General features: G+C 47.2%; 4 protein-coding genes across 8 annotated transcripts; 2 read left to right on the top strand and 2 right to left on the bottom strand.

Moving 5' to 3' along the window:
- Positions 1 to 799: 799 nt before the first annotated feature.
- PCP2 (Purkinje cell protein 2) lies at positions 800 to 14,304 on the top strand. 2 transcript variants are annotated; one of them, XM_077924353.1, is made up of 4 exons: positions 800 to 1,070; positions 8,961 to 9,084; positions 10,547 to 10,710; positions 14,159 to 14,304. In XM_077924353.1, exons 1-4 carry the CDS (start codon positions 942 to 944, stop codon positions 14,162 to 14,164), a joined length of 423 nt encoding a protein of 140 aa, XP_077780479.1. In that variant the 5' UTR covers positions 800 to 941; the 3' UTR covers positions 14,165 to 14,304. The 2 variants fall into 2 exon arrangements, with proteins under 2 accessions (XP_077780479.1, XP_077780478.1); XM_077924352.1 differs by lacking the exon at positions 800 to 1,070 and adding an exon at positions 3,568 to 3,727.
- A 9,555-nt stretch (positions 14,305 to 23,859) lies between these two features.
- On the bottom strand, positions 23,860 to 26,557 carry PET100 (PET100 cytochrome c oxidase chaperone). 2 transcript variants are annotated; one of them, XM_028717256.2, is made up of 4 exons: positions 26,443 to 26,557; positions 25,590 to 25,676; positions 24,485 to 24,517; positions 23,860 to 24,264 (listed from the first exon to the last, which is right to left on the bottom strand). In XM_028717256.2, exons 1-4 carry the CDS (start codon positions 26,521 to 26,523, stop codon positions 24,187 to 24,189), a joined length of 279 nt encoding a protein of 92 aa, XP_028573089.2. In that variant the 5' UTR covers positions 26,524 to 26,557; the 3' UTR covers positions 23,860 to 24,186. The 2 variants fall into 2 exon arrangements, with proteins under 2 accessions (XP_028573089.2, XP_028573088.1); XM_028717255.2 differs by having other exon boundaries at positions 26,416 to 26,484.
- A 113-nt stretch (positions 26,558 to 26,670) lies between these two features.
- On the top strand, positions 26,671 to 42,803 carry XAB2 (XPA binding protein 2). The gene is made up of 19 exons (XM_028717254.2): positions 26,671 to 26,783; positions 27,771 to 27,919; positions 28,285 to 28,408; positions 29,308 to 29,505; positions 30,874 to 31,008; positions 31,173 to 31,337; positions 32,947 to 33,091; positions 33,616 to 33,767; positions 34,415 to 34,534; positions 34,913 to 35,044; positions 35,704 to 35,835; positions 37,515 to 37,628; positions 38,127 to 38,289; positions 38,881 to 39,071; positions 39,641 to 39,763; positions 40,272 to 40,443; positions 40,553 to 40,679; positions 42,141 to 42,250; positions 42,596 to 42,803. Exons 1-19 carry the CDS (start codon positions 26,739 to 26,741, stop codon positions 42,655 to 42,657), a joined length of 2,559 nt encoding a protein of 852 aa, XP_028573087.1. The 5' UTR covers positions 26,671 to 26,738; the 3' UTR covers positions 42,658 to 42,803.
- A 1,078-nt stretch (positions 42,804 to 43,881) lies between these two features.
- CAMSAP3 (calmodulin regulated spectrin associated protein family member 3) lies at positions 43,882 to 88,080 on the bottom strand. Of its 3 annotated transcripts, XM_028717249.2 has the most exons (19): positions 87,754 to 88,080; positions 69,649 to 69,914; positions 63,186 to 63,320; positions 61,351 to 61,449; positions 60,675 to 60,707; positions 59,605 to 59,652; positions 57,743 to 57,881; positions 57,449 to 57,588; positions 56,808 to 56,901; positions 55,241 to 55,292; positions 53,319 to 53,392; positions 52,149 to 52,221; positions 50,223 to 51,951; positions 49,062 to 49,198; positions 47,207 to 47,439; positions 46,924 to 47,020; positions 46,612 to 46,730; positions 46,234 to 46,352; positions 43,882 to 45,670 (listed from the first exon to the last, which is right to left on the bottom strand). In XM_028717249.2, the coding sequence occupies exons 1-19, from the start codon at positions 87,899 to 87,901 to the stop codon at positions 45,368 to 45,370; spliced, it is 4,038 nt and encodes a 1,345-aa protein (XP_028573082.2). In that variant the 5' UTR covers positions 87,902 to 88,080; the 3' UTR covers positions 43,882 to 45,367. The 3 variants fall into 3 exon arrangements, with proteins under 3 accessions (XP_028573082.2, XP_028573084.2, XP_028573085.2); XM_028717251.2 differs by lacking the exon at positions 59,605 to 59,652; XM_028717252.2 differs by lacking the exons at positions 59,605 to 59,652; positions 60,675 to 60,707 and having other exon boundaries at positions 87,754 to 88,079.
- Between the last annotated feature and the right edge of the window lie 18,241 nt (positions 88,081 to 106,321).

Raw genomic sequence — 106,321 nt, 5'->3', positions numbered from 1 at the left:
TAAGAGCGCAAGAAAGGAAATTCCATGCTCAGATAACTGTTAATGAAGTAACAAATTAGAGATTACTTCACTTTATTGCTACCTACATAGTACAGGCCAGTGACTTTCTTCCTGTCACTATTGTGCCAAGCATTTATTAGTGCAGGACTCGGCAATGGCCTTTTATATCTCTAGGAAAAGTGTTCACACATATGTGTAGCAGTGCATTCTTGACTGAGCCAAGTCTTACCTCCCACATCACCCCAGAGGGCTGTGAGGCAGCTTGAGCCAGAATTCACAGTGGCTGGCCAAGCACTAAGGCCTGTAGCTGACTCAGCTACCAGGCCCCAAAATGAGTAGTGTCGTATCATTTCAAAGGTGTAGTATGTCTGACTTGAAAGTGGACCTCACGAGAAGTCGGACCATGGCTTGATTAGGGCAAGGGAAACAAGGACTGTGCTAGCAGCCTGGATGACGCCAGATCAAAACAAATGTAGTGGCGAGAAGGAAAGGCATGTGCTTTCCTCAGTTTCCTTGTGGTGCAACACATGTGCATGTACACACATGGGAACACATAAGCACACACACACTCACTAACAAAGTGTGTGTTGGCTCTTTTGAGACAATTATCCAGGATAATCTTTATGCAGATTACGGGGATCCGATGGAGGGAGCAGATTGGACGCCTGTGTTTATTAAAATATGGATTTTGATCTCCTGTGTGGAGAGAGTGAGGCTGTGCGGGGGAGAGGGTGGCACTGAGCCGGCGAGGGGGTGCTTACTGCTGTAGTTCTGTATAAATCACTAAGAGCAGCGGGCATCAGGACTGTCAGAGTGGCCAGAGGGCAGGGAAAGTGCACAGCGCCGACAGGTCCTATACCACCAACTCAAGGGGATAAACAGCTTTTTCGCTGGGGGAAGGAACCTATTTTGAGCAGTACTTACAGGAGGGGTGTTTCACAATGACAACAGTAGAAGCCAAAACTGAAGAGGAGGAGAAAAAGGAGCCAGATTCAGCACCAGCTCCAGCTCCAGAGGCATTGCCAGAGGCAGCGCCAGAGGCAGCGCCAGCATCCAACCCATCAAGCGGGGTAAGGTTGGCCTGGACATGGTGTGACGGGCTGCAAATAGAGGTCTTCATCCAGTTTTTCCACTGCTGTGGGACTTAGAATGTCTGTGGCAGCCATTGAGTTTGGGCTCAGGGGTGGGGAAACGGGCTGGGGGAGTGGCATTTATCCAAAAATAGGGTTGGCTGATAGAAGTGAAAGGAGCAGGAGTCATTTATGGACAGGTTGGACCCACAATTAATTGGATACCTTTTGAAAAGAAAATGCGTCACACATTCTGTTCTGGTAGCATTCCGACATGTCCATTTCTGATGGCTCTCTCCCACTCCTTTCATTTGGTTACTCAATAACCCTTTCCTTCAGCGACTTCACTTTATGGATTGGTATATTTCTGACCGCATTTAAATGTGAGAACTAATGATATAAAGTTGATATAATTGAAAGACACTAGAATATGAACAGGTTGGTTTTTTCCAGCTAATTGGTGATTACATGCGAGGGCATGTACAAACACAAAATCCTTTTATCAACTTTGAAAGTTAAAGGAAAATGCTGTCAAAGTGATACCCAGCTTGATGGGGTAGCAGTTCTACACAATGAGGTCTAGATTCTTTGGTTCTTGGGACCTTTCTAGTCATATGGTACTTCACAGGCTAAAGCAGTAGTGGGAAACCTGTGGCCCTCCAGCTCTTGCTGAACTACAGCTCTCATGCTGTCTGGGGATGATGGGAGTTGGAGTCCAACATCTGGAGGGCTGTAAGTTCCCCACCCCTGGTTCAAAGCAAGGCCATATTCTGAGATACAGGAACACAAGAAGCACCAATTCAACAGGAAAACATCTTGTGGAAACTAGGGATTCTGAACAAGATTAAAGGGTTATAGTAGAAACACGAATTCTACTTTTGGACATCTAGGGCAACATGGTAGCAAGAGAGAGGACATATGCAATATCTGGTTGGGTAAGGAACATGGCACTTTGAGGTTCCTGAGAATAATATTCTGACCATTCTTTGACCCTTCATTTTGAAGGATGTTGAAAATTCAAGAGTGTTGAAAAAAGCAGCTGTGGTTTTTAGATTAAAACATAAATGGGCCTGATAGTAAGGAGCTGAATGAAGAGTCTTTGCTAAGAGTGGTTGGGGGGAAAAATATACGAGGCAGACTGTTTAGGGAAGAGATGTCAGTCCCTGTCAGTGGTTACTTGAGCCTTGAAGTCTGAGATGGGGGGGGGGGGGGGCTAGCTGGGCCACATTTATTCATTTGAATCACACTGCCAGACGTAGTGACTAACCTCACATATAAATAAGCATATCTTTGTAGCCAAATGCCCCCATTAAGTTTAATTTTTCAGTTAGTGCAGCAGGAGGACCAGATCACACAGTTAGAAAGGAGATTAATGCCTTAATTCTGAACACTTGCTGGCTTTGCTCCAGTGCTGACTGATATTCCTCCCTCCCCCTCCATGTCTATCACTTCCTCTACAGTTTGGCCTCAATCCCCTTTGTATCAGCTTAACCCTGCCAATTCTTAGTTGCCGATTTCCAATAGGGTGCTCTGTTCTCTTTGCCCCCTCATGTCTGGTTTCTAAGGTACCCTTGGTGTTTTTTCTAACCCAAGCATACCTCTGGTTTCCTAATGCACTAGGGTTGGGTGTCTTTCTTTCAAAGCTAGTGTACAGATCAAGCACCAGCAACAGGGTGGGCTAGAGGAGTTGCCTTCCAACTCTATGATTCTATGTGTACTGCTTCCAGTTTCACCAATCTGACCCCTGCCACCTGACCCCTAGGGCTAAGATGTTATTGACTACTCCCCCCCCCCCAATTTCCATCTTTGTGTATTGTGTATTGTGTATTCATCTTCCACAATCACCACTCCCTCCCTCCAATATACCGTGACCTTGTTATGATACCTGAGGCCTTCCTGCCCTAAGCAACTCCCCTGTTGCATCCAAACACTGTTCCATTTTTTGTTCTTCCTTAATGTTGTAGTTGGATCTTTATCCTTCCTCACTTTTCCCTAGTCAATGCTAGAAAATTATCAGAGGAAGTGAAGCCAGGAGCTAGAAAGGTGCCAGGACACCTCAGCTTGACATTGATCCAACTATGCCTGCATAGTTGGTAAACAAATAGACAATCACATGGACAACTTTGCAAAGCTACTTCTTCGTTCTGTCTGCTCACCAAAATGAGTAACCCTCCTTGACACAGAAAAGGCCTACTGTACCTCTTGGACTGGAGCACAATGACTCTGAATCTTATAAAAAGTATTGGCTTATCTTTGCCTTGAGAACCTCTTGACCCACTTAACCGTGAAATGGTAAATAATGCTTCCGCAGCTGTACAATGCAGTCAGATATTGGTTGAATTGTTTTGTGGAATTGTGAGAGGATGTGGTGAATTCAGTTGCTCTGTCTCAAAATAGGAAAGAGCAAAGGTTGATTTTATTACCAGTATGGCAAGGGTAATAGGCTGCAGTGCTTCCTTGAATCAGTGCTCTCAGGTTTGGAAGAGCAAGTGGGGAATAGACCAATTTAAGATGCAGAGGTTACATGCCTACCAAGCGGTCTCAAGTGTTTGTGGTAATGATTTATAAACAAGCAATGGATGTTGTCTTCCACACACTTATATGTAGAAGATTTCCCACCCACCTGCAGTTATTTCCCATCTACCTGCTATCTGTGTGTGAGTGTACAATGCAACAGAAAAATTATTATTTGATACAATATGGGGAGAGAAATATAAATAGGGCACAATGGGAGAACCAAATAGCAACACTCTTTTTTTTTAACAGCTAAAAGGGGGTTATGAAGAAGTATTTGTAGACAGCTGTAAAAGAGACAAAAGTGTGTTGCTGCCAACCCTAGAAATAAGGGGTTTGGGGATTGTTACATGTTGCCAGATGACTTGGAAAAATGACCACAATTGTCTGGCTCTTTCAGTAACAGTATATTCTGCATATGGGACTCATGATAGCTTTATGCTGTTTTAAGTTATTGTGTTAGAATTGTGTTGTTGCTGTTGTTGTTGTTGTTTGGTGGTCAATGCAATTTTGTTCATGCCTATTTGATGCACCTGATCCTATCATCGTACTACAAGAAATCACAGTGCTGTAACAATCTGTACTGTATTACACTTGTACCGGTGTACAACCATTCGCTGAGCCAGTGTGCGACAATGAATGTTCATGAACATTCTGTCAAGATATTTGCAGGCCAGCTTTTCTAATGGAAAACCTTTTATACATATAGGGTCCAGGGATGGGAATAGCTTCGGAGAAACAGATTGAGGGCTGGAAAGAGAACCCAGAAGGTAGGAAAGATTTGGGGTGCCCCGAGTAAAGGTAATTGAAGGAGAGGAACAAAGTAGGCAATGGGCTAAGAAAGGGCAGCCTGAAGAAAGGAGATAGCTTCGTGGGGGGGGGGGGATAATCTGAGGCAATTTCACATATTGATTTGGACTCATGCTACAATTCTTTGGTTACAGGTTTTCAGATACTTTGGAATATCATTTATTTGAGTTGATGCAATTAGTTTGTAGCCAATGCGAAGCATATATGCAAACACACACATACTCATCTGTATTCAACAACTGCAAATGTGGAATGTTTGCTGATGTGACAAGATAGTCACAGTTACAGGTTGGTTGTGTGCTGTTGTGCATGGATAAGCAGCAGGATTATTGTGGTGCATCAGACTTTTGAACTTTAAAAGGTGTGGGGGGGTGTGGATTGCAGGACCTTCCATTCCATTTGCACTTCCACTGACATTCCCTTGCCTTGCAAAGCTATGAAGCTTTGAGTTTTTATGGCTCTGGCTCTTTGTGGATTCCCTTTTCCCTGTTTACTATTTTTCCTTACATTCTGTTCTACTTTTGCAAATCTTGGAGCTTCTCCAAACCTGCTGACACCTTCGCCTTGTACACGACCAGTACCATTTTGGCTACATAAATAATGTCACTCCCAGCCTGAACACTGGAAATAAAGGGAATGATGTGCTTGTGCAAATAATGTTTTCAATAGTACATTATATAATTTGTTTGGGTTCATTTTGGATAATTTATTTTGTGTTTGTGCCTGCTGTCTCAGATTAGGAGCAGGCTACCTGGGCTCCATTGGGACATGTTCAAGAATACCAACTAAGGACTACTATCGCCAGGAGAAAGAGGCTGCAGCTGCCTAATTGCTCCACTGTGGCCAGCTACACTATCACAACAAGTCACAGGCTTGTCGCACAACAGAGGGTGCTGATTTTAGGGAGTTTTTATTCCTAGGCTCTGTGATGTAACCCCAAAACAGTTCCCCAAAATATTAAGCACAGGCCGCTTCAGTATACAGCACTTCAATACATAGCTGCACTCTCCTTCTTAACTGAAATAGGAAAGAAGTCAAACTTTGTGTAATGTTGTTTGTTATTGTACTGTGTCTAGGAAATAATTTTTCTTTTTTAATCTTTAAAAAAGCAAGCGGCTGTGTTGCATCCTGGTAGTGTATCCAGCAGCATTTGTTTAAGTAAAGAACAAAGCATGCATTTGCAGACACTTCATTGTGAAAAGAAAAGGTAAAGTCCTAAAAGGAAATTGCATAGATTTTAATCGGTTTATTTTTTTTTAGTTTTTGTAAAAGGCTATAGTCGTCCTCATATTCAAGTCAGAAAGAAACTTTCTGACCTGCTGGGAGCCCTCAAGTTATATCTAGAAGATGAAAGAGAAGGCCTGTTAAAGCAAGCACACCTGAAAGACTGTTCCAAACCCCCCAACCTCTACACTGCACCTAACCTCAATAATTTCTCATAATGTAACAGAACAGAAAAAAACATACCTGGGTGAGATCAATGGCTTTCTAACCATGTGGTTTTCCTGAAGTGAATGTTGACATTATTCCCACATAGATAGTGAAATAAATTTTCTTTGAACCTAAAACCCAATTTGCATTTTAATATGAAAATCTAATGTTCTAATGAAAAATTAATTTCTAAAGAAAAGGAAAAGGTAACTTGTGTTAGCCTATAAAAAATTCCAAAATCCATATTATGGCAATACGTTTATTAGGCCAACACAAAATAGTATACAAATTTATGGAGCCAATTATGATATAGTTTTTTTAAAAAAACCAATGGGGTGCATGGATTGGCAAAAAAAAACCCACAACCTGGGCAAAGAATGAAAATGGAGTTTGTGGATTCCATTAAAAATCTGCTGCCTTTCCCGATAATTCAAACACTGTACAAAATGAAACTTAGCTCCATATAGTATAATAGTTTAATCACATTTAACAGTTAAAACACTGAGCTGTGAATACCCCAGTTCAAACTTCAGCTCAGCCTTGAACTCACAAGATGGATAAAAGGCAAATGGAAGATTTCACACTTTAAAAAAAAAAAAATCTCAAACCTGCACATCCAATTCTATCATTTCTAAAGCCTGAAGTCCACAGACCTATGATAATTATTATTTGAAGAAGGACAGGGAGTGGGGGTGGGGAAACCTAGCTTTCTGATGAAATAAGCCTCTTAAGGGATGTCATTTGACTATATCAATGAGAAAAATAAAAAGTGACTTGTCTGAATAAAAGCATTCCAAGAGAGGCTGTAGGAACCACTTAGAAATCTGGTAAAGGTAAAGGTACCCCTGCCCGTACTGGCCAGTCTTGACAGACTCTAGGGTTGTGCGCCCATTTCACTCAAGAGGCCGGGGGCCAGCGCTGTCCGGAGACACTTCCGGGTCACGTGGCCAGCGTGACATCGCTGCTCTGGCGAGCCAGAGCCGCACACGGAAACGCCAGAAATCTGGTATGAGGAGGCAAATGATAATCAGAGACTGAGAATGGCTAGGAATGTGCAGCAGGGCTTTTTTTTCAGTCTGAACTCCACTCCAGCACCCCTCAGGTGGGTGCCATTGTAAGAGAAGAAGGGCATGCCTTCCAAGATTTCTCCGATGAAAATGTCTCCGATGTCTCATTCCATAATGATAATTTTACTATTTATACCCCACATCTTACTATGTTGCCGCAGCCACTCTGGGCAGCTTCCAACATATATAAAAACATAATAAAACATTAAACATTTTTTTAAAAAACCTTCCCTATACAGGATTTCTTTCAGACGGCTCAGGGGTCGGATAACTCCATACCCTCCAATATTTCTCCAACAGGGACCTTCTAAGGAAAAGTGGGACATTCCGGGATCAAATCAGAAACTGGGACGGCTTCTCTAAATCAGGGACGTCCCTGGAAAATAGGGACACTTGGAGGGTCTGCAAGGGAGGCACCTCTTTTTGTAGAAAAATACCACTCGTTAGCAGTATTGGGAATTAAGTAATTGAAGCAGCTGCATGGGGAGGTGGGTGGATTCTCATTGTTCAGAGTTGCTTTAGTCAGACACAGCTGGCTTAGTTCAGCTCTTATGCACCAGAGCAAGTTGGGGCTTTATGCTTCTTTTTAGCCTGAAGATATTGGTGACTGAGGAGGCAGCTTCACACATTATGTTCCTTTGTAGGTCTTGTGTGTGTAGGAAATTAGAAGTGCCTCATCTGTGTCAGTTCCATTACCTGCACATGTGGTAGGCAGCCCCAGTTGACTGTGGGTTCTTGCAGCAAGTGCACACCTTGAAAGATACATGGCTGTATTAGCTGTACAAGACAAGCAGTGTTCTACAAAGAAGGTATAGCCATGCTGGAAATTTGTCGCATGTGTGGAGTGTGCTTGAGAGGCCTTGTGTCATTGTGTGCTCTGAGGAGCCGTCCGTCAACAAGACAGTGTCAGTCTAGGTCAGTGTTCCCCAACCTTGGGCCTCCAGCTGTTTTTGGACTACAATTCCCATCATCCTTGACCACTGGTCTTGCTAGCGAGGGATGATGGGAGTTGTAGTCCAAAAACAGCTGGAGGCCCAAGGTTGGGGAACACTGGTCTAGGTATATGATCCTAAGGAGAGTTGTTAACTGCAAGGATACTTGTCTCACAGTGCAGATGGTCCATAACATAATCTTAGGCTTTAGGCTACAAAAAATCCCTTGTTTTCAGACTTTAAACAAAGTGACTGTCAAACATAGGGCCAAGGTGCCTTTGGCTCCCCCAATAAATTATTTGAGGTTGCTTTCCCCCCCCCTCCGAAGTTGATGGGCATTGCCATTCAAATGGTGTTCATGCACCACATCATGTGATTGATTATGTGGGGTGGGGCTTACCTCCCCCCTCCCAATAATTTATTCAAGTTGGCACAACTGCTGTCAAAAGATGGGTAAGATCACCAACCTTCAATCCACTGGAGAATCAGCCAGCATAATGGGGTAAATTAAGGGAGGAGGAAACTATTGCCCTACTAAGCAGATCTGGAAACAGAAATCAGCATTATACTGAATGTGATGTGTGGGTAGTTGGGTCCAAAAACATACACTTCAAACATCAAAAGCCAGGGTAAAGAGGTGCTTGCAGAGCTGTTGTAAGGATTATTGAGACGATGTGTGTGAACTGCTTTGTACACTCAAAATACACTATATAAATGCTAAGTACTGTTACTGGTAATGCCTATCTTATGCCTACACATCCCTGTACTGTACGTAAAATGTATAGGAAGCTGTGTAACTTCCTGACTGGTTAAGTTCAACAAGGCAGAGGAAGATGTATTCTCCACATTTCCCACCAAAATCTAGCTCTGACAGATGAAGATAGGATCCACAGAGGAAGACACCACAGAACTGTTTGTAATCCAGTACCATATAAGAGGGTTGAAAACCCCGTCGGAGGCATGTGTGTGTGTCTCACCTACCTGCAGCAGTTCCTGCTGAGTGCTTTGGCAAAAGTTAGGAAACAACACAGCTTTGCTCCTCATGTTGCTGATGAAAGCCAGCCAGAGGGGAGGACCCACAAGGGCACAGGATAGATGATGTCAGGCCCTGTTTATTTGTTGTCCTTGTTTTGCAGTCGGGTTCCCCAGAACAAGAAGGATTCTTCAGTCTGCTGACCCATGTACAAGGAGGGCGCATGGATGAGCAACGATGCAACATTCAGATTGTTCACAACAAGAGCGGCTCAGACACTGAGAAGAGTGAGTTAACCAAGGCTGGGTGTGAGGGGCAAGTTCTGGTCAGTGGGCACATTTTTGCAAAAGCTAGCACAGCTCTTGGTCTTGACTACCCCAAGCCTAGGTGAGGTCCATCTCTCCTTGGAGGCTGTTTTCTCATAAAACTGCTGACCCCAGTCTCAGATTTTGGTAATATGTGAACAACTGCTTTTGAAATTCTATTAGGTCATAAAGTCTTCCAATGCATTTGTAGATCATAGGTACAAAGCTAGCTGAAAGCATCTTTGCACAATGAAGCAAGGATGAGAGAGAGATTTTATTCAGGGTAGGACTCTGATATCTAGTCCCACTTATGCAAGCCCACACAAGGACTTCCTCTAGCACAACTGGGCTTCCACCACCACCCCAAAAAATGGTTCTGGATGGTTTGGGGAAACCCCCAGGATAGTGAATAGGAAGAGGAAAGGGGGGATTATTCCTCCTGGCAAGCTGAAAAGCTTGCGCTGATGCGACAATTGCCATAGTACTATGCTAAATTTCTCCCTCAGTTGCATTTAGAGGTCAAGCTGTCTTTGCACTTTTCAAAAGAATACGCAGAGCAAAATGCAACCATCTTTTGGAATTCATACTTCTCCAAATATTTTATTGCAGCTCTCCAGCCAAGTAGCATGTACCAAAAAAATGCATATTTAGGGTAGTCATATTTCAAAAAGTAAAAACCAGGACACCACAAAACTGTTGAAATGTTGTAAGAAAAGCCCAAAATTGTTGAGCTTTTGTTTTTAAAAAACACATGCCTAAGATCTAGGACGAAGCACCGCCTTTTGGAAATTCCCCCCAGATGTCGATTCCACCTTTGAAATCCCGGATATATAGCAGCTGTAGCATAAAGTGTGCATAAAATATATATATATATCAGATAAAATATTAAAAAATTCATATTACAGGAAATTGTTTTGTGAAAAATTGTATAGTAGGCATAAGTGTAATATTGGGTAAATGTGTAACTGAGAGAGACAAAAACTGACACATTTACCCACCCCCAGCTCTGTATCAGGAAAGCTGGCGTACATGTGGCCAGCATGACTAAGCCGCTTCTGACGAACCAGAGCAGCGCACGGAAACGCCGTTTACCTTCCCACCAGAGTGGTACCTATTTATCTACTTGCACTTTGATGTGCTTTTGAACTGCTAGGTTGGTAGGAGCAGGGACCGAGCAATGGGAGCTCATCCCGTCGCAGGGATTCGAACCGCCGACCTTCTGATCGGCAAGTCCTAGGCTCTGTGGTTTAACCCACAGCACCACCCACATCCCTTATACTCCACAGAGAACTGTTGTGCTAATGGGAGGGTGCTCTTTCTGCTGAATCTGATACCAAATACTGACTGCTAGAAGTCCATGATACCTAAGGGAGGCAAGATCAGTCCCAGTGCTGTGCTCCCTCTGTATGCCTTTCCCTAATGCCCTTTTCCATTTCTTGGGCAGAGAACAGCCCCAGCCCACCCCCAGAGATGGACAACTTCATGGATATGCTGGCGCATACGCAGAGCCGGCGGATGGACGACCAGCGGGTCAGCTTCAACTACCTCCCAGGCTTCCAAAACGCTGACCGTAATGCCAGCAACAAACCGGCCTCTGGGGCCACCAAGGTGAGAGGGAGATGGGAAAGCAGTGGGCAGGGCAGGGAGACTCTGGGTTCTATCTTGACTTAGACATGCTTAGAGCAGAACCATGAAGTCCCTGTTAATGGGACTAATGGAAGACCCGCATGTCTAAGTCTAGGTCCAGCCCCAAAAGTTACCTGCACAGTAAAACTGTAGCACAGCTGGAAATGCACGTGAGTCAGGCTATGTCACAGTCACAGCCTGTTTCTGCAAACACAGCTTGTTTCTGGAAACAAGCAATAGGATTTGTAGAGGCACTGTGGCTCATTGGACTTGATGTACTTTTTAAAAATATTTGCCCTGTCCTTCCACTCTAAAAGGTGACATACATAAGCAATTCACACCAATCACTAAAAACCATATCAAATATTGAACAATAACAGAAATGGAGAACAAGCTGAAATGGCAAAATAATGCAAATAATAGCAGTAAAAATCCTCAAAAGATATCACAGTGAAAACAAAATGCAAACATTTCACCGCCAACATACCACCATCAAAGTTCATGTATTGTTGTGCAAGCATTAAAAAAACCTGCAAAATATGTTTACTAGAGATGAAAGTAGGAGGATGAATACCAAGAAAATATAATGCATTCAATACCCTGAAAAGCAGCATTGTCTATATTCTAATAAACATCAGTTTCATCTATGCCACTACCATGATTTTTGCTTAAAAGACATTCTTCCTACTAGAGGGCAGTATCACTTGTTCCCTCAGGACACTGCACACTAGCAGAAAACTTACCTTTTATTACTAAAATTGTTTGCTTCACATTTTCTTAGAGCTAAACTGATGCTTAAAGCCCAACTGGTAACTATTGTCTGTTAACAAGAGTTTCTGCTAGTTCCCACATTCATTTGCAGCAACAAGTAGGATTCACTTATTACCATCTCTACACAGAGCAGATGGCAAGGAGTTGACACAAAGTTGGTATCATCATAATTTATTTTGCATGTCTGCATACTAAGAGGCTTCTGATTTTTGTTTGTTTGTTTGTTTCCACATTAATAGCATTCACACTTGACACAAGTAACTCAAGATTTTAATGCGAAAAAGCAGACACGCATGCATACACCCACATACCGTTATTCTCTATTTTTCTCTCAGGCCACCTTAATTCTATTTATATCTACAAAATTGTAACATACAGCAAATGTATTTCTGCTTGCATATACTATCATCATCATCATCATCATCATCATCATCATCATTTACTTTTGTTACCTGCCCTTCACCATAAAGTCCCAGGGCAGGTTCCATCTAAAAAAATTTTTTAAAGAGTATAATAAAATAAAACAGCCCCACCCCAAAGTGCCATACAATGCATATGTACATATCAACAAAACCGACGGTATATGGGGAGACACTAGCAACAGTGCTTTTTTTTCTTTAAAAATGTTTAGGGGTACTCTCATTTTTACTCCAGAAAATCGCCATTTTATTGTTCAAATCGGGAAAAATAAATACAGTAAATGGACAAAAGTACAAAGATTCACAAAATGTTTAGGGGTATGCGTACCCGTGTCCCCCCAGAAAAAAAACACTGACTAGCAATGCTGATTCAGCTGTCAAAAGCCAATGAGAAGATGCACTTCTTCAATGACCATGTCAAGAAACAGTGTCTGATGCCCCTGTGTAAGGAGGAAATTCCACAATTTTGTAGCCATTATAGAAAAGGCTCTCTTGCGGGCCATTTCCCTTTGTACCTCCAAGGGAGATGTACTATTTAAGTACATTGCGGACTTTAGGGGACTGGGATTAGCCATTACATAACCACTGTGGCCTCCGAGATGGGACTGTGGGCTACTTCATGTAGTAGCTTCTCCTTCTCTTCCTTTCACCCCATCAAGCCTACTTGGTTCTATCTACCAGCCAGACCTGCATAAACAAACACAAGGTTCTACACCACTCATTATCTGTAAATCAGTCATATTGTGCTTCTCATCTTTGAGGGCTGGAGTCAGCTAACATGCCCCACTAGGAGAAGCCTGTGCAATGGGAATTTCCCTCTCCCCCTATGCACTTCCAAATTATTGGAGGGTCCAGGAGAACCTCCAAAGCAGCATGCAGCAGGAGGAGAGGGAACATGGTTCCATCAGGCTAGCAGTAGACTTAGCATGGATGGAGCAATCTCCTCAGCGCTCTGTTGAATTCCTCCATAAAAACTAAATTACCAAACCTGTTTTCAGTGTCCTTTTGCAAAGTAGCCAATCTATCATTTTCTGCCACTGAGGAAGAGCAGCAACACACACCCTGCACAGAAGAGCAGTTACGCCTCAGAAGATGTCCCTCCATACATATCCGCACAATGTCTTTTCCCTGTGGCCCCATTAATACTCCTGAATGATGCACGTATTAACCTTCCTTATTGAGTCTCTTTGACAGACTGTCACTAACCCTTGCCCTGCTTGGGGTGGCCTTGTGGTATTCTCCTTGTTATTCAACTGATTAACTGTTTATTTCTGTTTCTTTCCTGTGTTTTCTGGCTGGAACAACATGAGGCCTTGTCTGTGCTGTACTGTGTCGTGTCCACAAGAGGCATCTCCAGGATGACACTTTCTACAAAACTTGTTCATGTCCTGGGGCTGGGTTTGACTTGGTGGCATAGATGTAAAGTGAATGCCAGAGAGAGCATTACCTAGACACATAGGGCCTCTGCAAATCTATGCACACTTCTTCTGGGCCACAGAAGGGGCATTACACATGAAGGAGCATTAGCTGAATCTAGCTAAAGAGAAAGACCAATCAGTTGTTGCATTCTAGGATCCTACTTGCCTATTGTTCTAGGATCCAAGCTTAGTACATAACACCGGACAGGGTGGGCAGTAAGGCATGCCCTGCCTTTTGACAACCCTGTGGTCCTGACATCCATGAAACAGTGAAGCAAGCCTGGGAAGCAACTTTTTAAGTGCTGGAAATGGGTCCAGAAGTTTATGAAAGGCAAAGCTTGAAAATGCCATCATTTGCCTAGATTACGGTAATCACCCACAAATGCCCAGGGTTCAGGTAGCAGCCCCTTCCTTCCTTCCTTCCTTCCTTCCTTCCTTCCTTCCTTCCTTCCTTCCTTCCTCCCTTCTTCCTTCTGGCTTTTCTGCCTTTCTTTCTTTCTGTCTTTCTGCCTTTCCTATCCTTGGGGTGCTTGGACCTAGGCACTCAATAGCCAAGCCATTCCTAGCTTGGGGCTACAATAGATGGTTTTGGCTCTCTACAGGCAGGTGGTGTCAGGTAACACTTCGAGATGCAGGTCATCAGTGAATATGAGAAACAGCGACAGAACACACTGCATCCACCCACAGCCTCTTGCAATCTTGATGGAAGTCTGTTCAATGTTTCTGTATTTATGTGTCTGTATGTGCCATGGGCAGCTCTATAGGGAAGGAAACGCTCCCGTCCTTGGCTGCACTACCACCACTGTATTTTCTTCTTTGCAGAAATGAGTACCTCCCCAGTCCTGATCAGGGAAGGTGGCAGACAGACACCGACCTAATGCCACCAAGCACAGCACTCCGCCACTCGCCCAATAGCAACCCCTCATTGCAGTACCCGCCCTGCTCATTCTCTGTACATGCCCTGCCAGTCCAATAAAGACTCAGATGGTTTCTTCCTTGTTGGTTTCCTTAGCAGATGACCCTTAGCAGCAAGGGAGCAGGGAAACGAGAACTGCACTCTTGTACATGAAACAACCATTGCAAATAGCATGCTCTCGTGATGGTAAGAGGGGGGAGGTAAAATTGCACTAAGTCACTCCCAGCTGCTCCTGGAGTTGGAATCCTGCCTTTCCCTCTGATGAACTGAGCATAATTCACGGGTGTCCTTCATGTCACAACCACTTCAATAAATTTACACCTAAATACAGTGTCACTATTTTCAAGAAGGCTCCAGTCACATAGTGGCAATTTCAGGTTGCACAATTAAAACCTGATTTGGACCTCTTCTGCAACAAACTAGCTTTCTGTTCCCTCCCCAACCCATCCGAAGTTAACTTTTTGCAATAACTGACAGAAAAATGCTCCAGAAAGTGTGGGATTACATTTGCTTGAAGCAACACTGAACCTCCCTGCAAACAAGTCAGAATGTTCAATAAAGGGCCAACGTCTTATAACCCCCTCGCAAATTCTGTATGAAAAAATCAGGACAAATGCTTAACAAACCGGTCATCTGGATGCGACTCAAGTCCATGTTCCAAAACCCCTGTGCCAGATGGGTAATCAGACCTTTTCACATTAGTAGTAAATGAGCAGAAAAATCGTAGGTATAGGGGGGAAAGCACATGGAGGGCAAATCTTAAAATGAGTTTAATAAAGGACTGTCAGAAGTGGCCCATAGAATGAAAAGGTAAGTGTTGGGGGCTGAACAGTAACACATGGATGAGTGTGGTGGGATTGTATACACATGTTGACAAACACACACACACACACACACACACCGATAATTGGACCTGTGACCCTCTGGCTGTTTTCATTGATTTCATTGAAATCGCTTCCTATGAAACATTCTGAAGCAATTTAAACAAGCAACATAATATCCACAATGAATACATATATAAAAACAATTTCAAATCCAACACAAACGCAGACAAAAAATTCCACTTAAAAGGGCTTATTGGGAAAAAACCAAGGTCTTCAATAGGCATCCAAAAGACAGTAAAGACAGCACTTATCTGATGTATAACAGGAAGGAATTCCAAAGGGTAGGTGCCACCACAGCAAAGGCCCAGTTCCTGTGTTACATGAAATGAACCTCCTGTAGAGACAATAACTGCAAGAGGCCCTCTCCTGCTGAGTAGTGGTGATCAGTTATATATAAGGGATGAGATAATATTTTAGGGATCCTAGTCCCAAACCGCACAGGGCTTTGCACACTAGTACTTGTCAGGAGCTCAGCCTACACTCGAGTAGGACCCTGGCAGAGACACATGCCCAACTGGCATGTTCCCTTCCTCCTGGTCGATCGTTCAAAAGCTTTCTTCAGCCTGAACAGCACAGCGACCGATGCCAACAGACACCGGCACACTTGGGATCCACAGAGTCTTCGCAACTTGCATGACAGACCTCAGCAACTCATAATTTTTGCTAATATACTTTATTTACATATAAACACACACAAAGCACTGCAACATGGCTCCCTCTCTCTCTAGCATCAGACAACAAAGGGAAAGAACAAAGGACAATAGTCCCACAACACGGAACACAGTAACACAAACATCCTGTCTCCATCACTTCCCACTCTGTGGAGTCAAAACATGCACCGTCATGTGATAGACAACAATCCTATGACTGCAATCACAGAGCAGGAATTCTAACAGTACTAACATCCTGAGTTTAGCTTGCTAGCTAATCGGCAGCTAGTGCAATCCCTTCAGTACTAATGTAATATGGTGGTAATATTCTACCCCAGTAAGCAGTCAAGATGCTATGTTTTGCACCAGCTGCAGCTTCTGGGGCAGCCCCACAAAAAGTACATTATAGTAATCCAGTTTGGAGGTTAATAGTACACTGATGACACTGGTTAAGCTATCCTGGTCCAAGAACAGCTGTAAGTGCCTTACTAGCTGAAGTTGCTAAAAGTCAACCCTGAAGTCAACAGGGCCTCTAATGACAGATGAATCCAGGATTATCCCCAGACTAGAAACCTGCTTCTTTAGGGGGAGTATGACCCTGTCCAAAACAGGCAATTGAACAATTATCCAAGCGCAAGAGCTGCTCACTTACAGCACCTCAACCTTGCCAATTTCATAGCCTCTCCTGATTCAGATGTCCCAAAGAAATAAAACTGGGGATCATAAACATATTAATGTCACCTCACCTCAAATCTACTAATGCCCACTCAGAATGGTTCATCTAGATGTTAAATAGCATTGGGGACAAGATGGTCCCTGCAGCATCGAACAGCACCATCACCAGGGAGCCAAAAGATATCAATCACCCATGCTCTTCTTTGAAGCACACCTCAGGGATGGGATCGGAACCATTGTAAAACAGTGTCCCAAATACCCATCTTACTGATTTGGTTCATGATATCACAGGCCGACGGTGTAAAAAGTTGCTGAGTGATCAAGTAAGAATAAGAGGATCTACAGTCCCACTGACTATGTCCCTATAAAAGATCATCCATCAGGGCGATCAAGGGCAATTCAGCCCTATAAGCAGGCCTGAACCTTGACTGAAATGTATCGCAATAATCAGTTTAATTCAGTTCATGTTGTTGTGACTCTAATTCCTATCAGCTCCAGCCAACACAACCAATAGTCAGGAATGATGGGAGTCCAACATCATCTCGTGGTTCACAGGTTCCCTATCTATGCTCTAAACACTAAACTATTAATATTTGTGTTATTGCCCACCCACCCCTGAGAGTTAAAACACACACACACACACACACACACACACACACACACACACCACACATATTAAAATGGCAGAAGGTGCAAGATGAGAGGTTGGGCCTCTCCAGACTGGAATTCTTCTCACGTATTGACCAATAATAGTGCCTTAGTGGTAGATTTACACACATCATGCCACTTTACTAGTTGTTCTGTGATGCTTCCCCAAAGTTATTGCAATACTGTCATCTGGAAGGACACGCTTGCACACAAAAGCGGGACCATCCCAGAATATTTGTGGTATAAAAAGTTACAGGATGCCAGCAGAAAGTTATGGGATATGCACTTATTGGAAACATAGCAGTAAGTCTGCCCCAAAATCTTTCCAGGTCCATACAGCAATGGCGGATTTTGGGGTTTCAAATTTCAGCAGTGCCCTGGGAGACGCCAAAATCTGGTGCCCCTCCCACCTCCCACACTAAATCATAATTTATCCCCTGCAGCTCCGTGCCCAGTGCCACTGAACCGGCCGTGCACACACACACCCCAAATCCACCTCTGCATACAGAATTGAAAGCAGGGTCGTGTGAAACTGCCTAATACCATCCTAACTGCAAAACACCATGAATGCACTACAAAACAGGTGACTGGAAGACCCTTTACAAGGAACAAAGTAGCAAGGAAACAGTTACACCCCAGGCTTCTCTGCTCTAAATCCCCCTCTGTAGGATCAGTAGCCACTGAGCTTCTGTGATGATCATTTGCGTGGAAAGTATATGGTTACATTCCTTCCAATGTTTCTCCGAGGAAAATAGGGACAGTCTGTTCTCCATCAGGAAGCATCTCCTGTGCTGGATCCTGCTTCACACAGACGTCATCCACACATCAACATTGGTCACCTTGAGCCAATTGCAACCTCACCTACCTCACAAGGTTGTTGTAAAGAAAAAAATGTGTGAGGGAAGGGATCAATGCCTTCCACAGACAAATGGAATGAAATAAAATTTTAGCTGTAAGCTGCCTTGAGTCCCTGTCAGGGGAAAAATGCGGAACAACAATAACAGAAACTGTGAGAATGACTGCCACAGCCTAACCTACCTCACAGGGTTGTTGTATGGATTGAATGAGAAGGAGAGAGAACCAGGTATACCACATTGAGCTCCTCAGAGAAAAAGGTGAACTATAAATGCAATAAATGAACATATAAAATCAAGAAACATAAACCTGATCCCTGAACGCGCACATGTAGTAACCACTCACTGAAACACAGCACAAGTAGTTGGATAGAGCATGCATAAGCATGTGTGGTTGTGTATGCACACACCTCCATCTTGCTCATACCTCCTTTTTGTGCATGGGTAATACTGTTTTTGGCCGCGGGTGGCGCTGTGGGTTAAATGACAGAGCCTAGGACTTGCCGATCAGAAGGTTGGTGGTTCGAATCCCCGCGACGGGGTGAGCTCCTGTTGCTCGATCCCTGCTCCTGCCAACCTAGCAGTTCAAAAGCACGTCAAAGTGCAAGTAGATAACTAGGTACCGCTCCGGCGGGAAGGTAAACGGCATTTCCATGCACTGCTCTGGTTTGCCAGAAGCGGCTTAGTCATGCTGGCCACATGACCCGGAAGCTGTACGCCGGCTCCCTTGGCCAACAAAGCGAGATGAGCGCCGCAACCCCAGAGTCGGTCACGACTGGACCTAATGGTCAGGGGTCTCCTTTACCTTTAATACTGTTTTGGGGTGTAGTAGTGCCATTTTGGCTACATAAGAATGAGCCGTGACCCCTGAACATAGCTAAGAAATAGAGGGATTGATACTTAGGAATTATTTGGCAAGAAGGTGAGCACAAGGGGTGCATATGCATGCCAACATGTATGTATGGTGTGGTGCGTACACATCAAGTGTGTGAGCAACTACAATAACTAGTCGCAAGTGTAAGTAATGGGAATAAAAAGGCAAGAAAGAGCACACATTAAGTGACTATGTGGAGATGCTCCCTGGAATAAATATGGAGTGATGACACACATATCCATCGCAGCCCAACACAGAGTTAGCCACCCACCATCAGCCTTCATAAGTGCACATAATTTTATGTTGGATTGTATGCATTGGGAATCACAGGTTCCTTGGTGGCTTATGGTTCATATATAAGCAGAAAGCTCAGCCAACAAGTCTGTGATGCCCACGTTCTGATCCAGACTTAAATTCCATGTACACCATGCCCAGGTCAAATCACACACATCAATGAGATCTACCCATGGGTACACTGATACTGCAGAGTAACATAATTCCACCTTCTGTAACAGGATAAGCAGCTGTCAGCCAATGATTAACAGAGTGAGACCGAAGAAAGTGGGTGCAGACTGGCTTCAGCAGCTATCCTCAGCCAGCCATTCCTCCTCTATTTAAAATCCACTCTGGAAGCACACAAACATCAGCAAATTAAGTTGGCAGCAGAATCACTGATTGAAACACATGAACACACATTGGCTTCCTGGTGCATCTTCTATCTCCATTCCAAGAGTGGATGCATCTATTCAGAGATCAATGTGGATCTCGTTCTTGTGAAGAGATTCACCACGTACACTGCTGCTTTGCCATCTTACGTTCAGCAAGGATTCTTTTTTAAAAAATAAGGCATGTATATAGATGTCTGCCATAAGCTATCTGGCCCAAAGTTAGCTTTGTACTGGTAAAAAAGGGTTTTTGCAAATCACCCAAAGCACATTTGAAAGTGCTGATCTCCACACTCCCATGGCACAAAAATGAAGAGGCAATTATTGCCGGAAAAAGGCAAATTCTACCACTACAGCCAGGCAATTTGAGGTTGGGATGAGAATGTGTAGCAACTCATCCAGATCTGCCTCTGAAGTGTACGACACCTTGATTCCCTGGACAGTAGACAAGATACTGGCTGACAACAGTAATAGGAACCACAGTGCTTCTAAGTTCTTTGGCTGCACCATAATTCATCTTCCTTCTTCACACTGTGCTAACGTCTAAGCCAGGGGTCTGCAACCCGCGGCTCCGGAGCCGCATGTGGCTCTTTTACACCTGTGCCGCGGCTCCTGGGCGGATACTAGCGAGGGGAGGAGGCGCATTGTGCGTCCCAACACTCCCCACTGTGGCGGGCGCTGTACTGGCTGTGACGTCGCATGGGGGCGGTGCATGCGTTAGTCACGCACCATCCCGACATCACCTTCCCGCCCGCCCGCCTGCTACATTGTAAGGGGCATGTACGCTGGTCACTGCATTGAAAGGGGGCATGTACGCTGGTCACTGTTTTGAAGGGGAGTGAAGAACACACACACACACACACACAAAAAGGTAACTTGTTAATTTAACGTTTATTTCTATGAGGAGGAGTAATTCTGAGGGGTCAAAGAAATAATAAAAAAGGTGACAAAAAAGTTATTTTTATAATGACGAGTTTTGCGGCTCCCAGTTTTTTTTCCTTCGGAAATGGGTCCAAGTGGCTCTTTTTGTCTTAAAGGTTGCAGACCCCTGGTCTAAGCCCTGCATCCTACTTCAGTATCAGACTCCGTATTTGCAAACTATGAACAACTCCTTTAAAACAGAGAGTGCACAAAATTAAATCTTTAAAGTAACCTTGTTGCTGATCCCCTCAAGCCATTCTTCCCTGAAACACAAACTGTTCCAGACCCTTGAAACTTGAAGGATATACAGATCTGGTCAGAGGCACACTGAAACCTTTCATCAACAACACTGTACCCATATGACAGGAATTGCCAACCTGGTGCCCAGGGCCACCACAGTGCCTGAAAGAGCCAATTGGGTGGCCCTGTTGTGTTTTGGGTTGTGAAAAATTGGATTTGGTAGGTTGGGGGAATGGCAAGCACTTTACCCATGGAGTCTTTTCTGAATAGGTTGTGTGTGCTCATGTATGCTGTATGTGTGGTTGAAAGAGCAGCACTTGGGCAGAGAGGAAGAAATGAAATTTGTAATCTGCGTTTATGTGTGGACTCTGAGAGGGAGGGATGCAGGAAATGAAGGCCTGTGGAAACTGAGCAACACTGGTAAGGAACCTAGCTATGGAAATAGTACTTAAAAGTACAGGCTAAGTTTTTATCTTCTGCTTTCCGTGTAATAACAAATGTTGTCATCCATCTCACCTAAACTTGAATCCCCAAAACACACACACACACACACACACACACACACACACACACAACCAGCTTATCAATCAATATATCCATTTACATCCCCCCCCCCCCCGTTGTTTATCCCCTCCCCTCCCCCAGGGACTTCCCTCAGTTCCTCTCTCCGGTTTCTTTACACGTATTATCCTCTGCATATTGTAAAATTGTACATACCATTGCCTTATCGATCATATATTCAACAAATAAATTTGTGGAGGTTTATTCAAAACCTGCCAAGGAGTCCAAATCATTTTGTTGACTTTTTAAATAATTTGTGAAAAGTTCCCATTCTTCCTTGAAGTCATGATTGTCCTTGTCACACAGTTTATATGTCAACTTGGCCAGTTCAGCATACCTCATCAATTTTTCTTGCCACTGTTCTTTCGTTGGGATTTCCTCATTCTTTCATCTTTGTGCTAACAAGACTCTTGCCGCTGTTGTAGCATACATAAATAATTTTTTTTTCCCTTGGCAGGTCTTGTCCTACAATCCCTAACAAAAATGCTTTTGGGGTTGTTGTTTTTTACAAATGCCATTTAAAACATTTTTTTCCAATTCATTATATATCATTTCCCAAAAAATTTTAACTTCTCTACATTCCCACCACATGATAGAAAGTACCTTTTTTACATTTCCAACATATGTTTGACCCGGTTTTATACATTTTTGCTATTTGTACTGGTGTAATATACCATCTATACATCGTTTTCATAGAGTTTTCTTTCAGCAGAGAACAGTCAGAGAACAATTTCAAATCTACCTTCCACAGCTTTTTCCAGTCCTCAAACTATATAGTGTCCTATATCTTGTGCCCATTTGATTATAACTGATTTGACCTCTTCATCTTTTGTTTCCCATTCTAGCAGAATACTATATGCTTTCTTCAGCAGCTTCACTTCTTCTTCTATAACTTCCTTTTGAAATCTAGAAATTGTATAGCCAAACCCCTTCTTATTATCTTCCTTGTACATTTCATGTATTTGTCTGTAATGCAGCCAACTCTGAAAATGGTCTTTAATTTCCTCATAATCTTTTAATTTCTATTTTCCTTCTTGATCTCTCAGTAATCTCTATATGTAGGCCACGTCCTCTTTTTATACCAAACGGTTTGAGTAACAAAGCTTCAATTGGTGATAACCACCAGGGTGCCCAAAACGTCTTTCAATAGATGCGTACCTTTCACAACTGACGCATCTTTTCCAGATGGTTTGGAAGTGATGTGACCTAATAGACCAGAGTTGCCTGTCCTTAGGAGGACAGAAGACCTTGAGATTCTACCCAGTGGCCTGAGCTGTCGGTATAGTAATGTGGACTATATGAGTGACAGAAAAGGGTGGATGGTGCTAATGGTGGTTCTGATGGGGAACTAGAGGTTGTTTACTGCACAAAGCTGCTGCGGTCGGGATTTTGATGTATAGGAAGGTATAATCTATGTTCATGCAGGCTAGTCTTAGGCTATCAGGGTCATGGATGAGATTAGATGCCGAATGAAGACATGAAAGAAGAATCTGGGGTGAAACTGACTTTTCTCTTTGCTTCAACAGGAGAGCAAGGACTTGGCTTTACCAGAAGGTGCCGCTTCAGATATATCAGTTGTTCCCATTGCACCCATGGATGATTATTTCTCTTTCATCAACCGCATCCATGGCAAGCAGCTTGAAGCTGCCAAGGGCAAAGTAAAAAGTCCAACCCCCAAACCTGTCAGTGCCCAGGATCCTAGCACTTCCTCCTAAAGGCACAGATCTGCAATACCCCCTCTCCCAAATCTACCGTGCTTTGCTTTAATCTCACATTTCCTCCACCCCAGCAGTAGGGATGTAATCTACAAATATTTTTGATAACGAGGTTCTTTCAATGTCCTTGCATGAGATATTTGTCAAGTCCTGCTACCCAAGACACAAGCACGCACCTTGTTTCTCAAATCCACTAAGCCCTGGCACTGCTTCCCCATAGGATGCAAGCAGTTCTACCCACAAAGTCCCCCTCCCCACATACACATCAGATTCCTCTACTTCTATCCCTCTTAACATGCCTAGCAGTGTTCCCTTGGACATTGAGGCAAGTGCTGCCTCAAATGTATAAATGCAATTAAAAAAGGTTTCTCGGAACAGAGTGTAAAATGGGTAGTCATTTATGGAACAGGGTCGTGCCCAGCAAGAACAGAACATCGTGAAAGTACGTTGGATTTTGAATATTGAACTATCAAGCTTTCAATACACTGGGTGATTACACAATGGGACTGCCAGAATTACAGAGTTATCGGGGGGTGGGGGTGGATTGTACTTTTAGTTTTCAGAAGTCACAAGAAGGAAAGTTTGACAAAATGTAAAAGAGAGATCATGGCCGGCTGTTCACCTGCAGCACCAAACTACTTTTCTCCCATCTTCATAAAATTGCATATTTTCCAGCAAATCAAAGGCCTGTTCAGCCATCTGTCTCGCACCCATGCTTTTAGCAGCCCATTCACACTAAACAATAGTTTATTTTACTATGGTTTAATGTGATGTGCAAACCAGAGCAATAAGAGAAGAAAGCAGTGCAGAAGGACCCACCTGGATAAAATAGATCTTCAGTCCAAGGAGGACAAGTGAAATATAACTTGCATCTCTGAAGATACCCAGATAACTTTACTGAAAGACATACAGATTCAGTCTTTCTATACAGAACTTTTTATTCAAAGTGACTCTCCTAAGACAGCTGCCAAACTTGCAGACAGGGTTCAGCAGCTTCACCCAGCAAGAGCCAGAAGAACACGAAGGAAGGAGCCTACATCCTCTTCCCATTTTCCGTTGATGGCCATGGAGGCATGCACAGAACCACTATTCAGGAATGCAAAGTGAAACTGCATTGCAATTCCCTTCATCTCTTAGTACAAAAAGTGTTTTAGAGGGCATTTATTAAGTTAAAGTAGGAGATTTGTGATGACAACTTTCTTGAGAGTGCATCAAACCCTGGGGAGAAAGGGGATGATGGTACATCATTATTCCTTAGCTGACTGCAGCATCCGCTTCTCGTGTTCCTTCCTCATTCTCTCTTTGAAGTCTTCCAGTTCTTTTCTCTGGAGAAGACAGAAGTGCCAATTTCATCATAAATGATTTGTTCGCTTAGACCGGGGGTCGGCTGCTTGTGGCCCTCCAGTTGGAATCCCAATGCCCACCAGTCCTAGCCAGCATGGCCAATGGTCAGGAAAGATGGGAGCTGCAGACCAACATCTGGAAGGTCACAGGTTCCCCACTCCTGGATTAGACATGCAGTATTCATTGTTGAGGCATATTTACCTGGTAATTATCTTCAGGTGGATATATCTCTCTCTGAAGGAAAAGGATTAAAAAGGGAATCATATTATTGGAGAGTCCTGCTTTTATATTGAAACAGATTAAAACCATGCCACCTAAATTTCCATTGCTGTACAATCAGAAAGCAGGCAAATTTGTCAAAAACACCAAGAGGGCAGGGAAAATACAGCCAGCTCGAGTGAGCGAACAAACCAAAATTCTATGAGAACTGAAAAGCCTTCCTAAGTTTCAAGAGACTGTCACTGGGGATAGAATCAGAATTGTAGAGTTGGAAGGGAACACTAGAGTCATCTAGTCCAACCCCCTGCAATGCAGAGATCTTTTGTCCAACCTGGGGCTCAAACCTAAGACCCTGAGATTAAGAGTCTCATGCCTAAGAAGAACATTTACATAGGAAAGAAAGAGATAAGTCCTGGCCTCTTAACACAGTTGAGAAAATCTTGTTTATTCTCCTAATAGTTCAGGAATCAAGTACAGACAGTAGCATAACCCAAATGGGGCCACCAAGGAACAGCATCGGAATGCTTGGGGTAACCCTGATAGTGGCAGAAGTGGGAGAGGGTGTCTTTAAAACTAAAACTGAAAGAGGCAATGCCCCCACAAATAGCCCAGGGTTAAGAATGCTCATAGAAAATAGACTGAGAGCGGAAAAATTAAAAAGGAAGAGGAGAGAAGTGGAAAGCCCTCCTTGGAGGGAATGGCTGACTGGAACCCTGAACAGGAAGCCTCCTTTTAGGAGAGAATATATGCTGCAACATTTTGCTGCAGGTTCCACTTATTATTATTAATTTTGTTTATTTACAGACCAATGACTCCTGCTGAACAGCAGACCAGAAGCAACTAGATGCATTGTGTGCAATGCCAGCTTTTGCATACAGTACTTGCTTGTAGAAGCCAGGCTCCCAGCATATGGCTTTTGAGTAAAATGCAATAAAAGGAAGCCTGGGTTTTTATTTTCCAATTCCGGAGGTGAAATCAGCATGAGAATTTAAAAAAAAAAACCAGATAAAACCTCACAGGAAAGGTTTGGAAATGATTTCATTACTCCACCCTGTTCTTCCCTTTCTAATTACATGAGAAAACTGACCTTCCGCTTGATAACATATTCTTCAAAATATTCTGCCTGATTTGAAATCCAGAACATAGCAACAGGAAAAGATAAATACAGCATCATCTGCAAGAGAAGGAGATAGGAAGTCAGATGGTAATACAGGTGCATTGGGACACTTTGCAGGGTTTTATTAGATTTTGCCCAATCTGGCCCTTAACGGCAGAAGCTTCCTCTCATCCCTTGCTAAAAGGTCAGGAGGACGACCATCATATGGCAGAGGTAAGGGTAGAAAGGAGAAATGGCATAAAGGAAGAGAAGCACATCTAGGTTGCAGGCCAAGTTATTATGCACCAGGATGCGGAGGGAGAGAAGGAAGGGATCACTGGCAACACTAAGGGCTGTGCTTCTAGGGCGAAGGAAGACGCAGGGCGCAGCGGCACCTCGGGCCCATTAACGAGCAGCGCATTTCACCAGTTTCCCCATTGGAATTGTAAGCACCCCGACCTGCTCTTCGGGGAGGACATACGGCATTTCCCTAAGCGTAACCTGCTCTTTCTCACGTGCTTCCCAACATTATGCATGTATGAAACCTAACAGATATTCAAAACTACATCTATTGCCTTAAAAATAAGATCGAGCGATCGAGCTGCCTGCCCTTCCAGTTATATATTCTAACTCATTAAAACGAAGCTCTCCGAGGCACGTGAAGGGCCCCAAGGGGGGAGGATCTTATATTAAACTCGCATGTTGGCCATCAAGCCCCCAGAGCGAAGAGAGAGCCTGCCGGGGCGAGTCACCAGAGGAGGTTTTTGCCCCGTGGGAGCTGCACAAGACTTTATGTCTGCGAAAGAGAAATCCCCACCCCCGGAGGACCCCGCGCGCCACAGACCCGGAACACCTCCAACTTCACCCCCATGGCGCCGCTTGGCCGATGCTGAACGGGCCCCGCCCACCCTTTGGCCCCGCCCATTTTCGCATATGCCACGCCCCTAAAGTCTTCCGAAGATGGCTCCCGCAAGCAACATGGCGACCGGAAGACAGAAAGGAAACGCCCTCCCTGTCGGATCACCAATAGGACTGTTGCTGACCAAGTGACGCAAGCGGAGGAGAGAGCCCGAGCTCTGAACCGCAGCTGTGCTTGTGCGTCATTGCCGTGCGCCTCGCTCGGGGTGGGAAGCGTCCAAGATGCCGGAGCTGGAGACGGTGTTGGGGAAGCGGGAGCTCTTTTTCGTGAGTAGGGCCCGGTGGGAAGGTGTCGGGGGGTGAAATGCTCGGACGGGTCCTCCCTAGGCCGAGCTCCCCTTCGTCCATAGAACTTAATTCTCTCCCCCCCGCCGCCGGTGAAATAAAAGGCGAGGCTTCCTTCGAACATGTGCAGAGTTCTTTGCCCTCAAGATTGAACCAAGACAAGGAAAAGCGATGTAATCCTGCTAATGGCGAGTCGCTGAGTGATAGCCTTGCACAATAATTCTACTTTGCATTCGTGCAGCGAATTTTAAGTGTTCAAAATGTCCCGTGTACCGTATGGTATTTCATGGCCAGGCCAAGTGTTGTTACAAGAGAAAACCGCTGTCTCTTTGTGCCCTTTGACTCACTCCTTCTTGTAACATTTAATACCAAAAAAGATTGTGATATGACACCATCATACTTCTTCTGCCAGCCTATGATGTTAAAGCGGGATGCTTATGATGTCACTCTATGTTATTTTAAGCAGACATTTAAAAAGGAAGAGGCTTAGAGTGACAGCTGTTGTGTGATTATTTGTAACAGCCTTTCTCAACCTTGGGTTCCCAGATGTTGTTGGACTACAATTCCTGTCATTTCTAGCTAGCAGGACCAGTGGTCAGCGATGATGGGAGTCCAGCAATATTTGGGACCCAAGATTGAGAAATGCTGCTCTATAATATCTGCTTTCGTTCTTACTAACTTACAGTAGTCCTATAAGGTAAGATTGTACACCCCCCCCCCCATATTTGATCTTAGAGCTGGGGCCAGAGACTTGCTAAAGATTACTTAGTGAATTTGTGGCTGCAGTAAAATATGAAGTGATGATTTTTTGGTTCATTTTTCATATCCTCACATGTAAAATTAGGTAGCATTTTTCAAAAGCCTGAAGATAGCATTGGAGTGCCTAAGTTATAATGGTGCTGCACAAAGAAATATAATAGTACATCCTTTCTCTAAATTTATATCACCTTGCTCTTCACCCCTGCATAGGAAGAGGAAGACTTGCAATATGAAGAAGAAATATTGCGCAACCCCTTCTCTGTTAAGTGCTGGATCCGCTACATTGAGTTCAAGCAAAATGCTCCTAAGCATATCTTGAATCTGATCTATGAGAGAGCTCTTAAGGAATTGCCAGGCAGGTATGCACTTGTGTCTCTTTCTTTTATGTAAAGTTCTTTAGCAAACTGCATGAAGGTAGTAGGGTAACCTTTTTCAATCCAGATTTTCATAAGGCATTGTTGTATTAAAAATGTAAATGAAAGGCTAACTCTTAACTTCTCCAGAATTGAGGGGAGTTTCTTATGATCTGTTTCTGGTCTCTTCTGAAAGCATACAGGAATACCCTCAACAGATGGAACCCCTTGCTGTCCCTGTTGATGTTTCCCTGGTTTATTTCAGGAGCAAGGCACTATGATCACCCAACTCCCTTTGTAATGAGAGCTGGGAGCAACATGGCAAAATCTTTTACTTTAATGTTAACAGTTGCCCCCTTTGTGTTTTGCAGCTACAAGCTGTGGTATAATTATCTCAAGCAGCGACGGAAGCAGGTAAAGAGCAAGTGTGTAACAGATCCCAGCTATGAAGAAGTGAACAACTGTCATGAGCGTGCCCTTGTCTTCATGCACAAGGTACAGTGGTTGGTGATATGCTTAGAGGGCTGGTAACACCTGGGAAAAGTGATTCAATCATAATGGCTGCTATTCTGGCTAGGTTATGACGATGTCTATGTGAAGGCCTCACATATGTTTTGATTCCAGAGCTGTTTCTCAGATGTGTGCATATGTGGAGTGCAATAATGGCTCTAGTATACCACTTTCAATTCTCTTAAAAACAACAATCTTTAGCCTAAATCTTGAGTTTGTCTCAGAAACTGTTGTAGATGCCACATAGCAATGGGAAGGAAATGATAAAAATAACGGGGGAGCTCCTTCCTTAAGAAGAAAGCCTTAACGAAAATCACTGAAGGGTTTATAAACTGATGAGCCATTTTGTAGAGAATTTTTTATTCAAAACACTAGCACTTGAGTCTCCTAGTGAAATTTGATATCTATCTGTGTATAAGACGCCCCCAAATTTTGGACATTATTTTTTAGGGGGGGAACCTAGTTTATACACAGAAAAATATGGTAATTGATTGCAATAGGTTTAGGATAAGCAAAAAGGAAATGCACAAAAGTTGTTCGACACTGTTTCGGACGGCCAAATCCTGGCTATGTCTGGGAAATTCCAGACGTATGGCAACCCTAGTATTACAAAGTGTGGAGTTTGCAAGTAAGTTTGTTGGTTTTTTGATTAAAGAAATAGATAAGCAGAATTTCTAAAAATGGAACAGCTGTATTCAGAGGCAGTGACTTGCTTGACTGCTGCATGCTAGATGCAAGCCACTGTTGTTGTCATAGCCCACTTGTGAACTTCCTAGTCACATATGTGTAGCCACTATTAGAAGCAGGCTGTGGACAATGTTAACCTTTGACCGGATCCCCAAAGGGAGTTGCTATTTACTTATTATTATTCTGTCTGATTGTAGATGCCTCGGATATGGCTAGATTACTGCCAGTTTCTTATGGACCAGTGTCGGATCACCCGCACCCGTAGGACCTTTGACCGAGCCCTCCGGGCCCTGCCCATCACACAGCACCATCGTATCTGGCCACTCTACCTGAAGTTTGTGCGCCTGTATCCATTACCCGAGACAGCTGTACGGGTCTACCGCAGGTACCTGAAGGTAAGGGAGCCCACATGTCCCCAACTAATTTGTCTTGCCAAACTCTTCCACCTCTGAGCCATCTGCGTAATCTTTGTAGAGAAGGTGTTGTCTTCCTTGTGCAATGACTGCTTAAATGGGTTTCTTCTCTTTTAGGCTCCTTTTCATTATTTGCACTAAATGAATTCTTGTCCTGCTTTTAGTCTTGTGCATAGCCCTTGCGAAACTTCTACTGGAATACTATACTGTATTTGACTTGGGTACTCATAGTTTTTGGAAGTGGCTAGAGAAGGTACAGAGAGATCAGAAGGCTGTGGAACAAATTCTTCAATAGCACCAAAATATTTGATTGATTTCATTTATGACAGAGAAAAATAAAATTGCTTTTTCAGCAAAGAGAAATCCCCTCTCAAAGGGAGAGTATTGGACAAAAGTGTTATTTAATTGGGTACCTCTCTAGATCAGATCAGGGAGACTTTCCAGAAATACTAATGCACCGAGGGCCTTCTCGGTAGTGGCGCCCACCCTGTGGAACACCCTCCCTTCAGATGTGAAGGAAATAAGCAGCTATACTATCTTTAAAAGACATCTGAAGGCAGCCCTGTTTAGGGAAGTTAATGCTGTATTGTTTTTAACACTCGATTGGGAGCCGCCCAGAATATTATTATTCATTGTGTTAACCCAAGAACTGTCCTTCAGCTGGGAGTTGAGATGCAGAAACTTGTTGTAAATTACATCAGTGGCGCCCAATAATTTTCTTTTTTCTGTTATTTTTAAAGAAACCGAGACACCAGATGCAAAGGAAGCCACAAACCCTTAACCTTTAGTGGTTTCACAGAACAGGAAATTTCAGCAGGGACAGGTTTTTTGCAGCCCTACATGACAAATTCCCCCTTATATACATCTGGTAAAGATGCAATGCGCTTGTACTTTTTGTGTATCTGATCACCATACAGCGAGGATAAATGAACCTATGCCAACTCTTAAGTAGATCCTGCATTGCAAATGGACTTAAAGAGGGGTTCTGGGTCTGAAACCCTTTGCTTAGGACTCCTGAACTAGGACACCTCTTTACAAAATGTTGTCTGCTCTAAATCTGTAGATAGTATTCTGTTTAATCTCCTCCTGTTTTTTATTTTAATTTTGGAAGAAGTGGAAATTTTGTCATGTTGCATAAAAGAAATCACACTTGTTCCCCCCGACAAATTTTAATTAGCTTTAACACACTATGCACAAAAGGTTGTAAGCTACTCTTTGTATTCTTAGCTAACCTTGAGCTGGCACTTCTAGCAGTGTTGCAATTAATTTACATTAGCCCTTCTACTGCCACTATTTTGGTCTTGTCAGCATTCTGGTGGATTCTGAGCTGTATGCGTTTTTATGTTGCAGCTGAGCCCGGAGAATGCTGAGGAATATATTGAGTACCTGCGCTCCATTGACCGCCTGGATGAGGCTGCTGTCCGCCTTGCCGCTGTGGTGAATGATGAACGCTTCATCTCCAAGGAGGGGAAATCCAACTATCAAGTGAGGCTCATGGTAGCTGGCAGTCAGCCCTCCAAAATTATGTGGAGGATCTCTCTTCTCCTTCATCCAAAGACGCCTGCTGCAGAACAACCTGTACACTTGATGCTTTTCCTGCCTCTCAGCGTTGCTAAGATCTCTCTGACACCTTGTCCTCTCCGTTGCAGCTGTGGCACGAGCTCTGTGACCTCATCTCGCAGAATCCGGACAAGGTGAAGTCGCTCAATGTGGGGGCCATAATCCGGGGCGGCCTGACTCGCTTCACCGACCAGCTGGGCAAGCTATGGTGTTCCTTGGCAGACTACTACATCCGCAGTGGGCATTTTGAGAAGGTAGTCCCCTGGGCCTGAGGGTTTGTGCTGTGATGCAGGGACTTGGCTGGAGTCACATCCCAGGGGGAACTTCAAAATGGCACAGAGTGTAATGTTCAAGTCTTTCAGCTATTTCCTCTTAAATTCCTTATTCATCTGGTCTGAGCAAGACCTCACCTTTATTTGGTGAAAATCTTGGGTTGGAGACAGACATTAATTTTTATGAAGGGCTGAAGACAGTTTGAACAACAGTCTGCTAGTAATGGTAAATGCATGCCACCCACACGTACCCCTACTAAGCAGACGTTATAGGTGTTTCTATTGCTCTGAAACCCTTTTTGACCAGAAGGGAAGCCTCTTTTAGATCACTTTGAACTCACTTAAAAAGAGCTATTGTCTGTCTCCACTCTTCTCCTAATTCACTCTTTTAAATAAGGCGTTTACTGAGCTTGTAGGGATCAGATAATGAACAGTTGGCAAAATAACAAACAGAAATCCTTACAAGCCACCAAACAAAAATGGAAATGGAAGAATCTGGAAGATTGGCAATAGAGGACAGTTACCTAGCATAGAGGAGGGACAAAGGATAGTGGGAGTATCTTCTATGATTTTCTTCTTTTATTATATTATTTCTGTTCTGCTTTCTCCCCATCAGAAGAATTCATAGTGTCTCATAATACATGAAGTGTTCCAAGTTTGTGAAAAGTCACTAGGGAAAACAAATAAGAATCCTAGTGCTTTCTGGGGTGACTGTACATAACAAGCAGGATTTTCATGTCGTAATGTCATGCCAGGTAGATTTTTAGAAATCATTGTTTGTTTGTTTTTTTAATTGGTACTGAGGTCAGCAGACAGGTGAAAAAAAATGTAATGTATGGACAACCAGAGGAGACTGAGAATTAGTACTCAATAACGTCTTCTCTCCTTTGGGACATCTGAACAAGCCCTCAGTTGTTCAGGTTTAAACTTCTGGGTGATCCTGTAACTTGATTCCTCCTCACAGTAGAATCAAAGGCAAAGGCATTTAGCCCAGAGGTTTTCAACCTTTTTGAGTCCACGGCTCCCTTGACCAACTACATTCTTTCTGCGGCTCCCCTGTGGGGCTCAGGAGCCCAGTTACGTCACCCCTTGCCTGCAGAGCTGGCAGCCTCTCATCCTTTTTGGAACATCCTCCCTTGTGTAGGGTTCCCTCAGCCGCCTCTCCACTCTTCTGGGCAGCTGCATCTGCCACCCCTAGTCTCTGAGTTGCACCCCCCCCCCCCCCGAGAGATGCCTAAATATAGGGTTGAGCTCTGAAAGAAGTTAGAATGCAGTAGTCACTTTGGATTGAGTTGCGGGTACCTGCTCTTTCTTGGCATGGGAAGTTCATGTTGCCTGTTCCAAATAACCTCTTTGTAGATCATTTTCATCCCAGAGGCAGTTCCTCTTGGCCCACCGTTTCCTCCCACAATAAGAAAAAGCTTTGAGTTCCATATAAGTGGATACGTCTTGAGTGGTGATCTGTGCTTTCTTAAGAGCATTTCCCATGAAAACCATTAGAGAACTCGAAGCTGCTTGGTAGCTGGCCGTGGGAACAGAGACCACAGGCATTGCTTTGCAGACTGTAATCCCTTCACCCTCTCTGTCTTAGGCTCGCGATGTCTACGAAGAAGCCATACAGACTGTGATGACAGTGCGGGATTTCACTCAGGTGTTCGACAGCTACGCCCAATTTGAGGAGAGCATGATTGCTGCCAAGATGGAGACCAGCTCTGAGATGGGACGTGAGGAGGAGGGTAAGAGCAGCTCAGGTGGTAGGAAGCAGGTGCTGCTCCTCCTTCCCTTTCAGAAGAGAAGAAATTCTTCTCCAGACTGCATCTAGGAGAATGCATGTCGGAGTTGCTGAGACTCCTGAGGATGTCTCAGTTCTCCCTAAACTTTTTCAAGTTGTGATGGACGTTTCTCCCTGGGGTTGCATCATTGATGCATTGATGAAGCCTTATGTTAAAAGAGCTTCCCTCTCCTTTGGCCATTGAATGTGGACCCAGCAATTCTTAATTCGTATCCTTGCATTTTGTGGACATCCTTTGGAGCTTGGGAGATGAATAGATAGATAGATGATAGATAGATAGATAGATAGATAGATAGATAGATATTCTCATATTAAATCCTGCCCTTCCTCCCAAAGGAACTCAGGGCATAGCTATAGGTATGGAATGTGTAGGTGAGAAAATAGAGGGGGAATTTCAGCTGCAAGTAGCTGCCTTCCTGCACCATCTCTCATTCCTGCTCTTTTGCCCCCCCCCCCCCCGGGAAACAGATGACGTGGACCTGGAGCTGCGCCTGGCTCGCTTTGAGCAGCTGATCACACGCCGGCCCTTGCTTCTTAACAGTGTCCTCTTGCGCCAGAATCCTCACAACGTCCACGAGTGGCACAAGCGGGTGAAGCTGTATGAAGGCAAGCCTCGCGAGGTAAGGAAATCCCCACAGTAGGGATTGCACGAGCAGACCCAGCGCTGGGAACGAGGGAGCTGCTGAACCTTCAAGCTAGCGCGTTCCCCTTCTGTTAAACACTGGGTTGCAGCATCAGTGATGAATGGCAAAGTTTTGGGTATGGAGCTGAATCTGAATACCCTCCAAGGAGTTGCTTCCACCCAACGTTGGTCATGTCACTGATGGAAGTTGACACAGGATTTCATCCACTGGGGCTCCCTCCACCCCAAGCAAATTTCATGAAGTTTCAAAAAGCTTCTGTCTACTAATGGGTGCTCAGCACACTGGAGTTTCCACGTTTGCTCAGAAGGGCATTCATAGATGGGTACTCATGCTGGTCTAATTAAGCTGCTGCCTGGAAGACTGACCTGCCACACAGGGCTGAGCTGGGAATGGAGAGCCAGTTCTCCCACTTGTCACCATCCAGTGGCCTTCTAGATCTGCTGAGAAGCAGGCTGTTTTCCAGAATAAAAACTTCATTGGGATTGTACTCGTTGGCACTTCTCACTTCCTCTATGTTGTGCTTCGCAGCTACAGCCACGAAACCGTACAGGAAGGAAGGAACCTAGGAACCTGCCAGAGCTCACTCTTTTCTTTTCTTCTACCTCTCTCCCTGCTTCCTCCAGATCATCAACACATACACAGAAGCGGTTCAGACTGTCGACCCCTTTAAAGCCACCGGAAAGACACATACGCTGTGGGTTTCTTTTGCCAAATTCTACGAGGTCAATGGACAGATTGAAGACGTGAGTGATGCATGGGTTTGGGAGGCTAACGCTGCTCTGTCCTTGCCTTTCGAAATGTTTCCTGCCTTACTTTCCTGGCTGCTGCCCAGAAGCACAACAGACCCTTCACCACAGCTGCCTCAGGCTTAACTCCATGCATTTTTGTTACTGTGTTTCATTCTTCTTGTAAATTGATTCAGGGATTTTGGTTGTGGTGAGCGAGTCTTATATTCAGTCAACCTAACCCAAACTCCGGGAAGCCACCATCCTTGTGGATGCAGCATTTCTTGGATGACCTGCCCCACCACTTAGCCTAGTCCAAGGAGAGGAGATGCTGAAACTGGGGGCTCTTTCTGGCCCTGCTTTCCCCCTCACCTTGCCTACCTTACTTGTTCCCAGGCCAGAACCATTTTTGAAAAGGCTACCAAGGTCAACTTCAAGCAAGTGGATGAGCTGGCCAGCGTGTGGTGCGAATATGGCGAGATGGAGTTGCGGCACGAGAACTATGACCAAGCGCTGCGCATCCTGCGGGTGAGCAGAAACAGGGGGGCAGGCATCTGATAATCCAGAAGGGTTGCTTTTTGGGTTCCCAGAGGATTACTTCGGAGTTAAGGGCGTATAGTCATGCAATCAAAAAGAAGACTCCTTTCTTCTGTCCACATCTCCCTGAATGGAGTTGGAGCTCTAGTGGTTGAATCACAGGGAAGCACCGTTATTAGCTGAATGGTGCGCTGTGGCTAAATGAGAAACCAGGAAACCAAGATTTCTAAGCTTTTGTATTTCTAACAATGTGAGGCCACCCAATTTCCTGTCTGCAGAGATAATTTATATCTAAAGAGCGGGAGAGATACATTCTAAGGGTGGGATTCAACTAAGTTGTTGCAAGCGCAAAGCGAGGTCTGTTCCCACAACAGCATTCCTCTACACACACACACACACACACACACACACACACACACACACACACACCAAAAGAAAATCTGCTCTGGAAGTTAGAGGATCCTCAGAACAGGTTTAGAGGGCACACGGGGAGAAGGGAGGACGTCTTCTTGCTTGAGCAGTCCTTGTTCCCCATGTGCATACCCCACTTAGTGCTATGTGAATTCTACCCTTAATCATCAGGGTGTGCTGCTAGACTTCCATAGGCTTCTCCCACTTTCACCGGCATCTCTTTTCTCTTGTTCCTTCAGAAAGCCACAGCCATCCCAGCTAAGAAAGCAGAGTATTTTGATTCCTCAGAACCTGTGCAGAACCGTGTCTACAAGTCCCTCAAGGTTTGGTCTATGTTGGCTGACCTGGAAGAAAGTCTTGGCACCTTCAAGGTAAGTGGCCTTTCCTGGCCTCCATTGTCTGCCAGAGCCTTCTGGAGTTGTGGGAAGGGTAAGCGCCAACTTTTCCTGTCTGGAGCAGTCATGGAAGCCTGCCTCATCCAGACAGGAAAAGCATTAGCTTTGGGTTTCTGTTCTTCTTTCCTATCATGGCACTTCTCTCTGGCTGTTTTAAGTATTATTCAATCAGCTTTAATCGCCTTCTGTCCAGAAGTGTCTGAGAAGTATCCAAGGAAGCAAGTACTGTGGGCAGTAAATGTCTCCTTGAACTGGCAGGGAGAGACAGAATAAGGGTCAGCATCTGGGAATTAGACTAAAGACAAATTAGAAACCCGGCTCCAGTTTAGCAGGCAAAAGGATTAACCACTGGGACAAGCTGTGCAGAAAGTGAATGACTTTTTGCCACTTCAGTAGCCCTCCCAAAACAGTCGTCTTCTTTTTTTAAAAAAAGCTTTAGCTATTGCATAGAACGCAAGGCCTGGAAGATGTGAGGAGGTCCAACTGACAGTGATAAATTAGGGGAAGATGATTTGACATACATTTATTCTTTTTTATTTTTCTTATACCTTCAAAATTTGTTTCTTGTTTTTTACTTTTGTATTTTTGAACTTGTGAAACTATGGAAAGAAACACAATAAAAAATATTTATTAAAAAAAAAAAAGCTTTAGCTAGGCACAAATGAGCTGGTTTTTGAATTGGCATTCCTTGGCTTTTCAGTGGCACAAAATCAGTGGTTAGGTATTCCGTAGACCACTTGGTTTGGTAGCTAATGCTATACTTGGAGATCTTCTGAACCACCCAAAATGACAGACCCTCACTGTTTCCTAGTCATCTTTAAGCTATTCTAGGGACTGTACCCTCCTCTCCTCCCCTTTCACCATGGCTTTGGCTTTGAAATAGTATGATGCTGAGGCATGGAGAGGGGCTGTCATGCTCCATCAGCTGCTTCCTGTGCCTGGCTGGAGAGTAGCACTGGGCCCAGAGAACTGGCTCTGTTACATGGAGTCAGTAGCAGAGCAGCCTTGCACAACTCAAGCCCCTGACTTCCCGTTCCCTGAAGCGAAGTCTCTACTTCAAGAAACCGTGGGTTTTGGTACCCATAGCTTCTTTCAGCATATTTATCTGGGCTCTCCTGACTTCTTTCCTGCCTTCAGTGTTTCCCCCTTTTATACATGATTATTTCTAGCTAGCCTTTTAGAAGCGGCTGGCATATTTTTTAATGCATTTCCCTTTTCTCTTGGTTTTAATGTATCTATGTGAGGTTTATTGTCGGTTTGGTTGCAAGTTGCTGTGGATTGCCTTGGACAAGATAGTTGACAAATTTAATCGATAAATAAAACACTATGTGAAGCACACAGCAGTCTGTAGCTACAGTTCTTGCTCCCATATTTTCTGACAATCCAACTGGGGCCTACTGATTCCCTTTGAAGGTAATAGGGAGCCTTGTTTACCGCTTGCCTTGAGCAGCTGTGGGCAGCAGCCCTGCCAGCTCTGCAATAAAAGACCTGTATTGACCACAGGGACTTGTTTCCTCCCTCCTGATCTCCTCCCTCTGTATCTCTGGGCATAGCTGGGGAAGGGACAGTAACTGAGGGCCCCAAGCTGTCTGTAACTTGGCTGTCTCTTTGTGGTTCAGCCTAATATTGAAGTTTCTTTATGTCACCACTCCTAGTCTACTAAAGCCGTGTATGACCGCATTCTGGACCTGCGCATTGCCACCCCACAAATCATCATTAACTATGGCCTCTTCCTGGAAGAGCACAGCTACTTTGAAGAGAGCTTCAAGGTGAGTTGGCCGTATCAATACCTCTGTCTGCTCTCATAGCAGCTGGGGGAGTGGGAAGTTGCCCATCTGGTTGGTTTGGGAGCCACTGAATCGTAAAAGCTGCCTGCTGCAAGCTGTGGAGCTTGAGAGAGAGGACCTTGGGCTCAAAATATCTACAGTGTGTGGTGTAGCAGAGCGGAACTCTGCAGATCCTACATCTCTGTAGGAGATGCTAATCTTACCTTTGAAAAGATTAGCATGGAGGGTAGGATTCAGCTAATGGGTCCCGTGATTCATTCCTTGGCATCTCCAGTTTAAAAGACCCTCAGGTAGCAAAGCTGGGAAAATATTTATCTATTTTGGAGATAGTGGGTTGCTGCTGTCAGCCAGAGCAGATAATACTGGACTACGTAGACCACAATCACCTGACTCAAGATGGTGGTTTTCATATAGGTAAGAGTATACCAACAAGAAGAAAGCTTTTGCTGTCTTTTTCATACCATTCCCTCTCTCCGGCAGGCGTATGAGAGGGGCATCTCATTGTTCAAGTGGCCAAACGTGTATGACATTTGGAACACCTATCTTACCAAATTCACCGACCGCTATGGTGGCAAGAAGTTGGAGCGTGCACGGGACCTCTTTGAACAGGCTCTAGATGGCTGCCCCCAGAAATACGCTAAAAGTAAGCGGAACTGTGCTCTGTTGCAAGGGAGCAGAGGCAGTAAAAGCCTGGGGGTGGGAGCTGATAAATAATGGGAAATGCCCAGTCCTGTTTTCCTGGGCAACGGAAGCTGAGATACAGGAAACAGCAAGGCCAAAGCTAGAGGACTTGCTCTCAACGCGAGCCAGAGGACATCTGCATCCATAACCCAGTGGTTGCCATCGTGGTGTTCTCCAGAGGTTGTGGATTGCAGTTCCCATCTGCCTCAACTGGGCTGGCTTAGCCAGTAGTCTGGGATCATGGGAGTTGTAGTTCAAAACAACTGAAAACTACCCCTTAGGGTAGCCAATCTGTATTAAGGTTTGATAAGTTCCTGTCCAGCAGGAGCCATTGAGATGGAGAGAACATCTCTGTCACATCCTCTTCAGTGCAAGAGGGCAATCTGAATAATTCTCCCTTGGGGCAGTTCTTATTTAAAACTTTTCCTATGGTATCTGGAGTGTCACTAACGTAGTCCATACAGGGCCAAAATATCTTGGTGAGAAGAGGTGACCCAAAGATTGGGGGTGGGGTAGGAATGTAGTTTTGCTTTCATTTCTTCTCTGTTCACAGCTATCTACCTGCTGTATGCCAAACTGGAGGAAGAATATGGGCTGGCACGCCATGCCATGGCAGTGTATGAGAGGGCCACTCAGGCTGTGCAGCCTTCGGAGCAGTATGACATGTACAATATCTACATCAAGAGAGCAGCTGAAATCTATGGGGTCACACACACACGTAGCATCTACGAGAAGGCTATTGAGGTTAGTTCCTTCTTTCCAAATAAATAATGCTGTGTTTAAAACTCCAGGATGAGTCTCTTGCTGTCGCCTAGAGATGAACTAGTCTGCTAGGTAATGGCTGAATAGGATTGTGTTCCCTTATATGATATGGGGTAAATCCAAATACAGCTTCTGTAATCACTATTACAACTATGAGGATATTGTGCAATATGCTGTTTTTGCTCTTATTCAGCACAGGTCAAAGTGTTGAGTGCTACCTTTTTATAAAGCCCTATACAGCTTGGGATACTTCCCAGAGACACCTGCTTGTGCCCTGAGGTCCACTTCAGAAACAGGGCTGAGAGTGAGCCAGTCCCTTTGATTGCGACCCCCAACCTTTGGGAGGCTCACTTGGTGTCCACACAAATCTTTGTCATCATGCAACAGGACTGCTTAGCATCAATTCAGCTTGTGTCTTTTTCTGCTGCTGTGCTCTTATTGCGTCCCTTTCGGTTTGCAATATGTGTTTGGATGCTTTTGTTTTTAACTCGTTAGCCATTTTAGAAACATTGGCGGTCAGGGTGCAATTTTAACACGTATCCCCATTGCAGGTGCTGACAGATGAACACGCTCGGGAGATGTGCCTGCGCTTTGCTGACATGGAGTGCAAGCTGGGCGAAATAGACCGAGCTCGGGCCATCTATTCCTACTGTTCGCAGATGTGTGATCCCCGAGTAAGTCACCTGGTGGACTCTCCTTTGTGAGAAGTTTCTAATTAAGTTGGATGGCCATCTGTCAGGGGTTCTTTAGCTGCGATTCCTGCGTTGCAGGGGGTTGGACTAGTTGACCCTCGGGGACCCTTCCAACTCTACAATTCTATGATCTCTCCCACACACTAGAGAACTAGTCATGCATCTGCCTGAGCACGGCCTTTCAGGACCCAGTGTGGGAAGGTGAGAAAAGCTAGCTGTCCATTATGTTCAAGGATAACTCTATCAGCATTATTGTTATTTATTATAACAACTTATGTGCAAGGATTTTAATTTGTGGTGCAGAAGATACACTGCACAGGAACAACTCATCTCTGTACACAGACACACCTCCGTGTTGCTTTTCCCAAGCAGAGCTCAAGGGAAAGACTAGTGAAGCAGGAAGGAGACGTTCCGCTTGATCTGTTGAACTTCGCAGTGACTGCCTTCTTTCCCACCCCACCCCTCAAAACACTTTTTCTTCTCCTGCCAGACTACTGCCACTTTCTGGCAGACATGGAAGGAATTTGAGATCCGGCATGGGAACGAAGACACTATCCGGGAGATGCTTCGCATTAAACGAAGCGTGCAAGCAACCTACAACACACAAGTCAACTTCATGGCCTCTCAGATGCTGAAGGTGTACAGCAATGCCACGGGCACAGGTAGGTCTCACCCCCTGCACAGGTCCCGGCAGAGAGGGGTGTCTGCTGCTACATCTCCGGTTCCGTTTTAACCCTCTGCCCCTCCCTCCTGCTTGTCTTTGGGTTTCAGTGTCTGACCTGGCACCTGGGCAGAGTGGCATGGATGACATGAAACTGTTAGAGCAGCGGGCGGAGCAGTTGGCAGCTGAAGCGGAGCGAGATCAGCCCCAAGCGAAGGAGAAGATCCTGTTTGTCAGGTGAGTGTACTGCAGGCCAGGGAGACTTGCTTAACCTCTTCGCTGTAGGTCACCACCCAGCATGCAATACACCAGGGGTCATATTTCAGGTTGGGCAAGAACCAAGCTGTTTGTCATAAGCTTGGAGAGTTGTAGAAGTGGGGATGGCAGCACTAGGTGGCTGCTGCTGGAAGTGGGAAAACATGCAGTGTTCTTGCTGTGAGAAACTAGGCAGTAGACAGAATCTATTTAATGTGCAGTGTACATTACTTTTTATCTTAATGCATGTATGTTCTGGTTAGAGGTTTTAAAAATATTTTCCCCTGGAATTTGGGTAGTAGAAGAGGCACAGAAGTATAGCCAGGGCCACAGAAACCGCCTTGTGCCTACTGTCTCCACTACTTCAAACTTTTTTTTGTGGTTGTTGGGCCGGGGAAGAGACATTTTTAAACAACTGATCAGTTCTTCCATCTGCTTTGTTAAAATTCTGTATGTGTCCACATGTACGCAAGTTGGATAGGTAGTGGAATTCTAGTTCTTACCTTGATTAAACTTGTGGCTCTCTTGGGTAGTGGCAGGCACTCACTGTCAGACCCAAGCTGGGCTTTGTCGTTACATGACTTGATCCGGGAGTCTTGTCTACTAAATGTTATGGTGAGAAGTTTAAGATATTGACATTAGACTAGAGGGAGGAGTGTAGCAATGCTGTGACTTATGTTTTAACCTCCAGTGGCCACTTCGCTGTGCATTTTTGTTCTGTTTTGCCTTGATGGTTGTTACAGTGAAGCCAAATGCATTTACAGTGGTGCCCCGCAAGACGAATGCCTCGCAAGATGAAAAACCTGCTAGATGAAAGGGTTTTCCGTTTTTCGATGTGCTTCGCAAGACGATAACGTCTTGCGAGTCTTGCGGTTTTTTTCGCTCCCCCCCCCCCCTTTTTCTAAGCCGCTAATAGCCTTTTAGCCGCTAAGCCTTTAATAGCCGCTAATAGCGCTAATCCGCTAATAGGGTTGCTTCGCAAGACGAAAAAACCGCTAGACGAAGAGACTCGCGGAACGGAGTATTTTCGTCTTGCGAGGCACCACTGTAATGCATTTATGGTCATGCGGATAGTGAAGCTGTAGAGTTGAGTCTGGACAGTGTTCTTGAAGCTACAAACATGAGTCTGACCAAACTGCGGGAGACAGTGGAAGACAGAAGTGCCTGGCGTGCTCTGGTCCATGGGGTCACGAAGAGTCGGACACAACTAAACAACAACAACAAGAGTTGAGTCAACGCTGCAGGTTCTAATAGTTGGTGTAGCTTATCTAGTGGCTTTCAGTTGCAGCCTGCAGTAGAGAAGAGACATGTGAACCTGTAAAGCCAGCTTGATCTTCTCAGGATGGACCTGTTTCCTGCAGTATAGGCATGGGGCAGTCACTGTGTGAATAATATTTTGCTGGCTCCTGTACGATTCACCAGTTTCTTGTTCCTTATTTCTAGGAGTGATGCTTCCCGCAGTGAGCTGGCTGAACTCTCCAAACAGGCTAATCCTGATGAGATAGACATTGATTTGGATGATGGAGATGAGAGTGAGGATAATGAGCCTGACGGTAAGTAAGAGACGGTGCTGTATGGTCTAGTTTTTGAAGCGAATAGGTACAGACTAGGGTTTACCAGTAGATCTCTAGATGATTTGCAACAGAGCAGCAAGGGTTTCTGATCTGCCAGGTCTCTAAAAAGTCCCCACACATGAAAAAGGGGGATTGCTGAAGATACTTTTGGCAAAACTAAGAGTATATTTTTGTGTGAAAAAGAGAGTTCAGCTTAGTTCTGGCACAAATCAGAAATGGTTGCTAGAATGCTGAGGTCCAACCCAGCAAAGTCATTTCTCTAAGCCTGACATCTGACTGTTCTTGCTTTATATTGATTATCCCAAATCTTCTCTTCTCCTACAGAGGTGCAGCTGGAGCAGAAGAGTGTTCCTTCCGCTGTGTTTGGAGGCCTTAAGGATGATTGAGCGGCTGCAGATGGATGAACTGCATTTGAACTAGGGCTACAGGTGTTGTATCTGTATAAGCTGGGCTTGGTGTAATTTGTTTGTTTTCCTTGATAGTATCCTTTTCTATTCTGTCACGTTGCTATTTATAAAATCTTTTTATCAAATGTCTGGTGTAGGTCTGTATGGGAAACTAGCTCAATTGGTTAGAGCATGGTGTTGGCAACGCCAAGGTTGCAGTTTCAATCCCTGTAAGGGACAGCTACAAATTTGGGCATTGCAAGGGGTTGGACTGGATGATCCTCAGGGTCCCTTCCAGCTCTATGAGAAAAGGTGGGCAACAATGCCAGCTGTAACCTGCCCTGCCAGCTGCTAGTTTGGCATACTTTTCATTCCTGAAACTCTAACTCTCCTAAGCTTAAAAAGTAATAAAAGGGGCTTCTTCAATTTATGTCAAACACTGCTTTCAGTTCAGTGGCATGTTCAATACAATGGAGTGCTTAACCCCCAGCTTCCTAATGGAATTTCCTTAACTGTGCTGCTGATAAGAATTCATCCTCTCTCACTAGCTTAACTGTTGTGACAACAGTTACTTCATAAGATCCTGGCAGCTTAAAGCAGACTTGTGAATAAGCTCTTGATGTTTAGGAACAATGAGCATTAAGGGAAGGGGGTTAAGCAGTAGTGATGAGGTTGTTACCACATACCTTCCGTGAATGCCGATATATAATTTGTCTTTCCTGCTATAGCAGTTTCTCCCAAGTCCTGTTCTTAAGTATATTCCTGTCCTGCTTCGTCATGCTTATGGGGGCAAGTCCAACAAATAGCTGGGTGGAACAGGGAGAATGACCTTACTTCCTTCTACCAACCAGCTGAACACCTACCAAACCTTCACTGCTTTCAAGGAAGCAATGCTTAATTAAACCCAAACAAGGAAACAGCAGCTGGTCACACCCCAGTAGTTCTATCCCTGCATTAAACATGGAGCAAGTGCACAAACATCCGACAAAAAGGGCTTTAAAATGGCTAGACTCCTAGCTTCCCCGTGCCTCTGCGCTGCTATCCAGAACAGCTGAGTAATGGGCACAGGCTGAAGCTGAAGGCAGACACTTGCAACATAAAGCCAATTATAGAGAGAAAGGAAAGGCAGGCTTTCAAAACCAGAGACACAATCTGCCGCCAGTGTCTTTTATTCACCCCACTCTGTGTGGGATGGAAGGACACCAAGTAATGATCAGCAAAGAGTTCATTTAAGTTACTTTATTAAGCAGCCAGGGACAAAGTTCCCACCTGCCCTTTTAATTTTTTTAACACCAACCCTGCACTATACTGTATCCCCAAACACCTACATGACATTCGGTCATCAACAAGCAACCACGAGAGACCTGGAATAAAGTTGAACAAGACAGAACCCCAAGCTGAACAGGATTGGCTTCCCCCAGCTCCCTCCTGCACTCTGCCCCGAGAGCAACTGCTACCCCAAAAGAGCAGGAGGCGGAGGAAAAGACCCAGACAGCAAGTGGGCCGGGTAGGGGGTGGGGGAGGAGAGAAAGAATAGAGGGTAGAAGCCCCTCAGTGCCCAGGCCTCCTCTGGCTCTTGGGGAGGACAACTGAAGGAGCAGCCTACATTCACTGCCTGCTACAGCCCAGAGGTGCAGCTCTAAACTGGTAAGGAAGGAAGGGAGTTTGCATTTTCCATTTGGCAGCTCAGTTCAGGATCCACAGAGGCCTGCTCTGTGACTACAGCAACTCCCAGCTTCTAAATATTTTGAATGAGAATGGCCAGCTGAAGCTTGCCAAATTCACAGGCTCCCTGCCACCCCCCAAAATGCCTGCTAAAAGTTATGACATGTAAACAGCCCTTGCCCATCCCTACACCAAGTAGCCCTTGTGAACAAGGGAGCAGGGGGGAAAAGCCCAAAGGGGAAGTGGGGAAGGAAAAAAGACAAAACTCCAAAGGAGGAAACATCCATCCACACACACACACACACACACACACACACACACACACACACACACACCTTGTTCTGTGCTACCCTCCCCCCACCATGCCTATCTCCATATACAAATTCACCCTGCCCCACTGTTCCAAATGCAATTTGTTCCTTTTTATATACAAATAATTGAAAAATCATTAAATAGCTCCAAGATATATATATATATCTATATATATATGTATAAGTATGTATAAATATAAACAGGGGCACCCAGGGAAACAAGAAACCCCGAACAGAACCAAAGAAGGCCTGGGCCCCGTTCCCCAGGCAAGCAGGAATCAGAGAGAGAGACCCTTCATTGCTGTGGTGGTGGACCAACATTCAGGTGGTGGCTGGAGGCAGACAGAGCATGCAGGAGCCCAGACGAGCGCACACAGGCCGCATGTAGGGCAGTGTCACTATGGCAACTCTGAGCCTCTAGATTATCATGGGATTTGGCAGTTTCCAGAGCATCTGTCAACAACCCCCCCCCCCCAAAAAAAAAGCAGTCTCCTTAGAACTGGCATCAGAACTATGCACAAGACTCCTGTGTGGCTCTGATCCAGCCAGAGATAACGCTGGTCCAGTACAAGATGTAGCCCCCTGCTTAACAGACCCATCTACCCAAGCCACCCATTTTGGAAGGCTATGTGTAGGGTTCCATGTATCCAACTTGGGCCGGCAACCTAAGAAGTAGCAGCTCTAAAGTCCAGGCAGAGAAAAGCAGTAGACGGGCTGAGGTTGGAAAGGCCTGGCTATTTTGGTGTGCCTGGCTTCTTGGGGGTGCCTGGCTTCTTGGTCTGCCAGAGGTGTCCTTGGATGGTGAAGGCATCCACACTCATGGACATGGTCTTGCTGGGAATCTGCGTGAAGCGCTTACGGTCGGAGCTGTACTTGTAGATGCCCTCAATCATGGCCAGAGTGATGGTGCGCGGCCCGTAGCCTGCCAGGCGCGTCAGTTCCTCCGTCTCTGGCGACAGGGTGTACAGCGCCCGGAACTGGCAGCTCGAATCACGGAACAGGATGAGGAAGTGATTGGCTTTGCTCTTCTCCACTTCCTAAAATGGAGGGGGGCAGGGAGGAAGATGCGTGTAAAACAGGAGTAAGAATCAAGTCGAGGCGCATAAAACATTCCAACATTAGAAATGTCTGCAGAACCAACAACAAACACATACAGTTCTAAGTTCTTGTGAGCCAGCAGCTGTCACACATGATTTTCTTCATCTCCACTGGGAAATGGGAGACTTCTTCAGAGGCTAGAGGGCTCTCCTACCTTCTGCCAGTATGGTTCAACCGCCACTAGGCTCACAGCCAATGAAGGTGACCAAACACCTTTGCACATGGGGTTCTATGATTAACATCTCTCAGTGGTGCAGCCAGTGTGATGCTTTTATGCCGCTAGATTCTAACAGCGGAAGGTGAGGCCTTGCTGTATTAAGCAAAGCCCATGCAGAGTCAGGAGCTGGAACCAACATGATCTTCCAAATTCACAGAGATCAGAGGAAGATATCTACATGATGTGCACAGTTCAGCAAGTCGAGGGCGAAGGATGCATCTTGCCCAGGCCACAGCCATTTAACAACCTGCCATCCCACCCCATGTTATTGCCCCCTCAGCTTACCTCCAGGATGCGATTTTTCTGGGGTTCATTGACTTTGCCAGCAAGGCAGCAGTGAGACAGTGCATTGTGAATAATGTACTTATTGGACTTGGCACTGGGCTCCTTGTACAGCTTGGGTCCTGCAGAGAGAAGAAGAGTTCAGCAGAGAAGACAGGCTCACGAGGCTCCTTAAGGAAGGCAGCCCTGGCAAGACAAACAGAGATGCTTCACAAGGCAAAAGATCTGGAGGTCTCTTGATGCCCTTGCAGAGCAGGCACCAGGTCAAGACACTTTGCCAGTGCATTTGGAGAAGGAGATCTAGCAGAGCCCCCTCTGTAGTGTCACAGGAGGAAAGCTGGAATTTTCTGGAAGGGAGGACTGAGACAGCAAGAGGTTTACCTGTGTACTCTGGAATGGAGGCTGGCGAGGAAGCGGTCGATGCGTTCTCCCAGTCACGCTCCCGGTTCTGGTTGGACAGCAACCGGCTGGGGGACATTGGCCCAGAAGGAGACGCAGCTCTGCAAAACAGAAGTGCTCACCCTTAACTTCTGCAAGCGCAGCACAAACCCATTTTCCTTGGGCCTGCTACTAGCTAGAAGGCCAACCCAAATCCCACCCACCCTAGAGCACACTGCCAGGGTTTCTGCATCTCCCCTGTGCCCTCTTAATGCGTTAGAGTAACAAGGCTAAGTAGAAGTACTACAAACTCACCGAGAAGACCTCTTGATGGAGAGCGAGTTGCCAGGATCATTGGCCACTGTAGAAAGCGAGAGAGTCGACTGGGAATACACCTTGCTGAGCTTGGAGCCTAGGAATAGGCAGACACATGATCAGGAGATGGGGGCAAAGTTTACATGGCCACAGCTGTCCCTTTCCTGAACCACGGTCCCTTTGCATTCTTGCGCCACCGTGACACATGGCAGCTGTGTTTACAAGTTTTCCGCCGCCCTGCAGAGCGTGCCCAGCTCCTCTCCCATCTAGCCACAGCTCTTACCAAGGAGGCCTTTCACGGGGCTGCGCGCGAGGGCAGAGTCATCACAGAAGACGGTCTTGGGCCGCCCCTTCTTGAGGGCACGCACAGTGGTGGGCTTCTGCCGCAGCACCTTGTCCAGGTCGTCCATCAGCTTGAGCTGATGGCGCCGCTGGTATTCCAGGCGGGTGAAGTCACCGCGCCTCGGCCCCACCACTTCCTCCTCTTGCCGGGGCTGCTCCTCTGCCTGCCGCTGTCTGGAGAAGCACAGTCAAGAACACAGCCAGAGGTTAAAAGTGACCACAAGCCCACCAGGCACAGAATCTGCTATTAACCCAAAATCCACCGGGCATTTGTAGTTATAGGAAGAAGGATTCAACATCATACTAAAATGCACTGCAGCTCACCAAGTGGGCTGATCTCTCCTCTCCAGTTTTAGGGTGCGCAGCAGGGGAAACCCTACTGTGCAAATGAAAGTCCTTACGCAGGGCTTCCGCTGATGGGACTCATCAAATGAATTCTGCCCTTAGTTACTCTTTAGGTAAAATGAATTAGTTTTTCATCTGCATTCTGAAACCGCCCCTTAATGGGGGTGGGGGTATGGTAACCACAGACGCGCCTCCCAGAACTACCCCTCTTCTCTTGCAGTATGAAGCAACAATGGGAGGTGGTTGCATTCTCAGCTCATGGATCGTAACAGCCAGGTTCAGTAGGCACAACTGATGCCCTGTGTGCAAACCAAGAACATTCCCTAAAACGGGTCAGCAAACTTTTTCAGCAGGGGGCCGGTCCACTGTCCCTCAGACCTGGGGGGCGGACTATATTTTGAAGAAAAAAATGAACGAATTCCTATGCCGCGCAAATAACCCAGAGACGCATTTTAAATAAAAGGACACATTCTACTCATGTAAAAACTCGCTGATTCCCGGACTGGCAGTTTGGCCAGATCTGGCCCCCAGACCGTAGTTTGCCTACCCATGCCCTAGAACAAGGTGGGGGCTTGTAGTTCAGCAGTATCTAGAGGGAACCACATTGACTATTCCTGCTCTAGAACATGTCCCCTAGAATCCCCTGCAAATTATTCCCATAATGTTCCAAGAGAATGGTTCATCAGGTCAATGCGGGAATGTCAAAATGGTGGTTGGCTCACAAGCATCTGCCAGAGGTTACAGCGATTCCTCTGCCCTCCATAGCACAAGCAGTGAGCCCTGCTGGGGGAAGGTGCAAGCAACAGATGACACTTTGCCAGGTTATTTCCTTTACTCACACACACTTCTGCTGCCAGCTTAGAAGAAAATCTATGAGTTGAGGGCCGGCAGGAACTTATTTTGCACTAGACAATCTTGCTCACACACGAATCTCATTCTAGGCAGCAGGGTTTGTACAGGAGAAAGTCCTTGAAGATGGCACTCCAAGCAGTCAGAGTTCGTTGGCTCTACATAAGGTGGGCACATTTTGCTCCAAGAAAGATCCAGACACTGTCCTTGGAATAAGTGCAACCAATCTGTTTATTATACCCTCATTCTGAATGGCCAGGCCCTGAATCTTGCCCCTTTTGCCGTGGAAGATTGAGTGAAAAGGGCCCCATTCACACAAGGCCCCACTGTGACAGGAGAGCCATTTCCAACACAATGGGAAATCCCAGTGCATCAGAACCAATACAAAACAAATGAAGCAGTAGTTATGGATGTATAAAGCATTACTTGAGTGACTCGATTTCTGTAAGTGTTGGTGTAGCATGGGAACTGGAGAAACCAAATAGAGCAATTGGGGGGGGGTGGAACACTGGAAGCACAAGGCCTCCCACCTACCATGGCCATGCCTACAAGGAGGGCCAAGAATGAGAAGGACCCTGTGGCTTCCCCCATCCCAATCTCACCTTGCCTCCTCCTCCTTCTTCTCCTTCTCCGCCTCCTGCCATTGCTTCCTGCGCTTCGCCTCCTCAGTGCGTCGCTGCTGCCTCTCTAGGAAGCTTGCGCGCTTCTGCGCCATTTCCTCCTCAGCCTTCGCCTCATCCTGAACAAACGCAGCGAGTCAGTAGAGAGAAAGGGTGGGTGAGTCCTCTAAGATGCAGGGCCACTTTTCACTTTCAGGACAGGAGTCACGCAGCAGCCAGGCCTGTCCTTCTGGTCGGCTACAATGACAACTGGATGCTGAACTAGATTAGTCGGATCCAGCAGAGCTCTTAGGTTCTTTTTCTACCTTCCTCTGGACTGGATCCAACTGCTCTCAACCCCTCTGGAAATGCCACTCCATGTATCCTGTGTGATCCTGCCACCCATAGATATGGCTTGCCCAAAATGGGATTCCGAGCACCTACAGATAGGATCCGAATCCCAAGGGTAGGTGATAGAGAGAAGGAAAAAACTTCACATGATTTATCGATGCCTGGAGGTCCCAGGATTATCGAGCCTCAGAATGAGGTCCAAAACTGGCAGAAAGCTCAGGAACTGAGACCTCAAACTCCCACTGCAAATCCCAAGTCAACCTGGCAGAGGTCATTCTGTACATGACCCACACTCCATCCTCTCTTCGAGGCTGAGCTCTGCTTCTGGAGCTCATGCTTATGGTCCTATCTTTGGGCCAGTCCAAGATGCTGCAGAGATCTGCATTGCCACTAGAGAGCAGCAGCAGCTGGTGTGATTTAAGCCGGCGCAGTAGAAAAAACATGTCTGGAAAAAGACCTTCCCTGACCCACAAGGATCTCAGAAAGGAGATGCCCGTTTTAAGTTGCACACACACAGTGTCTTTGTTCGAGCACTTGGCTTCAGCAACCCCACCTGTACATTCTGCATACGCTTCTGCCGGTCAAACGGGGCCCCTTGGAATCCCTGTCCCACTGCAGGCCGCCTACTCCTATTACCTTGAGCCAGCCAAGAAAGAGCGAAGCAGCACAGCCACCTGAAGTCCAGCCTAGCCCTGGCTGGCTCCAAGCACCTAGCCATACCCAGCTGCCTCTTGCCCATGCTCCAAAAGCTCTTCTATAGAAAGTGCAGAATGCCCACCATGAGTGTTAGCAGTCTCCGCTTCAAGCGCTTACCTTGAAGTAGAAGCCCATGCCAGCCCGGGCCGGCTCAGAGTCCAGGGTCTCGGTGATGGATCCCTCCAGCGAGTCGTCGCCATCTGCATCGTCGTCTTCCTCCTCCCCCTTCAGGCTGGACAAGGGGATTTCAATCAGGCTGCTGCGCCGGTCGCTGGGCGAGGAGACGTCACTGGTGCCATCCCCCGAGACACGGCCATTGCCCCCCTGAGGGGGCACCGAGGCCACAGGCCGCAGGTTCCCCTGGGCCTCCGGCACGGGCAGCTCCTCGTCCTCGGCAAAATGGATGGAGGAGCGGGTCTGCATGGGCACCTGGCTGGGGGAAAACTTGCGGAGGTGCGGGAGGGTGTCCACGTTGTGGGGAGGCGTCAGGACCCGCGTGAGGGGGGGCAGCTTCAGCTCCACTGGCCGGGCGTGCCGGGGGCTCTTGGGCGGAGCCGGGGCGGGAGACTTCTTAGGGGTGGGCTGAGGGGAGCGGGACTTGCGGGAAGGGGAGGGCGATGGAGATGGGGAGGACAGCTCCAGGGAGGAGCGGGGAGGAGCCCCCTCACGGCCGGTCCTTGGGGCTGGGATCACCCAGGCCTGCACGCTAGGCTTCTTATCCAGCAGGAGGCGCTGCTGCTGATCGCTCAGACGCTGCATGTCCAGCTGCAGGGAGCTCAGGGCGGTATTCAGCTTGGCCACCGCCCGGTTGTAGTCGCCCAGGTTCTCGTCCAACGCTCCGCCCTTGGTGATTTCTGGGGAAAAGGTCACCTGCTTGTTGTCTAGGCGGGCCCGAGGGCTTCCGGCCTCTTCTTCGGCCTCCAGCTGGGCAAGCCGCTCCTCGAGAGCAAGCCGGCCATCCTCCGACTGGCCCTGGGCATCGGGGGCCTTCTGTAGCTGCAGGAAGGCACTCTTGCCCAGGCGCTGGCGGTGCCGGGTGAAGATGGCCTCAATGCGCTTCTTCTGAGCCTCGATGGCCCGGCGCTTCTCCTCCAGCCGCGCCCCCAGCTGGTTCATCTCTGAGCTGAGGGCGGGGCTCTGGGCGGGGCTCTCGTCTGGCGGGACAGGCCCAACATCAGAGCCCTCGGAGCTGATCCCACTGGACTTGCTGTCTGTTGCCGCCAGCTTCTTCTTGCGCTCCGCGAAACTGGTCATGCGCACGCCAGAGGCGGACGAAGCCGTGCTGTCGGGCTGCGAGCTCAGCGAACTGACGCACGAGGTGGAGTCGTCGGGGCCGCCAGGGGCCCGCGTGGGCTCCTCGGCATCTGAGTCTAAGCTGCCGTCCTGGGCTGGCTCGGCCCCATTGGGGGGGCCATTGTGGCAGCGGTAAACAGTTGCCATGGGTGCCTTTTCTGGTACAGAAGTTTTCGGCGGCTCCGGAGAGTGCAGGTAAAAGCCATCGGGCGCTCCCTCGGGGAGCAGGCGCTCGCTGCTGTGGATGATCTGCAGGGCCTCCTCGATGGTAGGCAGGTCGGGGTAGCCGTCGCTCAGCCCGTTTTCCAGGGCCAGTCCCTCCTGGGCCTTGGGTCCAGCCCCGTGGAGCGGTGTTGTCACTAAGCCATTGGGGGCCTCAACCACGTCAGTGGACCGTGGGCGCGGGGAGCGAGGCAAGGAGGAATAGAGGGCAGGGGCCAGGCTGTCTGAGCTGACAGAGCGCAGCATGCCCACCGGGTTCCCCATCACAATGTCCACATCGCTGTCCAAGCCAAAGGGGATGCTGAAGGAGACCGCCTGCGACAACGGGTGGCTAGGGAAGCGGAGCAAAGTGATAAGATTAGGAGCAAAAGAAGGACGGACAAGCTGGGACATTCCAAGCCCACCTTCCACTCACAACCTGCTGGTATTGCTTCTCACAACTCTGTATCCCAAGTCAGTGGATAAGCAGAGGTCTGGGAAGTTGTCCCCTCCTCTGGCCATATGAAATCCACCCCCTGTGCTCCTCACCTGAGCTGCTTCTTGCTCCATGGTTTACCAAAGCCCTCAACATGGGACATGGATGTGGAGTGATGCAGGGAGCCTAAGGACACAAAAAGGACCCAAATCAGAGGAAAAAGAGAGCAGAGGAACAAGAAGATACAGCGGGGTTGTCCTAGAGACTTGGTGGCAGGAGTCAAGGCCCTCAACTCAAGGGGTGAGAGGAATCCAAGCAGCTTGCCAGATGTTTCAGACTCCAGCTCCCATCCCTCCCTGACCATTGTCCATGCTTGCTCTGGCTGATGGGAGTGAGAACCCAAAACATCTGGAGGGCTCAAAGTTGGCCCAGGCTGTCCTTGGGGGACAAAACAAGGGGGAACAAGTACACAAAAGGAGAGCCGCTCTACTTTGACAAGGATCCTTCACAAAGCATGTGTTTGAAAGGAAACCAAAGGCCCACGAGGGCACGACGTCAGCAGCACAAACTCCGATGACGTCAGATATATCTCAGGCTGTCTAGGGCCATCTCTTGAGGTGAGATGTAGATTAAAACCTGCCTTCACAGAATGATCTTTTCCCATGATAGGTCAGTTTACCCAGCACAATTTTGTGCATGCCTATTCACAAACAAAGTTCTAGGTGTAAACCAGGAAGGAGGAACCTGCAGCCCTCCAGACATAATTGGACTACAACTCCCATCGTCCTTGGCCTTGGGCCATGCCAGCTGGGCCGGATGGGAGTTAGAGGAGATTCAAAGCATCCAGAAGGGCAGAGCTTTCCCCTCTCTGGTTGCACAAATTGCAGCCCTTATTGCCTTACAAGAGGTTCCATAGAGCTCACCCTTACTCATGCAATGAAATCTAGCATACTGCGCCTTTACCAAAGCATCTTAAAATTGTGCCATCTAAGGCAGGCATACTATGGCTCTGTTGCTCTTGAGAAATGTGCAGCAGCTGCTGGGTAAAGCTGAACAGCTATCCAGGACCAAGAGCTTGGGAAACCACAGAAACAAGCCCCTGGGGATGCCTACAGTCATGATCATGACGCCTTAAGGAGGACCTCCAAGAGACTTGCATGTGTTTTGCTTAACCTTTTACCCCCAACAGAACTGAAGGACTCCTTTTCTTCCCCCACAGCTTGTATGTGGTTTGTATTGGCCGGGGGAGGGGGGAGAGACTAGACAAAGCAGCAGCATCTTACCTAAAGAACCACAGAGTGGAGACTGTGCCTGCCCTCCAGGCAACAGTGGGTGGCGGAAGCTGAAAACTGGGGAGCTACAGGGGGGGGGGGGAGAGATGAAATCAAATTAAGAACATTGCTACAACCCAACTTGTTGTTACACAGAGAGAAGCAGATGCTGCTTGCACACTGGTTAGGTCTCCAGCCACAATCCAAGCGAAGTCAGCAGAGGGAAGCTGGGTGCTGAAAGCTAGTCCTTTGAGGAAATAGGACTAGTTTGGTGTGGGTTGTTGCGTTTGTTTTTTTAAAGGGGAGGGGTGATAGAAACCCAAGAAGGAATTTGCACAACACTAGAATCACTGCATTACATTATACGTGGAACATGTAGGCACTCTGCTAAGTGTTGATTCCGCTCATTCGTTTGGCAAATGAAGTGAACAGACTTGCAGGAACAAGTTCCTTTAATTTGCTGCCTAAAGGCATTCCCATAACTTGCACATGGGAGGAAAGCTGTGCCTACTTTAAAGATCAGAAGCTTGCCCAGTCACACCCCCACCCACCCACCTGCCCTGCAAGAAGAACTACAATTTCTGCTGGCCTGGAGCAAAGGGAGAGCAGCTGCTCTGGCCAAGAGTGCTCTCCCCTTTACTCCACCAGTGCAACTCAATCCAGGTAAACCACAAAGACTCCCCTGATCAGCAGCTACAGCTGATCAGAGGAAGGGAGCACCCAACTCACACACTAGAAGTGCCAGGGACACAGTTTTCTCCCCAGAGCAAAGGAAGGTCCAACCCTCCTGAAACATAAGGAGGCAATGAGCCACCACAAAAAAACGTAAGGAGCTCTCCCCACCCTGATTGCAGGAATAACTCCTTCCAGATCACGTTTCCCCAAAGACTGTCTAATATTAATATGTGGAGAGGCCCCCTAGGCAAGCAGAGAGGGGGGAAGTCAAGCTGTGGCACTTCAGAGTACTAACACATCTGAAGAGCAAGTTGCTGAGTGGGGTTGTTGGGTTTTTTTTAAGGAAAGCAAGGACTCTTATGTCAACAGCACAGAAATCATGAAGGACCTCAAGGACTCTCCCAGACCTCTGCCAGCTGCAATAGCAACATTGCCCCTTTGAAGAGACAATATTTAGCTATTCCTAAAGGGATTCATGGTTTTTGAGCACTACTGGGAAGGGCACAGTTAAGCCACCAGCAGCGTACAACTCCCATCATTCCTGACCAGCAGCCACATTGGTTGTTGCTGGTTGGAGTCCAGCAACATGTTCAGAGCCAAAGGCTCCTTGCCTGGAGTCCTCTGTCAGCAACATCATGGCTTGTGGACTTGCAGGTAGCAGTCTGGACATGACTCCCGTCTAAGGCTTCCCAACAGCTTTGATTCATCCACGGGAGACTGGCTAGCCACGCTGCCAGACAGGGAAGCTAGTGATAGCAACACACTCGGGCTAAAGCAGCTTCATTTTATAAGCTGGAACTGGAGCTGACACGGCAGAATGCAGGGTGGGTGAAAAGGTAGGGAACTGGTGCCCTGGAGAAGACAATCCCTGGCATCTCTAGGTAGGGTTGGGAGAGGCTCACGGTCTGAAACTACAGCTCCCATCATTCCTGACCAGATTCTGATAGCTAGGGATGATGGGAGTTGTAGTCCCAAAATGGCTGGAGACCCAAGTTTGGGAAACCCTGGTGTAGACAATATTGAGAGAGATGGGTTAATGGGGTCTGGTTCAGCATAAGGCAATTTCTCATGCTCCTACATCATCATCCATTTACAAAATCCTAGCTTTGGAATGAGGCACCAGAGAGAGAGAGAGCAACCCACAGACACCTTCCTTGCAAAGCACAGCATCCAAATCTGACTCCCAGCATGGGCAAGAGAGGGCAAGCCTGGTTTCAGGCTCCGAGTGGCGGTGGTGAGAGTAGCAGAGGCTCCCTTACCTGCTGTTGTTCCCACTGTTGGGCGTCAGGGAGTCATTCAGCCCAGGGGAATCTGGAAGAGAACAGCCACTTTACTGAACAAGCCGAGAGGGGAAGGGAGCAGAGCGCTCACGCTGAGGATTAAGTCACTAGAAGGTCAGGAAAGGGTGGGAATGCCAACCACGTGTACCAAAGGGCAGGAGAGAAACCTGCTCCCATCTCGGCTCACACAGGAGGCCATTGTTCCAGGGCTAGAGCATGCCAGCTCCCAGCAGCCCATGCCTCTGCTCCACTTACTCAGCGGGACAACTGATTTAGGGCGGCGGGGGAAGTGTGACGGTGATAGGCTGCTATCAAATACCTGTGTGCACAGACAGGCTTTATAGCGCAGCCTTTCCTTTTCCTTATTTTTCAGGCATGCAATTTACCACCTGATGTACAGAATGCACAATGGGAATTAAAGGTATCTTTTCTTGCAGGAAGACCAGAAAAGTGTTCGCAACATCAAAATGCAAACTTTCCAGGAAGGGCCAAGGTTTTAACGAGTATTTGGAAAAGCCATGAATGCTGGTCAAGATAAAGCCAAGGCAAGCACAATCTAAATCCTGCAACAGGATCCATTGATGCTCCACAGGCAGAATATGTTTGTTCAATTAATCAGATCAAAGTGACCATAAGGTGTGAAACAAACAGACCAGTCACCTTTGGTTTATACCACGTAATATGGGAGGCACATGCTATACCCTCTTTCCATCTCCCCTTAAAAGGGAGGACCTGATCGCCAATTATCTAGTCCAAAATATTGTACGAACTGTAACAGTTAACTTGTGCAAGACAAATTTCCTAAAGCTTTAAGAGAAGCTTTTCATTCTCAAAATTAAGAAAAAGCAGGCGCGTGGGCCCCAGATTTGCAAAATGTCTGGAAAGCATGCAACTAGTAATAATGTCTTCAGAAACAATTAGATACAGCTGCAATTAAGATGTTCTGCACTTCTTCCTTTCTCTCCCCATGTCGACTGTGCACCCTCCTCTACTCTAATTATCCCACCAGCATTCCATATACCTCAAAAATCAGAATTCTCACGTTCACAAGTATACAAAAAAAATTTTTTGCCATATATGCTACAATTATTAATTGGGGGTGGGTGTTAAGTTATTTGGGAGTTGGGGAAGATAGTTTGGCTTTTTCTGCCTGTTCAGCACAATGGAAATTATCAGCACATAATATACCAAATACAAGAGTCTGCCCATAATGAATGCACCGACAAGTATCTTGCAATACTACACACCAAAAACAGCACAGCTCTGCAGGCTGGGAATGGACTGCCCCACTCCTATCCTGGGTTAGTTGCTCCTCAAGCTAACTGCTACCACTAAGGTGTGGAGGGTGGGGGCAGCCATATCTTAGACTCCAGCATCCTTAGCATCTTCAGGTAGGTCGGGGGAAAGGCTCTGGGCCTGAAACCCCAGAGAGGCAGTAGCAGGCAGTTTACACACAACAAGGAGCGAGCCGAAGCAGGGCGAGCCCGTGAACCTGGGCAGCTTCCTGGGTGCCACAGACATACAAGCACACCTGCCACCTTCTTACCTTGAAGTCCAGGCAGCTCCTTTGGGTGCACAAAGTCAGGCTTAAGCACCTCAAAGCACAGGAACAACTCTGCCAGGAACACCCCGACGTTTATCTGGGGTTGAAGGGAAATGAGTTAGCCAAATAGTCTGTGGAGGAAGCAGCCTTCATTCCCCTCACTTAGCCAGAGTTGGGTCCAGAGAACAAGGGGGAGGAGAAGACCTAGTCTCTGCTCCACCATCTCCATCTGCAGGTAGCACTCCTGAGAAGAACTCTTCCTGGTGCCTAAAACGTCTGTCTCCTGACCCACCGCAATCCCCGCCCCCAGCACTGCCCTGCCACCCACTGCAGAAGGGCCTCATTGTTCTTGCACGATCAGCCTCCAATTAGTGCAGCCGGAGGCCCCAGCCAAGGCTCATTAGGGCCAAGGCAGGCTGGACGCTCAGACCAAACACTAATCCCCACTTGCTCCACATGAGCAGCCACACGGGGCACGGAGCAAGGCTTCCTTCTGCCATGCCAGGGCTCCTTCCAAGCAGCTCCTCGGCCCCTGAAGCTCTGCAGGGCTTCCCTTACTGCAGCCAGGACAGCCATGTTTTCATCTCTAGAGGTACAGAGGGGCTGGAGGACTGCCCCACCTCCTGCCCAGTCCCAGCACTCACCCTCAGCATAGGTGGCATGTATAGCAGGTCCTCCAAGGAGAGGAAGCAGGAGCCACCCAAATAATCCGCAGAGAAGCCCTGGATCAGCTGCAGGTTGTACAGGCTGTCTGCCACCGACATGGTCTCCTTCAGGCACACATCTACCGGGCAAGGGAAGCACACAATAGCCATCAGCGTGTGGGGTGCATGCATGTGCATACGCACACATGTGAGTGGAGGCGATGCACACACAACGGCTGCAAGCTCCGAGCAGCTTCCCCATCCCTCCACCCAGGACCCAGAGCACCGACTTACCCTCGAGGCGCACAATCTGGGGGCAGTAGTAGTGGATGGTGGCAGCAATGGCGCCCCCGCTGGCCAGGTCCTTCATGCCAGTGATGGCAGGGAAGCAGGGAGTCTGCTTGGGCAGCGCCTTGTCCTTCCGATAGCGGATCTGTGCAGGGCAGAAACGCAGGAGGAAGTCAACACGGCGACGGAAGGAGCTGGTCCCCACACAAGGGACACTTGAAAAAGCCTGAAGAAATGCACCCCCTGCCTCCTCTCAGTCCAGGGCCTCACACCCTAAGCTCCTCCATCCCACCCTCAACTTCACCACCATTCCTCATGGAATTCTTCCTGGGAATACCCAGGGGGTGAAGAACCAGCCAAGATTAACACCCTCTTTCCCACCCCAAGAATATGTGTGCACAAAATATGACACCTCCCCCACCCTGCCCCAATACCAAGAGCAAAGTGCATGCTGGGAGGGAGGCAAAGGATATAAAGCGGGGGTGGGGGGGCGCAAGCGAGTCCCTCGAAGGCACAAGTCCCTCTGTGTCAGCCAAGGAGGAGAAAAGCAGGAGGGAAGTGAGGAGGAAGCAGCCAGCATAGGAGGAGAAAAGGAGACACTCTCCCTTCTGTAGCAGCTCTGAGTGACCCCCAAGACCAGCTGCCAGCTCCCCTCACTCTCCCCACCACACAAATGTTCCAAGGGGAGGTTCTGGCCTAGTGCTAGGCCCAGTGGGCTGCAGCACCACAATGGCTGTGAGGGGATGCTAAATGGGGGGGGGGGTCGGGGGTCTGCCCTGGGTAGGAGAGAAGACAGAGGAGCCAGCAAGTCAGTCCTGCTAAATAACTGCATTTCCCACTCCAAGGAAACATGCTTGTCCTCACCCCAGGACACAGCAGACAAGACGACAAAAGGCAGCCCCCACACCAGAGACACACACAGAGCAGGGCAGGCCGTGCGCAGACATTGCACAGGGCAAAGGGAGGGGGGAAGGGGTGCACAGACAGACAAACAGGCACAGACACCCAGCAGGCCAGCAAAAAATAAAAAAGGGTGGGGAGGAAATAAAGAGAGAGGGGCAAATGGGGCACCTCCATTCCTGCTGCAATGAGCTGGAGGGAGGTTTCAGAGGGAAAGGGCCGTATCCCTGGGGGCGGGAAAGAGTTGGCCGTGGACAGCAAGCTCTGGAGACCAGCTTGACAGATGCTCTACCCCTTCCTCCACCACTGCTGAAGCCAAGAATTAATGGAGCAAGCCTCCCCCCCCCCCACCAGCCAGCCCAGGAAAGACCCCAAAGGAACCAAGAGAGGAGGTGGTCACAACAGATCAACTCTTGACACAGCAGGAGTTTTGGTGGGCAGTGGTGGTAATGAGAGGGTTTGTGCTGATGGCTGCACCCACATCTTTCCCTTCCTGACACCTTACAGCTCTAGAGAGAAAAGTTGGTGGACGCCCCCACACTAAACGTCCTAAAATAGAACAAAAACCAGAGTGTCTAACAAAAGCAAGAAATGCAACCCCGGATTTCTGCAGGCTCTGGAAAGGCGAGGGGCTGATTGTGTTTGGAGGGTGAGCAACGAGATGAGGCGAACTCCCAAGAACTGAGGGCAAATGGCAGGTCTCTTGTGGGCATTTGGGGGGAGCCCTTGGAGGTGGCTGTTGGTTGCTCTGAACGTGGAGGGAGGAGGACCCTGGAAAACGTCCAGAGCGGAGGGGGAAGCTCGCCTCTCCAAGCCCCAGGCAAGTTGGCAGCTTGCGGGGCAGGGGAGAAAGGCGGCCCAGGCCCATTGCAGCAGGAACGGCCCGAAGTCCTAGAAAACAGCAACCCGGGTGGATGGCAAGGTGGTGCAGGCGGGCGGTGGGAGGCACGCGCCGACGGATACATTACCACAGGAGGCTTATTCCCCGACTCCTTCAAACAAAAAGCGATGGCATGCTGGATGCAATAGCAAAGAAAAGAGAGAGCCTGATCAATGCACCCGCAAGGAGGGAGGAGAGAGGAGGGAAGGGCTGCTGCTGCTGCTGCTGCCTTACAAGGCTGGGGAACGGGGTAGGGGTAGGGGGTTGCAGGGAAGGCCTAGCCAAGGCCTAGCTCTCTGCCTGGGGTGATTAAAGCCTCCCCAGCATGCACCTGGGGCTCCCGAGAGAGCCCTCTCTCTCTTCCGGAGCACCCCACACTCCTGAACACTAAACGCAATGTAGCATCCAGGCCTAAGTTCGGACTAGTCCGCACTCTCGGCTGCACTGAGTACAGCTGGGCAGCAAGCAAATGGCGGGGGGCGGGGGGGGGGGACAGAAGGCAACACAGAAGGGGGGAATAAAGGAATGTCGTGTAACTAGCATGCTGTTCCTACTTGGCAGCTCCAGGCATGAGCTGCCCTGCTCTGGCTGTCTCTTAACCCCTCTGCACAAATGAAAACCGGGGCTTCTCGGTTGATCTCTGAGGCAGTCCCTCTTGCCTGTCCGTTAGACCCCAGGGCACCTGTAACCCCAAGGAGGTTGCGTTATTCAGGGCAGGAAGAAGAGATCCGTTAAGCACCCACCGCCACCGCCACCGCCAGAACCCAACCCTCATGTGCCCCAACACGCGGAGCTAAGAGAGAGCAAAGCAGGAGCGGGTTGCGGAGGGAAGGGAGATGAGAACAAAGGATGCTGGGATATACCAGCATCCCAGCAGCTGGTGTCTCATGTGGGAACACGCCTCCTCCTCCTCCTCCTCCCGGGACAGGGTCCCCTCTGCCCTCAAAGTCTCCCAAAAGTACAGGCAGGTGCCCATCCCACAGGGAGCAGGGCAATGTCGTCCCCGCAGCCTTTCCCTCACTGAAACAAACACACACACACTCAGGTATCTCTGCTCCAAGGTCCTAAATCCCCAGCATCCTTTGCTCTGGGTCCCCCTGGCATGCAGCGCAGGAGCCAAAAGCAGCAGGGAGATAATAAGTAAAGCCACCCACTTACAGGAACCAGTTTCCAGTACCACCTTGTGGGACACTGAAGCAGAGGAAAAGATGCAGAAAAAGACAGCTCTGTCACATAACACACCGTGACGGTATCGCACTCGCAGCACAGAAAGCCGGAGGGGCAGCTTGGGCTGGGATGAGGCCTCGTCGTTGGGCCCATCGGGAACATGAACGGGGCAGCTTCTCAGGCAGGCAACCCGCCTCCGCCCCCTTCAATATGGTCCGACCGCTCTGGCCAACAGAGCCAGTGAGCCAGCCCCACAGAATGGATTTGGGGGAGAAGTCAAGGGTCTCTGGTTGCCCACAAAGCAAGGACAAAGCAGACAAAGGCCACCTCACAGGAGGAGGGCGAAGCAGCAGATTTACAAGGGGGGGAGGTGGGGAATCCTTGGGGTGCAGGGAGTTCCCAAACGTGAGCTAGAGTTGGGGGGCAGGGAGTCAGTCAGAAGGGAGGAAGCAAATTCTATCTTCGAAGGAAAGAGCGGGAGGGAAAGGGTGTGGCTTGTACACAGAACAAAGCCGGCATGGATAAAGCCACCCTTCCGTCGCCACGCTTTAGCAACTGGGGCAGGGCCCACAAATGGCCTCCCTCCCTCCCACTCCAGCTACGCCACAAGCCCAGACTCCCTCCCTGCTCCATTCAGAAGGAAGCTGCACGAGCCGGGCAAACGCACCTTGGGACCGCTGTTGGAGGCCTGGGTCTGGCCGTCTGTTCCTGGAGCAGCCCGCTGAGTGCATTCCTGCTCGCTGCTTTGCTGTATCTTGTGGATGATCTGGAGGGAGGAAGCAAGGAGCATGCCGTTGTTGCTTTTTGTCTTGCTTTTTATAAATACAGTTGTACCTTGGAAGTCGAACAGAATCCGTTCCAGAAGTCCATTCAACTTCCAAAACATTCAAAAACCAAAGCGTGGCTTCTGATTGTCTTCCTGCAGCCAATCAGAAGCCCCATTGGATGTTTGGCTTCCAAAAATAGTTTGCAAACCGGAACAGTCATTTCTGGGTTTGCGGCATTTGGAAACTACCGTACTTTTCCGTCTATTAGACGCCCCCATGTATAAGACCCCCCCCCCTATTTAGGGGGACTCAGTTTTAAGAAAATGAGGGGAGATGGCCCAAAGTTGTTAAGCCTCTCCCCCCACGCAGCTGTGGGCAGGAAACACTCCCTAGATCATTTCCTGCACACAGGTAGGGAGTGTTTCCCTTGTGCAGCAGCATCGAGGGAAGTTGTGCTCTAACCAGCCAGCAGGTTGGCCAGAGGGCACCTTCCCCTGATGCTGCTGTGCGCCCGGGAAACGATCCAAGGAGTGCTTCCCACGCACAGCGGCATCGGGGGAAGCTGCATGCCGCCAGCCAGTGCCCCCAGATCGCTCCCCGTGCTAAGCGGCATCTCCTCCCATGCCACTATCCATTTATTGGACGACCCCAGTTTTTTGACATGATTTTTGTGTCCAGAAACCTCATCCAATACATGGGAAAATACGGTAAGCTGTTCCAAAACCAAGGTACGACTGTATTTTTATTGATTTTTTTTCAGCACAGGATACAATAAAAGTCAAACCAATTTAAAGAAAAGATATTTTTTAAAAGCGTGTTGGGAAGAGGCACACACACCTTACCAATCCCTGCACACCCCACCCACAGACCACTTTAAGGTGCTGAAGGTCCCTCCTCTCCTATTCTCCTCTCCTTCCCAAACAGGTCATGTTATATGTGTCTCCAAAAACATGACTGCCTTCCTGCGCCCAGGCCAAAAAGAGAGATAAATGACTTGTGGCACCTTATTAAAGATGACAAATGTGTTACGGGGATAAACTTTCATGGATTAGAGATCCCTTTATCAGATGCATGAAGTTAATCCCCCATTGGCATGTGGGTGTAAAAAAAACTTTTGTTGGCGAGGAAATGCCAATGAAATGCAACTCTACTTGAGCTTAAGTGTATGCAAAGTAAGCACAGCGCCCCTTCACAACAGCAGGAAATTAGTGATAGAATGAAACAGGCCAGAACAGAATTTTATTTCTATGAGGTCATATTCAAAACCAATGAAAAAACTATGTTTATTATCCTGCCCCTATCCTTTGGGCTCCAGGTGAGATTTTATAGCAATTTTTAGTAGGATAAATCTATGTCCCCAAAGGGCTCACAAATCGTAAGTAATCCATCCAAACCATTTTACTCCAACCTCACATTTTCCATGTCAGAGGTTGTATAGTGCAGCTGGGTATGGACTAGTGCAGATGTGGAGAACCTCTGGCCCTCCAGATATTGCTAAACTACAACCATCACTGGCCACTGGCTATCCTTGCAGGGGTTGATGGGAGTTGTATTTCATTGACCTCTAGAGGAGTAAAGGTTCCTGGAGTAGAGAATCAAACAAACTTGCTGTGTGAATAAATTGGGACGTTAACTCCCTCTATGCCCACCTAAGTAATCTGGAGGAAGCACAAATATCAAGAATAGCTGATTGATTGATTGATTGATTGATTGATTAGATAGATAAATAAGGTACCATGTCTATCCAGTGCAGAAGTTTCTGGTCCCAGGAGATGGCTGCCAGATCAGTGCCTGGCGTAACACTCAGTGAGCTGGTGGCTTCCAACGCAAACGCTGTCATCAGTGAGTCAATCAATGCCAGGTGCGCACCCTGTACATGTGGCAAGGAAGAGAGAGACAAGTTAGGCAACCTGTGTTCAGCCATGAGGGTATCCTTACCCCACAAATGGAGCCAGGCACATAGTTGGTGCCACCCCTAGGTGTGAGATTACACAGGTAAAGGGAGAACTATCTTCCCATTGATGCTGGGACAGGTGCAAGCAAGCTCCATCATTCCTCAGAATGAATTACCAAGTTCAGCTTACATTTCTCCCTGCTTCCTAAATTTCAGAGACACAGATCAACTATGTTCTGCTCTCCTGTCACAGGGCAACAGGCTAGCCCTCCATGGCATATGCTGCTTTCTCCAGTGTAATAAAGCCCGCAGAGTGTCGGGGGCATGTTAGAAGGACAGCGTCTTGGCTGGGGTGAATAAGCAGGAATGACTGAATGGAGTTGCCACCAGATGCAGGCTGGGAGCAGGAAGATGGATTTACTCTGGAAGCGCATACTCGATTCTGACCAAACTAAGCTTCCTGATGTATATTTTGCTCTAGGGGGCTTAGTTTGGTCAGAATCTAGTATACGCTTTCAGAGTTAATGCTAAATACATCACTTCTGGTAAATGAGCCACCATAGTTGCTAGAGGGCTATGCAAATTGGTGTCCTGGGCTTTTTAGCCTCCTCTACCCATGTACTATCTGAAGCCAAAAGGGTGCATTGGTTGCCAGATGTGAAATATATTGGCATCATTTTCAGCTCTCCCACCCCACTACAAGGACTGGAGTCTTGGGCCAGATCATGGTAACATGAGAATCCCCCTTGTTGTGTCCGACTGAGCAAGCTCAGTCCCCGTCTTACACCACAGGAGAGCAGATTAGTTGCCTTAAGCTTTTAATGCTGTTAAGGAGAACCTGGATGAGAGCAGCCTGGGGGCAAAGGGAACATGTGCTAGGTGCAGATATTGGGCTTTATTACCAGCATCGTCATCATGCACGCAGTCTGCCTGCCCCCATGTTTCCCTCCAAATTCTTCATGCAAGATCTCTCAGCGCCCCAAACCCAGGAACTATGGGTCCAGGAGCAACAGCCTCTTCTGCTTCTGGGCAGGTCTAATAGGATAGCCTACAAGCCAATTATCTCTGCGAAGACCCTAGCAACAATGCCAGCTGCCTTCTGACATTCTAAAGTGGCAGGGGGAGATGGAAGACAGCATCTTTCTTGATAGGACCCATTTGCAGTCCACAGTGGACCTGCAGTGGTTGACAAAGGTCACATTTCTCAGTTGTGATGTACAGACATGGGGAGAGAAGCAGCAGGTAGAACATTAGACTGGAAGACCCAAAATTGCCTGTGGTCTCTCCAAGCAAAGCTGAAATCCTTCTAGCCAAGAGGTTTAAGCAGGTGGGATAAACTTGAGCCACTTCCTATGGAAATATGAAGGAAGGTCCCAGGCCCTGAATAATGGTACTTTTATCTGTTAAGCTCCTGAACAGAAAATGTGACAGGGAACTCTCCCTCCTACAACCTCACCCCCATGGCAGAAGCAGCACTAGAGGATTTTCTGCCAGCAGTGATCTGCTAACAAGAAATGGAAAAAAGTGAAGTCTCTGCTGAGTCAAGGGGGGAAGGGAATATCCAATTCAGCATAAAGTGAATGTTCCATCAGCACGGGGATTTTTGCTTGTGCAACGGAATGTTCTTCCCCTCTCCTCCCCCTGCAAAGCTGTTCCAGGGGTTTCTCCAACCCTCTGGAGTAGATTTAGGGAGGCTGCATGGCACATGCAAGACAAAGGTGGTAGTGGTAGAAGCCCAGTTGCCCAAGTGGAAATCCTTGTGCCAAGAGGACAACTGAATACTGCTCAAGGCTTGCCTCACAACGATATGAGGATGGACAGTTTATACAATCAGCTAAATTCAAGTGATGATGGTTTCTCTGGACTGTACCTCTTCAGGCTGAATGGAAGGAATTGCAAGTCTGAAGCTTTTTCACCAAGAAAATAAAATGTTGAACTAATGAAACTAGACCAAAGGTAGCCAATGTGTGGCTTTCCAGAGAAGTTGCTGGACTACAACTCCCATTATCCCTGACCACTGGCCATCCTAGTTGGGTCTGATGGGAGTTGGAGACCAACATCACTTGGAGGGCTAAAGGTTCTCTGCTCCTGGACTAAACTGAACTCTTTTCCCTGACATGTTCATTCTCTACATGCAGGTATAGGATCAGCTTTCAAAAAGGGACAAACTTTGCTACTCAGTTCTGGCCAAACTGGTGCACCCTGCACAAAGTTTTTACTGAAACTCCTGCCTGAACAAGTTATGGAAAGTCAGCCCACAACTGTAAAATGCAATGAAAGCTCCCACCCATCTTTAATACAGATCCTAGGACCCAAGTTTTGTCATGGCTATCGTCAAATAAAACTTACTGCTACCATGGCAAACGTTTTAAGAATGGGCTATGTAGTCACACAAACACTGCGTTGGTTATTCAAATGACTACAGCTCTAGCCTGATCCAGGAATGGGGTTTTTTGTGAGGAGGTGGGTTCAAAGGAAGAAGAGCAGGAGTATCAAAATGTGAGTTCACTGAGTGCCCAAGAGCAACTGGGTCCTTGCAAGCAAAAGGCAGCAAGCAGGCCAGATGCAGGCCTCTAGGTACACCACACCCAGCCCTTCCTGGCAGCCCGATTTTCTGCACCAGCAAAGCGGGAACTGCAGCAGAGGAAAAAGCTGTTGACTCGACAGTGAATCAAGCTTGGGTGTTAATGGGGTGCTCGACTTGGGAGACAGAGAGAGAATAATGCAGAATAAGGGATGTGCCAAGCCTGAAGGGAGAAGCCTGAGAACAAGCCTCTCATTCCCCTTCAGAGCTGGGGCCACACCTAGCACACCTCAGGACGGGGGACCTCTGGCTAAAAAACCCTGTTCCCCTGGTTTCTTCTTCCCCTCCTTCAAAGACAAGGCCCAAAACAGACACAGCCAAGCTCCCTCTAGCTGCTTGGGCCTCAATAAGGCTTTTGTGGGATAAATACACTGAGGCCGTGTCAGACGAGGCCAGGGGAGTCGGATAATAGCCACACTGCTCGGCTCTGGCTCTGATGTCTGCTTTCCAATATCATTGCTGGCAGAAAGCCAACATGGCTGCCACGACCAGCTCCCTCCACAGAGCAACTAATCCGCTGCTTTGCTCTCCCATACTCTTGGAGTTCAGGGTGTGGCGGCAGCCTAGCTGTGTGCTCTCTAAACATCTTGTCCCATGTGGCGCGCAACCTACACCTTCCTTGGGAGGGGCTCCAAATGCCCGAATAAAAATCAAGAGTCTCCATCATTCTCATCACCCTCAACCCCGGGCAAGATTAAACCTTCCCTTTCCAATTGCTTCCAGGACACCCCTCCCTCCAGCTAGCTGGCGCTCTTGCCTCTCCTCCCGGCCTTGACAGAATCACCAGAGCAAAATTAATAGCAATCAGAGATACCCGCTCAGCGCAGAGCAATCCCGCCGGGCACCTGCCAGCAGAGCCGCACCAGCAGCGGGGATTCCCCCTCCCCGCCTCCCCCTCCCATTACACAAGCACCAGGCGGAAGAATGATAATTGCTGGGCCCAGGGAGCAGAAATCCCCAAGCCCCCTTTCTGGGCTTTAACAATTTGTACATCCTTCCTAGCGCTGGCTTTGTGTTGCTTCCCCCATATTCCAGGTCTTCCTTTGGTCCACCGCAAAAGCAAACTCCCCCCCCCCACCTAAAAAAATTTTTTTTATTTGCTTTTCTGTTTTTGCCATCAACACATACATACTCTGTTACATTCATGCATAAAATGAAAAGAAAAACGATAACATACATATAAACATAAACATGTACTAATAATAGTTTATATATATATATGTTTAAAGCCTATATATTTTTACTTTTACTTCCCTTCCACTCTTTCCTTGGTTTTCTATCCTTTTAACTGAGTTTTATTTCTTTTGCCACATTCCAATGTGTATCCATTTGGAATTCTCGTATCAACACCTCAACAATTCTCATTTTTAAAAACCCTCATAGAAAGTGGGGTGGGCTTCGGTGTAAGGGACAGACAGACTCCAACCTCAGCCTCCTTCTGAGCCCCACCCCCCCTTCTCACACACTTCTTGCCTTTCACACCTAAATAAGTGTACGGTTCCACCCTTCACTGCTCTCTCCCCCCCCATCTGTTTTCTTGCAGAGGGGAGAGGTAGACACCCGCAGTGTTTCCCAACCACATCCCCTCCCCACAACAGCCCTTCCTGAAAATAGATAAACTGGAAAGGGAGATAGGATGTGGAGTTGTCAGCGATTGCAGATAAGTTTCCCCAAGTTCACTTACAATTGCTCAACCCCACACTCACTCCGAGCCAGCTAGTTATAGGTGCTTCTAAAAGGGGACACACAAAGCTAGGCCCCTGTTTTGCCCCTGCAACAGTAAACCAGAACAAAAAGAAAGAAAAAGAAAGCACCCTTCATTCTAGCATATTATCCTGTTCTCCCTCCTTCTTAGGATTTGCTATACTACAAACCACTAAGGTCCCACCCAAGTTAAAGGAAACCTGAATTCCCATGTGCTTGTGTACAAGTGAAAAAGGACTAGCCGCTTGTACAGAGGACCTTCCTTCTCACACGTGTACAGATGTTTGTGCATGCCGGGCCTTAGACCAACAGTAAATAACTTCCTTTGCCAGCAGAGGGTCCCTGGTTCAATCCTTGGGAGTCTCCAGGGAAGGAAGAACCTTTGGAGTGTTGCTACCAGTCAGTGTAAACAACACTCAGCTGGAGGGACCAGTGGCCTCATCTGGCATGAGGCAGATGTTCCTAATTCTGGCCATCTAACCTTTAGTGCGCTGTTGCCCATCTTCTCTCCTTGGTAGTATCAGCACTTTAAAAACCAACGGGGCTTCGAAGGGAGCAGCAGGAGGCTTCAGCTTCCCAAGCGGGAGAGTCCAAAGACCTTGGGGTGGGGGTGGGGGGGTAGAAAGAAACTTCTCCTGTGGTGTCTTTAGCCACACCTCAGCCCTCCCCACCCACAGAGAGATGAGGGAAGGGGTTCCCACGGGGTGGCTGGGATCTAAGCTTGTAAAGGCTCCACCCTGAAGCTGTGGCGCCACAGAAGACGCTCCTTGTATTAACAGAGGCAGGCAAGGAGGGAGGGAGGAGGGAAGGAGTTTTGGGGATTTGTCTGTCACCCTCAGGGCCTCCACCATGCCACTGCACAGGACAGGACAGCGCTGGGGAGAGCAGCATATACACAAGGCTGTCAACAGGAGCAGCGAGCGTCCTCCCCACAATTCAGAGCCTGCCTTTGGGCCGGTGGCAGGGGGATCCTTTCACAGAAAATCTTTTTCTCCGCCCCCCTCTCCCCCAAACCATCAGTTACATTAAACATATGCCCAGAACAGCCAGTGCTCTTCCTCTATACAGCAGCGCCCAGCCACTAATGCTGCCTTTGCCATCCTGGTGACTTCCAGATGCTGTGGACCACAACTCCCACCAGGCCCAGCCAGCACAGTCGCTGATGGGGAATGGTGGTCCCAAACATCTGGAAAGCACCAGAGCCTGTGCTACTGTCATCGTGATCACCAGGTCACAGAGCTCCAGGCATATATATATCTAGGGGATGACTGCACCCATTTGAGCCAACCACATTTCAAAACTACAAAATTCATGCTTCACATTGTGGTTAACTAATATAGACTAATTTTTAATGCTTATGTGGGAGTTACATTCCGGGGATCATGCCTAAAGCCAAAATCGTGTATCGTCAAAACACCTTGGGTACAATGGTGGATGGGATTGCCAAAGCCGTTTTTCCTGGACGTCTGCTCCCTTTTCATCTCTTTTTTTATTTTTTGCCAAGTGCATAAAGCTGAATGCACACAAGTTAAACGTGTGCAAGTTGTGGATATCCTGGATAGCCTACCACAAGCACGGCCTCTGCCACCACACTGTTGCAGTACAGTGGGGAAATGAACATGATGAACTTAGCTCTGCTCCTGAATCCTCAAAGAGCAGGTCCTCCAACTCACGTCAGCACAGCCTGCAATTGTCCATACCTTGCCGGACATGCTAGCAGGGGCCGATGTGAGATGGAGGCCAACAACAACTGAAGAACCGCAAGTTAGCCACCCCTGCATCGTAGCACCCCACTGAAATTTAGAAGACACAATCCTACCACGTTCATTCTGGAGTTCCCTAGCTCTGTTCCTGGTTTCAGCTAAGAGTTGGAGGGCAAATAATTTCCTTCCATTCTCCAGCAACCAACACCAACACCCACTCCAGTTTGAACAAACAGTACACGCCCCCCTCCTTCTGCAAGAGCACCAAGTCAAAATGTTTACCCCTGGGAACATACCAAGCTTGTGGACTTACCAGTCTGATTGGTTTGTGGTGCAGATCTGTGTCCTTGATGGGCTTGTCTTGGAAGGTGGGCACCAAGCCACGATGGGCCAGAAGCTGGAGCAAGGCAGCATTGTCCTTGGGGGAAGGGGCGCCATCAGCGCCCGATGGCAGGGCCCGGCGCCAGGCCCGGCAGTAGATGTCAGACGAATGCAACAAGCGGATGAGAGGAGGCTTCATGTGCTCCTGTTCATACTGGTCTGTATAGAAGGGTTCGCGTAGCTCAGCAGGGATGTGCTCTGTACACAGAGAGAGAGAAACAATAACATTATTCCTTGCACTCAGCAAGTCTCTCTAAAATATCCCATCTGCCTCAAGGTATCTTTTGCACACCAACCCCCAGAGCCTCCTGATCCTCAGTACCCCTATTAGTTTTCTGTCACCACTATCTGCCCCAAGTCAGTGAGCTGAAGTGGCTAAGATAGTGAATTTTGGTGCAATAAATTCAGGTATAAATCCTCAATCCACCCTGAAGCTCAGACACCAGATCTGCATCTCCCCATTGATCTGGTGCCCTCCAAAAGTTGTTGGACTACAACTCCCATCAGTCACAGCTAGTATGGTCAATGGACAGTAATTATGGGAGTTGCAGTTCTGGGGGGCACCAGGTTAGGGAAGCCTTGACTATTTTATCCCACAGGAACTGTTGTGAGAAAAAGATATCCTATGTACGTTGTCCCCTGTCTTCCCCTAATAAAGAATGGGGTAGAAATGCAATGAAAAATTATACCAAGAGAGGAGGTGCTGCAGATATAATGACATTGTCCCCCTCCAGGGCCTTTTGCTGTCTCTCTCCCCTGTCCCCACAGGCCTGTCTCCAGTGTTAAAGAGGGGAAATAGTTCCACAGATGGAGGTGGGCTCAAGCCCAGGCACACAACAGGCAGGGGATCCTGAAAAGCCTTCCAACTCAAGGTCAGCAGGTGATTCTTAATGATATAGGTTGTCTCTTTTACTCCTCTCAGTCTGGGTGGGGGGGGGGGGATCAGACAAGTTAGAGCAGCCTTTCTCAAGCTGTGGGTCCCCAGATGTTGTTGAACTACAACTCCCATCACCCCTAGCTAGCGAGGCCAGAGCTCAGGGATGGTGGGAGTTGTAGTCCAACAACATCTGGAGACCCACAGGCTGAGAACCACTGAGTTAGAGGCACATGCAGTGGCTCAAGGCTGCATCAGGGTGAATCCCACCGTTCAGGACCAGGGCCAGAAGCAGCACCCAGCATCCTCAAGCAGCACAGGAGTCAGCAAACTTTTTCAGCAGGAGGCCGATCCACTGTCCCTCAGACCTTGTGGGGGACCGGACTATATTTTGAAGGGGGGAAAAATGAACAAATTCCTATGCCCCACAAATAACCCAGAGATGCATTTTAAATAACAGCACACATTCTACCCATGTAAAAACACCAGGCAGGTCCCACAAATAACTCAGAGATGCATTTTAAATAAAAAGACACATTCTACTCATGTAAAAACACGCTGATTCCCAGACTGTCCATGGGCCGGATTTAGAAGGCGATTGGGCCCCTGGGCCTTAGTTTGCTTACCCATGCTCAAGCAGCTACCAGGCCCAAAGCATCATACCAGGGCCCACCAACATTGCTGTTTGGCCCACCCACTTAACCAGTCCCTTGGTCACAGATTTATGATGATATCACCAGCAGCTAGGAATCTAGGGCAGAAAACCTCTGGGTAATCATGGCAAATGAGGGGTAAGTGAGGGCTGGCTGCAGTGCCTGGCATGCTCCTGGTCCCTTGGGTAAAGGACTTACAGTGGAAAGGAAGCTGCCCCTCATTTTGATTTACTCACAGCACATGAGAGTGCTCCAAGTAGTTGGGCTCTGAAGTGGGAAGGGGGGACCTCTGGCCTACAAACACTGCTGGGCTCCCAATGTCCATCAGCCCCAGGCAGCATATCCATAGGTCAAGGATGCAGTCCAGCAATGTCTGGGGATGGGCACAGCTTCCCCACACTTGCCTTGGCATACCTGGAGGGTGGGCTGGTTGAAGGTTCTTGCACCCTTGTTCCCTTCCTATGGCCAGGTGGACATGCCGATTTCAGAAAGTGGAAGGTTTCCCTGCATGGCCTCTTCCAGCCCTACTCATTGGTTCAGGGGAAACTTACGGCAATGACGTCACCTCCCCAAATGTGGAAAGCCAAAACATACTGCACAGATTCGTTGCCTGTTAATATACTTTCCCTAATTTATTCCTCAATAGCTTCTGAAAAATAAAATAAAGTCCCAGGAACTTGGACAAGTCCGCTCTTCCCAAAGCCTTTTCCTTAGTGCTGTCAAGAGCTTAGAGAAGATAACAAACATTCCTGATGGCCAAGGCTGGCCATGAGGGCATCACAAGTCACCATCTTAGATCACACACAAGCAAACTGCAAGCCGCATGCAGCCCACTGTGTGTTCCCAAGCTACCCACTCCCAATGCCAATTGAATTTTGCTGAATTTTACTACTGGTGGAAGTATGTAAACTGTGCTACTCACAGCACACCACACAGCTGCTCATTATGAGGTAGGAGTCGATTGTTATCCTCTGAGCAGGGAAAGAAAGCAAGAATCATACTTGCTAGCCACCACAATTGCTGCTTTCAGAGGATGTGCGCACATATCTCTGTGGTGATATGTACATGTATGTAAGCACCCACCATCACTGCATGTAGCCTCTGGGGGTAAAAAGACTGTCCATCCCTGGAATAGATATGAGGCAACTAGGGAAAGACTAATCCATCCTTGCCCTCACCTTACAAGTTTCCTGGCATCATAAAACATGCACACACTGGAACAGCATCCCCAGATGGATGCGATTTGGCAACACTTGTGATTTTGAGACAAGGGGTTTCCCCCTTCATGCACTTTCATCTCCACAGCAGAAGCACTGCCTCTTTTGAGCACCTTTCCCCTAGCATGCCAAGAGGAAAAAGGCAGAAGCAAGGAACAGCATGGCTAGGAGCCAGATTCCCTTGAACGCTAGGCAAGTGCTCCCAATCTCAGATAAAACCTTACAGGACAGAAGGCAGAGATGGAGCCTCACGGGGCAGCCTTGGCTGTGCATCCGCTGGGGACTTGCACGCAAACCACACACCCCAATAAGCAAGTGCAGAGCAGACAAATAGCTTGGGGGCACCCACTGCAAGAGCTCTGGCATCCAGCCGTAAGAGGAGGGTATTAATTTCTACCCTGACAACACAATTAACATCAGCAGGCTCAGGCACATCCACCCTCTGCAGGCTTACGACAGAAAGGGGATCCGCAATGTTATCACAGCACTATTTCAGGGGGCAGTGGAGTGTCCGGAGGCTGGGAATCCTGTGTTTAGCCTCTGGATTGCAAGAGGCAAATTATATTTAAAGGGTTAAGCGAGAAGTCAGGCCAATTTTTGCTTTGGGAAAGGAAAGGGGCAGGCCTTTGGAGGAACTGGGAAGCAGGCCTCCCACAGGCTCAATAATAAACGGCAGCGGTACAAGCTTCTCCTTCCTCCTTCAGAAACTGTAAGCTCTCTTCCTCCCACTGGGTTTGCGGTACTCTGGCCTGCGGATGGCAGGTATAGGGAAAGCAAGACATATTAGCGTCTCCTGACAGGAAGATCATGCCAAGGCTTACACGCACGCGCTATACCAGCTGTTTCCTCAAGAGGTGAGGCCACGAGACTGGAGATCTACGTGTCAGCTCCTGCCAGTGAGCAGGGCTGGGAGGGACGGGACATTCCTGAGCGCGAGAGTGTGCAAAGGGGAACAGGTGGAACAGCTTCGCCAGCTGATTCAGCAGCACCTGATCACAGCCACAACTGCACGGGACCAGACTTGTGGCTGCAGTCCCAGCTCCTTTCCCGCCCCATGGCTCAGAGCCCAAACTAACAAAGCCCAGCCACCCCTCCTGGCAGAAAGCCCATCCCACCCACCTCCAAGTCTTCAGGGCATCCAACATTGGGAACAGCCTACTTTGGCTGGGAGGGATAAGGAGAGTGGTGGGACACACACACACACACACACACAAGAGTCCCTAGTCAAATCTTTTAGGCTGTGAATAGCACAGCTTCCCTCCCAAGCACAGCTGAACTTGTGGAGGGGGGCACATGTTGTTACTGAGAAATATAGACAGAGCAGGTAACAGTTTTGCCCAACATGGGGCTCGAAACCATGCTCTGAGATTAAGTCCTGTGCTCTACCAACTGAGCAATCTGTGAAATGTCTGCCAAAAGGTCCAGCTTTTCACATGCTCACCAATATTGGCATAGACACTAAGATCATTACCAAACTTCTTGTTGGAGGGGGACAAGCACAAACCAGAGCCTGCATATAGTAGCCCAGAACCTAAGAGTGCAAAGAGGTCAGCCTAGACATGAATGGCTATGTATAATACTCTGGGTCCCTGCCACACAACACACCCACCCCACATCAATTATTGCCCAGGGCTAGCATGGTTGCTAGTACTGACCCATGTCCTCTCCTCCCCCATCTGCAACCACAATGGGCGGCTTCTCTGCACAACAGGCAAACCCAATATTTGGGGTGGGGAGTAATGCAGCTCTAAGGATTATGAAGCCAACAGGTTTTACTGTCTCTTCACATTCTGTCCTGGATGCCTTTTCAGCAGTATCCAGAGTTGAGAATTGAAAAGGGATCAGCCCCTTTTCACATGACAGGCAGCAACGACCACTTTCCCATTGCAAAGAAACTTAAAATGATGGCAGCTTGCTCACTGCACAGAACCATTGTCAGAAACTCCATGAGTGGAGTATAGAAATGGACCTGCTCAGCTACAAAGGGAGGAGAGTTTGCTCCAAACCAAGGTTGATCTTTCGAATCTGAATTCTTTACCACACCAGATGTAAGGGAAAGACAAAGGGGAAAGACTAGATATGGTGAAAGTTAGATAGAGCCTGCTTACCAACCTCAAGGGGGATATTATTGTTTTGTACTTCACAACAGATGAAGGGGCTACTTGATAAGGGGGTCTTGCCAGCCTGGGGACAAATCAGATGTGACATTTGGCACTTGGCTTTCATTTGTGTGGCTGTTAATTTGAAATAAACAGCATGTGCAGAGGGAACAAAGTTGGATAGAAACCATGGTGGGGGTGGGGAGGGCAGGGGATGTTAACCCTTTGTCCCCACTAGGGTACTTACTAGAACCAGGTCCTCACACCTGCTATTGACAATGGAAAGAAGGTAGCAAGCAAGGAAGGACTGTGAGGAAAATAAGCACCAGAGTTTTCTGATTTTTACAAAAACCAGATATAGAGAGGGATTCTTTGCTAATTCCAAGGAGGACTGTAGTGAGAGGCAAAGGTTTAAAGCCCCTCTGTCTCCCATGCCATGGTCCCAATCTGGGTAGAGTCTCCCTCCCCCCCCCCAAAAAAAATATCACCATTGGCTACTTCTTGATTTAAAATCAGACATTCAAGTGAACAAATATCACGTCTAGTTTGCTCTTCACATTAAGATATTAATCTGATACCCAATGAGGTGCTAGAAAGGTATAAGCCCAGCTCTCATGACAGGGAGTTACTGTGCCACAAAGGCCACTGACTTAATAAAAAAAAAATCTGAACCACAAAGAGTAGGCCAAACAACACAAGCTCTCCAGCAATTATATCCAGGGCCACTGCTCTTCCCTTGCCCCCAGCCATCCTGGCATGAGCTTTTGCACTTTTAATGAGCAGCAAAAATGATGCCAGGCAACATCCCAATGTGGTAAGCTTGTAGCCACAAAGGACACAGAGAGAAAAGCATCATGGAGACATAATTGCAATGGGAGATGAGTGGCAGCATATGATTAGGATCAGCTTTGGGCCCGCAGGTCTTAGGGGGAAATGCCGGCAAAAACTTAATAAAATATCACTGTGCCGATTCCTTCAAACAAACTTCAGAAAAGCAGGGACACGCCATGGTGCAACCAGAACACCTTCCAAATGAGAGCCTCATCATGTTTCAGAGAAGTGGGAACTCCCAAGCCTGGGAAAGGAAGCTAACAGTCCTTGCTCTCAGCCTCAGCGCTCCCAGCAATGTTGTGCTCACTCAACTCCAAACCAGACCCAAAGTATTTAACATGCAGGTTTATTTTTCATTTTTAAATTCAAATAGCATCACAGGTGAGGGGGCTGCCAATTATTGTGTACCAGACATGGAAGGGGAGCTTAGCTAGTCCTTTCCTTGCTGTGGTCCTAATGCAAATATTATGGAGCAAATATTTGCATTGTGGAAAGATAGGAAGCCGACTTATACTTAGTTAGACAACTGGTCTACCTAACCCATATTGTCCACCTTGACTGGCAGGGGCTGTCCAGGATTCCAGGCAAGCGCCTCCCAGCTTTTCCTGGAAATGTCAGGGATTGAACCTGTGACCTTCTGCATCTAAGGAAGATGCTCTGCCGCTGACCCTATGGCCTACCACTGAGCCACAGAAATCCCCCACTGGCATATTTAACACCACATGCCACGATGCACTGAAAAGCCACATCTAGTTTGGCCTTCAGACACCTGCATCTGAAACCCTGCAGAGGGAAAAGCCTTGGTGGGGTGGAGAGAAAGATTTGGACAGCCACGAGAAAAATGGATTGGCTCTCCCAAGTGCTTTCAGTAGCCTCCATCGGAAACTGGGTTTTCCCCCCTATTCCAAAAAGGGTCCCTGAACTACCATTATACATGTTTGAAATTAGCATGCAGTTTGGGCCTTAGGTAGCAAAGACTCATGTGGTTAAAACACCTTGAGCACTTACTAATCCATGTTAAGTCATGACTTAATGATGGGAATGTGCCCTGAAGTGCCTCAAATGACAATTCTAACACTGGTTTAGCAGTTTGTTGGGACACAGGAAGTGGGCATTATCTGCAGGAACCACACTCCATCCAGAAGTCACTGGCACGTGCCTCTCAGATCATGCCCCAGTCCCAGCAGGTAAGGCCAGAATGGGAATGAACTGAGGAGCCTTGCACCAACCTCTTGCGCAGCAGCAGCAGCTTCAGACTGCCCCACCACAGAGCATCCATAGGCCTCAGCAAGCCTATTCGGCTGCAGTCTGAAGCTGCAGGGGCTTGTACAATTACACGTGACAACAGCGCCCCGGGAACTATGCAAGAGCCAGAGGGGCGAAGGCAAAACCTGTCTCCGGCAAAGCACCACACCTCCACCTGACAACAGGCCCCAACATGCAACACAGGCTCCAGGGTGTAAGTACTGTGCCCTGAAATGACATCAGTGCTACATTACACACATACAAAGCACATCCTTGCCGTTATCCATCAAGCCTTGTGGTCCCTTCCAACTCTATGATTCTAGGCTTGCTACCCAGACTCTACTTCCCAGCACAGGGTGCTTCCTCTAAAGCACTGGTCCATACAGCAACTCTGGTGAGAAATGATCGCACTGATGCAACAGCACAGCCTGCATCTCAGGAAGGTTAGGTCTGAACAAACTACGAAGAGGGCGAAACAGCGTAGTGAAAACTCATGAGGAAAGATGGAACTTGCTATCACCAGGAAGCAGGCAAACATGAGGCAAGATTCAGGTAACTGGTCCCACTAGCAGAAATCCAGGCAAGGGTTTCCCTGCTATCATAATGGAGCTTTTCCTCACCCCCAGAAACGGCTCGGGAGGGATTGGGAGAAACCCCCCCAGAACAATGCACAGTGGAGCAGAGGAGAGATTAAAAATGCTTCCTCTGACTGAACAATCTCCTTAGTGTGACACTGAAGTTCTTAACCCGAGGTACCACTGTATTTGTAATGTTAATCAAAAGGACACTTGTCTCAGAGGAACTGAAAGTCAGATATGCAGACTAGACCAATACATAGCAAGGGACTGAGGTGGTCGAGTCTCAAGGTGGTAAAATAGGGCAGTGCTCCTTAATAGATATGGAGGTTTTACATCTTTGAATGCTTTGCCATTAAAAAAAGAAACCCTTCGGGCAGAAAATTAGCACGGCAGAGAGCTGGAGATAGGCTAGAACGTCTCCCCATAATGCCCTTTGTTTTTAACCTGCAGGAGATTTCAAAAATTGTGCCCTGCTCAATTTATTCCTCAACAAGTATAGTCAGTTCTCAATCTCTTCCCCGCCCCACAATGGACCACTTGAAAATTGTTGGGGATCTTGACAAACCACTTCATAAACTTCTCATCCTTCAGGGCTGGCATTCTCAAAACCAGAACCTGATCATAAAAATAATGAGCCATAGGTCAAGGCACTGAGAAGAGTTCCTTCAATTGTTGTTTTAAGGTAAAAATGAGTGAACTGCACCAGCACCATATAATGAAAATCATGGGCCTCAAGCCAGGACATCATTGGACCTTATCCACTCCCAATCAACATGGCCTTACCTTCCACTGCCAACAAAGTATAAATCATGTGCAGGCCAAAGTACAGACATTCACAATCGTTTCATGGTCTACCTCAATGGCGCTCGTGGACCACCATCTGAAAACCTGTAGCCAACTCTGCCCCCACATTCTACTGTCCCTGTAGACAGGGGCCTAAATTTCTCGGTCCCAACATAGAATCAAGTTTTCAGGGAATTACAATTATTAATGTCTTTTCTTGATAGAAAGGCAGAATAAAAATATTCCAAATAAAATAACAAATACAAGCAAGATGGGTGAGGGAGGTAATTTCTCCCTGCTGTAAACTTCATGGATAAGTTTATATTCTAGAGTAGGAAAGGGAACCCCGTGCCCAGGGGCCAAATGTGGCCCTTTGCGCCTACCTGGCCCTCAAGACTTTTATCAGGGTGCCATGCAATCCTGCTCTGTACCTTCCTTGAAGGTTTTTGTATGGCTAGATTGCATCCTTGAGCTCTGAGATAATGCCTCTTGTCTGTTTGAATGGAGGACAGAGAAAGGTGTAAGAGTGCGCAGAAACCAGCCTAGTGTACACATGGGCAGGGTATGAATAATAAAATTTATTTTTATTATATTTGTTGCTCCACCCACATTTGCCTCTGGCTCTGCCCACCATTGGCATGAGGCTCTCTGACTGAAGGGTGTTGGGCACAGATCAGAAGGAGAAACTGACAGGTACACTGAAGGAGGCAACAAGCAGAGTGTGATACAGGACTCAAGGGGCAAAGGCGTTTGACTCAAGCCCAGAAACCATTCTTGAGGCAGGGGAAACCTGCATATGGGAGCCTTAGCCAAGCAGCCGGATTAAAGAGAAAAACAAGCAGGGCAGCCGCCACCGCCTCCCCCACCCTCTCAGACGGCCAAGGTCGCAGCTCAAGCTCTGTGGCAGGGTTACAGCCAGGCAAGAGGGAGGGGCACAGAGGCAGCCAGCAGCTTAAGGGGCAATCTTATGAAATCCAGAGGCATGCCAGCTGCAAGACAATGTCAATAGGCCTGCACAGGATCAAGGCACAGGACGGCCGTATGCTGTCAATTTCATGTAAGAGCCCTGCTGGGTCTTCCTGTTTCCCCACAGCGGCCAACCTGGGAAACCCACAAGCAGGACCTGTGTCCAACGCCACCCTCCCACTTATGCTCCCTAGCAACATATTCGGAGGCATGCTGCTTCCAATATGGGAGATAATAAAGCCCTCGTGAGGAGCAGCCATTTAAGGCCTTATCCACCATTAATTTGTCTAATCCCCTCTTAAAGCCACCCAAATTGGTAGTCCCTCTTGTGGGACCAAATTTCATAGTTCTAGCTATGCACTGTGTGAAGTACTTCCGTGTCTGTCCTGAATCTCCCATCATTCAGCTTCATTGGACAGCTCCAGATTCTAATATTACGAGAGATGGAGAAGAACTTCTCTCTCTCTCTCTCTCTCTCTCTCTCACACACACACACACACACACACATGCAAAGGTGTTAAAACACCTCTATCATGTTCCACATTACTTGCTTCTTTCCTCAGCTAAAAAACACTCTCAAATGTTAGAAATTTTCCTCTTTGGGGACTTGGCCCAGCCCACTGGTCATTTTGGCAGCCCTTTCTTTGAACAAACATCCTACTATACAGGAAATGGTTGGGAAAATATCCTCTGACCTGTGGCCATCCAGATGTTGCTGAACTACAACTCCCATCTTCCCTGATCTGACTGGGGCTGGTGGGAGCTGGAGTCCAGCAACATCTATAGGATTGCCAGGAGTGGAGGTAGAGCGGAAAATGAAAAACTGCTATTCCAAATGCCACTCCTTAAGTGAGGTCCTTGACAGAAGTGGGTGTGCGCTGCATTTTGGGAGAAGCTCTCGCACCATATCAGCACAGTAGCGAAACAAACCCACCCATTTTCCAGCAAGCGCCATGAGGCAAAGGCTGTCAAGCTCATGGTCATGTTAGGTGCCTCCAGCAGGTTAAACTAGATTGGAGGCACAGCCAAGAAAGGGGAGTTGCTGGGAAATGTCAGCCAACTTTCACCCCACTCTAGCAGGCATGATGAAGCACAATTCAAACCTCTTCCCACCTGCAAGGACGTTCTCCACAGCTACAAATACGTAAGAACCTCGTTCCCACCAGTGGTTTCTGACTCCTTGCAAGAGAGAAAGGACTGCTTAAGTCAAGGGACACGGGAAGGAGACTAAGCAAACAGGCAAGGCAATCAACAGCAGGGGCACAGACAGCACATGCACACAGGCAATTATAGGCAAAATTCAGGGTTACGCTGATTTGCAGGTAGTAAGGTGGGCCTGCCAGCACCTGCTGAAAGTGAAGAGAGGTCAAGCAGCAGGTCAGCTCCTACAAAGCATAATGTTAAGAGTGAGAGCCCCTTATGACGTGTGCGTGCCATGTTCCAGTGACGGCTCTTGGGCTTATGCATCCCAGCAAAGGTGAGTTGCATAACATGGTACCACAGGAAGTAAAAGTGAAGGTCCAAGCTGCAGAAAAGAACTGAAGGCAGGCTCTAAATGGAAAACAGCTACTTCAATAGCAACCAACAGTTTTGCTAATATCCCAAAGGTTAACCAAGGCAAGCCCTTTGTTGTGAAGTGTTAATTTGGGCTCTTGTTTCTCTTTCCCACCCCCATTGCACAGGTGGTGGGGCGGTCAAATGTGGCCCCCAGGCTTCTGTATCTGGCCCTCAGAACTCTCTCAGATTTCCCATTGGCACTGCTTCACACACAAAGAGCTTCTGCCTGGTTGGAATGTGTCTCCTTAATAACTCCTCTTCCTTGTCCAGACAAAAGAGGATTGTATGTGGAAGCTTGCCTGCCGTACAAAGGTAACATTTACATGTGCTCCTGCACCCACCGTTGCCTCCAGACTCACCCACCATTGACAACCCCCTCACAACAGATGGAAATGAGGGCCTTGGACTGGAAAAGGTGCCCCATCCCTGATATATGGCAATATGGATGTGCCTGCAGTCATAATTCCTAAGCCAGATTTGAGCACCTGTAAGAAACAGAGTATCTCTGGGTTCTCTACTGTTCAAAGCCTAGCAGAGGCTCAAAGTTCCTCAGCACAGGATTTACAGGGCATACACAGCTGTGCATGTTGTCAGGTCAGTGCTAGGCAGGGCCAATGGGAAAAAATAGGCCATCAGCAATAAGCATCTATGGCACAGTTAGAAAGGACCAGATGATCTCAGGGAAGTACCAACAAGGTATCCTACCAATAACTGACCTGGCTCCAGTTCAGGCTACTATAGCAAGCACTTAGCAGAGGATTCGGTTTGTGTCAATCTAGCCTGACATGGTAAGGAATTCCCTACCAAAATGAGGTAAAATGGTGCACAGAACAGGATTCCATAGTAGATGAATACACAACTTCATGGTCAACAAGTGAAATCCAATGGCACCAGAGGAGACCACAGCATACCTGTTTCAGTCCTTTTTCACAAGAAGAGTCAAACTCCTTAGTGCTTGCTTCACTTCAGTTTCCTACACACACACATGGTTGCCAGATTGGATCAAAGAGATGTGAAAGGAATGGCAGAACTAGTTAATATCTGCATCGATCTCCCAACAAAATACACCCTTAAATGCTAAACGAACTAGTAGTATAAACCTCAAAGCTGCTAACAGTCATCTTTGAGAAATCTCTCAAGACAAGTGAGGTTCCAGCAGACTAGCAAAAAATAGCTACCACATCTATATTTAACAGGGAGAATAGGAGAAACCAGGAGATTACAGGCCCAATGTCTACCTATAAGACGTTATGAGAACAAATTCATCAAAAATGAATATATGTAATGTAGAAGAAAATGAGGTGATCATTAACAACCAACATGGACTTGCCAAGACCAAACCAATGTGGAACATAAGAAGCTTCCTTATACTGAGTCAGACTGTTGGCTGATCAGGCTCAGTATTGTCTCCACAGACTGCCAGAGGCTCTCCGGGGTTTCAGGGAGGGAGTCCCTCCCAGCCCTACCTGGATTTGCTGGGAATTGAACCTGGGGCCTTCTGTGCTCAAGGCAAATGCTTTAGCACTGAGGCATGGCCTTGCCCCATCAATGTCACTCTGTGGTAGGTTAGTCTCTAGGAGAAGGTTCCACACATTCTTTGGCAGGTGGATCAGAGGGCACTGCCATGAGGAAAGCAACCCTTATTCTTTCAAGCTGCACAAGAACAACCAATAAGGCATTAAAAAGTATGGGGGGGGGAGCCTGGAGGCGTTGTTGTGTGATGTCCAAAAGGAGTTATCTCCTAGGAGGTAGTGCTATTCAGCATTTTCATTACTCGCAGAAACAGGTAATATGTTCAACTTTGTAGATAATGCAAAAGTTCAAAGGAATTTCGGACGCCACAGAGGGCAGGATTAAAACGAGTGTCCTTGACTAATTGAAGTGCAAGCAGTAAAATAACATCAGTAGACCATTTTCTGGATCGGTTCCTATTTCATTCTTGGTGGGTTTTTTTAATGCTTGGTTTTAATATTGTTTTTTTAAGTTGCTTTGAGTCACCTCTGTGAAAAAAGTGACAAATTAAATAAATAAGGTTGATATTGTATGCTGATGACAAGGCACCGCCCCCATCCAGGGCCTCTAGTAATTGCACGCAGCTCCAAAGCAGCTTTACAAAATCAAGGAACAAGCAAGGCACGCAAAGAATCAAAAGGAGGACTTAGACTTTTGAATCAACATAAACTAAATAGGAATTGGCAATGAGGTGTTGTTGTTTTAAAAAACATAGCTTCACTCACTGAAGCAAACCACAAAGAAGTAGTAAAAGGTTCTACTTAGAGATTACCTAACACAAGGGCAAGATTCAGAGGAATGTTTTGAAGGGCTAGCAAAATAATATATATAGAAAGGCTAAAGAAGACAATCATTTTACAGGTGGAAAAGGAAGGTTTTTATCCTGTCCTTTTTTCATATAAGACAGGCATCCCCAAACTCGGCCCTCCAGCTGTTTTGGGACTACAATTCCCATCATCCCTGACCACTGGTCCTATTAGCTAGGGATGATGGGAGTTGTAGTCCCAAAACAGCTGGAGGGCCGAGTTTGGGGGTGCCTGATATAAGACAGCTATATGTCACTTACTTATCTGCATTTCTAAGCCGTGTCTCCTCCCAAAAGAAGCACAAAGCAGTGTTCATGGGTTCACCCATTTTATCCTCACTGTGTCAGGTTTGTTAGGCTGATAGATGATGATGATGATTTCCCCGAAGCCAAGCGGGGCCTTGAACTCTGCAGTCCCAAATGCCATATACTAGGAATAAAACATTAAGAACCACCCGAAGAATAGGTACAGCCACCATTCACCAGAACCAGGAATGATAAATAGCCATGGGTCCCAGTTGCCACAAAATGGATTTACAGAACAATGGACAGCAGAGCAAGCTGCCCAGGCTGGTCTCTGAAACATCTTGTCTGACTAACACCAGGCAAGGACTGAGTTAAACTAGATGATCCAAGCCTCACGTGCCTTTCTAGGGGGGCAGAAAGCATTCATGTACCTGGGACATTGAAGTACAGAGCAGTGCTGTACCCATGCATCTTCCATCCCGCTGCCTTAAATGTTGTTTCTTCTCCCATACTGGGCTTTGTGTATCACATTTTAGGCCTTCCATTCTGTGGTTTCAAGAAGACTCCGGGTAGTTTTGCTAAAGTGCAAAAAGCATCCGCTATGGCTCAGGACTGGGTGAAACTAGCTGGGTTTGATTTGTATATAAGTCGCCATTTGGGGGAAAGGGGCAACATTTCATTTCGCATGCCTGCACTACAGACCAGGGTACAGTTTGGCTGAGGGAGCAATGCAAGAATAAGCTGCCCATGAGTTGAGATTTTGCTTTATTCTTGGTGTCTTTGGTAGAGGAAGAACTTGCCACTGGGCGAAGGTGAGACAGGAGTCAATATCCAGACAGCCACACCTGTTTAACCTACAGAACGGCAAGTGAAACTGAATCAGCGGTTAATGGGAGAGCAGGGCTCAGTCCTCCTAACTGGATTACCAGGAACATAGAAATGTGCCTTATACTGAGTCAGATCATTGGTCCATCTAGCTCAGTATTCTCCACACTGACTGGCAGCAGCTCTCCAGAGCTTTGGGCAGCAATCTCTCCCAGTCCTACATCAATATACCAGGGATTGAACACAGGATCTTTTACATGCAAAGCAGATGCTTCTGTCACTCAGCTATGACCCTTCCCACTAGCCAAGCAATAGGTGTGTAAAGGTAAGGTAAGGGACCCCTGGGTGGTCGAGTCCAGTCAAAGGCGACCATGGGGTGTGATGCTCATCTCACTTTTCAGGCCAAAGGAGCCTGCGTTTGTCCACAGACAGCTTTCGGGGTCATATCGCCAGCATAACTAAACCGCTTCTGGAGCACGGAGGACCATGACAAGTGCCAGAGCACATGGAAATGCTGTTTACCTTCCCGCCACAGCGGTACCTATTTATCTACTTGCACTGGTATGCTTTCGAACTGCTAGGTTGGCAGAAGCTGGGACAGAGCAACGGGAGCTCACCCCGACACAGGGATTCAAACTGCTGACCTTCCGATCGGCAAGCCCAAGAAGCTCAGTGGTCTCTAGACCACAGCGCCATTTGCGTGTGTACACCTATCTCAGCTGGTGAGCCTCACTCTGGTCACTCCCACTCCTCCTCCATTTCCTGCCCCACCCTTTGCCACAAACCCTTGAGGGTGGGGATTACCCCAGTTTGTGGACGAACACAAAGGAGATCACAAGTAATATAGGGAATTAACCTCAGGGTGCTACAACATTGCACATAATTACTAGCAACTACTTTGGGTGTGCAACAAACACAGCAATGCCAATCAGGACACCTAGCAGAGGTTAGCCAGTTCCTGACCCAGTTATGGGAAAGGGACCAGTTGCCGGATGTATCAGCTGAGTAATACGTAGCACTGGATCACAGGCCCTGTAGCTACAGGTTGGGCTGAGGGAATTCCAAGTCCCTTCCTCATTTGGCTTTCAGTAAATTAAAAGCATCTGGCTCTTTTACTTATTGGTGAAGAAATAAATGAAGGCAGCAGTGTGTCTAGTAAAGCAAGCTGGCACTCAGTTTCACTTGCAGATCTTTATTTTCAAATGCATACTGAAATTACTTAAAATTTAGTCGTGTAAAACTTGAAAAAGCCACTGCCATGTATATTTTTGCCATTTCACATTAACTTTCTACAGCCCCCACACTGTGCCTTTAGATCACATAGCAGTCGCACAAAATCCCTGGCTTGAGGCCGAATGATGACTCCCACCATGACCAGTAGCTTATTTCAGGAGCAGATGCTAGCAGTGCCATGTGCATTTTCTGACGTGAGGCAAGCAGGGGCCCTTTCCATAAAGGCTTGCCTTGCAAGCCGTAGGGGTTTTCAGGCTCTATTCGGAAAACTATGGCAAACCCTAGCAAGCACATTCTCGACACACTTCACTAGACTTTGAACCCAGCACTGGCTGAGCAAGGCTGATCACCCTGGCCTCCATCCAAGGCAAATGACAAGGCTCTCTCCTTTCCACCACTAAAGTGTACTGTTTGGTGTGTCATCGGGGTGACAAGGAAGGGCAGGGACAAGGGGAACCTGTTCTCACTTGGGCTTGACCAGATCCTATATTTACACTAACTCCAAATGAAGAACTGGTCATCCAAATACACCCCTGTGAATACACACACAGAAACACACACACAAGGCACTTCAATATCCACCAAGCACAGCAATTCACTGTCCTCCTGTTGCTTCACGGAATGGTGGTTCTCACCTCAACCCAGAAGCAGGGTACATTTAGTCTCTAAGAAGAAAACAGCTTCTGGGCAAAAAGGCCCTCAGTTGTGGGAGGGAGGGAGAGACTCTAGTTATTCATTGTCACACAACCTAGCAAGCCATTCCTGTTGCTCCCAGCTCCGGAGCTGGCTGTGGACCAGCAGGCTTCAAACCCTATTATGTTACTTTCAGGTCAACAGCCTCAGAGGAACACCCGTTGTTGTCATCCTCTCCTCTCTTCCCCATAGCAGCCCATACACAATGAGGAAGGCCTGTCACACACTAGCTGGTAGCCTCCTGTCTACAGGTATGCCAGCAACATGGAGCTCCTTATACTTTTAGAAGCCACTGTCAAGGGCCGTCTCACTTACCCACACCTCCACCTTACCATGTAAGTCGTGCTTAGGCTACTTCATCCAAAGAACGCTTTCCCCCTACTCTGCAAATCCTTACAAGTCGGACAGTTGTGGAGCAACGCGAAGGAAGCATGGCTTCTCAATGAACACAAAGCGCACAGGCTTGCCCACCACCCTTTTGGCAGCAGGGAGGGCGAAGCCAGGAGAGGGATCTGGGTTAGCAGGGGCACCAGAGCAGCGACAAAGAGCACACACTTCTATGAAGCAACAGCAAGAAGGTCAATCCCCCACTAGGGATTGTCTGCTCCCCCCTCCCCTCCTCCTCCTCCATCATGCATGAAAGCAACGCCAATCTGCAAATCCTCACAGAACATTAATTCCAGGCCTGGCAGAGACAAAGGGAACAGCGGGGAGAGCCCAGGGTTGCCAAGGAAAGGAGCACAGTCCTGGGCCCAGCATTGCCAAGGAGCTGAAGAGGACCAAGCTAAGGATGCAAACTGGTCCTTGAGTAGTCCTTCCTGAGATGGCAAAACCAGAGGATCAAGTACAAGCCCAGAAGCCTCACTAGTTACCTCCCATCTCTCTCTTCCCCCCTGCCTTCCAGCTGCCACAGCTTAGCCTCAGAATACAGCTCCACAGCTGGGGCCGTGCTGGTGGCACCCATTGGCAGGGCTTCCCCTGGAGGAATTTAACGCCACAAAATAATGCCATTTAGCAAAGGTAAACACCAACAGCAGCGCCCTGCTCTCGGCTTCTGCCAGTGAATGCTGTCACTAAGCAGGGTGGGGCGGCACTGACACCCTCAGGCTCCACAGACCAGCTGGACCCCAGGGAAGAGCATGTTTCGGCTCTGATCTCACCTAACAGTATGCTAGTCATGCAGGTGCTGCCAACACTGTTCACAAAAAGCCAGGGAGGAATTGAGCTTAGTGAAGGGGAGGGGGGGGCTGAGGTTTACCCAGGGCTGCTCTTAGCAAAGGAGCTGCAGCAGACATGGCAGAACACCTACCCACCCCTCCGCTATCATGGCAGCCTCCCCCTCCCCTCACACGCTCCACTTCGACCCACAAAAAAGGCGCCTTCCCAGCCCAGACGCCAATTCCCCTTTCCTAATCACAGCTCCGTCCACACCTGGGGAAGCCCGGCACCTGCGTGGGGAGAGACATTAGGCGACCCTCGCCAGGAAGAAAGGAGCAGACTCAAGTCTTCCCCCCCCCCCCCGTCCACCTCAGACCCACCCGGGCTATCTAGTCGAGAAGGCGGCGACCGAGCGGAGCCCATTGTTAGCGCTGAAAGGGTGGGATGGAAGCAGCAGGGCTGGTTGCCAAGGCAGCCCACCCCATCCCATCCCTCCCCGGGTGCTATAGCAGGTAGGGCATCCCACGGAGCCGAGCGCGATGGGGAGGCGGACATATTATCCTAGCCGGGGAGGAGCAGGCAGAAGAAACACAAACCCGGGGGGGGGGGGGACGGGAATCACGGCTTCCTCTCTCCTTAACTCACACGCAGCCACTGGAGATCCCGCCCCTCCTCCTCGGAAGGGAGATCAGGAAGGGAAAGAAACCCCGACCCCGCCGACGGGCTCCCCGCTCCCCTCCCCGAGCGGGGCTCCCTCCGTACCTGCACCCCCGTAGCCCTTGGCGAGCACCCAGGCCAGGCTGGCGGCGCTGCGCGCCCGAGGGAAGTCATACTGATCCAAGGGCTTGATCTCGGGCACCAGGAAGCTTTTCCTCATGGCCGCGGCTGCAGCAGGGGCAGCAGCCACCATGGCCCCTCCACCGGGCGCAGGAGCTGGGTTCGGCCTGCTGCGGCGGCGGCGGCAGCGGCGGCGCAAAACGAGCTGGTGGCGGTAGCGGCGGCCCCAGCCGAGCGCATCCCCGTCCGGTTTTCCCTCCCCTCCAGCTCCAGGTGCGAGCGCCCGCCCCGGCGTTCTCCTCCTCCTGCTGCTCCTCTTCCCTCCCCCACGTGATCCGGGCCTTCAATCAGCGCGGGGGCGGGGCTTGCAGACAGGTAATTGCCCCGGGTGCGCGGTGGGGGGGGGGGGGGAGGAGGCGGTGTAAGAGGGTTGGGTAGAATGGAGCTGCAGCCCCGGGTGGGTGGGGCGCGTGCGCGCCTTGCAGTAAGCAGGCCGCCTGGCGCTGGTGGGGGGAGCCTGCAGCTCCATTGATCTTACTTACAAACACACGCGGCAAAGAGGAGGCTGGGATTCCTCCTGCTCCCTCCCTCTCTCCCCCCAACCCTTTCCTCCTGGCATAACGCTTCCTCTTTGCCTAGCGCCCCAGCCCTTTTCTCCGGGAGAGGGAGAGACACAAAGGAGCCGCAGCCTGGGCTGGAGCAAGAGAGAGCGCGCGCGCGCCCGCCTTCCCATGCACACCTCCACCATGTTGGGAGGCAGGCATGACCCTCCCACGGGGCGCGGGGAAAGTGAGGTGGCCTCCCACGCTGGCCCCTTCCCGCAAATTCTCATTTATTCAAGTAGTACGTGGTGCGTGTCCGGCTCTGCGTTCTTCTTGCTGTCCGCTGCCCGGAATTAACTTTAAGCCCAGTTCTGATTCTCTCCCGCCCTTCCCAACAAGGATGTTGTTAAAATAATAATTTTATAGAAGGTTCACCCAAGTGGGTTGGAGCACATTCACTCCAAGGAAAGGCTAAACGTTTTGGAGTGTTGTGGTTTAGAAGAAGGGGGAAATGATAAAAGTGTATAAAATTATAAATGGAGGAAATATTTTTTTCTTTCTCTAAGACTAGAACTTGGGGTACCCAATGAAACTGGGAGTAGATTCAGATAAATAATTTTTTAAGAATTGACTCCCCAAAGATGGCTTTAAAGGCACACTAGAAATTCATTGAGGGTAACGCTACTAATGGCGACTCACTAGAATGTCCTCCCTCCTCTGTCAGGCAGGATGCCTCAGAATACCATTTGTTGGTGATCACAAATGGGGAAGAGTGTCTACAACATTAGTGTCTCACATCAAATATAATTGATCTGTAGAAAAGATTCTATGAATGGAAAACAGAGACTCTGTAAATACTTTTGTAACCCAAGAAAACCTTTAATAAAAACTTTTTTAAAAAAGTGGAGAGAGTGCTGATATGCTTCATGTTCTTGCAATGGTTTGCCACAGGAACCTGGCTGGCCACAATGACAATGGGACGCTATACTAAATGAGCCCTCGGCCTGATTCAGCATGAATGTTCTCCTGGTGGCAGGCCACTGCTTTTGGTTGCAGCCAGACATGATGCTGACTGCAGGACTCTGTCTGTATCTTACAGATTCCTCTGAAGAGGGAGGAGATGTAAAGCACAGCATACCCAAAAAACATAGCTGTCAACCTTCCCTTTTTTTGCGGGATATTCCCTTATTCCAGCGCCGTTTCCCGCTGCTATCCCGGATTATTAGATATCCTGTAGACTGTCCCCGGGACAGGTGAGGCTGCTGATCCCTTATTTTCGAGGCTGCTGATCCCTTATTTTCAAATCTGAAAGTTGACAGCTATGCAAAAAAAGGAGCAGACCCCTCATCCTCTCTGTGCCCCATTTAGATTTCTCCTGACTGAGGTTGCTTGAACAGAAGAAACATTTTTTTAAGGGTGAGTGGGACATGGCTGGGTTTAGTTCCTATTTTCCCACCAATGAAATCACCCAGTCTACCCCAGGATTTATAGGGAGTTGGTGGCAATCCTGATTCTACACATGGAATCTGCTACCATCAGAACTTGTCTGGCACAAAGTCATCTGACTTTGGAAAAGGAGTAGACCAACTCGTGGAGAAGGATTAGCCTAAAACCAGCTGATAGCTCTGCCACCTAAATTGAACCTCGACCTTCAGGCACAATATGCCTCTTAGTGTTAGGTGCAAGGAAAGCAAACAGTGAAGAAGAACCACTAACTTGATTGCCCTGCTTCCTAGAAGCATCTGGCTGACTGGCCACTGTTGGAAACAGGATACTGGGCTAGACGGACCCTTGCTCTGGTCTAGTTCAGCTCTTTAGCTCTTAATAGTAGATTCATCTCAAAAGGGGACATGGTCTTGTTTGGAGCACAGCTATTGTATACTGTACGCTTGACCGAAGAACACTCCTTCTATCTGGGATGGTCATCCTCTTCCACCGAGTGTGCAGCTTCAGGAGGGAAGCACATGGAGCGGTGAGAGAGGGAGGGGACACCCGCCTAGCCAGCCAGATCAGCCAAATCAACCCTGGTGATCAGTGGGGTGACAGATATTGCAGCCAGATCGCCCTCACGTTTCAGCCTTCTGTGTCTTTGAAGAGGGAGCTCTAAGCAGGATGCATGGGCAGTGGTAGGGAACCTGTGACCCTCTAGATATTGTTGGGCCACAACTCCCATCAACACCAGCCAGCATAGCCAACCATCAGGGATGCTGGGAGTTGTAGCCTAGTTACACCTGGAAGGCCAAAATGCCTCACCCCTGGCCTAAATGTGGTCTCTCAACCAGCTGGCTTCAGTCTAAGAGGGTTGCTCTACTGCATGCAATCCAAGTTCTGGCGCAATTTGAGCTTATTTCTAAGTAGATATAGGGTCAGATGTGCTGCCAAGATCCAGTTGACCTTCATTTAAAATAAGGCTTTCCCCCCTAAAATCCAATATTTTCATAATACTAATTTTAACAAAGTAACTAGCTCTATGGAGCAAAATCTGAGTTAATACTCAGAGATTCAAGGATCAAATAATGAAAGAAACAAGACTCCGTGGGTTGACCCTATGTGTCTGTTCTCTGTGTCCCAGTAGAGCTGATCTGATGGTATTGGGTATCATTTCCATGGTAATACACAGAACGTTGAATGGATTGCACTTTGGAGCATTAGAATTCTAACATCTGGAATGTCCTATAAAATAAAGACATCTGGAAAACATACCCTCAGTCCCAAACAAAAATGAAACACTACCCCAAAGGATTGTGGTAGTTCTCAAAGTACATTTCTCATTCAGAAAACATTTTAAACATTGAGTAGTTGATCACTGTTATCCTGCGATAATCAGGGTGGGTTGCTAAGCCCCACTGAGCTTCAGGCAAGATAGTGGAGAGGAAGAAGGAGTGGAGGAGGTGTGCCTTTATTTAGATGTGTGATGTGGAGCAAGATAATGAATACACAAGCTAAGATCTATCTACAGCAGAGCTTTCCAAACTTTACATGTTGGTGACACACTTTTTAGACATGCATCATTTTAGGACACAGTAATTCAGTTTTAATAGCAAACCAGAGGTTGAACTAACCCCTTTCCAGACCAGGGAGGTGTGAGGGGAGCATTTGCGCGACACACCTACACACTGCAGCCAACACAGAGACATGTCGTGACACACAGTTTGGAAAGCTTTGATCTACACATACACTCAAGCAGGTAAATCAGACCTGAAAATGTTACATGCTCATGTTCAAAGCTCTTTCACTATACCCTCTGATAGCAATTTCTTCCATTATGCTACAACAAAAGAATATCACACATTTTCTAATAAGCTGAGCAGTTGCTTATAAGGACATTTCAGCAGCACTGGATGTATCAGTGCATCCCTAAACCATCTAGTTAGTTGTGGTCTATCAGGGTCCCCAGCAGAGTTAGACAGACGTGCTTAGATGTGCTTCTTCCTAGTTCCAGGTGTGTAGGGTTAAGTAGTGGCCATTTGACTACTCTACCCAGGCTCAGAGGCACTGACCAATATTGCCTCTCCCTCACTTGTTCCAGGGCTGAGCCTTGGCACTAATGATGATGGATGTGGTGGATGGAGGTAAGCCCCAAATTTTCAATGACTTACAATTTTATGCTTTTTTTTACATAGGAAATAAAATTCCATCTGCATGTACCATTATGTGCATTTTGCTGCATGCACACTAAATTAATGCCTTTGGTGCCAATTTCTCCACCAGTACCTAGAAATACATGCAATCAGTATAAGCAATAATGTGTCATACTTTCCTATACAGAAACATTTAATGTAGCATATGTAGCAGTCTTCTGATATACGGTACTTTTTTCCCCTAAATTTTTTTTATTGGTTTTCCAAAAATTTTGAACAGACAAACAAACATACATCTTAACTGTACTTGATCCAATTTTAGTAACATTGTTAAGTGACTTCCTCAAATCCCCCTGGCTGAATTTCAAAGTATATCATTGTAACAGTTTTCCAAAACCAATTTTCTCATAAAATTAACTTAATCACTTAACATCTTACTTTGTTTTCATTTTGACTTTAAACATATTATTCTCTAACATCACATAATTAAATCCTAAGCATGTCTGATATTTGCAAGTTTTTCCAATTAAGTTATCTTAGCATATTTAACTAAATAATCTTTGAATTTCATCCATTCCTCCTGGTACTCTTCCTCCTTCTGGTCACGGACTCTTCCAGTCAGGTCGGCTAGGTCCGAAAAGTCCATCATCTTCATCTGTCATTCCTTCACTGTCGGGACTTCTAGTGATTTCCAGTTCTTAGCTAACAAAATTCTAGCTGCAGTTGTGGCATACAAAAACAATCTAACATCTTTTTTGGGCAATTCCAAACCTACTATTCCAAGAAGAAAGGCCTCTGGTTTCTTAATAAATATATATTTCAACATTTTTTTCAATTCATTATTAATCTTCTCCCAGAAGTCTTTCATCTTGGGACAGGTCCACCACATATCATAAAAGGTACCCTCTTTTTCTTTACATTTCGTCTTCTGAGATACTTTTAATTGGCATCAGTCAGCCATGACACCAGGTGAAATTTAAGCCATAATCGCATAACTCCCATTTGGGGTAAATCCATTGAACATGTGACACCACCTCCTCAAATGTTGCTGCACTCAAAACTCCCATCATTCCCTTGGCTATTAGCTGCGCTGTCTGGGGCTGATAGGAGCTGGCAATCCACCAACCTCTGAAAGGCCTCATGTTCCCCACCTTTGTCTTAGGCCAAGGATTTTACATTTTGCCCATTACAATATCTCACCTTTCACTTCCTCTGTAGAACCTCAATTGCCCTTCATTTCTGAGGTCCCAAATCATTTGAGATTTAGCGCTTTGAATTCAGCCCAGATGCCAACTGAGAGACAATTCCTGTTGGTACAATCCTGATACAATCACAAAAACAGACTTCTACACCGCTGGAAATTTCTGAACGGTTTTCATAGGCAGCTTCACATTGACCATATTACAGTAGCCTAACCTGGATGTAACAAAAGCATACAGAACTATAGCAAGTTGGTGCACTAGAATAAAGTGTGCACAAGCATTCTACTTATTTATGTAGAAGCAAAGCCAAATCTTAAAAGCACTTCCAAACTGCAAATCTGCTATTCTTGGGTTAACCATTTTTTCAATCAGCATAACCTCCATCTTGCCTGGATGAAGCATCAGTTTGATCCCAGGAAATAATGAGATAATGTGTGGTTTCTAACAGAGACTTCCAACACTTTAAATAAAATCGTTAACAAAGAGGCCAGGTTAGTTTCACTGAATTTTCAAATGGGTGGGTTGTGAGCTCTTGCATGAATAATAAATTACCTGCTCAGATAGACTGCTGGAGTGGAGAAGAATTCAGAGATAGAGATAGAGATGCCAGGAGTGCAGAATGATTGGCCTTCTAGACATTGCTGAACTACAATTCCCATCAGCCTTAGCAAGCATAGTCACTGGCCAGAGATGGTGGGAGTTGCAGTTCAGCAATATCTGGCAGTCCAAAGGTTCCCCACACCTGATACATGCAAAAAAATTTCCCTACCGGAGAACAAGATTCCATCTAATACAGCATCCTTTGTGGAAAGCTCATTAGCAGGGCATGACGACAGTAGACCTTCCTCATTGCCTCTCGTCGTATTCCTCAACACCCATCCCATCACCCCCCCCATTCTTAACAAACTAGAATTTGGAGCTTGGATCTACTGCCAGTCCGTTTCACGGGATAACACCATTGATAAGAGAGCAGGGAAACTGTATAGTTGCATCAGTCTGAAAAATCTAATTCAGATAAGATACAGAAGCTGAGCCAGGAATCAAACAAATCAAGGACTTGTCCACCTTGCGTCAACCAATTAGATTATGCTCCATTTGCCAAGGGCTGAGAATATATGCCAGGATGTTTAGTTCCTGTTTTAAATTTATTTCTATGGCCTTTACATAGGTTTGATCTCATAACTCTTTGAAGGCCCAGCCACTAACATGAAGAACGATGCTACCCCTATTTCATGGGTTTGACATTGTAGATATGTGAACCCAGATGTTCTGCTTCCTTTGGCAAAAGCCTCATGTACTCCACAGGTTGAATCCGAAAAGCAGAGGCCTCATATGCAGGGCAAAGTCTGTCATTACTTCAGTAAGGGAATGCAGTTGCAAAGCTCCCCACTGTTAATCATTATGTGAAGGCAGTCAAAGCAAACTGCAGAGCTCTCCAGAGTGACTGAGCCTGGTTTCTAGGGTCTCTCTCACAGGTGCATTTACAAACTTTAGGATAAGTCACCATTCCTCCAGTAAATGGAGAAAGCCATCTTCCATGCTTTGCTAAGGCCCTGATAGGAAAAAGGTTGGTGATTATGTTACTTGAATACAGAAACTTTATTATTAGTATTATTAAAATTAGTATTTTTGCTTCTGTGTCATCATAGCACTCCCTTTGAAAGCAATTGTTTTTCACAAATTTCCCCTCACTAAGCGAATGAGAACTGAAGGAGATTTGGATGCAGTTTCAAAGAACAAGGAATGCCAGGTCCCTGACTTACCCACCCCAAATCTAGCCGACATCCCCAGTAAGTCTCTGTGCTACCATCCCATCTCAGGGTCACCTCAGCATTATCTCGACCCATGCTATTGTTGCTAAAGTCCTCTGGATTCTTCCCACATTGGCTACAATTCTGCCCATGCTTACCTGGGGGAAAGCCGGACTGAACTCAGTGCAACCTGAGAGAAGAGTGCCCCCTGGGGACTGAAATACCTTGCTTTCTTACTCACTTCATACCAGCTCAGACATGAAGCTGTTTATCCCAATATCTGCTCGTGAAAGACGGCTGGCTGTTTGCAGAAGCAAGTACAACATGCCAAGGTCTGCCCATCTGAAATCATTACATTGTGCCATTAGTTATAGCTGAGCAGCTGCACAGCAGTTACACCTAAGAATGGAAAGAATGCTCATTTAGCTCAAGGGTGACAGAACAGAGGAAGAGAGGGAAATGTCCCCCCCCCCCCCGTAATTTCTAGTACAACTCCAGCTCTTTCCTTCCCCACCCCTGTTTTTTTGAATGACAGTGTGTGTCTGTACTGTTGATTTATCACAACTGAAGCGGTTTAGTAGCCACTGAAATGCCTCCCATGAGTCCCACCATTGCCTGACCTAAATTTCCCCTATGATCAATATTTCGCTGATGAGTTTGGCTAATTCTGCTTTATCCAGCACTGATTATTTATTTCCTGCTTCAGACTCAACATGCAACTGAGGTCAACAGCAGGAGGTAATTGAGTTACTTGAACTCCTTGCCTCTTGGACGCAAGAGCAGAGGTAGACCTTTAACATTCTGAGGTCCAAGATCTGGTCTGAAAAGCACATGAGGTAGGTCTACTGTTGAAGATAAAAAGTCTGGCTTCATAAATCACCTCAACAAGATATTGCCTAGGAACCACACAAGAGCTGGTATAGTGTAGCAGGTAATAAATTAAGCTGTGGATCAGGAAGTCCCTGGTTCAGATCTTACCTCTGTCATAATAATAATAATAATAATAATAATAATTTATTCCCTGCCCTTCTAGGCACCGTCTCATGGTCCTCATTTCTGCAATATTAAGGGATAATAATTCAGACTTATCTTACAAGGTTGTTCTGTAAGGTGGACAACTAGATATTTCATATGAAGGGCTTTGGGCACTTTGAAAGAATGATTCTATTATTATTATTATTATTATTATTATTATTATTATTATTAACAACAACAACAACAACAACAACAACAACAACAACAACAACAACAACATGATTAGCCTGCTATGAACTTTTCAATGTAAGAGTGGAGAGTGAATACCATAATTAAGCACCCATATGCAACAAGACACAAACTGATGACATTATTTATTATTTTTATCATTATCCAAGGTTGCCACCCTACACACACCTGTATGGGAGTAAGTCACCTTGAACTCAACATGACTTCTGAGTAAACATCCATTGGATCATGCTGTACATCTGTCCTGCAGTCTCTTTCCTCCCCTCCTTGTCTTTCTTCTCTCACCAATCTTTTCTCTTCTCTCTCTCTCTTCTCTTTCTCCTAAGATGGCCTTGGTACCAGTAGCATGACCAGCTCTGGGTAACTTTGCATCCCCATTGCTGTGGGTCATGAAACCCACCTGCTCAAGACCGGCCTCAAGGCTGAGATACCCTCCCATTCAAGCTGCACAAGGAACCAGCCACCCAGCAGGAAAGAAGCAAGCTGTCAAAGCCTGCTTTCCCTTTAATTTCTTTCTCCCTCAAGCAAGGAATGGTAGGAGAGCCATCAACATCAGGAAGTATAAGAACAAATGCAACATTGAGGGCAGATCCACACCCTACATTTAAATCACATTCAATGCACATTTAAAGAGCATGAATTCTCCCAAATAATCCTGGCATTCCTGGCACCCTTAACAAACTACAGTTCCCAATATTCTTTGGAGAGAGCTGTGAGCTTTAAAGGTGCAATAAATGTGCTTTAAATGTATGGTGTGCATCTACCCTAATCAGTTACTACTGAAAGATCTATAAAGAGCCAGTGTAGTCGTGCAGACAGAAAGTAAATAAGGCTTGTCATATCCTAACCTGAGTGAGATTCTGATGCACTTAAAAGTCTGTGGCTCAGAGAAGAGCCAACGTGTTAAATGGCAGTTCCAGACTCCATCTTCCGTTCCATCAGTTCCACTGCAATTTGCCTGTGTAGCTGTGCATGTGTTTGCATACATATACACACACAAACAATACACACACACACTCATCTGCAGCATTGAACCAAAACATTTCATGCAAAAGGGAATAGGAGGGTGAACAATGGATAGTTTGTTCGGGGAGAGGTGAGCAAATGTGGTTTGGCATGGGAATTTGTCCAACCCAGAATGTGGGGAGTATTAGAGACCTGTATGACAGAGGAAACTTGTGCCAGTGGGAGGAAGAGAGGTTCCACTGAAATGCCGGCAGAATGGCTATTGAGCTCTGTACATGTTCAGCTTAGGAGGGGAAGGGAAAGCAAACACACATGAAATCCCATGGTAGGGTTAAAAAATGACACACACACACACACACACACACCCCAGCAGCCCTGGAAACACAACCCACTGATTTGGGGGCAAAGCCAATTGGCGATGCTCACATGCCACCCAAACATGGAAGGAGCCAATGAGCACACAATGATGTGCTTCTCTGCGTCACAACACAGACAGCGATGCCAGAGTGCCCCCAATCCATATAGCACTGGGGCTGACCCAGCAGTGCCCCTGTTGTGGCCAGTCCCAGATATCCTGCAGCCAGGAGTGTAAATCTCCTTATAGTCCTCACAGTCAACATTTTGGAGCACACAAATGTGCACACACACACATGGAGGATAGGAGGATGACATTTTGGAGCACACAAATGTGCACACACACACATGGAGGATAGGAGGATGACTCCCACAGCACAGCTGCCAAGAGCACACACGGCCCTTCTGGGACAATAATCTGAGGATCACCCAGGGAGGGAAGCAGCCTCTTGCAAAGCAGATGTAGGGAGTGGTCAAGTAAGGCAACAAAGGTAGCCACAGAGACACACTGGTGGTGGCCACCTCCAAGGGTTCACTCCATAGGGAAGGAGGTTGGGAAGCAGGGGAGAGGAGCTCAAGCCTCAACAAGGGGAAGGCAGTAACATGGCCCCACTTACCTTTTGCATGCATGACCTTTACATACACATACCCTAAAAAGATATGTTAGGGGTGAAAGGCAGGGAGCTCCCAGGACCTTGAAACTGCAATGCCAACACCACAGAGCAGCTCCCTAACCACTCAGCATCATGACAGTATAGGATTCAATTGTTTTCAATCTGCTTAGGCTGATCCAGACAGAGTCAGTCCAAAATACGCCCCATCTGCACTCGGTTTTGCAACGTAGTCCTGCAAGTCACATTTCAAAAGCAGTAACATGATATGCATTCCACACAAAATGGATGGGAGGGGTGGTAGCCTTGCTTAAGGAGGGGTGTTCCTATTCTTAAAGTCTGGATGATGAAAATCACTCCAGTGATATGAGATAGGGAGTGTCTCTCTACTTGCGATGACAGGATTCACATGGAAGTTGAAACCGACTAGTCTCAGGGCGATGTGTGGAGAAGCACTTTGTCAGTTTCACCTTGCGTGCAAGTTTAGGTCAAGTCCCTGCTTATAGATGGACTGCCGATATTTGACCACGATGTGGCCCAGAATAAGAGGAAGAATAATATTTTTCCAGAGATAGTGTGTTGTGCTTTGCAAGCTAAGAAAACATGATACTCTCTTCACTCCAAGCAGAAGTCCCTCTATTAGGGAAAGGTTAGATCCTGCACAAGAAGTGAGTGACAACTTTTGCACATTTGCTGGATTTTAAACCTGGAAGTCCTTAACAATCTCAAGGTACAAATTTTTGCCTTTAGATGGTGCAGGGAAACACCTCCTGTGGGATTTGTCCAGGGCTTTCGAGGCTCCTGAGTTTAAAGAGAAGTTCCTTGCATATTCCTTGCAGAGACTGAAACTCTGTGCTGGTCTACCTGTTTGTGCAACTCACCAGAGCTGTTTTCATAATGTTCACAGTTGCTTTGTGATTTACCTGCTTATAAAGTTCTGATTAAGGTCTTGTTCTGCAAGTCGAAGGAGCGTTAAATGGCTACGAGCTCATTTTGCAAATAAATTAATACCTAGGCAAGGCAAGATAACAGTTAGAAGCAGAACGCAGGCCTCCAGTGTGGGTGGCATGATGATGGGTGCCTAGGCAAATCAGCCCTCCACCTGGTGCATTCTGCTCTGGGCAGAGGCAAGTTGTGAACTGTAACTAGACAGAACAGTTGCAAAACAGACAAAAGCTGTGTACACATTCAAGAGTTAAAGCACATTACACACACACACACACACACACACACACACACACACACACACATCTGTGGGAACTGTAGTTTACTGCTCACAGAGCTACAATTCCCAGCATCCTTAAACTACAGTTCCTAGGATTCTTCTGGGGAGCAGAATGTGCTTTAAATGTAAGATGTGTAAGCAGCCTAAAGAGTCTTGTCAGCAGAAGCCCTGGTGCAATGTTTTCCCGCCCCCTCCTCCTCCTGTGCCATACACGCCCTCTGAAATTGGCTCTGGGTGGGTTGGGAAAACCCCCAGAAACATGCATTGGTGGGGGTGCGAGGGGATTGCTTTATCTTAGGGTTGCCGTATATCCAGAGGTTGTTGAGCTTTTAGGGGGGCTACCGCTGAGCCTGAAACAGAGCCAGAGCTGCCTGCACCAGAGCCCAATCCTGAACCCCCCTCAAACCCGGACATTTGCTTACAATTGTAAAAATCCCCCCGTAGGACATGTCAGGGATTTCCCAGATGTATGGCAACCCTATTCTGTCTGGAAAATTTTAAAGCTGGCCCTGATGAAATGTTCAATATAGTGCAAGGCTGCTTTCTTCCAAGTGAATTGTAGCCTACTGTTGCGTCCAATGGTTGCAGAAACCACCCCACCCTATAGTCCCTGTGCCTCCCCTGAATCTGCTCAGGAAGGTCCCCAACCCCCCGGAGCAGATGAAACGAAGGAAGGGGAGCTGCCTGAAATGTATTCCCTTTGTGTTCTGCTAACGGAACCTTGGGAGAGGCCTAAATTGGTGTTTGAAATATTTCGAAAAGCCTTTATGAGCAACACATGTAGCATAACCCTAACAAATTTATTATGTCATAAAACTTTCATGGGCGAGAGTGCACGTCATCCAAGGCAAGTTATCCTAACGGGCACTTTGTTGTTGAGGTGCAAAGAGGTTTCTTCCTTTGTTCCAGTGGTGGGGTGGGAGAGTCACGTTGCAAGCCTGGACATTCCTGATGGATGACCCTCTAAGCTGGGGTGCCTCCCATCCTGTAGGTAGGCTCAGGTAGGAAAGGAACTGTGTTTTACATTGGGGGGCTGGGATAGAAGAGAAAAACAGTATGGCATAATGGCAGGATTATTGTACAGTGGTACCTCGGTTTATGAACTTAATACATTCCGGAAGTCCGTTCTTAAACCAAAACCATTCTTAAACCGAGGTGCGCTTTCCCTAATGAGGCCTTTTGCCGCCAGTGCCCTTCCACTGTTTGGATTCTGTTCTTAGACCAAAGTAAAGTTCTCAAACCAAGACACCATTTCCGGTTTTGCGGAGTTTGTAAACCAAATTGTTTTTAAATTGGACTGTTCTTCAACTGAGGTACCACTGTAATAACCTGCAGTTTCATTTTATTTAAAGTAGATGAATAAAATAGTAAGTTAATATAGAATATGCAGGAAATGTAAAAAAATTAAAAAAACCAAATTTAAGGAGCCACAGAAAGAGGAGAAAGGACGTTGAGTTTTGAAATGTTAGAATGATTGTAAAACTATTGAAATGTATAACCAAAAATCATAATTGGTTTTTTTTTTTTAAATGGCCCAGGAAAGAAGAAGCATAAACCAGTAGGGTAAAAAGATGTTCCCCAAACAATTGTTGCTTTGAAACTTTTTTTTAAAAAAATCCTTCTTTGAAGCTAGTTGGTGCAATGGTTTGGTGGTCTCAAATTAGTTGTCTTCATGGCTCCAAGGAACACGTCATATTTTGGACAGATCCCTAATGGAAGGGGCTTGCCTCTTGGAGCTTTTCTCTCTGCTGTTACAAAGGAGACGAGACAGTGCTGGCTGCAGATCAAGAGCAATTGCTTGTTGCTTAGAAGGCTTGATGTCGCTTTTCTGATGCCTAAAGAGAAGGCGCAAGCAGAGCTCACTCAAGCCAGCTTAGAAGGAAGGACTAAGAGACATGAAACTGGCTTGCATGATGTACAGTGCTTGAGTGTGAGCGAGAGAGAGGCTTATTTAGCTTACGCTGCAGGTTGGGAAGAAGCTGATGCCACATAGTAACAAACACATAAACAATGTTTAAAAATAAATTGAAAGGGTGTGTATTAATGAATATATGCTATGAAAAGGAAGGTTAATGGGGTTGGGATTCATTGACAAAATGACCACATGCATCTGTGTCCAGACTGTTCCACAAGCCGCAGCCCCTTAAACCAAGCTTCCCGCAGAAGCTGAAATGCAGCGGCTGTTTCCATAGCTCAGCTAAGAAAGGAGGTTTCCATTTCTTGCACACACCCCCAGTGCTTTCCCTCCAGTTCAGCACATCTGCCAACCATCATGCATCTCTGCTGTGACGACTTCCCAGGACACTCTTACAACCGTCTGTATCATTAATGCAACACACCCAAGTTACAGTTCTGTGGGAGCAGCCGAGGGCCTGCATGGCTAGGGAATAGCAAACAGATGTGCCTCTTGCAGCTGATTGAAAAGGGCTGGCAGGAAGAGAGAGGATGGGTGGGCGAGATCTTTGGCTGGGCTATTTGCAGGCGGTGTGGAAATCCTAGCTGCGCTGCTGCTTTCCTGGTGTTCTGGACTCGAGGACAGAGAAGTGCCTTAATTCATGTTTAATGCAGAGCCCTGCTTAGAACATGAATAAAGACAGAGAAGGTCAACGCTGTCTGAGCAGTTCAAGCAGAAAAGTGACAGCGCGACAGTTCTTGCTTGAAACGTAGGGTCTTAAAAGGATCCATCTGTGCAGGGGCTGTTTTGATGACTATATGGGCCTGTTCAGGGTGACTCCTCATCACAAGCCACGTTGGTCCTGAACTTGGTCTGCAGTCATTTCAGGAGAAGAGAAGCACACTAGACCCTTCCAATTTCAGCTGCAGTTAACACAACCATTTCCTGTACCATCTTATGGTATGTCTTTCAAAAGAAGAAGGGAAAGAATCCCAGGGCTAAAGTGTCCTGAAATAAGCACAGGTAAAACTACAGTGTAGGAAATAAAAGATGCAGGGGCAGGATGGAACCAGCCTCCCAATAAACAATGACATTAACTGATCCTTTTGTGTTTCTTAAAAAAATAAAAGTCAGCTTGGTTCCATCTTTTAAACTTGTCCTGTCTTCTGGGATACCACCCACCCAGTGCTGATTAAAAAAAAACAAGCTGATTTTAAGCTGATTAAAATTATTTTAGTGAATATGCCACTCTTGTCTGGCTTGAGTTCCACTGACCCACTGAGCCCAGGACTAGTCTGAGATGAACATGACCTACATTTGTTTGACGTGATTAAGTTCCATTTTAAGAAAAGTACAAATCTCCATTTGGGGGGAATGATCAATGGGAGTATGTTCCCTCTCTCAATACGTGGATTTATTTGCCATCATGGAGACAGCAAAAACCTCTCCCTCTCCCCTTCTCTCTCTCCTTCAACTTTTCCATCTTTCTAATCATTTTTCAGAGTCCTCATTTGTTCTGGGAAATTTCCCAGTTTCCTGGTCAGCCTTCCCAAGAGAAATTTCAAACAGAAGAAAATGTTTTGTTTCTTGAAAGCTTTAATACTAAAGGTGTTCTAAATCAGTTTGTTATGACGGAAGAAATGGATTTCTCTAACTCAACCCTAAGCGGTATGAAGAATGGAAAGCTGTTAACATACACTACCCTAACTTCTTCTCCTTTTTACAAACCTGCACCTGTGATATTGATTGATTGACATCACTAGCTCTGGATAATCTTCTTCTTTCCATTTCTGAATATTTAGAAATTTCTGCATATTCAGAAATGGGACAGGGTGGGATCCCCTCCTCTTTGGGTTTTTCTCTTCCTTGCTTTCTGATGTCTGTGGGAGACATGTTGGCCAGAAGCTGCTCCAGGGACAACAACCCTCCCCCTCCATGTTCCATCCATGAATTGACTGTGTGTAGGCGAGTGGGGCACTGGGACGTGGGTGGCGCTGTGGGTTAAACCTCAGCGCCTAGGACTTGCCAATCGCATGGTCGGCGGTTTGAATCCCCGCGGCGGGGTGCGCTCCCGTTGCTCGGTCCCAGCACCTGCCAACCTAGCAGTTCGAAAGCACTCCTGGGTGCAAGTAGATAAATAGGGACCGCTTACTGGCGGGAAGGTAAACGGCGTTTCCATGTGCTCACCAGAGTAGCTTCGTCACGCTGGCCACGTGACCCGGAAGTGTCTGCGGACAGCGCTGGCCCCTGGCCTATAGAGTGAGATGGGCGCACAACCCTAGAGTCTGTCAAGACTGGCCCGTAAGGGCAGGGGTACCTTTCCCTTTACCTTTTAGGCGAGTGGGAAGAAGAATTGAGCATACACCAGTTCCTTCTTCCTCTCCCCACTCTGATTAATAGCTGATTCCCTTTGGTACATTCAGTAAAACACAAAATATTTTTTCTAATTATCATGGTCACACACAAATCCCCTCCTCTGGTATTAACCTCCCACATAAATAGACCGCTCACATGCACAGTTGTTGTTTTTCCAGCTTCCTTTAGACTCAGGATAGAGTCTAGCAGTGTAGCTTGGAAGATGTTTTTGGAGTGCAGCTCCCACTATCCCTGACTACTGGCTGCGTTGGTTGGGGCTGATGAGAGTTGAATGGGTATTGGGGGGACCACATTGTCTACCTGCGTTCTAGAGCACACCTGAGCTCTCTTAGACAGGCCACTTAAAGCAGAATTTTGAAAACTGGCTTGAAATCTAGACAAAGTTCAGCCAGCTAGGTGCCAGCAAAGAGAAACCACAGCCTAAATGTGTTTTCAGTTGACCGACGTGTCCATTAGGAAGCCCACTGTTGCTTTGCCTTGTTCCAATCCTGTCTTACACAACATGCTATGGAGAAGGGCCCTGATCCGCATGCAAAGCTATTTCCTGAGTCGGGAAATGGGGCTCAGTGCGCAGCTCTGCTGCCCTGGGTCTCTGCCACATGAGCTCAATGGAGATTCTGAAGAAATGCCCCCCTTAAAACCACATGGCACACTTGCCAACACGTGCGGTCTGACTCCACCCTGGCACTTTCAGGCACATCCCCAGTGCAGGCGCCAGAGCCATGCAGGCCCCAGCAGGTCCTGGCTTCTGGCATTTATCCCATCCCAGATATGCATGTTGGCACACCCTTGGCTTGATTCCTGAAACCTGTCTCCTGGGGCCCTCCTGCCTGCTCCTTCTCCTTCTGCACCTCCCAACAGCCAGATTCTGGAGGTATGTCACTGCTGTCCAATAGGGCGGTACTGCAGAGGCATGGCCCCATCCAGCATCCTTAGATGACCTGCAATGCAAACACTCAAAAAATAATTTAAAAAGCATCCTTCATTGTGCCTGCTCAGTCCTTAGCTGCTACAGCAGCAGCAGCAGCATTATCATATGGGGGGGGGGGGGCATGTTGGCATTATATGGTTGCAAAGATGTGATGGGCATCTATCCCAGGACCTTACCTTAGGTCTGCCCATCCACCCCACTGAGCTTAGCCAATTCTAGGAGGGAGAGAGGGCTTTGCATTACCTTGCCCTTCTGAATTTGCACATGGAGTCCCTGTAGGCATGCAATCTGCTGGGGCCAGAAAAGGTTAATCCCCTGGCATGGGGTTCACATTCCCCAGAGACTTTGTAACAACCATGTGATGTGCACGCCCTGGTCTAGAAAGTAAGAGGATTAAGTGGCCCAGACATGTCCAATTAAAGCTCTGTGAGCAGGGAAAGCATAGGGATGGGAAAGTCTAGTAGAGGGCTGCAGGTACTCTCTCTAGCTAGTAGAACAGAGCCCAGTGCATAGATTTTGACACACAAAGACACACACCTCTGTTTTCAAGGCAATGCAGAGCTAGAGTAGGAGTAGGGAACTGCTGACCCATGGGATCTCCCCATCCTGCCAATAGCTTCCCCTTTCCCCCTCTCCAGGGCATTTAGGATTGAGAACAGTCTTCTGAGGGCATCAACAGAAGGCTGAAGTTCAAATCTTATTCCAGCACAGGGGTGTGTGTGTGGGTGTGGGTGGGTGTGTTCAGACAGGTTGAATCTTGCGGGGGGGATACTTCTGCAGCACTGCTCTTCCGCCTTGATGGATTGTACTCCATCATCCTCAACCAGCTTAGCCAATGGTCAGGGATGATGGGAGTTATAGCTCAACAGCATGTGGGAATCCAAGATTTGAGGAATACTGTGCTAGAGGGTGTCCTGCTAGAATTTTGCCCTGTTGCTATCTGCAGGTGGAGGTGTGGGGGAAGAACTCCCTGCTGGTCTTTGACTGCCATCAGTAACAGAAACGTATTCCATAGTGGTAGCTGTGCTGTCTCTTGCAGCAAAAATAACAGGGTCTTGTGGCACTTTAAATAATAACAAGTTTATTATGACGTCATCTTAATTCAGTGCAGGAAGTCTTACCTCATGGCTTAATTCAGTGCAGGAAGTCTTACCTCATTTGTTCCTTAGACCTGGACTCAGACTTCACCTACTATAGGCACTTATCTTTGGATGTTAGAATCACCCTGCTAAGATGTATGTATGCCGCTTAGAGACATATACTGTACACCATTTCGAGAATGTTGTGATCTGTAAATCCTTCTACATAAAATAAAAATAAGATCCGATGTGACAGGAAATTAAGAGATCAACACACCCAACTGAGATTTACTTTGCCTGTCTCTGGTGATGATCAACAGTGTAGAACATGAATACATAAATGGGAAGGAAGTCAGGGACCACCTTAAAGCCTCCTTAAAGCATTCCCCGGGACAGCTGTCACCATGCAGTCAGGCATTGCCTTATATTCTTCCAATGTGCGGTGGAATAGTAGAACTGTAGAGTTGGAAGGGACCCGAGGGCCATCTACTTCACCCTGTGCAATGCAGGAATCACAGCTAAAGAAACCTGGAGAGAAGGCTGGCCAGTGCCTCTTTCTCCAATGAAGGAGAGTCTACCTTATCCTTAGTTAACTTAGTATCCTAGAACCATAGAATCCTTTGTTATCCTTAGTAACTAATCCTTAGTTCAGGAAATACCCACAACACAGCACATCCTTTCATAGAGGAGCCCTGCAGTGATGTGAAGAAAACAACCCAATCCAGGTGGTTAAGGAAATTTTCAACATCCTGGAAAGTAGCATTTCACTACAGGGAGACTCATCAGGCTGGGAGATTTACAACAACCTCCACCTAGT

Source organism: Podarcis muralis, chromosome 2 (assembly GCF_964188315.1).
Source record: "Podarcis muralis chromosome 2, rPodMur119.hap1.1, whole genome shotgun sequence".
Taxonomy (NCBI): domain Eukaryota; kingdom Metazoa; phylum Chordata; class Lepidosauria; order Squamata; family Lacertidae; genus Podarcis; species Podarcis muralis.
This window is presented reverse-complemented; position numbering and strand designations above follow the sequence as displayed.

Bases quoted from the DNA above. Each gene is read 5' to 3' on its own strand.
- PCP2 (XM_077924353.1), top strand. From the start codon at position 942: ATGACAACAGTAGAAGCCAAAACTGAAGAGGAGGAGAAAAAGGAGCCA. The intron at 1,071-8,960 runs GTAAGGTTGGCC...CTTGTTTTGCAG, and splicing joins CATCCAACCCATCAAGCGGG to TCGGGTTCCCCAGAACAAGA. The intron at 9,085-10,546 runs GTGAGTTAACCA...TTTCTTGGGCAG, and splicing joins CGGCTCAGACACTGAGAAGA to AGAACAGCCCCAGCCCACCC.
- PET100 (XM_028717256.2), bottom strand. From the start codon at position 26,523: ATGGGCGGGGCCAAAGGGTGGGCGGGGCCCGTTCAGCATCGGCCAAGC. The intron at 25,677-26,442 runs GTCTGTGGCGCG...CTTCTCTTGCAG, and splicing joins TGAAGTTGGAGGTGTTCCGG to ATGATGCTGTATTTATCTTT. The intron at 24,518-25,589 runs GTCAGTTTTCTC...CTTTTCCTTCAG, and splicing joins AATATGTTATCAAGCGGAAG to AGAGAGATATATCCACCTGA.
- XAB2 (XM_028717254.2), top strand. From the start codon at position 26,739: ATGCCGGAGCTGGAGACGGTGTTGGGGAAGCGGGAGCTCTTTTTC. The intron at 28,409-29,307 runs GTACAGTGGTTG...GTCTGATTGTAG, and splicing joins CCCTTGTCTTCATGCACAAG to ATGCCTCGGATATGGCTAGA. The intron at 40,680-42,140 runs GTGAGTGTACTG...CCTTATTTCTAG, and splicing joins GAGAAGATCCTGTTTGTCAG to GAGTGATGCTTCCCGCAGTG.
- CAMSAP3 (XM_028717249.2), bottom strand. From the start codon at position 87,901: ATGGTGGCTGCTGCCCCTGCTGCAGCCGCGGCCATGAGGAAAAGCTTC. The intron at 49,199-50,222 runs GTAAGCGCTTGA...GCGTTTGTTCAG, and splicing joins GCATGGGCTTCTACTTCAAG to GATGAGGCGAAGGCTGAGGA. The intron at 47,021-47,206 runs GTAAGAGCTGTG...GCCTATTCCTAG, and splicing joins CCCCGTGAAAGGCCTCCTTG to GCTCCAAGCTCAGCAAGGTG.